This window comes from Eutrema salsugineum, unplaced genomic scaffold, assembly GCF_000478725.1.
Source record: "Eutrema salsugineum unplaced genomic scaffold, Eutsalg1_0 scaffold_9, whole genome shotgun sequence".
Classification (NCBI taxonomy): domain Eukaryota; kingdom Viridiplantae; phylum Streptophyta; class Magnoliopsida; order Brassicales; family Brassicaceae; genus Eutrema; species Eutrema salsugineum.
This window is the reverse complement of record NW_006256342.1, coordinates 10,584,753-10,728,931: the sequence shown is the minus strand read 5'-3', so window position 1 is coordinate 10,728,931 and position 144,179 is coordinate 10,584,753. Positions and strand designations below refer to the sequence as shown.

The 144,179-nt window shown below is 39.1% G+C and overlaps 6 protein-coding genes, 1 long non-coding RNA gene, 3 other non-coding genes and 1 pseudogene across 10 annotated transcripts; 5 read left to right on the top strand and 6 right to left on the bottom strand.

Moving 5' to 3' along the window:
- Positions 1 to 4,789: 4,789 nt before the first annotated feature.
- Positions 4,790 to 4,896, bottom strand: LOC112087344. Its single transcript, XR_002900035.1, has one exon. It is a non-coding gene; the product is annotated as a small nucleolar RNA R71 (small nucleolar RNA).
- Positions 4,897 to 22,194: 17,298 nt separating this feature from the next.
- On the top strand, positions 22,195 to 22,301 carry LOC112087275. The gene has a single exon (XR_002899995.1). It is a non-coding gene; the product is annotated as a small nucleolar RNA R71 (small nucleolar RNA).
- A 5,799-nt stretch (positions 22,302 to 28,100) lies between these two features.
- Positions 28,101 to 29,845, bottom strand: LOC112085704 (disease resistance protein RPP4-like). Its single transcript, XM_024154774.1, is given in 4 exon segments — positions 28,101 to 28,186; positions 28,811 to 29,164; positions 29,167 to 29,313; positions 29,842 to 29,845. Coding segments are annotated over 4 exon segments (591 nt in total).
- Positions 29,846 to 43,883: 14,038 nt separating this feature from the next.
- LOC112085111 lies at positions 43,884 to 44,357 on the bottom strand (annotated as a pseudogene).
- A 5,857-nt stretch (positions 44,358 to 50,214) lies between these two features.
- On the top strand, positions 50,215 to 52,902 carry LOC18009079 (putative protease Do-like 3, mitochondrial). Its single transcript, XM_024154773.1, has 8 exons — positions 50,215 to 50,632; positions 50,819 to 51,064; positions 51,217 to 51,412; positions 51,563 to 51,813; positions 51,886 to 52,013; positions 52,096 to 52,269; positions 52,443 to 52,493; positions 52,654 to 52,902. Exons 1-8 carry the CDS (start codon positions 50,215 to 50,217, stop codon positions 52,900 to 52,902), a joined length of 1,713 nt encoding a protein of 570 aa, XP_024010541.1.
- A 727-nt stretch (positions 52,903 to 53,629) lies between these two features.
- Positions 53,630 to 60,849, top strand: LOC18008858 (putative protease Do-like 3, mitochondrial). The gene is made up of 9 exons (XM_006391468.2): positions 53,630 to 53,927; positions 54,257 to 54,502; positions 54,719 to 54,880; positions 59,317 to 59,362; positions 59,511 to 59,761; positions 59,834 to 59,961; positions 60,044 to 60,217; positions 60,391 to 60,441; positions 60,601 to 60,849. The coding sequence occupies exons 1-9, from the start codon at positions 53,630 to 53,632 to the stop codon at positions 60,847 to 60,849; spliced, it is 1,605 nt and encodes a 534-aa protein (XP_006391530.2).
- A 2,563-nt stretch (positions 60,850 to 63,412) lies between these two features.
- On the bottom strand, positions 63,413 to 63,518 carry LOC112087333. Its single transcript, XR_002900023.1, has one exon. It is a non-coding gene; the product is annotated as a small nucleolar RNA R71 (small nucleolar RNA).
- A 28,739-nt stretch (positions 63,519 to 92,257) lies between these two features.
- Positions 92,258 to 93,442, top strand: LOC112086712. The gene is made up of 3 exons (XR_002899582.1): positions 92,258 to 92,732; positions 92,850 to 92,982; positions 93,183 to 93,442. It is a non-coding gene; the product is annotated as an uncharacterized LOC112086712 (long non-coding RNA).
- A 2,230-nt stretch (positions 93,443 to 95,672) lies between these two features.
- LOC18008650 (ubiquitin carboxyl-terminal hydrolase 2) lies at positions 95,673 to 98,299 on the bottom strand. The gene is made up of 5 exons (XM_006391466.2): positions 98,117 to 98,299; positions 97,429 to 97,475; positions 96,897 to 96,943; positions 96,635 to 96,737; positions 95,673 to 96,548 (listed from the first exon to the last, which is right to left on the bottom strand). Exons 1-5 carry the CDS (start codon positions 98,145 to 98,147, stop codon positions 95,787 to 95,789), a joined length of 990 nt encoding a protein of 329 aa, XP_006391528.1. The 5' UTR covers positions 98,148 to 98,299; the 3' UTR covers positions 95,673 to 95,786.
- Positions 98,300 to 127,285: 28,986 nt separating this feature from the next.
- LOC112085643 (uncharacterized protein At3g60930, chloroplastic-like) lies at positions 127,286 to 129,722 on the top strand. The gene is made up of 3 exons (XM_024154771.1): positions 127,286 to 128,174; positions 128,271 to 129,037; positions 129,114 to 129,722. The coding sequence occupies exons 1-3, from the start codon at positions 127,286 to 127,288 to the stop codon at positions 129,720 to 129,722; spliced, it is 2,265 nt and encodes a 754-aa protein (XP_024010539.1).
- An 11,570-nt stretch (positions 129,723 to 141,292) lies between these two features.
- Positions 141,293 to 143,346, bottom strand: LOC18008496 (60S ribosomal protein L16-like, mitochondrial). The gene is made up of 4 exons (XM_006391464.2): positions 143,057 to 143,346; positions 142,568 to 142,618; positions 142,109 to 142,312; positions 141,293 to 141,978 (listed from the first exon to the last, which is right to left on the bottom strand). Exons 1-4 carry the CDS (start codon positions 143,252 to 143,254, stop codon positions 141,358 to 141,360), a joined length of 1,074 nt encoding a protein of 357 aa, XP_006391526.2. The 5' UTR covers positions 143,255 to 143,346; the 3' UTR covers positions 141,293 to 141,357.
- Positions 143,347 to 144,179: the final 833 nt, after the last annotated feature.

Genomic DNA, 144,179 nt, shown 5'->3' with positions numbered 1-144,179 from the left:
TAGCGGCTCCGAGTCTTGAAATGGTTGTATCTTGAGGGTCCAATGCGGCCTCTTCGAGATTCTTGGTGTTCTGTGCTCCATTTCCTGCCAAGTAAACATGTATACCTGATTCTAGTTGAGGCTGGCTCTCTTTGAGGCTCAGACGCGCGAAACCCTCCATTATGTCTATCGGGTCCTTTGGGGCTGTCTCACGTGTATTGTTCTTGAGGCTCGATTTTGAATGCATCTCCAACTTCCATGGTACTTAGTAATGATTCCACGGCCAAGTTGAACCCTTCTCTAAGCCTCCTTGCTTTGGAGCGGGTCATTGGTGCTTCTTTGAGCTCGGGAACGACCTTTGGGTCTGGTGATGGTTCGATGGCCTCATCATTCCCTCCCTCTTCAAGAGGTTTTGTCCTCAAAACTGTTTCACCTGCATCATAAGGAGACAAGTCAGCAACATTAAAACTATGTGAAATGTTTAACTCACCTGGAGGTTCTAGTCGGTAGGCGTTATCATTGATCTTTTCCAACACTTTGAAGGGTCGGCGACTACAGCCAATGTCTTGTCTACTCCAAAGTGACCCATGAGGCCTCCACCGTGTGCTTCTTTCAGCAACAGCTCCCTCAAAGACCCTTGAGGAACGCATAGCCTCTTGTCTCGGAAAAGAAACCCATCGTGTAAGTGATACGAGGTATAAGCTCCCTTGCCATGTCCTTGATAAGCTTCTCCGAACTCGGGATCATCTTTGTATAGCTCCTTGATATGCTCAAAGCCGAGTACCTTGGCCTCCATAGTAGATATCAATGTATGCCTTCTTGAGAGTGCATCGGCCACCACATTCTCTTGTCCCTTCTTGTACTTGATCACATAAGGGAAAGTCTCTATGAATTCCAACCATTTAGCATGGCGTCTCTTAAGTGCGGTTTGTCCTCGTAAGTGCTTTAAAGTCTCGTGATCAGTATGAATGATGAATTCCTTGGACAACAAGTAATGCTGCCAGGTCTCTAATGCTCGGACTAAGGCATATAACTCCTTGTCGTATGTGGGATAATTTAGTGTGGCTCCACTGAGTTTTTCACTGAAGAATGCCACTGGTCTCTTTCTTTGGTGTAATACAGCTCCAATTCCCACCCCTGAAGCATCACACTCCAACTCAAACATCTCATCAAAGTCTGGTAGGGCTAAGACAGGTGCTTGTGTTAATCGGCTCTTCATGGCTTCAAAAGCTGCATCTTGAGCTGGCCCCCATGAGAATGGCACGTTCTTCTTGATCACCGCGGTGAGTGGGGCGGCCACCGTGCTGAAATCTCGTACAAAACGCCTGTAGAAGCTGGCCAGGCCGTGAAAGCTTCTAACATGACCAATTGTAGTTGGTGTAGGCCACTCGCTTATTGCCTTGATCTTCTCCTCGTCTACTTGTAATCCCTGTTCACTTACTACAAAGCCTAAGAAAACAAGCTTGTTAGTACAAAATGTGCACTTCTTAAGGTTAGCATATAGGCCTTCCTTGCGAAGTGTTTTAAGCACTAGTTCGAGGTGTTGAAGATGATCATTAAGGTTCTTACTATATATAAGTATGTCATCGAAATAAACAACTACAAATTTACTAATATAAGCTCGAAGACCCTGGTTCATGAGGCGCATGAAGGTGCTTGGTGCATTAGTCAAGCCAAAAGGCATAACTAACCACTCATACAAGCCTTGCTTGGTCTTAAATGTGGTCTTCCACTCGTCTCCTTCACGCATTCGAACTTGGTGGTACCCACTCTTTAAGTCCACCTTTGAAAAGATTGTGGATCCGCTCAGCTCGTCCAACATGTCATCTAGGCGTGGAATGGGGTGCCTATACTTGATGGTGATGTTGTTGATGGCACGGCAATCCACACACATTCTCCATGTACCATCTTTCTTGGGTACTAAGAGAACCGGCACAGCACAAGGACTGAGACTCTCACGGATATAACCCTTGTCCATTAGGTCTCGTACTTGTCTCTCTAGCTCCTTAGTCTCCTCGGGGTTCATCCTATAAGCTGGCTTGTTGGGCAAGGCTGAACCGGGAACTAAGTCAATTTGGTGCTCTATTCCACGAAGTGGTGGCAATCCTGGTGGTATCTCTTCGGGAAATACATCCTTAAACTTGCTCAGAATAGCTTGCACCTCAGGTGGTATCTCAGAGTCACCTAGGCCTGCGCTTAGACACTCTTTAAACATCATTAGTAGCACGATGCCCTTGGCACTCATGGTTTTGTAAACATCACTAGATGATAAATAAAGACTGCTTTTACTTAGCTCGGATTCTTTGTTCATGTGCACTTGCATCTCATGAACCTCGGTGGGGCTTGAGGCGCAAGATTGTACTTACGCTCCTTGTACATGAAGGAGTAATGGTTGGTGCGGCCATTGTGGGTCGTGGCTCGGTCGAATTGCCACGGTCTACCGAGTAATAGGTGTCCGGCTTGCATGGGCACCACATCACAAGTGACTTGATCATGGTATTTGCCGATACTAAACGGTATGGACACTTGCTCGGAGATCTTGAGCTCGGTCTGGTCGTTTAACCACCTTAACTTATAAGGACGAGGATGCTTTGTCTTCTCAAGACCTAACCTGTCCACCATATACTTGCTAGCCACGTTAGTACATGAACCACCATCTATGATAAGGTTACATACCTTGTTCTTGATGGTGCATCTAGTATGAAATATGTTCTCTCTTTGGGCTGTTTCCTCAGGGTGAACTAGGACGCTTAGCACTCGGCGAGTCACTAAGAGTTCACCAGTATCTGGATACTCAACCTCCTCCTCCAAGTCGTTAGAGTCATCTTCTTGTTCATCTTGCGATTCATAGTCACCACTAGGGGTAATGATCATGACTCGCTGATTTGGGCACTCCCTTGACATGTGACCCCTGCCTTGACATCTAAAAAAAGTTATATCACGAGTTCTTGATGTGGGATTAGAGGACTTACTGATGAGTGGAGATTTTGACTCATTCTAACTTGTGTTTACTAATTGTTTTAGGAGTTTTTGGAGTCTTTTCAGGAAGTTTCAGGTGACTTAGAGTCCTTATCAAAGGATTGGACTGTTTAGGAGGCATTGGAGCAAAAAGAGATGAATTTGAGCAATAAGGAGCTATTTCACACGTTTTTGGAGAAATCATCCCCGGAGCACCTGCTCCCGGTTTGGACCCTTCGTGGAGCACCTGCTCCAGACGGGAGAAAAATAAGGAAAACATCTTTACCTAATCTCAAGCCGCGTGAAAGGAATAAAAGGAGTCCAAGCCGCCTATCTTTACTGCTACGCTTTCTTTTTACAATTTCCTGGACCATAGAGCTTTTGGGAGAAGAAATCTGCTACACTTTGAGAAGAATTCTGAACCCTATTATCTCTTCTGCGATTTTAATTCATGAATTCCTTTCCATCTGTTTCTGTGTTTCTTTTCTCCATGTCTGAGTAGATCTCTTAGCTAGATTAAAGCGTTCAAAGGATTTCATGAGTTAAAGGATTAGATGCAAATAGGGCTTGATATCTATTGTCTTCACCATTGTTAGACTTAATGCTTAGGTTGAATTGATCACTCAATCTGCGATTTTAGATTAATCTATTCATCAAAAGTGTAATAGGTTGCTAGAATAAACATTGGTGAGCGATTTGTCCTTAGCCAACGACAGTTGAAGTTAAGGCAAATCGTGAACAGATCAAACCTGCTAGCTAATGCTTGTCTGCAATTTTCTAAGTTCAAACGACAGTTTAGGATTTAGGTTGTTAGACAAAGTTATCGAGATCACGACAGTGGATCGATAAGCTTTTCTGTTTGAGTTCAAGACTTGCGTTACATTTGTGCCCTGAACAGTCATCTGATTCTTATCTCTGAAATTCCTGCGAATTGCTTTGGTCTAGTGCTTGTTTTAATTTGAATTTAAATCGTTGTTTGCCATTCTGTTTACTTTTTAGTTTTCGAAACAAACCATCTTTCGTCTTAGCTTTAATTCAATCCTCACAAATTCATAGAGTAACACTGGTCCTCTGGATTTCGAATCCTTTATATTACAACTGCATCACTGTTCTATTGCAGTAGAAACTAGGAGTATATCTAGTGAGAGCCAAATTTTGGCGCCGTTGCGACGGGGACCAATTCGTTACCTTTGATTTTTGGTTTGAAATTCAGACTAAGGCTTTACTAAATTTTCTCTCTTGTTCTCTTGTTTGCGTGTGTTTCATGTGTATGTCAAACATATCCACAAGGAGCAACTGCACCGATCTTGTTTCTTTATCGAACACCGATCTAGCAAGAGTCAAGCGAGAAAACAGACGTCAAAGGCCTATTCAAGCCAACATGGGCGATCAAGGCAATAATGGCAACATGGCTGTCGAGGTTCAACAGCTTCGACAACAATTGGAGCAGCTGCAAAAGGCGCAGCAAGACAGGGAGCAGCCACAACCTGCTATTGGAGACAAGGACAGTCCGCACGCTTACTATCACAACAGGGCTGCGATTGCTCCTCCAACCATTCAGAGGCAAGACTTTGAGATCAAACCTCAGCTGATCTCATTGGTGAAGCAGCACCTCTTTCATGGGCTTCCTGCTGAGATTCCGATGGACCACATCGAGAATTTTGAGGAGATTTGCAGCACGACTGGATCAAATGGGATACCAGCCGATTTCTTGAAGTGCAAGCTTTTTCCATTCTCACTTGCGGACAAAGCTTTGCGCTGGCTGAAGTCATTACCACCTGGGTCATTGACTACATGGGAAGAGTGCAGATCAGCATTTTTGGACCATTTCTACACTAAGGCCAAAACAGCAGCTCTGAAGAACAAGATCTCGTCGTTTAAACAGCAACCTGGTGAAGCTTTCTGCGAAGCTTGGGAGAGGTACAAGGAGTACCGAAGAGAGTGCCCTCACCATGGGTTCTCTGATGAGCAGATTCTGTCAACCTTTTATGATGGTGTCAACTGGGATTACAGGAATGCTTTGAATGCAGCTAGCAATGGCGATTTCATGACTAAGTCCAAAGAAGCTGCTTATGAGTTGATTGAGAACTTAGCTGCAAGCTCCAGCAACAAATCCCAAGAGTATGACAGGTCTAGCAAATCAGTTCATAGTGTGGAGTTGAGCAAAATCGATGAGCTTACAGCAAAGGTGAATCTGCTGTTGAGAGAGAACCAGAGATCTGTGCATTTTGCTGATGAGGTTGGTGATGCACCGCTTGCTCAAGAGTTTGTAGATGCAGAGAATAATGATCAGATGGAGGTAAATTTCGTGAATGGACAAGGGTATGTGCAGAATCGCAGTTTCAACAACTTCAGAAGCCACCCGAATTTATCCTACAGAAGCAACAATGTTGAGAACCCTCAGGATCAGGTCTATCCGCAGCAAGGAGTGCAGAATCAGTCAGGATTTCAGAAGAACTTCTCCAGCAACTTCCAAGGAAAGCAGTTCATCACCAATCAGAATCGATTTCAAGGTGGAAATCAGCAGAAGTTGCCTTTCACAAGCCTACAACCTTCTTCGAGTTCCTCAAATAACTCGCAGGATGAGCTGAAAAACTTGATGCAACAGCTGCTGGTTAATCAGCAAAAGTCTTCCATGAAGATTAATGCCAAAGTGGACACCATGTACAATGATTTGAATGGCAAGTATGAGGCTGTGTGGACTCATGTGAAGAAGTTGGATGTTCAGGTAGCTCAGACTACAGAAGCTGTGAAGAGATCACCTGGAACTCTCCCTGGAAAAGGTGAAAACCCCAGGAATGAGTTTGTGATCTATTGAGCTTAAAAGTGGGATCCCTGGAAAAGGTGAAAACCCCAGGAATGAGTTTGTGATCTATTGAGCTTAAAAGTGGGAAGACTCTACATGCTGCACCAACAAGCTCTGTCTCAAAAAAGTCGAAGGAGCACTCTTCCTCCATCGGAGCACCTGCTCCAAAATCTGGAGCACCTGCTCCAGACGTAGATTTGACGAGGGAGCACCCTGAGCCAACGACGGAGCACCTGCTCCAGCCACCTGCTCCAGCAAACATTCCTGCAAGAGTTTACACGCCTAAGGTACCTTACCCAGTTCCACCAAAGAAGTCTCGCAAGGACTTAGAGGATGCAAAGTGCAGGGAGATGCTGAAGGATTTGACTGTAAAACTCCCTCTAGCTGATGCTGTTCAGATGATACCAGCCCTTAAAAGATACATGAAGGGGTTAGTGTCTGGGAAAGCTGTTGAGGAAGAGAGTGTCATGATGGTTTCGAAGGAGTGCAGTGCTGTGCTTCAGAACAAAGTGCTGAAGAAGAGAAGTGATCCAGGAAGGTTTGTTCTCTCAGTTAGGATTGGGAATGTACTTTTTGCAAGGTCTCTCTGCGATCTAGGTTCAAGTGTGAATCTGATGCCTTACTCTGTAGCCAAGTGATTGGGTTACACCAGATTCAAACCGACGAAAATCTCGCTGGTATTTGCTGATAGATCAACCAAATTCCCTGTTGGTATACTTGAGGATCTGCATGTTCAGATAGGTGATACACTCATTCCAGCAGATTTTGTGGTTCTGGAGCTTGATGAAGAACCCAAGGATCCTTTGATATTAGGTCGATCCTTCTTATGCACAGCTGGTGCAATCATAGATGTGAAAGAAAGAGTGATAGATCTCCAGCTGGGAGATATGGTGGTGCGATTTGAGATGAATAAACTCTTCAAGAAACCAATGCTGGACGGACAGACATTTGTCATAGATGATGGTTCAGGCATTGCTGAAGAGGTTGCTGAAGAGGTTTTGGCCATCGATCCTCTCGAAGTTGCACTCACCAAAGCTGAAGGAGAACATGGGTATTTGAGTGAAGAAGCTGATGGGTTTGCAAAAATGCTGAATGCAAGCACGAGAATGCAAAGGCAGGTGGCGTACATGAGCTTAGAAGGCAAGGAGAGCTCACCTGAAGAAAAAGCCGACGGAGCACCTGCTCTGAATCCTGGAGCACCTGCTCCCGACGGTTTGATTGATGGACCTTGGAGCGAATTGAGAGCTCCGAAGCTTGAGCTCAAACCCCTTCCTGTGGGGCTCAGGTACGCGTTTCTAGGACCCAATTCGACATTCCCTGTGATAGTGAACTCTGAATTGAACAATGTAGAGATTGCCTTGCTTCTTTGTGAAATTAGAAAGTATAGGAAAGCTATAGGATATTCACTAGATGACATTCCAGGGATTTCTCCTGATCTTTGCATGCATAGAATACATCTAGAAGATGAATCAATGACTTCTGTAGAACATCAGAGGCGGTTAAACCCGAATCTACAAGATGTTGTAAAGAAAGGGATAATGAAACTTCTAGAAGCTGGTGTGATCTATGCAATTTCAGATAGTAATTGGGTTAGTCCGGTTCATGTAGTTCCTAAGAAAGGTGGCATCACTGTCATAAAAAATGATAGGAATGAATTGATACCAGCTAGAACTGTTACTGGGCATCGAATGTGCATAGATTACAGGAAATTGAATGCTGCAACTTGCAAAGATCATTTTCCTTTACCATTTATCGATCAGATGCTTGAACGCTTGGCTAACCATCCTTATTACTGTTTCTTAGATGGTTATTCAGGTTTCTTTCAGATCCCAATCCACCCGGATGACCAGGAGAAGACGACATTCACATGTCCTTATGGCACCTTTGCATATCGCAGAATGCCATTTGGCTTGTGTAATGCTCCAGCAACATTCCAACGCTGCATGATGTCGATTTTCACTGACCTGATTGAAGACATAATGGAAGTTTTCATGGACGATTTTTCTGTCTATGGAAGCTCCTTTTCTGTCTGTTTGTCTAATCTGTGCAGGGTCTTGCAGCGGTGTGAGGAGAAGCATCTGGTGCTTAACTGGGAGAAATGCCATTTCATGGTAAGAGATGGGATCGTGCTGGGACACAAAATCTCAGAGAAAGGGATCGAGGTGGACAGGGCAAAGATCGAGGTGATGACGAGTCTGCAGCCACCAACATCAGTCAAGGGGGTTCACAGTTTTCTGGGCCATGCAGGTTTTTACAGGCGCTTCATCAAAGATTTCTCGAAGATTGCCAGGCCCCTGACGCAGCTGCTGTGCAAGGATGTGAAATTCGAGTTTGATGATGCATGTTTGGAGGCATTTCACAGGATAAAAGGAGCTTTGGTCAGCGCTCCTGTTGTCCAGCCACCAGATTGGGAACTACCTTTTGAGGTCATGACCGATGCTAGCGATTATGCAGTGGGAGCAGTGCTGGGACAGAGGAAAGAAAAGAGGCTCCACGTCATTTATTATGCTAGCCGAACACTCGACGAGGCTCAGTGCAGATATACCACAACTGAAAAGGAGCTTCTTGCAGTGGTTTATGCTTTTGAGAAGTTCAGGTCTTACCTTGTTGGGTTGAAAGTTGTTGTTCACACAGACCATGCAGCTCTGAAATACCTGTTGACGAAGAAGGACGCCAAGCCAAGGCTCCTTCGATGGATCCTTTTGCTGCAAGAGTTTGATTTGGAGATTAAAGATAAAAAAGGGATTGATAATGGTGTTGCAGACCACTTGTCGAGGCTGAAGATAGATGATGACATTCCACTAAATGACAGCCTTCCTGATGAACAAGTTTACGCCATAGAAGTTTCTGGGTTCGACGAGCACCTGCTCCCCACCGGAGCACCTGCTCTGACGAGTTTTTGCAACCAAGTTGACATAGATCGGCATTCTGGTTTCCCATGGTTTGGAGAGATTGCAAATTACCTTGCTGCAGAGCAGGAACCTGCAGGTTTTGTGGGAAACAAAAAGAAGAAGTTTCTAAAGGATGTGAGGCACTACTTTTGGGACGAGCCTTATTTATACAGGCATTGCTCTGATGGAATCTTCAGAAGATGTGTAGCTGACGAGGAGAAACCAGGAGTGTTGTTTCATTGCCATGGATCCTCTTATGCAGGTCACTTCGCCACTTTCAAGACTGTGTCGAAAATTCTCCAAGCTGGGTATTGGTGGCCGACGATGTTCCGAGATGCAGCGAGTTTTATCTCCAGGTGTGACACATGTCAGAGACAAGGGAACATCAGCAGGAGGAATGAGATGCCTCAGAATTTCATCTTGGAAGTAGAGATTTTCGATGTGTGGGGTATAGACTTCATGGGACCTTTTCCATCATCTCATGGGAATGAGTATATTCTGGTGGCAGTTGACTATGTGTCAAAGTGGGTGGAAGCTCTGGCTAGTCCCACAAATGACGCAAAGGTGGTTTTAAAGATGTTCAAATCTGTCATTTTTCCCAGGTTTGGTGTGCCGCGAGTGGTGATTAGCGATGGAGGCTCTCACTTCATCAACAAAGTCTTTGAAAACTTGTTGAAGAAGAATGGTGTAAGGCATAAGGTGGCGACCCCATACCATCCTCAGACGAGTGGGCAAGTTGAGGTTTCCAACAGGGAAATCAAGAACATTCTGCAGAAGACTGTGAGCACCACAAGGAAGGATTGGGCAGTGAAGCTTGATGATGCTCTTTGGGCATACAGAACAGCTTACAAAACACCTTTGGGGACTACACCATTCCACTTGGTGTATGGAAAAGCATGTCATCTTCCAGTGGAACTTGAGTACAAAGCTGCTTGGGCAGTGAAGCTGCTGAATTTCGATGCAAAGAGTGCTCAGGAGAGGAGAGTAATGCAGTTGCATGAGCTGGAGGAAATTAGGCACCTGGCCTATGAAAACTCGAAGATTTACAAAGAGAGGACAAAAGCTTTCCATGACAGGAGAATCCTCAACAGAAGCTTTGCACCAAACGATCAGGTATTGCTCTTTAACTCTAGATTGAAATTGTTTCCAGGGAAGCTGAGATCAAGATGGTCCGGACCATTCACCATCAAGGAAGTCCGACCATATGGAGCTGTAGTGTTGCTGGACACTAAAGGAGGCGAGTTTGTTGTCAATGGACAGAGGTTGAAACCATACCTTACTGGTCCAAATATCGCAGAAGGTGAATCAGTCACCTTAAGCGATCCTCTTCAAGCCTAAATGGCTTTCCAAGTCAAGCTAATGACTTAAAACAAGCGCTTGGTGGGAGGCAACCCACCGGTAAGAGTCTCTAACTTTGTGTCTTTCAATTCTTAGCTACTAACTTTGTTTTTTAGGTTCTTTCTTTTCAAAAAAAAAAAAAAAAAAAAAAAAAAAAAAAAGATAAAGCAGGTAGAGAGGTTTTCAGCGATGGAGGTGAAAAGAAGAAGAAGGAGGGAGCAACCCACCGGAGCACCTGCTCCATCTGCTAGGTTGGTTGCTCACCACGTAGAATTTGACGAAAGAGCACCACAGCCCCCACCGGAGCACCTGCTCCAAGGGGTGCTCACCACGGACAATGCGACGAACGAGCACCCTGCTCTAGTTTGGAGCACCTGCTCTGCCAGGGTGTTTGGCGCTTCCAGGTAAGTTTTTGGGAAAATTGGAGTTTTAATGGGAACGCAGGGGCTAGTGTGCAAATTTTACCAAAAGATTTATTTTATACAGAATTTTACCCTACCTGAGTTTCCCTTGGTTTCTTAACTTGAGTTTTGCGACCCATAAACACCTCCTCCTTCCTCCTTTCTTTTTCGCCATACTTGATACTTGAGCTCAAATCCCAGATTTTTCAAAACTTCACCGATTTCAACGTTTTTGAGTCTAAGTTCATCGGTTTTTGGTCCTCTCTCCGTTTCTGCAACCAATTTCGACACCCAGCAAAGGTATGACTCGCAATTCTCTTTTTAATATTTCGGCGAAATTTTTAAAAAAGGTGCTTACTTCTATCTGTGTGTTGATTTCGACTTATGCGCATGTTGTTGAGGTTCTAGAGCAGCATCAGTTTACATCTATGTGATTATCCGTTCTACATACACACATGCAAAACTCTGCTCGAAAAATTAGGTTGGAGATTTTCTATGGGCTTAATTGTTTTCTTCTTCAATGTTGTTCCAGGAATGCCTCCCAGAACAATGTTCAAGAAGAAGGGAAAGAAGAAGAACGGTGAGGGAAGTAAACCTACCCCATCGACGTATCCATGGCCTCGCGAAGAAAACACACTGATCGAATTGCCTGATGAGTTGATACCCGAACAATCGGACGAGCAGTGGGACCAAACGGACTCGTTCTATTACAACAAGCTGCTAAACATCAAACTGCAACCAACCTTAGTGATGTGCACAGACACACTAAAACGGTTGGGAATCTTCGATGAGGTGAGCATCATCCTGCGCAACACGAAGCTGACGCAACTCGCTTTCGAGGACGACGATCTCTACCCTGATCTGGTCCGCCAATGCCTCGCATCTGCAAAGTTGCGGTACGCAAATCCGACGAAGCCAAAGGCCGATGAAGCGACTTTCACTTTCTTTGCTGAAGGGAAGCGCTACAGCATCGAAATGGCAACGTTTTGCACTGCTTACGGGTTTCATGACGAGGATAAAGAGCTGCGTTTCCCGAGTAAGTTCGAGATTGCCAACCAATTTTGGCAAACCATCGCCTCCGGCCACTACAAGTCGAACACCGCAAGCGTATCAGTCATTCGCCACCCAGCTGTTCGAATCTGTGCGAAAATCTTCAACAACATGCTGTTCAACCGTGATTTTGGGAATAAGGTAGCGCTGGATGTTTTGATGTTGCTTTACTTTGGTTGTGGTGATTTGGTTGCAGACTCTTACAGCGTCAGCGTCCCGGTCGAGCACAGTATCAACTTTGGAGTTCAGCTGGCGCAAACCATATGCGCAGTGAGGACCAAACCTTTTGGGAGTTCGCAGGTTATTTACATTGGGAGTCTCCTCACAGCGCTTTTCACTTTTGCTCATATTCCTCTTCGGTATGCTACAAAAGATGTGAGCCGAAGGAGAATGGACACAGCCCATCTGCTGACTTCAGGTTTTCTATGCGATGAGAACACCTACAGCTACAAAGGTGCTTACGGAGTTGCACAGCGCACGCCTCTCCCAAATCCTGCCATGACCGCACTAAACACTGCAGCTAACCTGTGTTTCCTGATGGAGGTGCCACTTTTAGCTGATGCAGCACACGACGGAGCACCCGCTCCGAATTCTGGAGCACCTGTTTTGAGTTCCGGAGCACCTGCTCGCGCCAGTTCTTCACGCTATCCAAATTCACCGCAGAGAGATGAGGAGCTGCCTGACTACGTTTCAGCTGATGCTGGTGAGTTCGAGTTGGCTCCTATCTCTGATGATCCTGATGATGCAGAGTTTTGGAGGTGGATGGTCGCGTCTACAAAGAAGAACAACAGCCTCATGAAGAGGTTGTTGCAGATGCTTACCAGTGGATGTCGTAGCAGCACAGCGACCGCAGCCAGTTCTCCGGAAAGGCACCCGAGACGCAGACGTCGCACTGGTGGATCTGGTAGTGAGAGCCCGGAGGACACCACCACTCACTGACCGCTAGTAACATCTCTCTACCACCATTGTACTATCCGCTTTGGTTTCCTTTCTTTTATTTGTTTCGACAGGATTTTTCTCTGCTCCTATTTGTACACCAGGGACGGTGTATAATAAGTTCGGGGGAGGATCTTGTCATCTTTTGCATTTTCTTGTGCTTTTCTTGAGTCAGTTTTAGTTTGTTTCTTTGAGTCAGTTTGTTATATGAGTCAAGTCAAAGCTTGTGGGAATTAGGACCAATTCTATGATGATTTCAGACCATTTGTGAATCTTGACCATCTTCTTCTAGTGATTATTGCTGCAGAATCATATAGATCGACTAATGGAAAATCCAAAGACAAAGCAGTAGACTAGAGGAGCCCAAAATTCTTGACACATCCAATGAACCTGAGCTAATTTTTCAGCTCTTCATTTTCCTCATCGATCAGGTTAGTGCTCATAGGGCTTGACTCCTCATTCTTACCTGACAAATAAAGACCTGTGTGATAGATTTGGTATTCCTCTCTCATGTTCTAAGCATTGTTTCAGGCTGTTTCTAAAAAAAAATAATGAACAAAAGGCAGAAAAGATTGAAATGATTTTCTTTTAGAAGTAAAGGGTTAGGAAAATTTCCAAGGATCCCATTATTTTACTTCTAAAGTGGAATGATCACACAAGGGATGGAAACGAGGGGTAGGAAAATTTCCTGTGACCCCATTATTCGCCTACACCTTTGATATATAATGAAGGGACAAACCGGGGATTCGATGGCAATCACCATCAATACTCGCGTCTTTGAACCTTGTTATATGTGCCGAAAAAGAAAAAAAAAAAAAACGAAACAGCTTGAAAAGTGAATAAGTTCGGGGGAGAGGAAAGGTACTTTTGTGTAGTATGGTCAATTTGTTAAGGTATAAGTATGGGAACGAGTCTAGAAGGTCCTTAGCACTAGTTTTATCGATGAGACTCAGCAATGATGGGACATGGATGATGTTATGAAATTGAGGGACTAATCTGGAAAGCTACAGCGTCTACGGAGAAGTAAATGGAGGTTAGATTTTTGATTGATTTTGCAGCAGATTGTCACATGCCTTGGTCAGGTTTACGGTCTTTTGAGTTTTGCGAGTTCCCAGCCTTATCCAGTCATTCTTTTGGAGTTGAATTTGAGTTTGTTTGAGGACAAACAAGGATTCAAGTTCGGGGGAGTTGATGAGTGGAGATTTTGACTCATTCAAACTTGTGTTTACTAATTGTTTTAGGAGTTTTTGGAGTCTTTTCAGGAAGTTTCAGGTGACTTAGAGGCCTTATCAAAGGATTGGAGTGTTTAGGAGGCATTGGAGCAAAAGGAGATGAATTTGAGCAATAAGGAGCTATTTCACACGTTTTTGGAGAAATCATCCCCGGAGCACCTGCTCCCGGTTTGGACCCTTCGTGGAGCACCTGCTCCAGACGGGAGAAAAATAAAGAAAACATCTTTACCTAATCTCAAGCCGCGTGAAAGGAATAAAAGGAGTCCAAGCCGCCTATCTTTACTGCTACGCTTTCTTTTTACAATTTCCTGGACCATAGAGTTTTGACTTGTAAGCTTTTGGGAGAAGAAATCTGCTACACGTTGAGAAGAATTCTGAACCCTATTATCTCTTCTGCGATTTTAATTCATGAATTCCTTTCCATCTGTTTCTGTGTTTCTTTTCTCCATGTCTGAGTAGATCTCTTAGCTAGATTAAAGCGTTCAAAGGATTTCATGAGTTAAAGGATTAGATGCAAATAGGGCTTGATATCTATTGTCTTCACCATTGTTAGACTTAATGCTTAGGTTGAATTGATCACTCAATCTGCGATTTTAGGTTAATCTATTCATCAAATGTGTAATAGGTTGCTAGAATAAACATTGGTGAGCGATTTGTCCTTAGCCAACGACAGTTGAAGTTAAGGCAAATCGTGAACAGATCAAACCTGCTAGCTAATGCTTGTCTGCAATTTTCTAAGTTCAAACGACAGTTTAGGATTTAGGTTGTTAGACAAAGTTATCGAGATCACGACAGTGGATCGATAAGCTTTTCTGTTTGAGTTCGAGACTTGCGTTACATTTGTGCCCTGAACAGTCATCTGATTCTTATCTCTGAAATTCCTGCGAATTGCTTTGGTCTAGTGCTTGTTTTAATTTAATTTTAAATCGTTGTTTGCCATTCTGTTTACTTTTTAGTTTTCGAAACAAACCATCTTTCGTCTTAGCTTTAATTCAATCCTCACAAATTCATAGAGTAACACTGGTCCTCTGGATTTCGAATTCTTTATATTACAACTACATCACTGTTCTATTGCAGTAGAAACTAGGAGTATATCTAGTGAGAACCACTTACCTTGTTCGGCTCGGTTATATTGGGAGCCTTGGTGCCTTTGCCCTTGAATCTTGATTCAATCTCCACGGCTTTGCCTTTGTCTACCGGCTTAGAACTGCTGGCGTTCCATGGTTGGGTCGTGCGGTTGCGGCTAGTAAGAGCGGTCTTACGCTTGATTTGCTGCTCCACGTGAACGGCAAGATGCAATAGCTCGTGTAACCCACTATATTGAGCTCTTTCCACCTTTCTGGCTATTCTCTCTTGTAGACCGTCGATGAACTGAGCCATCAAGGCTTCCTCCGATTCTTCCAACTCCAACGCGTTCATCAGCTTCTCAAACTCCTCAAAATATTCATCTACGCTTCTGTTTGCCTGAGACAATTTGCGAAAACGCTTTTGTAAGTCTCTATGATAGTGTTCAGGTACATACCTAAGTCGTAGGAGGAATTTCATGTCGCTCCAAGTGACGACTGGTCCAAAGCGTTGCCTCCTTCTCTCGGCTACATTTCTGTCCCACCACGCTAAGGCATTGTCAGTGAGTTGTGCAGCCGCAACAGCCACCTTCTTGCGTTCAGCGTAGCCATAGCACTCAAAGATGTGCTCTAGTCGCCTCTCCCAATCCAAGTATGCCTCGGGGTCTGACTTTCCTGCAAAAGTAGGAGGTGTTAGCTTGAGATCATGAGTTTGCTCTCGGGTATCTACTACCCTAGCTGGATTTCTCCTTAGAGGATTCGGCCTCCTCTGCTGTAGATGCTGAAGAGGATCAGGTGGAAATTCATCCTCTAGTTCGGGCATCTCTTCATCATCACTCGCGTCACCGGCTTGCACTTGTGCTCCTCGAACTGGGGCTCTCCTTGGTTGTGCCTCAACTCGATCTATTCTGGCTCCAAGTTCTTGCCGAATGTTTCTCATTTGTTGAGTCATGTTCCTCAACTCCTCCCTCATTGCGGTCATCATTTGGACAAGAGCATCGTTTGGAACAGGTTCTCCTTCGGCCATGATACTAGTTAGCCTCACTTGGTGTCCTTGTACTCAACAAAAACAACAACTAGTCAAAAGTACCACCGAATAATAAGGGTATCAAAACGCTAGACTATTTGACTCGCTACTTAAATGAAACTAAATAACTTTTTATATGGTTTTCAAATTGTAGTATGCAAAGAACAAGGATTAACGGTCTAAAAATCTAGCAATGCAACGGATTCCTTTCTTTTTTTTTTTGACTAATGAATACGAAAACAAGCAATTAAGTTTTTCTAGGGTTTTTGGTTTTATGAATCAAAATAAGCTAAACGAGTATGAACAAAAATGAAAGAGTGTAAGGATAGAAAACCAAAGGCAGGAACCTTTGGCTCTGATACCAAAATGATATAAGACTCGGGTGAGGCTTATATGATTGTGGAATCGATGACTTGGTGGGAACAACACGCTGGCTATGATGCTCTCTCGTGTAGCTCAGTGGATGAGGATGGTAAGACAAGGCTTGCTTCCACAAGACTTGAATCGAGATGGGATCTGTCAAGCTGGCTTTAACGCTCTCTCTTGAGGGATCGGTAAGGGGTTTGGAAGTGGATCGAAGGCACCACAGAGATGATGGAGGATCTCTGATACTGCGGCTTGCCTCTTGGTGAATCTCACACGCAAGAACACAAACAAAGTCTCTCAAGCACAAGCTAAGAGGAAAACGGCGTTATTTTATTGATATCGAAAAAAAAGGTTGAAGTACAAGAGCTGCATGTGGGACTTTATAAACAGTCCGTCAGCTTTGAACCTTCTAGGGTTCGACTCAAAGAATAAAACGACACTAAAGACTCAAAACAACAGGACTTGTAAAAAGAAATAAAGTAAAATGGCAAAGCGTCTCATTTGGACACAAAAATGGAAAGTTTACTTAAAAATAAAAAGGAAAAGAAACTAATCGTGTGCAACCTTTTCTGGACTTGTTCCGTGCACCTCTGATGCCATCTAGGGTGTTAGACACCACTAAGACACTCCCATGTTACCTGCACAAATCGTATAAATGGAAAATACCTGGTTGCGGCCGGCTGTGGGCTTACTTGTTATCTCGTGGATTCGCTCGTTAGCCATGAGATTTCGTTCGTTAGTCTTGATGTTTAGTTCATCTAGGGTCCTGTCCACGTCGTGTCCTGCGAGTTCTTCAAGTCTCTTCATGCGTCCCACTTCATGTTCCTCCTTGGGTCTCGTTGGCTCGCTAGCGGCTCCGAGTCTTGAAATGGTTGTATCTTGAGGGTCCAATGCGGCCTCTTCGAGATTCTTGGTGTTCTGTGCTCCATTTCCTGCCAAGTAAACATGTATACCTGATTCTAGTTGAGGCTGGCTCTCTTTGAGGCTCAGACGCGCGAAACCCTCCATTAAGTCTAAGTCGGGTCCTTTGGGGCTGTCTCGCGTGTATTGTTCTTGAGGCTCGATTTTGAATGCATCTCCAAGTTCCATGGTACTTAGTAATGATTCCACGGCCAAGTTGAACCCTTCTCTAAGCCTCCTTGCTTTGGAGCGCGTCATTGGTGCTTCTTTGAGCTCGGGAACGACCTTTGGGTCTGGTGATGTGTTCGATGGCCTCATCATAGGACGACAAAGAGTGGTAAAAGTGATGGTAAAAGATGTCCTAGATGTGTATGTCGATGCCTGCCTAAAATCAATGATGAGAAAATTAGATATCAATATTAAGTCCAAATATAGTGAGCTAGTATATCCTGTCAGAAAGAATCTCCATGAATATAAGTCCTCTGGTGGGAGTTCGTAGTGCAAGTACTCTAGCTACCGCTTAGTCTAGTGCTAACCACAATGAGCTATCATGCATAGTGTAGAGGTGTGCAGGTCTAAATCATCATAGGTTTGCGTCAAACATTCCTGAAAAATACTTAATGTCGAATAGGTTACATATTAAAATTTAAAAAGTACTTGAAATTTAAAAGCAAAAGCAGGAAAATAATTAGTACGGGTAGACATCCTCCTCCAGACTTAAATCACACTGTCCCCAGTGTTAAAAAGTTGGTGAAAAGATGGTGAATAAAAGCAAAATAAGATAACATAAGATAAAAGAAAAGAAAATGATGATAGAACCGTGATGGTAGTGAAGTGTTGATCAATCACTCATCCTCCGAAGTGTCGTCTGCGAACTGGTGCTGCTCCTGTAAGAAGGTGACAACGCGCTCAAAGCGTCGTCCCTGTCTCTCAACTCTGCGCTCTAGATCGGAATGAGTGTGCGATGATGTAGATGATGAGGCGTGGCCGGTCTGAATGGATGACTGAAAATGAGCACGGGCCGCGGCTGCATCAAGCCTCGCCTTTGCCACTATGTACTGGCCAATGGTGAATGGTAGGCGAGGTACGGATGGCAGAAAATCATCAGATTCCGGAGTCCATCGAGGGCGTCCTCCGTTACACAATCTCGGGATAGATGATGAAGGTAAGCGGACTCGGTGCTCCTCGGTGCCAGTGCAATACTTGTAACCAAACCTGTCTGGATCGAAATCGGCACGAGAGATAGTGTGATCGCGAGAGAGATAAAGTAGATCATACCAGACATCGGGAAGTGGTTCGTCAGATGAGAAATCAAATCCTACAGCCTGTAGTATCGCTGTAATAGCACTCCCGAAAGCTGGAGTAGCGTCATCACAACCATGCAAATCATGCTTCACCTTTACCATATTCTGCGATATGATCCAGGCAAAGCAGGCAAGTCGTGGATCATCCATAAACGGAATCTGAAGTGTAATGAGCTCAGTCTTCAAGACGCCTCACATGTTGGCTCTAGAAAAGATCGTGTGTGCTAAGAGTTTGTGCACAACTCTCACTGCTGGGTGGCTAAGAAGGACTGACTTAGATCTCCCACTATCGTAAGCTCCATGACCCATCTCTCTCCATAGGTTAAGATCAGGTTCATCTTCAAGGTAGATGCCATCAGTGTACGGAAGCTTAAGAGCTTCACAAACCTCGGAAATGGTGAGAGAATAAGGCTGTCCGCGAATGGAGAATGACAAGATGCCATCTGATGCTCTTGGGTTCCTCCCCTTCGTGTGGTGGAGTGTAACGGTCGCTAAAAGCTCACGGACTAGCTCAGGATAAGTCGGAAGGTTCAGCTCCAAGTAGGGTCTCAGTTTAAGTGCATCGATGTACCAGATCACATCCTCTCTGATTCCAAGCATCTCGAGTGTATGATAATCAATGCAAGGCATGGGTTTGGTGTTCATCTTCTTGAAACGCCTCGCATAGTCCACTCTCGGGTTTGTCTCCCTCCCAATGTATCGAATCTGTGGTGGCTCGGGAGGTGCTCGTGTTTCTCTTGAGTGCTGGAGCAATCTCATCACATAGCTTCTTCTTGTCGGTCTGGCTTGGTTCAGCATGTACTCTCCTAGAGTAGCATCGTCGGGAATGTCATCGGAGCTGCCACCAGTTCCTTCGAGATCTGGTTTCATCCATTTTCTGCAAAATGAAATGATTCTTGGAAAAAAAGAGTGAATTTGGATGCTAATTTTAACACATTAAGATCTGTTACACTAATACTAGTATAAAGAGATTAATTAAAACTATTAGCAAATAAAATTGATATTAAATCAGAAAAGTCAAGTAGTTAATGACTAAATTCGGATTTTTGATGTCCTCAACATAGAAATCTTCTAAAAATCAGTTCTTATAAGCAATTTCCATGTGAATTCTAAAGATTACCCAATACTAATCACTAATCACACAAGACTAAATCAAATTCATCAATTTTGCTGTTCCAAATTCGATTTTTATGGAGCATGAAGAATCCAAATTTCAAAAATCTCAATTCCTCTTAAGCTAGGTGCTAAAATCGATTTTTAGATAACCTAAATGGATAATCTATCATTCTTAAGCTCTTTCCACCATCAATAGACCAAGATTCTGGGTTTTTAAAGAAAACCCTAAGTTCAAAATCGAGTAAGAATGGCGAGTTTGAGGTTCATACCTTGCTTGAAAGAGAGAATTGATGGCATAATTGAAATCAGCTTCGAAAAAGAGTGAGGTTTGAGCCAAAAATCTCTTAAAAAGCTTAAGAATTGAAAAATGTGTTCTTTCTCCTAAAGCTCAAAGTTTTTTTGGAAGAGAAGAGAAGAAAGAGTTTTGATCCAAAAAGTTTGTTTCTTTTCTTTAAAAAGCGTTTTTGAAGCAAAAACGGAAAATTTCCGTTAATTTTTAAGTTTACGGGAACTTACCTTTCCTTGTTTGCACATTAGGAAAGTTTAAAACTTACGGAGGATCTTTTCGGGTTTTACCGGGAACATTTCGGAAAATACCGGGAATCACCAGGCAAAACCGGGAATCACCAGGCAACACCGGGAATCACCAGGCAAACACCAGGCAATACCGGGAAATCACCGGGCAACACCGGGAAATCACCAGGCAACACCGGGAAGTCACCAGGCAACACTGGGAAGCGGAACCATCTCAACGACCAACGGCCCCGGTCAGGAGATGCGCGATCGCGGTGGATGAGGGCTCGGCCGCGGTCGCATTCACGGTGCCGCGGTCGATGCACCATTTGCCGCGGTCACGTCTGTTGCGACCGCGGGTCTTCCTCCTGCGGCCTATTTTTCAATCTTCTCGTCTTTGCCGGGCCAAGCAGCTAAAGACATACCCTTTTTCTCCTTGGTTTTTCTAATTTTTTGATTTTTTTGTGTTTTTGTTTTATAAAATACCTAAAACTTAAAAAGAAAAAGAAATCATAAATTCTAAAAAGGAAAAGAAAACTAAAAGAAAGAGTACCTAAATGGGTTGCCTCCCATTAAGCGTTTTTGTTTTAAGTCGTTTAGCTCGACGTAAGCATGAGGAATCAGGCTGATTTGAATGGCACTCCGCTTGATGTGCCTTTATCACTTCCGGTTGTTGGAGGTTTTAATTCTTCTCCTTGAAGAGAAGTCTTCTTACCTTTAATCTTCTTTCGGACTTTAATGTTGTTCAGAACCCTTTTTGTGTTTTCGATCAGCTCCTGGATTTGGTCCTCACTGGTTTCTGTTGCGTCCGGTGGAATGATGATTTTGATCTTTGCAAAAGCTTTCGGCTTCTCCTTTTCTTTCTCTTTTGGCCTGTTTCCTTTACTTGGAAATTCATCTAAGATAGTAGGATAGTACCTTTTTCTGTCCACATTGAGGAAAACAGCATGCCGGTTTGCGTGATCGATAATTGCTCCTACTGTCGCTAGGAATGGTCTCCCGAAAATGAGTGGCCTCTCCTTGTCTTTATCCATCTCCAGGACTTGGAAATCTGCTGGAACAATCTTATTTCCCACTAGAACTTTGAGATCATGAATCGCCCCTTCAGTATCTTTTTGAGATGAATCTTCAAAAATAACCTTAACCGTCGATGTCTTTAAGGTTTTTATGCCCAATTTTTCGGCATATGTCTTAGACATGATGTTGACATTGGCTCCGGAATCGGACAAGCAGTCTGTAAACTTGATTCCTGAAATGAAACATTGGAAAACAAAACGTCCCGGATCATCGGCTTTGGTAAGCCTTTGAAACGGTGATCGTTCGGGTACCTTAAACGGTGGCTGCTTGGGATCGATATCCTTGTACAGTGGTACAAAGATTGGGGTTTCTTCTTTCTTTCCATCGGTTCCGTATTCTTCTTCGGGCAATGTTGTTATGGCGTTGCAAAACTTCTTAGGGTTATCTTCAACTCTTCCTGGAAGAACTCCACTTTGCCTCTTCATAGAGTCGGCTGTTTGGGCGACTTGCACATCTAACTTCTTTACGTGCGAAGATAAAGATTCAAACTTACCATTCAGATCATTGTACATGCAGTCTACTTTCACGTTCACGTCTTTAGATGCTTTTTCGTTCGTCATAACTAGCTGTTGGATTGACTGTTCAAGTCTACCAATTTGTGAAGCTAGCTGGTTCGTCGTGACTCCCTGCTGTTGTACAAATTGATTGTTAAAATTCGTACCTTGGTAGTTATATGGCTGTCGCGGTTGATATGGTACTATTCCTCCAAAGTTTCCACCTTGAAACTTGTTTTGGAAGGATTTTTGCTGAGGTGGGTAGTACTGATCTTGAGGATTCTCCACATTTGGATTGCGGTAAGAGAGATTGTTGTAATTTGCACTCCGGAAGTTGTTGTTGAAGTTGTTGTTGGAGCGATTTTGGTATGGCACCAGTGCTCCTACGTAGTTCACGTCTTCTTCTTGAAATGCTTGATTAATGTGATCGATATCACCAGGTCCTTCATCTTCTGCGCCATTGTTGGTCTCACAAGCATGAATCGGGCGATTGTTGCTCTTCAGAAGCTGGCTCACCATGTTCTTCAACTCGGTTATCTCCTTGTTGTCTGTTCCGGCTTGCTTCATTGATCGATCATATTCAGGACAATCATTGCTATTGGCTTGAGCCAAATTTTCGATGAGGGCTCTTCCTTGGGTTATCGTCTTTTGCCCAAAATGTCCATTGCTAGCTGTATCAAGTGAAAGTTTGTATTTTGGTTGCAAACCTCGGTAAAATGTGCTCAGCAGGCTTGATCCATGAAATCCATGATGAGGGCAATCTCGTTCATACTCCTTAAAACATTCCCAAGCTTCATAGAAAGATTCAGTTGGCCCTTGTTGAAAGGTTGAGATCTTCGTTCTCAGATTGTTCGACCTTGACTTAGTGTAGAAGTGGTTCAGGAAAGCAGTTCTACATTCTTCCCAATTAGTAATCGATCCTGCAGGCAAAGACTTCAACCAACGGTGAGCTTTATCTGCTAATGAAAAAGGGAACAACTTACATTTAAAATAGTCAGGTGGAACTTGGTTTGTTCTCATCATGCTGCAAATTTCTTCAAAAAGCTCGATATGGTCCATTGGATGCTCAGAAGGAACTCCATGGAACTGGTTTTGCTTCACCAATGAGATGATTTAAGGCTTGACTTCAAACTCTTTCCGGTTTGGAAATGTACTTGAATCGCAGATCGATTCTGAAAATTTTGAGTAGGTGCATCAAAATCAGCTATGCGATGGTTCCTGGCTTGTCTTCGGTGTTGATTTGCTGGCGGAATGGGGCGGTGAACGCGTTCATTCGGCTGCATTGCTGGGTGGTCACCATCGGCTACATTGATGGGTGGATCAAGGTCTTCACATCCTTCTCTATCTCGGTTCTGGTGGTTTCTTGGAAGAACCTCGTCCTCCTCTCCATCTTGTCGAGCATGATCACCTTCTATGTGATCATTCTCTTCGTTTTCTCCATGTTCGGACCCTTCTTGGTCCATATTTAAATTTCGATTAATAGGATCTCCAGGCTGGTCGTCGTTGGCCATTCCTTGCGTTCGTCTAAGTCTTCGAAGTTCTCTTTCGTGTCTGTCTATCTCGTCTAGAATTGGAATGTTTCCTGCAGGTCTACGCCTGGTATTCATGCAATTCAGAGAAAGACAAAAGAAGGGAAAGATAGTTCAGAAAAACTTTAAGAAAGAACTAGAGATCAGGTGTCTAGAGCAGAAGTTAAAACAAGAAAAATAGCAAAAGGCAGCTAAACAAATCCCCGGCAACGGCGCCAAAAACTTGATGTGCGGTGCTGAGTGTGTCAACTACGTGAGGGAACAAGTTTTACCCTTAACAAAACAAAAGAAAGCCGCAAGTGCACAGCTAATCAGTTGCAGTATTTAGGGATCGAATCCACAGAGATTTGTGTGCCTGGTATTCTTCTACGGTTTTTAACTTTATGTCTAGACTAAATTGGTTTTAAAGGTTGGTTGTTTTTCTCAAATTAAACTAAAGCAAAAGAAAGTAAATAAATCTATCCTAAAAAGCAAGTAAAGAAATCGAATGAAAGGCAAAAGAACAAGTAAAATATCGAATGAAAGACTAATAAGGCAAGTAAATATCGAATGAAAGGTAAATAAAGCAAGTAAATAATGAACTAAGGAAATTGAAATGCAGGTCTAAGAAAGCAAGTAAAAATCGATGGAATTGTAAACTATGGCTAAAAACGCTGAGCTTTTGGGAACTCTAAGGGATCATAATCGGTTTTAACACTAAGTTAGATAGATTGGGATTGACGGATAACAATATATGGGTTCTAGAGCTAGAGTCATTGTCGTGATCATAACCAACTGTTTCTCGCAACCCTGACCAGTAGGTTTCCACTCTGGCCCTGGAAGGGAGAGAACGCAAGAGCTGCATAAGACTCGTCAATACTAACGATCTCGCCGCAGGTAGGTTTCCACTCCTACGGAAAAATCGCCTGTTTCATTCTAGGGCTGATACTTAATGAAAACTTTCACAACACTAACTATCTAGATCAGATACTAGGTGATCAATCAAGCATACATGCAATAAGAACAAGAATAAACAGAGAACAGGTCGAAATCCCAGATCTATAAACCTAGATGTCTTAATCGATTATGAGAGCCCCTTTCGGGAACCCTAAGCCCAACTCGGGATCTACTCAGACATAGCTGAGTTCGACATCATCATTGGTTTTAATAAAAGTAAAGAAAAACAGTAAAGAAAAGAGATAAAGAAAGCTTCTCTATTGAAGAACTCGGACTTGAACAATCTTCTACAAAAATCTCATAAAAACGGCTAAAGGAAAAGGTTTTCTGTAAAGCATGAGTTGCTCTCCTTAAAAACGACCTAAATGACATGTATTTATAGTCTCCAATACTCCATGGTCTCTAGGGTTCCGGAATTGAGGCTGGAAATGACTTTGGGCTTCAGATAAGTGGGCTTTAAGTCGGAGGTTGAATGTCGCGGTCGGGAGTGCTGTGACCGCGGCAATTGGCTTGTTTCCCGCGGTCGGGAGGCTTCTGACCGCGGCAAATAGCTTGTTGGCCGCGGTCGGGTGAGTTGCTGGCCGAATCCGCGTGGCTTCGGGGCTAATGGAATATCTTGAGATCCAACCGTTGGAATGTCTCCAAACCAAGTGCATTTGAAAGCTGGTTGATTCTTCTATAAGTTCTCCAATTTTAAGGGTGATCAGACGGTGAGAAGGTCTTCGTCTCTCCATGAGAGTTCTGACGGTCTGCATTTATCCAAAAAAGTCTTTTTGTTCCATTTTGTGCCTCTTTATTCCAAATTACCTGAAAAGTCTTTTAAAATCCGGAAACATAGAATCCTTTGAAAACCTTTGAAAACGGAGTAAAAACACCTGTAAAAGATATTAAAATGATCCATAAAAATGGTCAAAATCCGGTGTTATCAAGCTCATCCACAGAGATGTGTGTGGACCAATGCAAAACAAGTCATTCAGTGGGAGCAGGTATTTACTCACTTTCATCGATGATGCTACAAGAATGGTGTGGGTTTATTTCTTGAAAGCTAAGTCAGAAGTATTTCCAACCTTCAAGAAGTTTAAAAATCTGGTTGAAAATCAAGTCAATCTCAAGATCAAGAAGATCAGAAGCGATAGAGGAACATAATACTTATTTGGAGACTTCACAAAATTTTTAGAAGATAACGGCATTGAAAGGCAGCTAACTGCAGCTTATTCTCCTCAGCAAAATGGAGTTTCAGAAAGGAGAAACCGAAGCTTGGTGGAAATGGCAAGAGCAACGATCAAGTCCAAGGATCTACCTCTAACCTTTTGGGCTGAAGCTGTTTACTCAGCAGCGTATGTGCAAAACAGGACTCCAACCAAAGCTCTTGAAAGCAAAACACCATTTGAAGCCTGGTATGGATCAAAACCCTCAGTAAGTTACATGAAGATATTCGAGTGTGTGTGCTATGTTCACATTCGAGACGAAAAGAGAAGAAAATGGGATGACAAGTCGAAGAAGGGGATATTTCTTGGATACAGTTCTCAAACAAAAGGATACAGAGTGTATCTACTGAAAGAAGACAAGATAGACATATCACGAGATGTCATCTTCGAAGAAAATAGCAAATGGGACTGGAAAAGAAAGGAGGTGATCAAACAGGTTGACTTTACACCTGAATCAGATGCCACAAATGAAAGCTCAACAAGAGATGACTTAAGCTCAAGCAGTGAGGAGTTCACTTAAACAAGAGAAAACCACTCACCAGTCTCAAATCCGGTTGATTACAGTCCTGGTGGAAGCTCAAGCCAACCAAACAGAAAAACTCGGTCGCTTGAAGATATTCTCCTTACAGCACCTTATGCGGATATTGAGTATTCAGGAGTTATGGAAGAGTGCTATACTAGTTCTGAAGAACCAAGTTTATTTTAAGAAGCGGTCAAACACTCTGAGTGGAGAGAAGCAATGGAGGAAGAGATACAGATGATTGTGAAGAATCAAACTTGGGAGCTAGTTGAAAGACTTGAAACCAAAAATGTGGTAGGGGTGAAATGGATATACCGGCTGAAACAAGATGCAAAAGGGAACATCATAAGACATAAGGCCCGACTGGTTGCAAGGGGATTTACTCAACAATATGGAGTTGATTATCTAGAGACATTTGCACCTGTCTCTAGACATGAAACTATTCGAGTATTACTTGCCGTGGCTGCTCAAAGAAAATGGAAGCTATTTCAGTTAGATGTGAAGTCAGCATTCTTAAATGGAAAGCTTGAAGAAGAAATATATGTAGAACAACCTTTGGGGTTTGAGAAGGAAGGAAAATAGGATCATGTGTTTCGGCTACATAAAGCTCTCTACGGCTTAAAGCAGGCCCCAAGAGCTTGGTATAGCCGGATAGATGAGTTCTTTCTGAGGGAAAACTTCAAAAGGAGTGAAAACGATCATGCTCTGTACACTAAAGATGACCATGGGAAGCCTCTTGTAGTCTGTATATATGTGGATGATCTCATTGTTACCGGTGACGATGAGAAGATGATAGAAGACTTCAAGACAGCCATGAAAAATGAATTTGAGATGTCAGATTTGGGGCTACTGAACTACTTTCTAGGCATGGAGATAAAGCAACAAGAAGGAGGAATTTCTTTGTCTCAAGAATGTTACTCAAAGAAGCTGCTCGAAAAGTTTAACATGAAAGATTGTACTAGCATGAGAACTCCTCTAGTACCTCAAGGCAAAACTCAAAACGAGGAAGAAGAAGAGTTTGCTGAAGCTGGGATCTACCGAAGTCTAGTTGGAGGTCTTCTATACTTGACAGCCACTCGACCTGACCTCATGTTCTCAGCATCTTATCTATCACGGTACTTGAAGGAACCTAAGGTCAGACACTTCAAGGAGGCAAAACGGGTACTCAGATACATTCAAGGTACTCTAAATTTTGGATTGATGTTCACAGCTGTTGATGAACCAAGATTGATTGGGTATTCGGATAGCGATTGGGGAGGATGCAGAGAGGATCTCAAATCAACTACAAGGTATTGTTTCAGTATTGGGTCTGCAATTTTTTCATGGCAAACAAGTAAACAAGATACAATTTCTCAGTCCACTGCAGAAGCAGAGTATATGGCTCTGTGTGCAACAACAAATCAAGCAGCTTGGTTAAGGAGACTTCTTGATGATCTGAAGTTCACAACTAATGAAGGAATACCCATTTACTGTGACAGTCAGTCAGCTATAGCCATAGGGAAAAACCCTGTTCAACATCGAAGGACTAAACATGTTCAAATCAAGTATCATGTGGTGAGAGATGTTCTGGGTGAAAGTTAGAAGGCATATATTTCAAAGGACAAATTTTCAATTAAAAATGAGTAAGACTCGAGAGATTCTCAATTTCCATTTGTTGAGTGATGCCCATTTGTTTATCAAACCAAACTAAGAAAGTTAAGTTTGAGTTAACTAAAGAGTAGGTGTTTCTTTTGATGAGTAGATTATCTTAAGTACTAGAGTTACTGTTGCTAAGTGGCGATGTGTTTCTTTTGGCTAGTCTAGTAGTAGTTGTTCACTGTTGAGGTTGGTGAAAAGAGAGAGCAGAAGATCGATATATGCGTGTAACAAAAGAACCTTTTTGATCCCAATATAGCAATCTGAGCTTACGAAGGCATAGAAACAACGCCTTGCGGTAAATATAATCGGACTTCACCGGTCTTCTGGTATTTGTTAAATTTTAGAAATTGGAGATTATGCATTCGTTTGAACGATTCTTTATCCATAGACAATGGCTCGCTGAATTCTGATGTGTTACATATTATGCCTAGAACGCTATCAGACCCCTGTAAGAAAATCCCAACAAAAGAAACACATTATCTTAAAGCAATCACAGCAATTTGTAAAACACCAAATAAAGTAGGACAAAAACAGCATTTATGGAAACTTACAGTATTATCCTCAAATACATCAGATATATCCTTAGCGTCCATCAAGAACCGACGATTTCCAGGATTGCAAAAAGACTCCCCACGAATAATTTCTCTACCCAATGCTTGTAGCAGGTTATGGCTATGCATCTCTACAGTCTTATATGGTGATGCTATAGGTATGAGGGATTTTTCAGCCAATATTCTAAGCCCAATGTTAGCACTACCTTTGAGCTAGTCTTTGATATAATTAACGCTCTCACCACTTAAGAAACACGCAATGTGAATCAGTGAATGAATAGATCTTGATCTTTTCTATCTAAAGCATCATAACTAATTCTTAATGTTTTCTCAATTTTACCATCCAGCCCATCTTGAAGCCAGAGCCGTGCCCAAAGATATGGAGCCCTAAGTGGTGTTAAAAAAAAAGCCCTTGATAATTTTTTTTAGTAAAAATCCTAATTAACCATATTTATATCATATTCATATAAAACCAATCTAATTCATATTAAAAAAATAATTTTTATTTTCTTAAAATTTTTTTAGAACCAGTAATAACAATCATCATCGTAAACAAAATAAATAAAAAGTAACCAATCACAAATCAAAGTAAAATCTGATACAATATGAAACAAAATTAAATGAAAAAAAACTTAATAATGAGTAAATACTTTTTGATTATATGATTGTTCAGTAAAAAAAAAAAGAAGTAAGAAGTTTTCAAAACTTCAAAGTTTGAAAAGATAATTTATATAAAAAGTTTAGTCTATCTAATTATTTAAGATACTATGTATGTTGTCCTAATATTTAGTGTGCTGTTAATTTTAGTTGCTAATTTTATTTTATTTAAAGTTTGTGTTTTCAAAACTAAATTTAGGCTCTTCAATTTATAATAACTAATAATGTTAAGAATTATGATTAAATTCAACCCTCTAGTTTAAAAAAAAAAACTAGGCTCATAAGCTAATGTTTCTTTTCTTTGCATATAGGCACGGGCCTGCTTGAAGCCTAGGCAACATCTTCACCCACTCCTTCTTGTCTTTCCTTCTCAAAGATGAACCTAATACATTCAAACCCAAAGGAAGATTACCGGCAAGCTTTGTGACTTAAACTGCGAGCTCCATGAAACCCTCAGGAGGAGAGTTTTGTCCAAAAGCATACCGACATAACATCTCAAGAGCCATATCTTCAGATGGAAAATCAACCTCATGAATAAGCTCAATCTCATGTGACCTGAGAATATGCATATCTTGAGTGACCACAATAATTCTGCTCCTACACCCGAACCAGTCTCTTTTTCCCACAACGGTCTCTAGTAGCGTTAGATCATCAACATCATCAACAATGATGAAACTTTCTTGTTCTTTAGCCTCCTTTCCACCACACCTAAACTATCTAGCTTTATGTCTTTTTGACCTAGAATATCTGACAGAAATTGTTTTTCCCAAGCCAGTTGCATGCCATAATCGTCCTGGATGGTTCTCTTATAAGAGACGAAAGCTCACTACAAAAAAACAATCGTTTTCCAACGATCCGTTACAACGGTTTAAAAATTGTCGTAAACATACAACGATTGTACGACGATTTTACGTCAGAAAAAAAACATCGTAAAACTGTCGTAAAAAAATATCGTCGTAACTTCAACGTATAATTTACGACGCTTTACGAAGATTATACATCGATAAAGAGAGATTTGGTATTAATTGCAAAATCGTCGTAAATTGGATGTAACATTACGACGAATATATGATGATCTATATCCAATGTACAGTTACGACGATTTTACGTCGACAAAGAAGGTAGGTGAAGAACATTTAAAACATGTTTACCTAACTAATGTCGATGAAATATTTTATCGCATAATCGACGTAAAATCGTCGTAATATGAATGTTGGATGTAAAAGCGATGTAAAAAATCGTCGTAAAAGCGTCGTAAAGTCCGAAATTTTGTTATAAATACATCTTCATTCATTCTTTCATTCACAACACATCATCATTCAAACATAAGAGCATCAGTATCCTGGAGACCCATTTTAGGTCTCTTAAACCTTAGTATAGTGTTGTAAATCATGATATATTGGGTTGTCCATTGCTGGAAACCCGAATTAGTAGTTATTTCTTTGAAAAAAAAAAATAATAATATTAAAAGGTTTACTCCATTCATGTGGCTACACGTGATACAAGAGACCGTCTCTTTTATTGTCTAATCAATAAAAAGAGATAGTATTTTGAGTTTATTTCAAGATGTCTATATATGAGCTAAGAAGCTGGATGTATATGCGTAAAGATTCAGATGGGGCGTTGACAGATGAATTCAAGAACGGGTTAGAAATATTCATGTATCAGGCCACAAATATGGAGAGAACAAAAGATAGCGGGAAGATGTTTTTTCCTTGTTTGAAATGCAAGAATACGAAGTATACACTAACCAAAACCGTGTGGACGCATTTATTAAATAGAGGGTTTACGCCGCAATATTTTTTTTGGTATCTACATGGAGAAGGATATGGCAGTAATACTCATGGGAATGCTGGTAGTAGTAGTAATTATCAAAGTCATGTTGATTTTATGAATCGAATTATGGTCATCAGCCTTATCAGTATCAATCTGATCAAAATCTAGATCATGATAGGATGCATGAGATGGTGACTGATGCATTTCATGAAACGCATATTGGTAATGCTGTTGAAGAACCTAATGTAGATGCCAAACGATTTTATGATTTGTTAGACAATGCTAATCAGCCAATCTACGAAGGATGTAGAGAAGATCTGTCTAAATTATCGTTGGCAGCTAGGATGATGTCAATTAAAACAGATCATAACCTGGCTGAGGTTTGCATGGATGATTGGGCTGATCTTCTGAAAGAGTATCTACCAGAGGATAACTTGGCAGCGGCAACATACTATGAAATACAAAAGTTGATTTTTAGTCTTGGTCTACCTTCTGAGATGATAGATGTATGTGTTGACAATTGTATAATTTTTTGGAAAGATGATGATCAGCTGGAGGAATGTCGATTTTGCCAAAAACCAAGATACAGGCCGCAAACTGGTGGGCGTAAAAGGATACCGTACCAACGTATGTGGTATCTCCCTATAATTGATAGGTTGAAACGGCTTTATCAATCTGAAAGGACAACTGCATCAATGAGATGGCATGCAGAACATACACAAGTAGATGGAGAAGTTGTTCATCCATCAGATGCAAAGTCATGGAAACACTTCAATATGGTATACCCAGATTTTACTAAGTTCTAACGGAATGTCTATCTTGGTCTGTGCACTGATGGTTTTAGTCCATTTGGTATGTCTGGTAGACAATATTCATTATGGCCAGTAATCCTAACTCCTTATAACCTTCCTCCAGATTTGTGCATGCAAAGAAAATTTCTTTTCCTAAGTATTTTGGTTCCAGGTCCCAATCATCTGAAGCGAGCTCTCGATGTATTTCTGCAGCCACTCATACATGAGTTGAATCAGTTATGGTATACCGGCGTTCGCACATATGACTGTTCAACGGAAAAAAATTTTACTATGCGGGCTGTGCTTATGTGGACAATAAGCGATTTTCCGCGCTTATGGTATGCTATCAGGATGGACTACACATGGGAGGTTATCTTGTCCTTATTGTCTTCATCGACCTGATGCGTTTCAGCTAAAAATTGGTAGAAAAACCTGTTGGTTTGATTATCACCGGAGGCTTTTACCGGATAACCATCTATATCAGAGGTACAAGATGTTATATAGGAAGAAAAAAAGTGTACATGTGATAACACCGTATTTTGACCATTTTTATGGATCGTTTTGAAATACTTTTTATATGTTTTTAGTTGCTTTTAAGTACTTTTATCACGTTTTTTTAGTATTTGTAGTTTCAAGACTCTTTTCAGGTAACTTAGGGAAAAGCTTAACAAAATGGACAGAAAACCAGATTTCAGCTCAGAGTCAAACTGTCAGAAGTTCACCCCTGATTGAAGGTCTTCTCACCGTCTGATCCAGCTCAAATTTGGAGACCTTAAAGATGGAAGTATCAGCTTTCCAGTGCACTTTACAGCTTGGCAATCCAACAGTTCAATCAAAAGATACGCGAAGAGCAAGATGTCCCGTAAACCAGCTGACCAGCACTTCCACTCGCGGCTAACAAGCATTTTCCCGCGGTCAGGAGCATCCCGACTGCGGCAAACCATACATTCCCCGCGGTCAAAGCACTCCCGACCGCGGCCTTCAAACTCCAAGCCCAAAAAGCCCATTTCTGAAGCCCACATTTGGAGAAACCCTAAGTGACGTCCAAAGAGGTCTTGAGCACTATAAATACATGTCTTAGGAACCCTAATCGATCATCTTCTATCTTTCTTATTGTTTTAGAATACTATTAAGTTTTAGGTTTTAGGGAGAGAGAGATTTGTCTCTTGAACCCTTGTTCTTTCTTTTTCAATTTCGGTTTCTATTCTACTTCTTAATATTATGTCTTTGATTTCATTCATTATGTCTGAGTAGTTTTATTGTTGGGATTAAGGGATTTTCGATGGGGATTTAATGTTCGGTGAGGATTCCATTGGCTATTGAGCTGAATCTTAGAATTTTTTCTTCTGAATTCGTTTTTACTGCATGAGAGTAGCGTCAAGAACTACAATCTGATCCAGATGCTTGGTGACACGAAAGTGTTCATCAGGTATCAGATCTAGTTTGGGAGAGCAAAACAAACATAGGAGTGGAAACCTACCTATGGGCGATTTGTGAATTAGGATGAGTCTTAAACATAATGCATCTCTTCTCTTCCAGGGCCAGAGTGGAAACCTACTGGTCAGGGTTGAGAGAGATAGTTCTCTATGATCACGACAGTGGCGTATTCATACGTCCGTGACTCCAGTTCGAAAAGTTTAAGCTAAGATCTTATCAAATTTCCTCTCTAGCAATGTTTTGAATCGTTCGTACCCCTGAGAAAACTTCCTTGAAGCCCAACGCCTTTTCTCCATTGATTTACACCGATTTTCTTTAAGCTTTAATTCAATATTGTCTTTCCTTTTTTGTAGATTTTCATTTAAGCATTAGAATATCCGTTTTTATTATTTTTAGTCATTTTCGTTAAGTTTAGTTATTACGTCATTTAATTTCCGTATTCTCTTTTAATATTTCGTTTTTAGATTTTAAACACACCACCAAACCCCCACTAAACCGTTTTTGTTCTAGACTTCCTTACTTTAACTTATTTCAAAGGCTTTTTGCAGCAAAAGATCTTCCTTCCCTGTGGATTCGATCCCTAAGTACTACAATTGATTAGTTGTGCACTTGCGGCTATCGATTTCAATTAGGGTAAAACTTGACAACCCTCGACACACACATCAAGATCAACATCAAGTTTTTGGCGCCGTTGCCGGGGAAGGCACGCGTTTTCTTTTCTGCAAAACCCCGAGAAAGGTTAGTAAATCGACTCTAGAACCCCCTTTTCTGCAACTTTCCATTTTTTGGTTATTTTGTTTCCATTTCAGAAGATATGGATCCTATAAATCGAAATATACACTATGAGAAAGGTTTCTATAACACTCCTCAAGCCACAAGACGCAGAGAAGAACCTCAAGCCCGAAATTTTAGCTACATGGATCGATACAGCCAGCCAAACCACTCTTACCACCGGCGCATAGAGACTGTTCGACGCCGGGAAGATCCTTATGGCCCTCCTCCAACCTACTTCGAGCCACACACCTATAATCCTCCACTTCAGAACCCTAATCAGCAAGAGGACAACTTGAGGATCAGCAGACGTTTGGGACGCCTCGAAGGAATGATTAACCAATTCCTTGATCAGCAGATTCTCACCGAGAACACCCTGCTCAAGAAAATTGATTCAATCTCTGAAGAGTTCAACAAAAAATTCGATGAGATGGCCAATCATGTTCGAGGTTTTGGAAGAGCAAACCCACAAGGACTCACAAACACTAGCTGGGATGATCCACCAAGTCGCAACAGAGCAGACAAGACAAGGGTATGACATCATACAAAACTCAAGTGATATTGCTGAATCAAAACAGGAGATTAAAGAAGTCAAAGAGTCCACCTCCTGGTATAGAGAGAAGACAGACGAAGAGTTACAAGAGATCGAGCACAGGCTGAACAGACTCGAGCTCAAAGCACGGGAGATTGATGCAAGAATGGAGCAGATGCCCAACATTGAGCAAATTGAGAGATTTTCTAAGAAATCTCCCAAAAATCCTGATGAAGATGCACATCAACGCCCTGGTATGAGTTCATATGATGCTAGTCTACCTAATAAAGATGCAGGAGAAGTTCGTATCAAGTACAAGAAGGAAGAGACAGACTACAAGCAATTTACATCCGGGGCCGTGGGTCCAAGTGTCCCGACCGCGGCCAAGACCCTGTTCCGCGCGGTCGCGACTCCTCTGACCGCGGGAGTTGGTCATTCAGATGTTCCTCCGGGTTTTGAGAGGAAAATAATACATCTCCTGTCCCAACTTCAGCCTCCAGCACCTAAAAAAACAACTCAAGAAGAAAACCAAGTTTCAGATGAAGAACCAGATTTGCATGAATCATTACCTTGTATGATGGCAAAGGAATGTGTCGAAGATTCAGCTGACTCTTCAATCCAAGAAGACCAGACGTGCAGCGAGATAAAGATGCCATACATTGATTCAATCATTGAATATGGCGCTGCAGCTTTCTTTTGTGAATCATATTCTGCGTTTGAGACACCAGCCAACACCTACAGAGAAAGGCAAGTTCGAATTCTCCATAAGGTCAGGCTACAGGTCAGTTTCTTATCTCTTGTTCTATTAGAGGAGAGATGTTTAAAAACGTGCTATGTGATTCTGGAGCTTGTCTTAACATGATGTCCAAGGCAATTTCTTTGAGACTTGGTATTAGACACCTGCGCAGGACTAGAGCAAAGATCAGCTTAGCTGATGATTCAAATGCAACACCTCAAGGAATAGCTCATGAAATTCCTTTGAGAATAGGAGATTGCATAGTGTCTGTCGACTTCTACATTGTCGAGACGAGAGATGCAACATATCCAGTGATTCTGGGATGGTCTTTTCTAGCAACTTCCGGAGCTATAATGGACTGGCCAAACCGGAGGATTCATTTGCTAATATCGACAAAGATGTCTTCACAGAAGCTGTTCCATACAACAGCAAAGCAGGAAAACGTTCTGCAACAGAAGAGTTTGAAGAAGAGCTTTGGAGTGACGAAGAACCTGCTAAGCAAAGCAAGGAGATGTCGAAAGAGACTTGTCTCAGGACAAGGTCTTCTTCATTGGAATAAGTCACGTCCAATACCAAAAGTTGAGCTAAACGACTTAAAACAAAAGCGCTTAATGGGAGGCAACCCATTTAGGTATTGTTTTCTTTAGAATTTTTCTTTCTTTTTCTTTTGATCTTTTTCTTTTTCTTAGTTTCAGGTGTTTCTTATAAAAAACAAAAAGCCAAAAAAATCAAAAACCAGAAAAACCAAAAAGAAGGATGGTACCTGACTGCTCGGCCCAGTAGGAACCAAGGAGAAGCAGGAAGAGGCCGCGATATAAGCCCCCGCGGTCGCAAGTGTTCGGACCGCGGGAAACCTACCGTCGGCCGCGGTCGCGTAGTCCTGACCGCGGCCAAGTGCTTGATTGCCGCGGTCTTATGGCCCCTGACCGCGACACTTGGTCGTTGACATCCAAACCCGACCCAAACCACCCCTTTCACCTCATTTCACCTCACCAATCACCCTCCACCTCATTCATCACCTTCCACCACCTTCATCACCACCTAATCACCTTCCCAAACCCCTTCGAATGAATCCGGTTCATCTCCACCAGCATCCCAGATCCAGGTAAGTTCTCCTTGTCCTTACCAATTCGATTATTTATGCATTTTTCTCATTCAATCTCGACTTGTTTCACACTGAGGACAGTGTGATTTAAGTCTGGGGAAGGATTTCATCCCTTTCTAACCACTTTTCTTTCATGAGTCTTGCATTATCTACACTTTTTGCATTTTCCTTAAAGTTTTTCAAAACTGGTTTTCAAAACAAAATACGTTTTAAAAGGGAATGGTGAACATGAATCAATGATAGTTGACTGTGTGCTTTAGACTGTTCCTAGTGACATGCTCATTCATGATTTAGGACTAGACTAGGCGGTAGCTAAGCACATTTGAAACGAAGTACCCCAGAGGAATTTGAATGATTTCAATTTAGATGAAGGGATACACTAGCTCTGTTTTATTTGGACTTAATTTGGACTTAATTTTCTCATTGAAGCATTAGACCAGGGAAACGAATCATACATTCAGGACTCCTTTATCCTTTTACCACTCTCTGTTGATCCTGAATGGCTAGTTCATCTTTAGCTAGTTCCCCACCTTAACCAATCCTCTTTCAAACCACATGCACTCTTGTTTTCTATTGTCTTATATGCAGATAAGTGCAAAAACGTTGGAGAGAAAGAGGAACGACGCAGTTTTCAGTCACAAAGGACAGAGACCTGCGATTTGCCGGAAAAGTTCCCGGAAGGATTCAACACAAGAGGAAGCTCAGTTTGCCTTAGAAAAATTTCAAATTTTGGTACAATCTCGTCCTCTAGTCTCTCTCTCTTTAAAAGGCATTTCCTTTCCAAAAAAAAAAAATCCGAAAATAAGAAAAGAAAGGAAATAAAAGCCTTAGAGAGTCTAGAGAGGTCGAATTTTAAGTGTCAAGGCAACTGGAGTTTGATTTTATGGAGTTTTGGAGATTGTTTTTCTGATTCCCGGAAAGAATCTAAGTCTGGGGGAACAGCTGTTTACAAAAAAGGAGGGAGGATTATGCAACAACATTTGGCAAGAAGAAGTGACTGAAAAACTGTGGTCATCAACAGGTCCTTATCTCTCTTGCGGTTTTGCATATTATCTTGCAACCTCCAGATCTTCAGGTAACTCGAAACACTTTAACTCCACCACTTAAATAGCTCTTTAATGCCAAACGCCGTCTACCCTGGATGATGTCTTTAATGAGAACTCACTATTGAACTTAATGAATGTAGAGAGTTGACTGAAATCAAGATTTAGATTGTTTAAGTTTTGCATGACGGAAAAAGTGGACTAGTATCTCTTGTGCTTTGGTGAGAATTTTCTAGACTAAGTTGTGGATTGATGCACTATCTTTGGTCCTAGTTTAGGAGTTCATGTCTATGAGATTTGTGCATTCTCTATTTTTGTTTTCACTTAACCAGTTTAAGCTTTTGTTTTGTTTGAGGACAAACAAAGGTTTAAGTCTGGGGGAGTTGATAACACCGTATTTTGACCACTTTTATGGATCGTTTTGAAATACTTTTTATATGTTTTTAATTGCTTTTAAGTACTTTTATCACGTTTTTCTAGTATTTGTAGTTCCAAGACTCTTTTCAGGTAACTTAAGGAAAAGCTTAACAAAATGGACAGAAAACCAGATTTCAGCTCAGAGTCAAACCGTCAGAAGTTCACCCCTGATTGAAGGTCTTCTCACCGTCTGATCCAGCTCAAATTTGGAGACCTTAAAGATGGAAGTATCAGCTTTCCAGTGCACTTTACAGCTTGGCAATCCAACGGTTCAATCAAAAGATACGCGAAGAGCAAGATGTCACGTAAACCAGCTGGCCAGCACTTCCACCCGCGGCCAACAAGCATTTTCCCGCGGTCAGGAGCATCCTGACAGCGGCAAATTATACATTCCCCGCGGTCAGAGCACTCCCGACCGCGGCCTTCAAACTCCAAGCCCAAAAAGCCCATTTCTGAAGCCCACATTTGGAGAAACCCTAAGTGACGTCGAGAGAGGTCTTGAGCACTATAAATACATGTCTTAGGAACCCGAATCGATCATCTTCTATCTTTCTTATTGTTTTAGAATACTATTAAGTTTTAGGTTTTAGGGAGAGAGAGATTTGTCTCTTGAACCCTTGTTCTTTCTTTTTCAATTTCGGTTTCTATTCTACTTCTTAATATTATGTCTTTGATTTCGTTCATTATGTCTGAGTAGTTTTATTGTTGGGATTAAGGGATTTTCGATGGGGATTTAATGTTCGGTGAGGATTCCATTGGCTATTGAGCTGAATCTTAGAATTTTTTCTTCTGAATTCGTTTTTACTGCATGAGAGTAGCGTCATGAACTACAATCTGATCCAGATGCTTGGTGACACGAAAGTGTTCATCAGGTATCAGATCTAGTTTGGGAGAGCAAAACAAACATAGGAGTGGAAACCTACCTATGGGCGATTTGTGAATTAGGACGAGTCTTAAACATAATGCATCTCTTCTCTTCCAGGGCCAGAGTGGAAACCTACTGGTCAGGGTTGAGAGAGATAGTTGTCTATGATCACGACAGTGGCGTATTCATACGTCCGTGACTCCAGTTCGAAAAGTTTAAGCTAAGATCTTATCAAATTTCCTCTCTAGCAATGTTTTGAATCGTTCGTACCCCTGAGAAAACTTCCCTGAAGCCCAACGCCTTTTCTCCATTGATTTACACCGATTTTCTTTAAGCTTTAATTCAATATTGTCTTTCTTTTTTCGTAGATTTTCATTTAAGCATTAGAATATCCGTTTTTATTATTTTTAGTCATTTTCGTTAAGTTTAGTTATTACGTCATTTAATTTCCGTATTCTCTTTTAATATTTCGTTTTTAGATTTTAAACACACCACCAAATCCCCACTAAACCGTTTTTGTTCTAGACTTCCTTACTTTAACTTATGTCAAAGGCTTTTTGCAGCAAAAGATCCTCCTTCCCTGTGGATTCGATCCCTAAGTACTACAATTGATTAGCTGTGCACTTGCGGCTATCGATTTCAATTAGGGTAAAACTTGACAACCCTCGACACACACATCAAGATCAACATCGACATGTCCCTCCACCCGTAAATTTAACAGGAGCTGATATACATGCACAAATCGAGCATTGTGGGGCAGAGGAAACAGTAACGCGTGGGGGAAACTGGCACACTCCTGCAAATATACCTAAAGGTTATGGAGTTCATCATAATTGGCACAAGAAAAATATCTTTTGGCAACTACCCTATTGGAAAGATCATCTGCTCAGACACAATCTTGATGTCATGCACATTGAGAAAAACTTTTCTGATAACATCATGCATACAATTATGAACGTAACGGGAAGACAAAAGACAATGGTAAGTCAAGATTGGACTTGCCTGATTTATGCAACAGAAGTAAGTTATATATACTGAGAAACGGGAAAGCACCAGTTCCTGTATCTAGGTTGAGTGCATATCAAAAGTCAGCATGTTGAAATGGGTTTCATCTGACGTTAAATTTCCTGATGGGTATGTTTCTAATCTTTCTAAATCTGTTGAGAAGGAGGTAAAGTTTGCAGGGATGAAAAGCCATGACTGCCACGTGTTTATGCAACGATTATTTCCATTTGCATTTGCTGAACTCTTGCCCAAAAATGTCCATGAAGCTGTTGGAGGCATTGGTGTTTTTTTTCGGGATCTTAGTACACAAACATTATCAGTTGATGTAATAGCACAACTGGCATCGAATATTCCAATCTTGTTGTGCAATTTGGAAAAGATCTTTCCGCCATCTTTTTCTGATGTTATGGAACATCTTCCTGTTCATCTCTCTCACGAAGCAGAGCTCAGTGGACCTGTTCAGTACAGGTGGATGTATCCGTTCGAGCGTTTCATGAAGCATCTTAAGGGTAAAGCCAAAAATGTAGCTAAAGTGGAAGGTTCAATTGTGGTGAGAAGCTTGACGCAAGAGACTTCGCACTTCACTTCGTACTATTTTTTACCGAAAGTACGAACACGCAAAAGAGCTACTCGTCGATATGATGATGGAGGAGTTGGCCAAACATATGCAGTTGAGGGTGTACCTGACATATTCTCGCTGATCGGACGTCTTAGTGGAAAACTAAAAGAAGTTTGATGGTCCAATGAAAAAGATTATCACAGTGCACATACGTAAATCCTGCTAAATTGCGAAGAGTTATCATCATACGAGAGGTACTTTTTTCCAGAAGAAGAATATATATATATATATATATACATTTATATATATATACATTTATATATATATATATATATATATCTGTCAGTCTTAATTAATTATTAGTTGTTTTTTTAGCACATTCGTTGATGAAGTTAAAGAATGCATCTCTGGGGTTTATGAAACTGAAATCAATGATCGTAAAGATCAACACTATGCCCAGTAGTTAAAAGCGCAAATACGTATAAAATATAAATTAAAAAACTTTGATATATATCTAACAAATATGTTTGCCTGCATATTTGCAAAATCAGGCGACTAAAAAAAGCTCTTGCTATGGTACTCTGGCAAATCCCTGAAGCCCCCACTATTCCTACCATTCTAACTTCCTCATTTTCCAAGCACAACAGTGAGTTCATTGCCTCTATATGAGCATCCATCCCCACGAAGTCACCAAAATCTTCCGATTTTGTAAAAAGATTATTCGACACATCCTTGGATATTTGTTCAATCATATCTGCTTCGTTACTCCTAAAATCAGTAGTAGTATGTCATAATTAAAAAAAAAATCAAAATTGAAGTTTGTGTAAGAAACCCCAGTTTTTATTATAACTAGTTAACTTTTCTGCGTCTTGCGCGGACTGATATAATAGTAGTTTGGATTCATTTGTTTTTTTTATCCTTTATTGTTGAGTATATGTGTTTGTTAAAAGAAAGTAAATAAAAATATATTAGTATCCAAATAATTTAGTTTAAATAGTTTTGAGATCTTTTGATCATAGTATTTTAGACGTGATTTTTTGAAGTGTCGTACGAACTTATTCGATTTTGATCACTGTTTTATGTATTTTAGACACCACAAATACCATCATTTCATTAGAAATTTCATTAATTGATTTTTTTTTATTAGATTTGACTAAATGTCGGTTTTATTAAATTTGAAAAACAGTATTGACAATAAAGTGAATTATTAAACCATAATAATTTAGACCGATATGATTTAAGTTATTTCTTATTTAATACTTGTTTAGAAAAACATTAGTATATGTTTACCATGACTCCATGAGTTTTTAGTTAGAACGAAGAAGAAGGAATATGTTAGACAATTTTGAAAGTTGTGAGAGAATTAGAGAAAAATGGCTGATATTTATACTAAATCATAAGAAATCGAAAATCCTATAAATATAAGAAATTGTAAACACTAACATATCTATCATAATAATTAGCGACATTCCATTACTTAGAGATGATTTCCTTTTTTTAGAGATATTCCATTAGTTAGATATATATTTTTTTTAACCTTTTTATTAGATATTTTTTTTTAAAAAAAAAATTGATTTGTTTTTATTTTGAAACGACAGTCCATTTTAAATAGATTTTATTTTTTGTTTCTTTTAACATTTTTGTTAGATTTTTTCTAAATTTTGGAAACATAAAAAATGGTAAACACTAACCTATATATCATAATTATTGAGAACATTAACCTAGATCTAATTTTTTATAAATGATTGATGGGCTTTATACACCATTCCATCAGAGATAGATTTCATTTTTTTTTTTTTTTAAACGTTTTTATTAAATTTTTTCTAAATTTTGGTTTTATAGAATTTTAAAAACGGTTTGATTGACTATAAAATTAAGCATTAAACTATACTCCCTACAGATTTATTTAGTTGTCGTTTTAAAGTTATGCAAGCAGATTAAGAAAATATTAACTGTATTAGTTTTTCAATATAAAAACATCATTAATTATCTACTTAAATACAATTCAACCAATAATAAAAAAATTGCATAATAAAAATGATTATAAAAAATAAAAAACTAATAAATTTTTTATTAAAAACTGAAAACGACAATTAATTTAAAACAAACAAAATTCTCTAAAACAACAATTAATATAAAACGGAGGGAGTAATAATTTAGACCGGTTTGTTTTAAGTTTTTTTTTACACATCATCACATAAGAACCAATAAAAAATGACATGTAATTGCTTAATAGGACTAAACGGTTTTTTTGCAGCCGAAACTCATTCTGAAGCTGATACGTAAGTAAAAGGTTGTGAAATTCACTGTGAGCGTGACACGTAAGCAAATCACTACACAAATAAGTAGTTAGAATAAAGAAGAAGGAAGAGTTAAACAATTTTGAAAATTGTGAGAGAAGTAGAGAAAAATAGAGAAAAGTTTCTGATATTTATAACCATAAGAAATCGAAAACCCTATAAACTTAAGAAATCGTAAACACTATAATATTTAGCGATATTCTAAAATAAATTTTGTCTTTTTTTTGAAACGACATTCTATAGCTTTTTAAATAGATTCCATTTTTTGTTTTTTTATTTAACATTTTTGTAGATTTTTTTTTTTTAATTTTAGAAACATAAGAAAAGATAAATACTAAGAGATATAGAAGATTTTTTTTTTTTTTGTTTTTTTTTTCAAAAAACGTTTTTTTTTATTTTTTCTAAATTTTGGTTTTATAAAAAATTTTAAAACGGTTTGGTTGACCACATAATTAAACATTAAACCATTATAATTTAAACCGGTTTGTTTTAAGTTTTTTGTTTTACACATCATCAGTTAAGAACCAATTTAAAAATGACACGTAATTGCTTAATAGGGTTAAACGATCTTTTTGCAGCCGAAACTCATTCTTGAACTGACACATAAACAAAAAGTTTTGAAACTCTCTGTGAGCGCGACATGTAAGCAAATCACTACACAAATAAGTATATAGATATCTTTGTAGAAAAAGTCACTGATTAATTATTTTTTTCATTCTATTTGTTTTATGATTCAAATTTAAACAATTAGAAATTTTTTCAGTGATCATTAATTAATTTTTAAACCAAGTTTACTAGACTGTCAAGAAATGGGGGCGAGGGGTTGTGGGAGTTCGATTTTTAATGATTATTAGAACTCGTGGAATCTATAGCTATTGGTTTATGGAGTTTAATATTTTAATAAATTATATTTTTATTGGTTATGGGCTCTAACATTCTTTCTAAAATTCACTTTTATTAGGTAAAAAATTAGGTTAATGAATTTTGAATAATCTTTTGCAATGTTTTCAAATATTACTTCTGCCTATTTCTTCATGTTTTGATTTTAACTTCTGCTTATTTATCTATGTTTTGATTTGAATATATTAATTACTAAAGTTTCAATTATTGTTGAAAACGTTTTTACAAAATATTAATTGCAAAAACATTGTCATAGTTATTTTCTTTGTATAGTTGGTATTGTTTTTTAACGAGTTTATTAAATTTTAGATGTTTATGTATACAATAATACCAATTGGTCCAATACCTTAAAATAAATATTTATTTTAGTCTAGATATCAAGCCTATTTATTTTCTTTTATTTACCAAAGTTTTACTAATTTCATTTTTCTGATTAATATAAAATTATAAATTTCTTGTTTTCTGTTTTTATTAGTTGGCTTTTTGATATGCATTTTCCATTTCAAGTTGAATATATAATTGAACATATATTAAAACATAATTTTTTCTAATAATTTTTTACTTAATTTTAATTTTAAATACTGATGTGAAACCAATGAAATTAACTTTTAAAAATTCAAGTGGACACTATTATATACATACACATCAAATTTTATTAGTAATATGTATTTAAATTAAGAAATTCTCCTACTTTAATATCATGGTTGTTTATTATTGTTAATGGAAATTTTATAAATATTTTTTTTATGATTTTAATAAAAATAAATAAAATTCAAATTGTTTTTATTTTAATTGTTGATGTGGACCAATAAAATCAAATTTTAAATCTTATATGGACACCTTGAAAAACTTATAACTTCAACTTTTATTAGTATCTTTATATTTTAAAAATAATTATCCATTTAATATTATTCGTATAATTAGAATGTAAGTTAAAATTCTGTTAAGTTATTTACAATCTATTTTTTATGGTTCATAGTTAGGAGATGAGAAATCGATTCATATTATTTACAATTAGATTTTAACATGTGTTTTATATATTTTGTGTGATTTTTGGTTATAAGTGATGAGATTTAGCAATTGCTATCTCAATAAAGATATAGCTTTGAATTATCTTCTTTTTATAAGAAAAAAAGGAATTAAAAAAAAAACATATTAATTCCTAGAATCCTCCCCAGCAATACTTGCTACCTCTTTCAAAGCTTCCATTCACATCAACTGTTGTTTCACATCTTCTGTTGTACGCTCGCAGGTCTTTTTAAAAGTATTTCCAAACTCTCCGGTCTGTTTTCTAACATCCGAAGAATCAACATTGTAGAAAACCGGTATCACCATCTGACCCAACTCCTTATTGCACTTGTGGATCTCCACCAATTCATTCAAGCACCATGTGGAAGAAGCATATTTCTTAGAGAAGACGATGATTGAGATCACTTATCCTTTGATCGCTGATAAAAGCTCAGGTGCGATCCTACGGCTTCTCTCGATGCCATTGTCTATGAACGTAACGATTAATTTGCTACTGAGCTTCTTCAGAAGATGGCTAAGGAATGTTTTGAGGACATCTTCCCCGCTGAAGCTTGGGAAAACATTGTATTTTCAAGTGCAAGAAGTAGAAGAATAAGCCATGGAAAAGAATAGAGAAAAGTTTTTTTCTTTATAAAGAAGAATAGAGAAAAGATAATAAAAGTCTTAAGAACATTTAAATAAAGAAACTCCAAACTTTTATATAGCTAGCAGAGATAGAGAGAGAGATGAGAAATTTGGCGTTGATTTGGGCGAAGACTTCTAGGATATTTCGAGGTGATTTCCTCTTTATACTCAAACCATATGATTTCTATCCAAAAATGTAAGGGAAGAGAGGAACAATCATATCGGCCCATAATCACTGTCGCACAAACAAATTCACTCAATAAATTAAACTTCAATATGAAAAATCTAACTCTTTTGCTTTGATTTGTCAAATATGGTGATACCATGTAAAAATTTTAAAATAATTGATTTGATTATCTATATCACTAAAATACACATATATTTCCGTAAATTATTACGACAAAACTTCAAAATTAAAAGTACTAGATACTGATTCCGCGCTATGTTGATGTTAAATCTGAAAGAAATATAACAGACTTATATGTTGATGTTGAATCTGAAAGAAGTATAAAGTAACTGTTATTATTACAAATTGTTGAACAATTAATTTATCACATTTGTCTTTTTTTTCTTTTTTTTTTTAATTTTTTGTCATTTTCCATCTTTATATTCTTATAGTTTATTATCTTCAATCTTTCGTTTTTCTTCCTCATTTTCAATATTTTAGTCTTCGTATTTTTCAAAATTTCTCTTCAGATTCATGTTTTTTTTCATCATCTTTGACTTTTTTTTCTTTCAGTTTTTCTTTAATTTTTCTTTCAGTTATTTTTTTATTTTTTCTAATTTTGTTTTGTCTTTTATTTTTATTTATCTGGTAAATGTATTCTTCTTTTACTTCATCTCCATATGTGTTTTTACTTTATATTTTAATTTTTCTTCTTCTTTCTTTTTTTTAATTATTTTTCATCATTTTTTTGATTTTTTCATCATTGTTATTTTCTCTAACTTTTTTTTTCCAGTTTTTAATAATATCTTGTTTTTACTTTTAAAAAATATATATTTTAATACAGTTTATATCAAATAAATTTAATTCTCATTAATTTGTCACATTCTAAATTTATGAGATTAGTATTAAATTTTATTGATCTAAATTTAAAATATAGTAATAAATGTAACTATGTATTAAATAATTAAGTATTTAAAATATATTTTTTAATTGATGCTGATGTGGACACTCTAGGAGGAGGAAAACTCTCCTATTATATAATAGATTAGAACTTGAGCAATTTGAAGATGAATGACCTATAGAGAATTTATCCCTAATATTGTGAGTGAAAACAAAGCACATGGAATGATCTCGTGTTTCAGGATCAGTAAACAAGTTTTTCGAGCTTTCTAAATTAGCTCTCTGAGGATACGACGAGAAGGTGGAATCCACGGGCCAAAAGCATACGAACTGTGTGACATATTCATATCTTAGCATGTTTAGGATTGCATTTTTAGTTCAAATATTGAGTCTCATACATACATTTAGCTAGTTTTGTTAGAATTTTTCTTTGGTTTTAGCATTGGTTAGGATTTGCATTAGGCCCTAGAGTGTCCTGAATTTTTGGAGTGTTCTCAGGTGATTTGAAATGATTTGGGAGCAACTTGGAGCTGAAACCATGGAGAAACCTTCACCAATGTGCAGCAAGATGGACAAGTGCTTTGGAGCTGACAATACCTCTACAAGATCGCCTGAGATGGAGGACCTGCACTGCTATTCAGCCTCCGGTGTCTCATCAAGATTCAAGAGGGATGAGTCTAGTTTCCAGAAAACTTGGAATCAGACGATTTGGAGCTGTGGAGTTCAAGGGATATGGGATGAAATATGTGGGAAGCATTGGTATCATAGAAGAAGCTCAACCCCTTTCAGCTATGGGGAAGAAGAACGAACCCCAAATCAAACCGGACTTAAGTATGGAGATGGGGATCCCTTTATTAGGGAAGAAGTTTGCTTGATCTCTTAGAGTTGAGCAACAACAAGGGAAATGGTTCAGGATCCAAGGGAAAGAATCCAACATGCACCAAACAATCCACCCTTGGATCTTCTTCTCAAGCCTTAACTTTCACTCCTTGGAAGTTTGATGGTGGAACTGTAGGCTACAAGGTTCAACACAATGGAGGATCACAACCATTTGCTGAGATCAGGGTAGTCCTCACACAAGCAAACATAGATAAGGGATCTAAGGGTGTTCAAGAGCTGATGTATAAGGGCCTCAGGTTTAAATTAAAGGACAAGGGATCTGATGGTGCTCAAGTGCTGATGAGCAAAGAGTTCATGTTTAATTTCAAAGACAAGACAAGGAGCATCAATGCTCCTCTTCTCCCTCACTAAGAAAAGAGTATGAAAAGTCAAACTTAGAGACTTAAAAACAAAGTGCTCTTGGGAGACATTCCCATGTCTATCTTTGTAAATACATTTCCAAGCTTTTATTTTCTGTTTTCTGGGATGTTTTTGATGTGTTTGTTGAGTTTGGTCAGGTTTTTAGGTATTCAAGAAGACTTACCAAGTAGGATGGTGCCCAAGAAATGATAAAGGAGCTAATGATAATGATGATGAATGATCTAATCAGCTCAAGATTCCAAACAAGTCTTAATCTTTCCAAAGCATCAAGACACTAAACCAAACATTGCTCATACCTAATCATCATTAGAGACACAATGAAAAGAATGCATTAGAAATCAATCCCAATATACCATCTAAGCTCAAAACAACATTTCCATGTGAATCAAACAATAGACTCTTGACTTAGCTGGTTCAGGCATTTCATCAAACATCTTTTGAGTGGAGAAATGCCTAAAATCTGGATTTAAGTGATTCTCAGAAACCCAGCATTAAGAATGGCTAAGCAAGAAGAATATGCATAAATCTAGTCTTAAGCAACCTTAATCAAATCCCTAAGCACCCTAACCTACATATCTAGAACCCTAATGAGGTGACTACTCACTAATCATACTTAACTCTCTGATTCCTTTGCAAGAAGAGTAGTTAAGCATGACTAGTTGATAGAGATATGTAGAAGATGAGATTATGAAATAGATAGATGGAATAAACTCAAGAAGTCCTTTGATTAAGAACTCTAAATGGAGATATCTCTCACAAAGTAACCTCTTTCACAAAAGAGGCAAGAAGCTGAAGAGAATAAATGATAAGTCTGGTGGAAAAACCCTAAAACATATTTATACTAAGTCTCATGGTTCAGGGTCAACCCGGGACAAACCAGGTGTTAACCCGGAAAGAAAACACTAAAAAACGCTGACACATTTACATCGGGCATCATTTGGCCGATGTTGTGGCCGATGTTGTTGTGTCCTGAAGTTGTCTTGGAAGTGTAAGCTGACTCCGGGCTGTGTTTGGCTGATGTCCAAGCCGGAGTGAAAAAACAAGTTTCAGCGATAGAGAACGCACCGTGCACTATTTGGCCGATGTTGTGCCTTGTATAAAGTGCAATGGATTTTTCTCGGAGTGGACAAGGGTCTTGAACCCAGGAAGTTGCAACAGAGTGCTTTTGGGCGATGTTCATCTCAGTGTGAAAAACGTTGAGAATTACACCAGGCATGGCATCCGGATGAACTTAGTCGGTGTGGATTTGAAGTGGATTGGTGTAAGTTTTGTCTTACTCCGGCCAGCAACAACCCGGCGTAGACCTCGGTTTCATGTTCAAAGAAATAGACCCTTCGAATATAGCTTACTCCGACCACAATCTTTCCGGTGCTCATCTCGGTGTAGACAAGGACTTCTTCGCACTTAAACCTCTATAACTTTCTGTTCACTGATCCTGAACTCAATTTTCCAGCTCAGGAGAAAGTAAACTCAAGCAGCTCCAACTTTATTGAAGGGACCATATGCATCCGGAGAGAGAAAGGCTTCCGTCTCACCGGTTCTTTGAGCCGAATTGCATAGGTTTTGATTGGCCGCGAGACATGTGCTTCTTCCATCTGCAATATCTCCCAGATCATTACTCCAAATGAGTTTATTTTAAAAGTTTTAGCAAGATGACTCAACTCTCTCAGATCTTTATGAAGTCTCCGGAAACTGTATCAGAAGGGAAGAGATTCGTCCTGGGTGATTTCCGAAGCGTATCAGATCGGTCAAGAATGGAATGCGAGACAGATTCATATTCTGTTGGTCATATCTTTCGGCTCACTACTTTGAATCTATTGATTCCAAGTGTTATGGAACCGTGATTCGATTCTCTTGATTTTTTTTAAAGACACCGGAGGCTAAATCGGATGGGAATGCTTTCCAGTATCGCGATCTTTGAAGCATTTCGACACCTGTGAAATTTGGCTGATGATCATGTTCCGTGGTTCAGGTTTTGGCCGAGTCCTGCTACCCGCGGTAAAGTTTTTGGCCGAGAAAAAAGCGACCTGTGGTACATGTTTGACCGATAAGCTCCAAATGCCTATTTTCATCATTTCTTCACCTTCTTTCACCATTTCTTCCATTGGTTCCATCTTTTCCACTTCAAATAATCTCCCAAGCACCTGAATATCACTCCAAACAAGTAAGACTCCCTTGGACCTAAAACTCTAAAACATAGACAAAACACAAAGAATCTATCTAAAATGCATGCATGAGAATCTATTCTTGGACCAAAAATGCATCATAAACATGCAATGATATGAATATATCACGGTGGTGGTAGGAGCGCTATAACTATATTAAAACTGAACTCAGACTAGTATGGAGTCATGTGAGCTCACACTATCGGGAGTGACAGTGACGTGTCACATTTTTCAGGGTTTTTAAAAATCTTTTTTGAATCGTTCATCATGTTATAGAGTCTTTTTGGTGTTTTAAGTGTCTTTTGAGTTTTTCTTAATGTGTTTGTAGGAGAAATGGGTGAGAAGGATGGAAATCATAGCTAAAACAGATGACAAATCGGGCGCTGGAGCTTGGAGGACATATTACATGGACCCGTGCTGATTCTCGCATGGATCCTACTGGTCATAGAGCCATTACCTTCAATCATGGATCCTACTGGTTATAGAGCCATTACCTTCAATCATTTGGTTTCTGTGAAACATCTTTCCGGTCTTATGAGAGGGAAAAAAATGAGTTTGAAATCGGTCTAAGTGAACTTCACTTTTCTTCCGAAAACTTTGTTATGGGAGTTTTTTTGACTTTTTTCTCAAGTACTGGTTATGTGTTTCTTGGTTTATAATTTCTCTGGATGGACAAGAATCTAAACTCCTTTTACGTTGAACTATTGAACGCAAGTGAAACTGCTGGTTCCAGTACATCAATATAATATGCTTCCAAGTTCGGAGTTCCACGTTATTATATTCGCAGGCTTTGTCTTCGCACCTCTCACTTCGCCATACATTAATAAAGATGCAGATGTGTAGTAAAAGATATGCCTAAAAAGGTTGTTGAACAGCTTGTAGTAATTTCTAGGTTAGTAAGCCTTAGATTTTGCTTGCTGTACCTGTACGCCTTTTCCGTTCTTTAGTTTACTTACAGTGAAAACAATGAGTCCTTGATATGGTTATTTTGTTGTGCACTTGCGATAAGTAGGGTTTATATATAATTTGAATTTTGCCATTGAACAGATTATTGGGTGTTTTTTGGTATGGAATCTTCCTTTTAATTGTTTTCTTTCTCTACCCAATTTTTAAAGAAAAGTTGAGCAATTGAATATATTGAGGAAAAGCAATTTATACAAAAATGTTAAATATGGAAAAAAAAAGTATGCGTGACCACCAAGAGACGGAAATAAGAAAGGTTTTACCGTTGGAATTGGAAACAATTCAATATCATATATAGTTTATTTTACCTATAATCAAAACGTACACTTGTTATTTCTTAAACCCTCTTGCTTTAGCTAAACCCTTCTATCAAGTCAAGATGTTCCGATCTGTCCGTACCGTGTCCCGGTTCAGCAGCAGCTCGAGCGCTCTTGCTCCTCGATTCCTTCTTCTTTGTTGCAATTCTGCCCCGAATACTGCAACTTTCGGTTGTTTTTCAGCTTCTAATTTACGCTTTTTTTCTTCTGACAAGTCAGCACCTGCACCATCTGATGCTGCAGAAAATAAGACAACCTCGGTGGTGAAGAACTTTTTTTTCCCTAGCATCTTTCAACATTGGAAGAAAGAGCTTATTCAGCAAGAGAAAGAAGAATCTGGTGTGGATGAAGCGAAAAACAGAACTCCTTCTGCTATTGATTTGGGTCTTAACTCGGTGGTTAAGGTCTTCACTGTCTCTAGCAAGCCTAGACTTTTTCAACCTTGGCAGATTAGTATGCAGAACGAATGCTCTGGCTCTGGTATGGACAAAAAAATCTTTCATATATTACAAAAAATCACATCAATTTTCTAAGACTTCTTCTAATGGTAATATGTTGTAATAAAGTTGAGTTGCTTAGATATATTTTGTTGTGCATGTGGTAAAAACGAAAACCACAGTTGGAGATGTTTGTTTGATTTACATACTAAGACTAGAATTGTTGCAGGATTTGTAATCTCGGGAAAGAAGATTATTACGAATGCTCATGTAGTGGCTAATCACACATCAGTTAAAGTAAGAAAACATGGTTCATCCACAAAGTACAAAGCAAAAGTTCTAGCGATTGGGCATGAATGTGATTTGGCCATCTTGGAGGTCAATAGCGATGAGTTTTGGAAAGGAATGAACTTCTTGGACCTTGGAGACATACCCAATCTGCAGGAAGAGGTGGCCGTTGTTGGCTATCCTTGCGGTATATGTTTCCTTACTCATGTTTAAGTTTCAGATTATTGTATTGGGTATCAAATGTTTCTAGAAGAAATTAGTAGATATAGAGACAAGAAAGCTATCCGTTAAAGTTTCAGACTATCTTGCTAATGTTTTATGTTACATGCTCAAATGAAGGTGGTGACAGTATATCCGTTACAAAAGGTGTTGTGTCCAGATTTGAGCTGATAGAATATAGTCACAGCTCCACGGAGCTATTGGCAATACAAATAGACGCAGCTATCAACTCTGGAAATAGTGGTGGTCCAGTAATCATGGGAGACAGAGTCGTTGGTGTAGCATTTGAAAGCCTATTTTGGTCTGATGGTATAGGGTGAGTTGAGTTGCAGATTTCAATATTAAAATATGAAATTCTCTATCTATGAACATGATAAATAAGCTTAATTATATTTAAAATTCTATATATTTTTCTTGTCATTACAAACTAAGGTTTTAAATAATCTCTTTTTTTTTTCACGTGCAGCTACATAATTCCAACTACAGTAGTTAAGCATTTTTTGAATGGTGTTGAACAACATGTTAGTTTCGGGTCGGTGAATCTATCATATCAGACGATGGAGAATGCCCAAATCCGTGAATACTATAAGATGAGCGACGAAATGACAGGGATTCTTATAAACGAAATAAACCCGCTCTCCGATGCTCACAAATTCCTGAAAAAAGATGATGTTATTCTCGCGATTGATGGTGTTTCTATAGGAAATGATAGTAAAGGTAATAGTACTACATATATATATAACTATTCTCCATTTTTACCATGTTACTAAATCATCCCCATGTGTCCAGTTCATTTTCGTAAACAGGAAACAATAACTTTCAAGCATTTGGTTTCCATGAAGAAACCATGTGAAACAGCGTTAGTTAAAGTCCTAAGAGAGGGAAAAGAGCATGAGTTTAATATCAGTGTAAAACCTGTAAGTTATCGTTCATTTTTTTAACTAACAGTTTTGTGACATTTCACAAATAAACAATGTTATGGTTATATATTGTACGCAGGTGCAACCACTAGTTCCGACGCAGCATTTCGACAAGCATCGAAGTTATTGTATATACGGAGGGGTTGTACTTGTAGCTCTAACTAAACCATATATTGATAGCTCTTACATTAGCGAAAGTTTTTTGGGAAAGATGCCCAAAAAAGCCGTTGAACAGATCGTAATAATTTCTCAGGTTCGTCCTTTTTTTTTTCTTACACATTTTTTTGACGTTATATTTTCTACTCAAAACAAAATTATTCAGTGAAATTTGGCTTTTAATAGATATATAAGTAAATAAGTAAGAATGTTTTCTTTGTCATTACGGAATTCAGATTTCAAGAATTGTAAGTTTTTCTTCTGGTACAGATCTTAGAGGATGACATCAATGCAGATTACGAAGGTTTTGAAGATTTGCAGGTAATGTGTTTATTCCTTACTTTTTAGTTTCACACTCTAGAGTTACTAGAAGAGAATCTTTAGTCTTACACTCTATTGTTACTAGAAGAGAATCTTTAATCTCACACTTTATAGTTACTAGAAGAGTTTTATCTGAATAAAAAAATAACCGTGGAAACAGGTGAAGAAAGTGAATGGAGTGGAAGTGGATAATCTGAAGCATCTATGTCAGCTCATAGAAGAATGTTGCACCCGGTTTTTGAGGTTGGACTTGGAAAACGAAAAGGTTCTCGTCCTCAATAATAAATCTGCAGAGAAAGCCACATCTAGGATCCTGAAAGATCTCAAAATACCGTCGGCCATGTCCGAGGACCTTCGACCAAAACAGCTTAATAGGGGCCTGAAAAAAAGATTTAATTCCGGCCACTGAGTCAGCCTTTGCTGCAGCTTGATCCCTTCAAGGATAGTAGGATTTTAAAAGCCATTAAATTGAATATGGCTAACTCAATATATATCCACTGTTTGATTTTTGATTTTTGACCTTTTTTTGTTATTACCAATTGAAGTGACATTTTATACTATCTATTCAAGCTAATAAGCTGAGGATTTATCACCGTTATTGTAATAGAAGAACTGGTAAAATGGCTGGTGGAAGAACAAATTTTGGATGTTACTTCCCTTAATTGAGTTCCATTTACAAGAGTCTTGGTCTTTCACTAATGCACTATGCACACGCAAATTCAATTAATGACTTAAAATGAGCCGAAAAATCCTATTACAAAAAGTTTGATGGAAAGATTATAAAAAACACAAATTAAATAGTAGAAATAAGAAAAGCTCATAATTTATAACACAAAATGGAAATAGCAAAGAAGCTAAAATAAAAATAGGAAAAATCATAATTCCTTTAACACGAAAAAGCTCATAGTCCCTAAAAACCAAAAGGAAATAGCAATAAGAAGTAAAAAGATTCCGAAACCGAGTAGAAATAAGGAGGATTGCATCATCAAGCTTCCCGTAAGTAAAGCTTCGAACTTCGTCAGAAACAAATTTTCCGAAACATATAATAGAAAACTGACTTTAATAATTGGAAGTGACCCCAAAAAAAAAGGAAAAGAAAAAATTGAAACAAAGACTCTCTTTATAATCAGTTAGATATGGATACCAAAGTTTTAAGGTCTTCAAACGTTCCAACTAAGTTCAGAATGTTTCTCGGTTCTGTTCATTTCCTAAGTGTTTGTTGCTCTATAAGCAATTTACCTGGAACGCTAACACCGGGAATTGCCAGCTGTTTTCGCGGCTGGTCTTCTGTGAGCGTTTCTAGGGCAGAAAACGCAAAGAATTCTGTTATTGATTTGGCACTGAACTCGGTGGTCAAAGTCTTTTGCCGCTCTAGCAAGCCGAGCGTTTTACAACCTTGGCAAAAAAGGCTGCCGCAACTAAACAATGGCTCTGGTAATCGATAAACATATATGTCACATATCTTTTCTCTTGCGAAATTCTTCTTTTGTATATTCAACATATTCACATGAAGGAATAACGCTTACGTATTGATAACTATAAAATTTAATACTTTATTGGTATGTTAATGTTTATCGAATTCTTCATGTAATCATGCTCTCTTGCTTTTGGTAGTTTTTGCGGATGTTTACCTCAGAAAAACCCTTTTTTAATTATTATTACTAGTTTATCTTTATAAGTTTCTGCTACGTCACGAACCCAATGTGTGTGTGTTTTTTTTCTTTGTATGGTTTAAGTCATGTATTGGCTTGTGATTGATGTAGGTTTTGTAATCTCAAGAAATAAGATTCTTACGAACGCTCACGTAGTGGCTGATCACACATTCGTGCAAGTCAGAAAGCATGGTTCACCAACAAAGTACAAAGCAAAAGTTGAAGCAGTTGGTCATGATTGTGATTTGGCCATTTTGGTAATCGATAACAAAAAAATTTGGAAGGATATGAAGCCCTTGGACCTCGGAGACGTACCTTCTCTCCAAGAAAATGTGTATGTTGTTGGATACCCTCGAGGTAAAATTATATTATCGTTTCGAATATAGGAAAAATAATAGATTTATACCACTCAATGATCATGATTTAATTTTTACTATCAATGTTGGATGATATTTTGGTAAAATATTGTAAAATGTTATTGTGCATGATTCTAATTAAAAAGATGGCTATTGATGTATGTTAATTAAAAAAAAACAAATAGTACTTTTATTTATGTTATAAGCTCACTTGCAGGTGGTGATAACATTTCCATTACCAAAGGTGTAGTCTCTAGAGTGGAAGTTACAAAATATAATCATGGAAAAGCTACGCTAATGACTACACAGATAGATGCGGCTATTAATTCTGGAAATAGCGGTGGTCCGGTATTCATGGAAAACGAAAACAAAGTGGTTGGTGTAGCGTTTCAAGGTCTTTCTAATTTAGAGAATACAGGGTGAGTTGAAACTCTAAATCTTTGAATATTTGGGGGCAAGAGCTTAACTTTTTAAAATATCTTTGGTGATTTTCATATGCAGCTATATTATCCCAACTCCTGTGATTAATCATTTCTTAACTGGTGTTAAAGAAAATGGTCAAATAGTTGGGTTTTGCTCATTGGGTATATCGTGCCTGCATATGGAGAACGCTCTAATCCGTAAATATTTCAAGATGACCCCTAAAATGACAGGGGTTCTCGTAAAAAGAGTAAACCCGTTGTCGAGTTGTCATAATATTCTGAAAAAGGATGACGTTCTTCTCTCAATTGATGGTGTTTCAATAGGAAATGATGAGACAGGTAACTCCTTATTATACAAAACTTTGTTCAACCTGAATTCATGGTGAATATTCCCCATCTTTATGTTTCTTTCAGTTAGTTTTCGGAAGGCGGAAAGAATAAACTTCAGTCATTTGGTTTCCATGAAGAAACCAGGTGAAACAATATCACTAGAAGTCTTAAGAGAAGGGATACAGCATAAATGTAATATCAGTAGAAAACCGGTAAGCTAACTAGCGTCCATTTTTTTTCTTAATGGCATCTTTGTTAACTGATATTTGTGTTTTTTTATTTTAATCGCTTGTTCACATTTTGTCTTATATATTGTATGTAAGTGGAACCGCTGATTCCAATGTATCAATTTGATAAGCTTCCAAGTTATTACATATTTGGGGGTTTTGTCTTTGTGCCGCTTACTCAGCCTTACATTGACTGTTGTTCTGCCAGAAGAAGCAGTGTATTTAGAAATATGCCTAAAAAAGCTGGTGAACAAATCGTCATAATTTCGCAGGTCTGTTTTTCTTTGTAGTTAAACTCGCAACCACAGTACCAATCATTTTCTATTAAGTTCTGTCATGCTGATTTGTTAGTAAGAAAGAGGATAAGTTAGAGCTTCTATTAGATATAACAAACATACTTAAAGAGCCTTTTTTTTGGAGCAGGTGTTAGAGGATGAGACCACTGTAGGATACACCATTTTCGAAAATTCACAGGTAACGTTTGTTCTCAAATCATTTTTGTATTTTTGTGACGTAAGTCCAAGAAGTCCCTTTGAACTTTAGATTTAACAACGGAAACTATGAAAACATAACAATATATTTCCACACTCTTAATGTATACCTTTTCTTACAAAAAGAATCATATTTCTGGTGGAAACAGGTAAAGCAAGTGAACGGAGTGCCAGTGGAGAATCTGAAGCATCTACGTCAGCTCTTAGAGGAATGCTGCACCGAGTATTTGAGACTAGACTTAGAAAAGGATAATACCATCATCGCCAGCTCCAAATCTACGAAAAAAGTCACTGGAAAGATTTTAAAACGTTACGGAATTCCAAATGCCATGTCTAAGGACCTTCAATCTTTGAAAAACCCAAAAACATTGTGATTTTATTACTTTACTGCTTTAGTAGGTTTTCGATATTTCTCCTGTTATAGTCTCTGGATTTTCTTTCTGTCAATTCCTGATAAACAAAGAAAAACACTTGTGATTTAATTAGTGACCGTATATGTTGGAACTATATTTTATAAAACTTGCAAGCTTATAAAATTGTTTATGTGTGAATTGAAATGAGATTTTATGGTCAAGTAGAAAGTCTTATAGAAAAGGAAATAACCTTGTAAAAAAAGAAAAACCTTGTAAAAAAAAAATCACTTATAAAAATAAAAATCTTTATGAATGTAACAAGAAAAAAGAGGGTAGTTGGAAAAATTTTCTACTATGATCTTTTACTATGATCTTCTGCTATAAATACACTAGCATCCTTTGAGAGAAATGCATCCAATCAGAAAGAAAAAACACACAGAAAACAATAGCTTCTAGCAAATCTCTCTCGTCTTAATATAGTGTCTCGAGAGTTATAGCGTACTTATTTCAGTTCGCAGATTCTATTATGAGTTTTGCATAATAGTCTCATCACGGTTTTATCCTGAAATTAGAAAATTGAAATAAACCATCACACATTACGGGCGATTTATTGAGTTAAGAAAAGAGATCAAATCTCGACTCCGTGTTCGTCAATTTTCAAATCGGTTTTCAAAGTCTCGTTTTCATACGCTTTCCTTAAGATATCGTTTATAATTTCATTGATTTACTTCATGATTTCAATTCGGATTTTAGCGCTTAAACAATCTTAACTCAATAAATCCGCTTCTTGCAAAAAATATTTATAAACGGTTTTGAAAACGAGTTTTCAATGTTTGATTTGGACGAATCTGTGAAACGATTTACGTGGTAGCCTCAGACAGGTCCGCGAAACGTTTGTCGAGTTCTAAAAACACCTGTTGGTGAATTCCATGGAAACTCAAAGCGAATTCCTTTCAGAGAACGCTGTTTATAAAACTTAAACGTTTTAATCGCTGATTTGAATATTGATTCTGAATACTAACTTTGGTTATTGTTTGTGAACATATTCAACAATGACTAACGGTGACATCATCTCATGTTGAAAAAACTACCAAACCTCTTAGATTGATTCACACTGATCTGTGCGATTTAAAATATGTACAATCAAGAGGAGATAAAAAGTATTTTGTGACTTTCATAGATGATTGTACAAGATACTGTTACGTGTACTTGCTGCATAGTAAAGATGAAGTCTTGGAAAAATTTAAAGAGTACAAATTCGATATGAAAAACAAATGGAAAAGACCGTCAAAATGGTCAGAAGTGATAGGGGTGGAGAATATGATGGACCTTTCAATGAGTTTCGTCAATCAAACGACATTATCCATCAAACCACAGCCCCTTATTCTCCTGAATCCAATGGAGTTGTTGAAAGAAAGAACATAACTCTAAAAAAAATGATGAATGCAATGTTACAGGAATCTGGGCTACCCTAGAATTTGTGGAGGGAAGCGCTGCTCACCACAAATTATATCCTCAACATAATACCTAATAAGGTAACTGGCCATATGAGCTTTGGAAAACGTAAGGTACCTTCGTACAAATACCTCAAAATGTAGGGGTGCTTAGCAAAAGTCGCAGTGCCATCTACAAAGAAGGTCACAATTGGACCTAAGACTGTGGACTGTATCTTTATCAGATATAGTCACAATAGTAGTGCTTATCGATTTCTGGTACATAAGTCAGATGTATCAGATGTCCACGTGAGTACCCTAGAATTTGTGGAGGGAAGCGCTGCTCACCACAAATTATATCCTCAACATAATACCTAATAAGGTAACTGGCCATATGAGCTTTGGAAAACGTAAGATACCTTCGTACAAATACCTCAAAATGTAGGGGTGCTTAGCAAAAGTCGCAGTGCCATCTACAAAGAAGGTCACAATTGGACCTAAGACTGTGGACTGTATCTTTATCAGATATAGTCACAATAGTAGTGCTTATCGATTTCTGGTACATAAGTCAGATGTATCAGATGTCCACGTGAGTACCATCATGGAATCAAGGAATGCATCATTCTTTGAACACATATTTCTATATAGGGATAAGCAAACTACTAAACGCACTCGTGAAGAAAGAGATGTAACTACTTCTATAGATGAAATGGAAGTATAACAGATTGAAGATGAACATAGACGGAGCAAAATAGCTCGTAAAGAAAAATTTTATGGTGAAGATTTCACAATGGTCTTTTTTGTTGAGATTGAACCGAGATCTTACACAGAAGCCATGTCTACACCAAACACTCCTTATTGGAAGGATGCAGTCAATAGTGAGATGAATTCAATAATGCAGAATCATACACAAGTAATCATAGGTAGTAACAGATATATCCTACTATGTCTATACGTAGATGACATGCTTATCATAGGCAATAACAAAGATATCATTCAACAAACCAAGAATATGCTCAATGGAAAATTTGACATGAAAGACATGGAAATTGCAGATGTCATTCTTGGGATTAAAATCATTCAGACTTCAGATGGAATCACTCTATCTCAAGATCATTATGCTAAAAAGATCCTAGAGAGGTTTAAGACCTACTCGAATGGAACCACAAAAACTCCAATGGATATGCAAGCTCACCTGACCAAGAACACAGGTGAACCAGTATCACAGGTGGAGTATGCACGGATAATTGGAAATCTGATGTACTTGAGAAATTGTACAAGACCCGATCTAGCACATGCAGTAAATATATTAAGTCACTACACAAGTAATTCAGGTCATACTCATTGGAAAGCCATATCTAGAGTGTTGGACTATTTGCGATACACTAAGAGTTATGGGCTACACTTTGGTAAAGAACAGCAGTGTTGGAAGGATACAGTGATGCCAACTGGATTTCAGATTCCAGAAATTCCAAGTCCACAAGTGGATATGTTTTTACAAATAGACGCAGCTATCAACTCTGGAAATAGTGGTGGTCCAGTAATCATGGGAGACAGAGTCGTTGGTGTAGCATTTGAAAGCCTATTTTGGTCTGATGGTATAGGGTGAGTTGAGTTGCAGATTTCAATATTAAAATATGAAATTCTCTATCTATGAACATGATAAATAAGCTTAATTATATTTAAAATTCTATATATTTTTCTTGTCATTACAAACTAAGGTTTTAAATAATCTCTTTTTTTTCACGTGCAGCTACATAATTCCAACTACAGTAGTTAAGCATTTTTTGAATGGTGTTGAACAACATGTTAGTTTCGGGTCGGTGAATCTATCATATCAGACGATGGAGAATGCCCAAATCCGTGAATACTATAAGATGAGCGACGAAATGACAGGGATTCTTATAAACGAAATAAACCCGCTCTCCGATGCTCACAAATTCCTGAAAAAAGATGATGTTATTCTCGCGATTGATGGTGTTTCTATAGGAAATGATAGTAAAGGTAATAGTACTACATATATATATAACTATTCTCCATTTTTACCATGTTACTAAATCATCCCCATGTGTCCAGTTCATTTTCGTAAACAGGAAACAATAACTTTCAAGCATTTGGTTTCCATGAAGAAACCATGTGAAACAGCGTTAGTTAAAGTCCTAAGAGAGGGAAAAGAGCATGAGTTTAATATCAGTGTAAAACCTGTAAGTTATCGTTCATTTTTTTAACTAACAGTTTTGTGACATTTCACAAATAAACAATGTTATGGTTATATATTGTACGCAGGTGCAACCACTAGTTCCGACGCAGCATTTCGACAAGCATCGAAGTTATTGTATATACGGAGGGGTTGTACTTGTAGCTCTAACTAAACCATATATTGATAGCTCTTACATTAGCGAAAGTTTTTTGGGAAAGATGCCCAAAAAAGCCGTTGAACAGATCGTAATAATTTCTCAGGTTCGTCCTTTTTTTTTTCTTACACATTTTTTTGACGTTATATTTTCTACTCAAAACAAAATTATTCAGTGAAATTTGGCTTTTAATAGATATATAAGTAAATAAGTAAGAATGTTTTCTTTGTCATTACGGAATTCAGATTTCAAGAATTGTAAGTTTTTCTTCTGGTACAGATCTTAGAGGATGACATCAATGCAGATTACGAAGGTTTTGAAGATTTGCAGGTAATGTGTTTATTCCTTACTTTTTAGTTTCACACTCTAGAGTTACTAGAAGAGAATCTTTAGTCTTACACTCTATTGTTACTAGAAGAGAATCTTTAATCTCACACTTTATAGTTACTAGAAGAGTTTTATCTGAATAAAAAATAACCGTGGAAACAGGTGAAGAAAGTGAATGGAGTGGAAGTGGATAATCTGAAGCATCTATGTCAGCTCATAGAAGAATGTTGCACCCGGTTTTTGAGGTTGGACTTGGAAAACGAAAAGGTTCTCGTCCTCAATAATAAATCTGCAGAGAAAGCCACATCTAGGATCCTGAAAGATCTCAAAATACCGTCGGCCATGTCCGAGGACCTTCGACCAAAACAGCTTAATAGGGGCCTGAAAAAAAGATTTAATTCCGGCCACTGAGTCAGCCTTTGCTGCAGCTTGATCCCTTCAAGGATAGTAGGATTTTAAAAGCCATTAAATTGAATATGGCTAACTCAATATATATCCACTGTTTGATTTTTGATTTTTGACCTTTTTTTGTTATTACCAATTGAAGTGACATTTTATACTATCTATTCAAGCTAATAAGCTGAGGATTTATCACCGTTATTGTAATAGAAGAACTGGTAAAATGGCTGGTGGAAGAACAAATTTTGGATGTTACTTCCCTTAATTGAGTTCCATTTACAAGAGTCTTGGTCTTTCACTAATGCACTATGCACACGCAAATTCAATTAATGACTTAAAATGAGCCGAAAAATCCTATTACAAAAAGTTTGATGGAAAGATTATAAAAAACACAAATTAAATAGTAGAAATAAGAAAAGCTCATAATTTATAACACAAAATGGAAATAGCAAAGAAGCTAAAATAAAAATAGGAAAAATCATAATTCATTTCAGATTCCAGAAATTCCAAGTCCACAAGTAGATATGTTTTTACAAATAGACGCAGCTATCACAAATGCTTTCACCCGTGGCCAACCTTCTTCCCACCGCGGCCAGCCTTCTTCCCACCGCGGCTCAGGAGGTTTTACCCCCGGTGAACCTATGTATGAACCTCAGGAGCCCAACTAAGGCCCAAGACACTTCCTGCACCCATTTTACAAGCCCTAGATGCCCAAGACTTGGAGAAACACTATAAATACTCATTTTTAGGTCTTTTGTAAGAGAGCCTCTTTCTTCTCTTTGAGAGAGAACTCATCTGTAGATTTAGGTTTTATTTTTATGCATTTGTAGAAGCTCTCCATAGCCATACTGTCTTCAATAAGAGAAGTTTTTCTGCAACTTTGTTTCTTTTACTTTTCTTCTTCTTAGTGCTAAACCGATGATGATGTCTACCTCAGCCATGTCTGAGTAGTCACCTAGTTGGGTGAAAGGGTAATCCAAAGAGATCCCATGTTCGAATGACATCTAGGTTTTTATGAAAAGGATTTCGATTTTTAACATGATTCTCCCATTCATCAAATCTCAAAGCGGTAATTCTGGATTGATCACCCAGAATCCGATCCTAGGTTTAATCTGAGCCACAAGAGTGTTGTATCTGGGTTGCCTGAACCGGATCTTATGGATGTCCCCATCGTAGGAGACGAAAGCTACCTACGGAGGATACGTAAGCAGAGATGGATTCCGATCTACAAAGCATGATCTTGTTCTGGCATGAGAGCGAGAGTTAATTGCCATGAACAAGTGATTAGATGATTAGGGTGACGAGAGTTGGCTAATCTTACATGTGTCTATCCTAGTTTCAGAGTCATAGAAAATTCTTGCCTAAATTCCTTGTGTCTTAGAACATGAACCCTAAAGATGAACCTTGAACTCAATGCTTTTTCCGTACTGTTTTTCAACCGATTTTTACTTAAAGCTCTTTTAATTCTCTGCATAATTAGATTTAGAGACAAACCAAATTCCTTCTTATTAGATTAGGATTACGAATATTTTTAGCATCAGTTAGAAGTCCTCAACACACAGATCTCTGTGGATTCGATCCCTAAGTACTACTGCGTTTGCTGTGCACTTGCAGCTTGTCTAGGGTAAAACTTGTGTTGCCCACTGCACTCACATCAAGTTTTTGGCGCCGTTGCCGGGGATCTGTCGCTATTGACTTGACTTCTTAATCTAATTTCAATCTTAAACCTCAAGATTTTCGAGTTCTGCTTGAGATTTTTTAACTCCTCTTTTTATCTTTGCTTTCTTTGATCACAGGTGCATGAAAACTAGAAGAGATCCTGACGAAATCGTATTGCCCTTAGACGAGATTGACAAACACGAAAGAGCACTTAGGAAACTCAGACGAAGAACACTCAAGATGGCCAATCTTAATGCCCATCGGGAAAATCTTTGAAACCGTGATCAGGAGGATCACATTGGAGATTATGACCGTGATTCAGTTCATGGCAACGACCTAGATGCTGCTCATGAAGAAGATGGACAGCCACAACTCGATGAAGAGGGAAACCGAGTCCCTCTAAATCCTGCTCAAATCGCTGAAAATCAAAGGAGACAAGACCAGGCTGATGCTGAAGGAAGAAGGAATGATGAAAACATTGTTCCACCAGTTGTTAGAGAAGCCAATCGACCAATACAGCTTGCCAATCCTGCGAGAAGACAGCCTCGGAACAGACTTATTGCCGATTTTGATGCACCTCACCAACACTTTCAAAATCGATCAGCTATTCAAATCCCTGTTCTAAGAGATAATCATGAGATAAAACCTCAGATAGTCTATTTGGTGAAGCAGAACCAATTGCATGGAATCTCTACTGAGCATCCAATGGATCACATTGATCTTTTTGAAGAAATCTCTGGAATGGTGAGAACAACTCCAGAAACTGTGGACTATGTGAAGTGTAAGCTTTTTCCTTTCTCTCTAAGTGATAAAGCTTTTAGATGGTTGAAATCTATGCCATCTGGTTCTATTACTTCATGGGAAGAATGCAAGTCAGCTTTCCTGAACCACTTCTACACCAAGTCAAGATCGAACCAGCTGAGAAACAAGATAAAAAGTTTCCAATAAGGCCCAATAGAATCATTCTATGAAGCCTGGGAGCGATTCAAGGAGTATGAGAGAGACTGCCCTCATCATGGTTTCTCTGGAGCAAATCTGCTAAGTACCTTCTACAAACGACTTCAGCAGAAGCATCAACTTTCTCTTGACACTGCCAGCAATGGAGATTTCAGTTCAAAAACCATACCACAAGGGGGAGCACTCATTGAAAATCTGGCTGTAGCTAACTGCAACAACAACCCTGAATATGACAGATCAAAGAAGACTATCACTAGTCATGAATCAAGGGAGATTACTGAGCTAAAAAGCATGGTAAGTCAACTTCTTAAGTCTCAAAACAAGAATATACATGCTTGTGATATTGCTGTAGGAAATGAGGAAGATGGAAGATATGAAGAAGATGGAATGTACCAAGAGGAAGAAATCAATTTCATGGGAGCCCAGGCATATCATAGTCAATTTAGTCCAGCTTTCAACAACAACTTTAGGAACTCTGGTGACAACTTCAACAATCTCTCATACAGAAATCAAGGAGCCGAAAATCAGCCTTATCCACAGCAACAAAGGAGTTTTCAAAACAAGTTTCAAGGTGGAAACTATTGAGGAAGAAACTTCCAACAAAGACCAGCATTCAACCCTCAACAAGCACAGACCAGCTCATTAGAAGCAACCCTTCCCCAGCTAAATAATCAGGTAAAATCGCTTGAACAAACTATGATGTAGACTACTCAAGGCAATGAGAAGTCATTCAGGGAAATGGGGGTGAAGATCGATTGTATCTACACTGATTTGAATGGGAAATTCGAATCTCTTGCGACCCATGTCAAGAAGTTAGAACATCATATAGGTCAAACTGCATATTCAATGAAGAGACAACCAGGAGTTTTACCAGGAAGAGTAGAAGATAACCCAAAGAAGTTTTGCAATGCTATGACAGCAGTTTTGAAAGAAGAACCTGTCGCAGACTCTAAGGAAAGATTGACACCTGAATCTCTCATAAAGGACTCTGAAACCGAGCATGAGAGGAGCCGAGTCATTCAAGTTAAGGTACCCAAACACTTGCCTTACCAAAGACTCAAAAAGTCTAAGGATCCAAGGCGTTTCTCATTCACCTGTTCAATCTTTGGAATTGAATTTTCATATTGTTTATGTGACTCTGGTGCTAATGTGAATGTCATGTCAAAATCTATTGCTGAGAAACTTGGTATAGGCACATTTGTCCCATCTCCAGTAAGGATAATCTTTGGTGATTCATCTCAAAAGAGAACAGAAGGAATGATCCAGGACTTGCCACTGATCATTGGAAACAAAACAATCTCAGCCGATTTTCAAGTTTTGGAGATAGACAAGGACAAAGACAGACCTTTGATATTTGGCCGCCCATTCCTAGCCACTGTAGGTACTGTTATTGACCATGAAAATCGCTGTTTAGTTTTCTTAAATGTGGACAGGAGAAAGTTCTATAAGACCACACCAGACCCAGCTCCAATTCAAAAAGACAAGGACAAGGAGAAGGTGTTGGAGCACAAGAAAGAACTAAAAGCACTTGCATCTAGGCAATTTGGGAACATCAAGATAGTGGTGCCACCAGACATCAGCAAGGAAAAGGAGAAAAATCTTGAAGGAATTGTTGAGAAGACAAAATATGTCCTCAATGATGCAAAAATCATTAAGAAGGGAAAAGAGATTGTGATTCAAGATGAAGGAAATCCAAAGTTCAGGCTAAGAAGGACCACAAGGACTTTTAATTCAAGGAGTCCTGTCTCTTTCTCTAAATGCTAATCCTGCCAAGAGTCTAGCTAAAAGACTTTAAACAAAAGCTTAATGGGAGGCAACCCATTTGGTATAATTTTTTTTTTTTTCCTTTTCTATTTGATTTTTTTTTTTATGCATTTCAGGCTTTCAATAAAACCCATAAAAACCAAAAACATTCAAAAAACCAGAAAATACAAAAAGAGAGGAGAAAGCAAGAAAATGGGAGAAACGGGGAACTCCTGGAAGCATTTGCCGCGGCCGTGATCAATCCAGCTGCGGCCGACCCATCTTTTACCATGGCCCGCATCCCCTCAGCTGTGGCCCGACTCGACTTTACTGCGGACGCGCGCGCCTGGCCTGCGGCCGGCTTTGGTTTGGTCACAAGGCGAGTTTTCCCTGTTTTTCGTAAACCGGAACTTCAATTTCCCGTTTTACTCCGGGATTTAACCGGAAAGTTCCCGAAGCAAAATTTCCGTGTTAAACACGCCAGGTAAGTTTTCTAAACTTTTAAAAATAAATTTTTTCTTAGGAAAAACACCTTTTTAAGAGAAAAAGAGGATTTAAAAGATCAAACAGGTATTTTCTCTTCATCTTCCCCAACAAGCTTGGAGATCTAGAGAAAAAGACAGATTTCAAACTTGACAAATCCTTTCAAAATTTTCGAACATATCTCACTCTTTTCCTAAGGAGATTTCAAATCTATCATCACATAACACTTTCATCAAGGTATGAGCTCAAATTTCTCACTTTTTCTTAAGAACTCAGATTTAGGGTTTTCTTAGATTGAGTAGAAATTCACCTTAGGATGATTGGAAACTGTCTTTGGACTTAAGGCTAGACTACTGGGTAGTTTAATTGCATGATTAAACACTTAGACCATAGAGATTTGAAATTTTCGAAAATCTGAGATTTGAACTTTGAGAAAATCGAAATTTGGAGATCTGTTTGGTTCAGTTTCCAAATCTGGACTGTTTGGTTCTTGTTGATAGAAAACTAGATTAAATTACATGTGAATGAGCATAAAACATCATCCTGATTTAGGAATCTCATGTGTTGAACATAAGTATATTGAACTTGACCAGAAATTCTCAGATTTTGTAATGTTTGATGCACTTACAGCTTGTTTGTCATGATAATGTATTTGTGATATCTCTATAAACACCTTTTTCATAAAAATCAATACCAAAGCAGCTTGATTTATCATTTGTCTCGAGAATCTCGTTTTTACATTCATGGATCTCTCTCAAGTTCGACTGATTCGAACCAAGAAGAGCCCTCATGCGAAAAAGCCCCATTCGCAAGAGACATATGATGCATTGAACGAGAAACAACTGAGTGAAGATGAGCCTCTATCCACCTTCATTACCGCCCAAAGAAGAATCTTTTCAGGAAAGATTGATCAGACCTCCACTCAGCTATCTTTCCCAAGAAGAGTCAAGTCTTCCTCTAAGCCGAAAGTGAAGTTTGTTGGTAAAGCCATTGACCCAGACATCGATTACTTGGCACAGCTTGAGAAGCTGAAGATCAAACCAACTCCAGCAATTGACTACTCAACTCTTGAGATGCTTGGAATTAGAGAAGATGGGATATGGTATCTTAATAGGCTTGGAATGAGATCATTCATGGAGCAGAACTTTCAGACCTATGAGAACCACACCAAGGAGTTCCTTGCATCAGCAACTTTGAGCTACAAGAAGAGAGCTACTCCTAGAGCTCTAGATGGCACACTCTCCTTCTATATTGGAGTTCATCCCTACTCTCTTACCATCTTAGAGATATGTGATGCTTTGAAGTTGCCTTATTGTGATGAGATTGCATTGGAGAAGGATCCAGATTAGAATCTTTATAAGCTGATGGATTATGGAGTTTATGATAAAGGAAGGTCCAAGGCTTCATTACTCTCTTATCCTGCTGTTCGCTATGTCCATAAGCTACTAGCACACACTGTGTTTTTGCGAGCCAATCAAGCGAATGTCCTTAAGCCAGAGTTGGTGACACTACAGCTACCATTCGCAGATCACTCCAGGTTTCTTGCTTTGCTTGTATCATTGCAAGGAACCTAGTGAAAGTTAAGCATGAGACGCTTACATCTGATTGTCAGGACTATTCACCAGCTTTTGGGAGCATCATCACTTCGCTTATGATAGCAGCAGGAGTTGATTTTTTAGCTGAGACACCTCTTAGAGAAGATTGGTTTGATCTTTCTCAGTTCTCTAGAGACAGGACTATCACCAGGGCCAAGATGGACCCAATTGGATTTGCTTACAAGTTCTCCACCAGTTCCACTGAGTACAGGGTACTACTACCATCGGATTTAATGCCCCATCTCCGAGATGGTTCAGAACCAGGATGGAAACCAGAGACTAGCGACTTCCTACCATCTTTGCCATTCTTACCTCTGACCATGAAGCAATTTATGGCTACAAAAGCCAAGAGAGAGGTAGCTGCAAACAGCAGGAGACTACAGCCTGCACCATCCTCATTCAGAGCCAGTTCTTCTCATTTCAGAGCATCCACTAGGAGTGATGCAGACTTTGCAGCTTTAAAGAAGAAGCTTGACCAGCAAGAGAAGATCAACAGGCGCATGAAGAGGCTACTGAAGATCCGCCGGACTGATGACTCCTCATCTACAGAGACAGATGACAGCCATGAGACATAGGCGTCTATCCATCACCACATCATGCCCACGGTTCTATCACCATTTTATTTCACCATATTCTCACCAATTTTTTCACACTGAGGACAATGTGATTGAAGTCTGGGGGAGGATGTCTATCTGTACTAATCTATTTTTTTTTGTTTCTTATCTTTTTTTGCAATTTTTAAAATTTTCTATGCTTATTAAAAGACCTTGAGTATTTTTCAGGAATGTTTGACACAAAACTATGATGAGTAAGACCCATGTGCATCTAGACTTTTCATGCTAGTTTCTTTTGTGGTTAGTACTAGACTAGGCGGCAGCTAGAGTACTTGCACTACGAACTCCCACCATAGCTCATTTTACTTGAACATAATCTTGACATCTAATTTTCTCATCATTAGTTTTAGCAGGCATCATGATACACATCTAGGACATCTTTACATCATTATTACCACTCTTTGTTGTCCTAGATGGCTAGTTCATCTTTAGCTGGTACCACACCCTTTACCCAGAACCATTATTTCAAACTTCATACATTCTCTCTTTAACTCTTTTGGTAGATATGTGCAAAAACGCCGGAGAGAGAGGAACAACATGGTTTTCAGTCACTCAAGAGAAGGACTGAAGAAATTTGGGAAAGTGGAGCATCAAGAATCTATCCAAGCTCAATGGTGCCTTAAAAAGCTTGAACTTAAAGGTAAATTTCGTGCTTCCTAAGACTCTACATCAAAAGGTGGTTTCCCCTCATCAAAAAAAAAAAAATTCGAAAAAGACAAAAAGAATAAAAGCAAAGGAAACTAAAAGCCTAAAGAGTCTAGGGTAGCCAAAATTATTTGAAGCAAAGGCTGCAAGTATTCATATGTGAGCATTGGTTTTAAGACCTGGACAAAAACCTAAGTCTGGGGGAGTTATGAGGAGAACCTGAAGAATGGGGATCAAGAATCTTAAAGCAAGAAGAATGTGACTGGAAACTGTGGATATCAACAGCTCCACCCTCTCTTGCTGTTTTGCATATTGTCTTGTCTCTCCAGAAAAAGGTAACCCTAAACACTAAAAGCCTCACCTTATAAACAGCCATTTTGAATACCTAGCCTTGATTGCCTTGCTAAAATCCTTTTGATGAGAACCACTGGAACTTATAAATGAATGTTAAGAGCTACTTGACTGGAGGATAGGTTTAAGTGTGTAGACTTTCGCATGACGGATCAACGGACTAGTTATGTTTGTGCTTTGGTGACAATTTTCTAGACTATCCCTGATTTGAGCATAATGACTGACTCTAGTTTAGAAGCATGGTCTCTGAGATTTTGTTAGTTCCTGCGATTTTCAAACCTCTTTTCCAGATTAAGATCTTTGGTTTTGTTTGAGGACAAACAAAGGTTTAAGTCTGGGGGAGTTGATAACACCTGATTTTGACCACTTTTATGGATCACTTTCAATATCTTATGCAGGTGTTTTTACTCAGTTTTAAAGGTTTTATAAGTGTTTTCCATGTTTTGGAGTATTAAAAGGCTTTTCAGGAAACTTAGGACTTTGGAGTGCATTTTGGAGCAAAAGTACATTTTTGGATAAATTCAGGCCGTCAGAAGTTTGGCAACCAAAGAAGAACTTCTCACCGTCTTATCATCCCCAAATTTGGAGACACTATATAGAGATAACCAGCTTTCCAACACACTTGGAATCAAAGCAATCCAACTGTTAGATCTTAAGATATCATCAATGCACTGAAGGCTAACCAACAGAAGCCCAGTCAAGCACAAGTGCTTTCACCCGCGGCCAACCTTCTTCCCACCGCAGCCACCCTTCTTCCCACCGCGGCCAGCCTTCTTCCCACCGCGGCTCAGGAGGTTTCACCCCCGGTGGACCTATGTCCAAACCTCAGGAGCCCAACTAAGGCCCAAGACACTTCCTGCACCCATTTTACAAGCCCTAGATGCCCAAGACTTGGAGAAACACTATAAATACTCACTTTTAGGTCTTTTGTAAGACAGCCTCTTTCTTCTCTTTGAGAGAGAACTCATCTGTAGTTTTAGGTTTTATTTTTATGCATTTGTAGAAGCTCTCCATAGCCATATTGTCTTCAATAAGAGAAGTTTTTCTGCAACTTTGTTTCTTTTACTTCTCTTCTTCTTAGTTCTAAACCGATGATGATGTCTACCTCAGCCATGTCTGAGTAGTCACCTAGTTGGGTGAAAGGGTAATCCAAAGGGATCCCATGTTCGAATGACATCTAGGTTTTAGGAAAAAGGATTTCGATTTTTAACATGATTCTCCCATTCATCCAAATCTCAAAGCGGTAATTCTGGATTGATCACCCAGAATCTGATCCTAGGTTTAATCCGAGCCACGAGAGTGTTGTATCTGGGTTGCCTGAACCGGATCTTATGGATGTCCCCATCGTAGGAGACGAAAGCTACCTACGGAGGATACGTAAGCAGAGATGGATTCCGATCTACAAAGCATGATCTTGTTCTGGCATGAGAGCGAGAGTTAATTGCCATGAACAAGTGATTAGATGATTAGGGTGACGAGAGTTGGCTAATCTTACATGTGTATATCCTACTTTCAGAGTCATAGAAAATCCTTGCCTAAATTCCTTGTGTCTTACAACATGAACCCTAAAGATGAACCTTGAACCCAACGCTTTTTCCTTACTGTTTTTCAACCGATTTTTACTTAAAGCTCTTTTTAATTCTCTGCATAATTAGATTTAGTGACAAACCAAAATCCTTCTTTATTAGATTAGGATTACGATTATTTTTAGCATCAGTTAGAAGTCCTCAACAAACAGATCTCTGTGGATTCGATCCCTAAGTACTACTGCGTATGCTGTGCACTTGCAGCTTGTCTAGGGTAAAACTTGTGTTGCCCACTGCACTCACATCAGACCTTAAAGATGTAACTACCAGCTTTCCAACACACTTTACAGCATGACAATCCAACGGTTCAATCAAAAGTTACGCGAAGAACAAGATCTCCTGTAAACCAGCCGGCAAGCATTCCTACCCGCGACCAACACCCAATTCGCACTGGTCCTATCCTTTCCGACCACGGAGATTGGTATGTCCGGCCTAGAAACCTATTTTCAAGCACAAGATGATTCCCTCATTTGGAGAAACCTTAAGTGACGCCCATAAATGACCTGAACACTATAAATACATGTTTTTAGGAGTCCTCCTTTAGTAGCTTTTAAGTTTTTCTCTTTCATTTTCTTAAGTTTTAGGTTTAGGGAGATAGAGATCTATCTCTTGAACCCTTTTTTTTTCTTTACCATATCGATTTCTATTCAACTTTTCAATACAATATTTTTGCTTTCTTTAATCATGTCTGAGTAGTATTGTTGGGTTTAAGGGATTTTCGATGGGGACTATACATGTTCGATGAGGATTCCATTAGCTATTAAATGCTGAGCCGTGTTTAATGACGAGGCAAAAATGCTGAGCCGCGTTTAACGATGAGGCAAAAAAGCCGAGCCGTGTTTAGCGACGAGGCAAAAATGCTGAGCTGCGTTTAACGACGAGGCGAAAATGCTGAGCCGCGTTTAACGACGAGGCGAAAATGCCGAGCTGTGTTTAACGACATGATATTTTTGATAAAGATAAGGCCAAGCCATTTTATTAAAGACAAGGCGATCGAGCCAAAGGATAATGCCGAGCCGTTATAAAGACGAGGCGTTTTGCGAGCCGAATAAACGACGAGGCGTTTTGCAAAAACTGTGTCGCGACGAATAAATGACGAGGCATTTTGCGAAATCTGTGCCGCGCCGAATAAGCGACGAGGCGTTTTTGAAAAGGTGCTGAGCTAGTGAGGAGTTTTCAAAATAATGCTGAGCCGGTGAGGCGTTATTAGAGGATGCCGAGCCGACGAGGCAATTTCAAAAGATGTTGAGTCGAATAAGCGACGAAGCGTGTTTCATGGCAATGATAAGGTGATTTCAAAAGGATACCGAGCTGTTTAAATGATAACGACTAGGCGATTCTACTTAATAACGTCGAGCCATGTGTCAAGGTAACGCCGAGGCGTTTTTCTGTTAATCAGAGTGATTCGGGATTTCTTATCGGGTTTATGTGGATTTAGTCGTGTCTGCTATGTTTCCTTTTCGACAATCCGAAGTGCGTGCGTCGAACATATTCCGTTATAGGGGCTCCTTTCAATGAGGACGCGCGGATTCCACGCTCCTTACTCCAAATTTTGCTGATTCCCGAGGTTAATGTGGACCCTACGTGCCTCGGAACTTCTATATAAGAGACTTCCAAACTTCATCTTTCTCATAACTCCACTTTCTCAAATTCTCACAAAGATAGCTCTCTCTTTTCTCTTCTTTCTCTCTCTAACTTATTTTAGTTTCCAGCTAGGGTTTTTGTTTTTATCGCCGCGTTTTCGCCGCGTTAGCGATTAGTTTCACGCAGCTATCAACTCTGGAAATAGTGGTGGTCCAGTAATCATGGGAGACAGAGTCGTTGGTGTAGCATTTGAAAGCCTATTTTGGTCTGATGGTATAGGGTGAGTTGAGTTGCAGATTTCAATATTAAAATATGAAATTCTCTATCTATGAACATGATAAATAAGCTTAATTATATTTAAAATTCTATATATTTTTCTTGTCATTACAAACTAAGGTTTTAAATAATCTCTTTTTTTTTTCACGTGCAGCTACATAATTCCAACTACAGTAGTTAAGCATTTTTTGAATGGTGTTGAACAACATGTTAGTTTCGGGTCGGTGAATCTATCATATCAGACGATGGAGAATGCCCAAATCCGTGAATACTATAAGATGAGCGACGAAATGACAGGGATTCTTATAAACGAAATAAACCCGTTCTCCGATGCTCACAAATTCCTGAAAAAAGATGATGTTATTCTCGCGATTGATGGTGTTTCTATAGGAAATGATAGTAAAGGTAATAGTACTACATATATATATAACTATTCTCCATTTTTACCATGTTACTAAATCATCCCCATGTGTCCAGTTCATTTTCGTAAACAGGAAACAATAACTTTCAAGCATTTGGTTTCCATGAAGAAACCATGTGAAACAGCGTTAGTTAAAGTCCTAAGAGAGGGAAAAGAGCATGAGTTTAATATCAGTGTAAAACCTGTAAGTTATCGTTCATTTTTTTAACTAACAGTTTTGTGACATTTCACAAATAAACAATGTTATGGTTATATATTGTACGCAGGTGCAACCACTAGTTCCGACGCAGCATTTCGACAAGCATCGAAGTTATTGTATATACGGAGGGGTTGTACTTGTAGCTCTAACTAAACCATATATTGATAGCTCTTACATTAGCGAAAGTTTTTTGGGAAAGATGCCCAAAAAAGCCGTTGAACAGATCGTAATAATTTCTCAGGTTCGTCCTTTTTTTTTTCTTACACATTTTTTTGACGTTATATTTTCTACTCAAAACAAAATTATTCAGTGAAATTTGGCTTTTAATAGATATATAAGTAAAAGCCAAAGATGAGGCTTTCCCGTTCGACCCGGTCGAGGCGAAACACAAATTAGAGCTCCTTGTAGCGAGTTGTAGTGCTTCACGATGTTCGAGGCCTCAAAAAAAGAAGAGACAGAGGCCCGATCCGCCCAGCTCGTCTTTGTCCTCAGCGGAATCTTTGGAAGCTTTGCGCATCCATTTTGGGATCTCGGAGGCGGTAGAGTTTGTTGTGCCGAGCCGAACCGATTGTGCTCACCTTCCGCCTCCGAACCACTTGACGGTATATAAGAGTTTTTTCGAGCTTTGCTTCCTCTGGTTTCCAATTCACGATGTGATTCTCAGATACCTCTGGAAGCACGGAGATTCCATTGGTCAGATCATGCCGAGGGGGCTGCGTCACATGATCAGGATTTTAGTGCGGAGTTTTGAGTGTCATATCGACATCACCCTTGATCATTTGCTGAATTTCTTGGAGATTCGCAAAGCTCCTGGAGGGAAGAGGTTCTATATCTCGAGCAAGGCTCGGCGCAAAATTATATGTGGCTTTCCGAGCAAGGATTGTTTCTGGTATGATCGCATTTTCTACGTTATTTTTAACGAGGCGTCGGTTGGTGACTTTGCCGACATTACCAAGATCGATTGGGGACCACTTGGTAGCCGATCTGAAGTCTCGACTCGGTTTGGTATTTATATCCTTTGTTGATTCCTGACTCTTTTTGACTTCACATAGCTAGAGGCTCCTCAGCAAGCCGAGGAGGCTACTCATAGAGCCGAGGAGGCTCCAAAATAGGTTGACGGGAAACTTAAGGGGAGCCGCAACTTGGTGACCAGGGGAGCAAGGAGAAATCCGTCGAGCAGGGAGAGATAGTTTCCGAGGCGTCGACAAAGATGTTGAGCGAGCCACGGGAGTCCGCTGTACCAACAGCCTCGGCAGTTCTTGCTCATCCTCAATCGAGGCCTCCCGCCTCAGATTTGATCGATCACGAGGCGTCCAAACGCAAGCGTACTGCTGTCGAGAAGGGCAAAGGTCTCGCCGCGCCGGAGCCTTTGAAAAAGAAAACGAGGTGAGTTGATGACGAGCCGGTCGAGAGGAAGCTGATTATTGACGATCCGGTTGCCTCGGCGCGGTTATTTGTGAAAGTGAATAGTGTCGACGTCTCGTTCCAGCCTCCCGAGAAACTAAGGCAATTTAAGCCTTATGCTGCCATGGCTCAACGCGGGACAAAGGTATGTATTTTCCTGCTTTGAAGCTTTCTTTATCTCTCGTATTTTTTCCCTTGCTAAGCCGTTAACATTTCGAGGCGTGTGTTTTTTTGTTAGTTCAACGCTGCTATAAATGAGCTGATGGCCGGTTACGAAGCTGATGCAGTAAATATCGAGCATCGTTTGGAAAAGGCGAAGCCAGATGCCGCGGTGTATAAAGCTGATCTCGAGAAATCTTCTAGTGACACCGCCCGAGCGCAATCCCGCGTCGTAGCTCTGGAGGACGAGAAAAAGGCTTTGAAGGCTGAGTATGATCGGTTGGCCTCTCGTTTTGAGGAGTCTCGGGTCCGGAAGAACAATGAGATTGCTTCTCTGAAGAGGCAGATTGAGGCGAAGGATGCTCTCTTTGAGTCGAAAGTGAAGATAGCTAAGAAGGAGGCTCAGCGCGAGGCGGCAGCCAAGTTCCAAGAACGTCTTTCTAAGATTGAAAAGAAGATGGAAGAGCTGGAGAAAGCTAAGCGCGACGAGGATGAACTTGGTAAAATTAGGAGCAACCTCGTACTAATCAGTGATCTCAAGAAGCCCGACGCCATGCTTGACGCCGAGGAGAAAAAGCTGAAGACCTGGGAGGCCGAGGTGATTGGGGCGGAAGAGACATTTAAGCGCAACGCGACCGATCTCAGGGGGAGCTGGTTGTGAGTCCAATTTCCCCGGACTCTGTCGATTTTCGTCTCGGGGTCGAGCCACTAGAGGTTACTGCCGCTGCGGTTGGTGTTGTGGATCCGACGGGTTCAAACATCAACACCCCGAGGGCTAGTGATCTCGCAGCTGAGGGCATCTCTGACCCTCATCGAGAGTGATAGTTTTTGGTGTTCTTGACTATGTACTGGATTATCGTATTTCTTTTTGCCTGGATGGCTTTATCCATACTTGTCAGCTCGTTTGTTTTTGCTTTTGAACCTTGTGCCTGGACGGCTTTATCCACTTGACTATTAAACTCAAGCCTATATGATAGTAATTTTGTCTATCTCTTTTTCAGATTTGCTGGTTTTGACTTAATGATTTCGCGAGAATTATTTGTTCAGAACTGTTTTCGAGGAAAGTTCTTGTCAAACCTGGGTGTTTTTACGTAGTTTGTCGAGCTGAGCCAGGGATGCTTTTGTTTTCTTTCCTGGCCGAGCTGTTAAAAAAACGATAGAGTGTCTCGAATTAAAGCAGGCTGTTTTGATACTCTAGGTATCAAATGGATCCTGTTTAAGTTATAAAATGTCTAAGGAACAGCGTTTCCAAGCTGGGAGGTGTGTTCATGATTTTTGAGAAGAGGACCGATTTTATTTTGACTGTTTATGCCGAGGCGCTGAGTCACGAGGTATGACGAGGTGTTTAAATCGGCTCGGTTTTTACTTATCGGCGTGTTGGACTTGAATTTCTTGAAATCCGAACCGAAAGTGTTAGTGTGTGGCTATAGACCGGCGTTCTCGAGAGGGTTAGTGTACTTTATCGGGTTTTAAGAATTCACTTCGGTTTTAGAGAAAGCGATGTAGTCTCGTCTTTATAATCTCGTGTGCGACAGTGAACTATGGCGACCGATACGTTTTTGATCTGGAATTTGTATAGCGCTTAATTTTTATCCATATAGGGTGTAACTTGCACCCTCGTCCTAAAAAAGTGGTAAAAGTCCGTTTAGAGAACTTTGTGACTGTTATCTCGTTGTGGCCAGCAACAAGAAGCAGAAATTATTGCCGAAGCAAATGCAAGGACAAAGACAAGTTAAACTCTAATGTCGTAAAACAAGCGAATCAAATACTAGCCAAAATGAAAACGGAGTGATGGAAAACTAGTCAAATGGAATGCAACGACAAATAAGAATCTAGCTGACTTAAATCGAATAAAAAACAATCTGAAGTGAAAATGTACCAAAACCTAGTTGACTTGACGAGCTGAAACTTAAAAATAGTTTAAGTGTATACGTACCCACTCCCCCCCCCCTTTTAGGAGGGGGGACAGCTGAACCCGTCCAAGGACGGGCTGCTTACGTACTCTTTGCAGGGATCAAACCGTCCCGTGGTTCATGTTGGTTGTGATGTAGCTTTACTGATAATACTTCTTCAGGTGCATTGCCTTCCACGATCTTCGAATTGCTTCGTTAGTTAATATCGTGGGTTCGTAGACTCCTGGGCGAACTACTTTCGTGATCTTGTAGGGGTCTTCCCAATTTGCTCAGAGCTTTCCTGCATTCCTCTCGGCAGTGTTTTGGAAGACTTTTCGGAGGACGAGCTCTCCTTCTTTAAATCTTCGGCTTCGGACATTTTTGTTGTAGTACCTCGCTGTTGCTTGTTAGTAGTTCTGGACTCGGATTAGGGTCTGGTCGCGCTTTTCGTTGATTAAGTCGAGCTCATCCAACATCATTAGGTGATTCAAACCTTCCTCTCCTGGCAAATGTCTTCGTCGAATTCTGGGAAAATCCACCTCGGGAGGGATCACACATTCTGTTCCATAGACGAGGGCACGGAGTCGTTCGATGCGACCAAAGGACTCCCTCAAGTTCGTATGCTCATCGTCCCTTCTTGGCGTCGAGCCTCTTTTTCAGGCCGTCTAAGATTGTCTTGTTAGCTGTTTCGGCTTGTCTATTCCCTTGAGGATATCTTGGCGTGGATTTGCTCAGACAGATTTTCCACTTCTCGCAGAGAGCTTCGAAGCGAGTCGAGATGAACTGAGATCCGTTGTCGGTGACTATCTTGTAGGGAACCCCATGTCGGCAAATGATAATTTTCCAGATGAAGTGTTCGACCTGAGCGTCTTTTATGCTTGCGTAGGAGTCGGCCTCGACTCATTTGGAGAAATAGTCCGTAAGGACGAGCAGAAAACGCTTCTGCTTTAATCGATGTAAAGGCTTGACTATATCCATCGACCATCTCATGAAGGGATAAGGCGACGAAATTGACGAATGCAGCTCGGTAGGTTGATGGATAGTAGGCGCGTGTCGTTGAAATTTCTCGCACTTCGCAGTGAACTTCTCATAGTCCTTGACCATTGTAGGCCAGAAGTACCCGTGCTGTTTTATTTTGATCGCTAGTGACCTTCTGCTGGAGTGATTACCACACGCGCCGCTATGCACCTCGTGCAGTATTTTTCTAGCTTCGGGTCCTTCGACACACGTCATTAGTGGTCCTGAAAACCTCCACTTGAACACCTCACCGTCGACGAGGACGTATCGTACGGCTTGAGCCCTTAACTTGCAAGCTTTCCACTTGTTGGGTGGCACTTCTCCGTCGGCGATGTAGACTCGAATAGTTCCGAGCCATTCCTTGTCGCAGCCGTAGTCCAGCTCGGCTGACGAGGCGTCTTCTTCTATTACGATCGCTTCGCCGTTATCTGGTTCTTCCTCCGGAGGGTTGATTAGCCGAACTCTTTCTACCTCCTCTATGCTCGGCCGTTCGATGAATTCGACTGGGATTATTCGTTGGAGATCAGGGTCTGAGGTCGAGGCGAGTGCTGCTAAGGCGTCCGCCGAGGTGTTTTCGCCTCGGGGTATTCGCGTGAGTTCGAACTCGTCAAACTTTTGTACTAAGTCTTGGACTACTTTGAGGTAAGCTCCCATTCTTCCATCCTTCGCTTCGTACTCTCCGTTAAATTGGTGTGCTACGAGCTGTGAGTCGCAAAAGACTCTTATTTTCCAAACGTTGATTTCTTGTGCTAGTCGTAGGCCAGCGATCAATGCTTCGTACTCTGCTTCGTTGTTCGAGGCGTGGAAATTCAGGCGGAAGGACTGCTCCAAGATCTCTCCGGTGGGTGAGGTGAGACGGATTCCTATTCCTGAGCCATGTTTTAATGACGAGTCGTCGACGTGCAGTGTCCAAACTTCATCTAGAGTCGGCTCGGTTGTTGCCTCGGCTAGAAGTTCGACATGGAAATCTGCGAACACCTGGGATTTTGCGGACGACCTATTCCGATACTCGATATCTCACTCGCTTAAATCGATTGTCCGTTTTGCGAGCCGCCTAGACTGGCTCGGGCTGTGCAGAATCGAGCGCAGCGGAAGGGCTGTGAGCACAATAATCGAATGTGATTGAAAATAAGAATGCAGCTTGCGAGCCGATACTACGACGGCTAGGGCAACCTTCTCAATCTGTGGGTAACGAGTCTCGGCATTGGTCAATGTCTGACTGATATAGAAGATGGGTTTTTGTTCAGACCGCTCTTCTCTTATTGACACTCCGCTTACAGCCGTAGCAGATACAGCGATGTAAAGGAAGAGGGGTTCTCCCTCAACTGGTTTCGCCAAGACCGGCGGACTTGCTAAATAGTTCTTCAACTCCTGGAAACCTGCTTCGCATCGCTCGTCCCACTCGAACTTCCTATTTCCTCGGAGGATATCATAGAAAGAGAGACACTTGTCGGTAGATCGCGAGATGAATCGGTTTAGTGCAGCGACTCTTCCTGTGAGCCTTTGAACTTCTCGATTCATTCTTGGAGAAGGCATCTCGATTAACGTCTTGATCTGCTTGGGGTTTGCTTCAATGCCTCGGTGTGTTACCAAATAGCCGAGAAACTCTTCCGAGGTGACCGCAAATCTACACTTTGCCGGATTTAGTTTCATGTTGTGCCTGTTCAGTTGCTCGAAGTATTCCCGTAGGTGCGTGATATGGTCTTTTTCTTCGAGTGATTTGACCAGCATATCGTTGATATTCACCTCCTTGGTTTTTCTAAGCTGATCTTCGAACATCTTATTGACGAGCCGTTGATATGTTTCCCCAGCGTTTTTGAGTCCGAACGGCATGACTTTATAGCAATATATTCCGCGGTCGGTTATGAACACTGTTTCTTCTCTGTCGTCAGTATGCATCAGGATTTGGTTGTAACCTGAAAATGCGTCCATGAATGTCAGCAACCTGTTTCCTGCTGTAGCTTCGACGAGTCGGTCGATATGCGGTAGAGGGAAACTGTCTTTTGGGCACGCCTTGTTGAGATCTGTGAAGTCTACGCAGACTCGCCACTTGCCATTTTTCTTCTTCACTACAACTGGGTTTGCGAGACAGTCCGGATATTTCACCTCAGCGATCGACCCTACTTTGAGCAGCCTTTCTACTTCGTCGTTGACAGCTCTAGCTCGTTCAGGGCCGAGCTTCCTCCTTTTCTGCTTGATTGGTTTAAAGGTCGGGTCTACGTTTAACTCGTGACAGGTCACGTTGATACTTATGCCTGGCATGTCCTCCGCGGTCCAGGCAAAAGTGTTGATATTCTCCTTGAGGAAGGAGAGGAGTTCGTTCTTCAGAGGTTCTCCCAGCTTGGCTCCGATCTTGACGCACCTCTCTGGATGCGCTTCATCTATGCACACCGAGTCCACCGCATCACATACTGGCTCAGTGCATGTTTCTCGGCTCTCCGTGATCTGTAATTGCTATAAGAGTTTGGAGAGCTCGTTCGCAGGCTCTCGATCCGTCTTCAGCTTCTTGCGATCCACGTCTGTGCGTGCATAGGTAACAAAGCTCCTCAATTTGTGCTCCGTCAGGAAACACATTCGTGACTCCTTCTGATTTCCCCAAATTGTTTTGATGCCTGTTGGAGTCGGGAACTTGATGCAGAGGTGATAGGTGGAAGGGATTGCTCTCATCGTGATTATCCATGGAGTCCCCATGATCACGTTGTAGATCGCTGCGTGGTCGGCGACAGAGAATTCGAGGATCTTAGTGACTCCACCAGCCACCACGGGGAGTCTGATTGTGCCCATAGTCATTGTTGTTTCTCCTGAAAATCCGGTTAGAGGCTTAGGGACAGCCGTCACCTCGGAGAGGTCGATTCCCATCCTTCTAAGTGTCTCTCTAAAGATAACATCCACCGAGCTCCCGGTGTCGATGAGTACTCTTGCTACGTCATGGTCTCTGATTGTCAGTTCGATCACCAGTGGATCGGTGTGTGGTCTATCTATCCTTCCTGTTTCTTCCTCGGCAAAAGAGATTACTGTGTTTGGGAGATCGGTCGGTTCGGTCCAATTCTTTTTTGCTTCGGCTCGACGCTGATAGGCTTTGATAGAGGACACTGTGTCTTGGTAATACTGGGATCCACCTATAATCATATTGATCCTTTGCCTCGGCTCAGATCGCTCTTCGGGTTCGCCTCGCCTGTCGCGCTTGGTACTATCGCCTCGTCGGGGCGGATTTGTGGGTTCTGCCGTGCCGTTTGGCTCGGTTCCCTCCTTCGGCTCGGTAGGGGTGAGGTCTTTGAGATTCACCGCGCTCTGGAGTTATCCTGCTGCCATTTTAACTGCGAGTTTTGCTCCTAGGGTTCGGCATTGCACTGTTAGTGATCCTCCTTACCCAAGTGTTGCTACGCGGCTCTCCTCTTCCGCGTCCAGCGCCTACTTGGTAGTTTGGAAAACTATGATAGTTAAAACGCTGAGTTTTAAAAATTCGTTATCAATATAACATTTATTTGACAGAAGGGTTGTTTTGCGGATAACTTTTGAGGTTAAGGGATTGACCTGCATTTTTTAAAGGTGAGAGTCATTCTTGCAAAAGAAAATAAAGGTAATGGGTTTTTTTTTGCATTAAACCCTATATTTTCCCACAAATGATCAATTAATGCATTTCGAAGTAAAAATAAGCTTTTTTATCTTTGATTTCTCTAAATCGAGCAAGAAACTCTTGGAATCAAATATTATCATCCTCTGCCAATTGAACCTCTGGAGGTGAAGCTTCTATTCCAACTTCAGTCGGAGCATCAAGATCATGTTCATCTTCGATTATCATGTAATGTAAAATTACACATGTAGTCATTATATCATGTAGCCCATTCTTTCGCCAAAAACAAACTGGACCTTTCACAATAGCAAAACGCGATTGAAGAACTCCAAATGCATGTTCTAAATATTTTCTACATGCTTCTTGTTGTGTAGCTTAATCTGATGAATCTTGCTTAATTTTAGATTTTTCTACATTTTTTGTAGATGTAGGTATACATTTAATGCATATGCAATCTAATAGTATGTGTGGTTGAAAAGAAAATTTATGGGTCATTTATTCAATATGTGTAGTTAGACTGATATAAATGTGATAATTAAATGTAAAGCTCTTTGTGTAGTTGGATAGTCAATTTTATTCAAGTTATGTAAGAAATTTTCTATCCTTTACGTGTAGTTTGAGATGAATGTGAAATTTTAATATAACTTTATTTATGTAGTTGGAATAATAAATATGAGGATTTATTCTTCAAGCATCTATAAATATGAGCATAGTTCTCTACTCTCATATACAATATTAAATTATTCCTTCATATTTATACTTGATAAAAAATGTCTGTTCGTTCTTGTGGATATTCTCAAGAAGAAAACAAGTTTTTATGTCAAGTGTATATGGAAATTTCTCAAAATCCAATCAAAGGTGTTTATCAAATATCAGATATATTTTGGTCTTGGGTGGTGGAAGCTTATGAGAGAGGAAAAAATTCAACTTGGAGTGAGCGTACAAAAAAATCTATTCAATGCCATGTTCAAACTATAGAGAGAGCAACAAATAAACTACATACATGCATCAAACAATGTGAAAATAGACGTCCAAGTGGTGCTTCAAACGAAAATGATATGTAGTTCAATCAAGCCAAATTAATGCTAGCAGAAGATCCAAAGTTCAAAAAAGCTTGGAAATTTGATCATATTTGGAACATTATCAAGAAAACTGAAAAAATTCAAAGATGGTGTCCTCCATGCTAGAAGAGTCTCAAACCTAAGTGGTTTTAGGTACACATCTTCAAAGTCAAAAAATCCTACACTTGATACTATACAAGGATTTCCAGGTTTGTCCTCCTGTTCTTTGAACTTAGATGACGATGATGATATTATTGGTGGATCTCCTTCTCAGCGACCAATCGGAGTTAAAAAATCCAAATTGAAGAGAAAAAATGATGATCAAACATCTCTTGTCATCAACACTTTAGAAGAAGAAAATAGGCAACTTGTGGAGCAATTGAAGAAGACAAGTGCACAAAAACAATACCATCTAAAAATTCAAAATAAGAATTATGCACTGAAGAAATTCAAGGAAGAAAACAAAATTTTACTTAGAGACTTGAGTTCCATACAAGATCCAAATATCTGTGCATGTATTGAAGCTGAACAAAGACGGATTTTACAAAAACGGGTTGATCAACAACAATATGAAGAAGTTACTCCTCCAGGTCCTTCATTTGGATAATATTTTATTGATCTTGGTGCATCTGGAAGTGGTTTACCAAATTACTAATTTGTTGTTGTGTTTTATCTATTTTATATATTTGTAATTTTAAAGTTAATTTGTTATTGTATTTTTCTATTTTTATGTATTTTAATTTTGAAATTTTTTTGTCATTGTATTTTCTATTTATATATTTCTTATGGTTGTTTTTAAAAAAATTATAATCTAAATAACTTGTTTTAGTATTTATAATAAAATTCATATGTAAAAAATAACAAAGTTTTGTTTAAGACTAATCTGATAACATATAATAGGTGAGGAATCAAATTATAAATAAAAAAGGTTTTACTTTAAAATGGAAGTGATGAATAGTGTCACTCCATATATAAAGGCATACTGTTCATATCTCCATTTTGAAGGTGGAAATGGAGTAGGGTTGGTTAATGGAGTTTGGAGGTGGAAATGGAGTAGGGTAGGAGATGGTCTTATTTGCTACATGCCAAGAATCTGCACGAAAAAATGTCGAAATAGCTTTTGGAGTCTTGCAAGCACGATTTGCTATTGTTAAAAATTCAGCTCTTAATTGGGATAAGAAAAAAATAGGCAAGATTATGAGAGCATGTATCATAATACAAAATATGATAGTAGAAGATGAACAAGATGGCAACAATCAATATAATTTATCAGAATTCGAACAAAGAGAAGGAAGCAAAACTTCACAAGTTGATATGACGTATTCAACAGATATGCCCACAAATCTGGGCAATATGATTGGCACTCGAAATCAAGTTCCTGATAAACAAATCCATCAACGTTTGAAAGCTGATTTAGTTGAGCATATATGACATAAATTTGGAACAACTCAACATTACAATTAAATGTTTAGTGATTTTTGTATTTGTATTTTGTATGTTTTTTTATCAAATTTTCTATATTTTGTATTTTAAAAATTCATGTCATGCTACATAAATATGGTTTTATGTAATATAGTTTTTTAAATTACTTCCCAAATAAACTAAATTTACAAATAATAATTTTTAAAAATTATATTTTATTTCTAAGAACCCGAAAGAAGAGTTCAGGGTTGGAGGTGCCAAAAATCATGGGGTTCGTCATTGTTTAAAAAAAAAACAATTTTTAAAAATCCCTATAAACTCCAAGGAGGGGTTCAGGGTTGGAGATGCTCTTAAATCGGATATTGATGAGAGTTGAAGATATCTTGTCGAGAATGTTCATCCTGGTGGATCAACTTTTATAAGCAATTGGGCTTCATTCATATTTGTAAAAAAATAAATGAGTGTTAATAAAAAATGGGTCTTTGGACTCATAAGCCGAAAAGATACTGACTGGATGATAATGAATAAGATATATGAGCACATTGGATTTGAATTTAGGCTTCAATTTGTTAATTAGATTTTATGTCTATTATGTATTAACTTATTTCATAGACCAAAAAAATCATAAACACAATAAAAGAAGACTATTTTGAAGTATATTGTTTTGTTTGAAACAAATTAAACAAAAATATCTTCTCTATTTACTCTCATGATGAATTAAGTCTCCATTAGACCATCTCCAATTGTCCTTCAAATTTTACATTTTTCTTCATTTTGAAGATAAAAATGAAAAAATATTCTCTAATGATGCTTCAATTTCACATTCAAAATGAATAAATGAACAGTGTTCCTTCATATTTGAAGAAATACTATTCATTTCTTCATTTTTTGAAGGTGAACTTTTTTATTTACAAAATGTATCTTTAACTTTTTATGAAGACCTTTTTAGCAATTAATAATAAAATAGAGATGGAATATGCTTAAAATATTTTTTTTGAAGAAAACTTTTCTCCAATGGTTTCATTTTTAAACCCTAAACCCTAAAACTTCATTTTTAAATGAAGAAACCATTGGAGATGCTCTTATGGCATTTGATGCGTGATGATAATGACTCCTTTATGGCATGATTTTTAGTTTCGTTTTTGAAGATATAAAACCATGTCTTTATCTTCACATTCCATACACACAGAACATACACATAAAAAATATAACGATCTCTCTCTTATTATCTCTTCTTCTTTATAGGAGTATGAGAATACAACACAAAAATATCGTTAGTCAGATTCTGTTCTTAGTGAAAGGACAGAAGTTATTCGTGTGTTACACAAGATCTGAATGTGTGAAAGTGTTGTTACAGAGATGTGTACGGTTGTGATACAACACGAAGAGAAGAGGAATATGAAGACACGTTATGAAGTGTGATGAGGTATTGGAGTCAAGATCCAAGTAAAAAAAAGAGAAGGGCCACGTGGGCTTTGGGTCCATAAGAGAAGTCATGTGGGCTCGATATAACTCTAACTTAAAGCGACAGGCTGATGATGACGTGGGCTTGGGAAGCTTAAGGTTTCTGCACTTGATGTTAAATAGGATGAGGACGTGACAAAACAACTTACGTGTCTAGGGTTCTATTGTGTGACGCACACAGGTGTGTGTATGGCGTCATCCCACCAGACAGATAGAGAGATATGTTGGTGGTATTTGTGTGGAAACTGCAGAGTCGGAGTAGGCATAGCTGAACAGGTGCTACCGGTGGTAGTCAAATATGCGTGCTTGATAGTACGGTTTTCTGTATCCATGTAGAAAAGAGTTGTAGGCACAGTTGTGTGCTAGATACCATATAGCAATTCTAATTTGCAATCTTTTCTAGTGGATTATTTCTGAAGGAGGTCCCGGGAATGTAGGTTCGCTGAACCCTGTTAACAAATCTCTGTGTCTCTTTACTTTTCGTTCATGCACATCTCATTATGTTTACCCATCGTCAAACATAAAGATTTAGCCTAAATCCAAACTTACATTGGTATCAGAGCTGTGTAACTCCGGTTCAGTTCTGCAAGGTTAGTTTAAATGATATCTGCCGGGAGATGTTGGTTGGGATCAATCTGAGGTAGAAAACTCAGAGTTGGGTAACTCCGATTAAGTTGTAACCCAGGAAGCTGAAGTGTCTTGTAGTTGAGAGTTGGGTCGTCACAATTGAGATTCAAGAACCTGATGCTGTTCTATCTCTTAAAATCTGAAGGAGTTTGTATGAGGATCATGTGTCTGCTGAAGGAAGTGTTTGATACATGCAACTGATGTGATAGAAAAGAATTGCCAGGAGACAAGTATTGGAGTTTCGTGTTATGTCTGCAAAAGTGAGAAAAAACCAAGCATTGTTAAGAGAATATGCAGGATTCAAGCATAACAATGGCTCGTTTTAAGGTTGCTCGTGGGAGTTTACAAGTAGAAGAAAAAGACATGACTGTCAGATCATCTTAGAGCTGTGTTTGGAGGATCAAAGCTGTTCTGATTGGGCTGAAACTGGTTGGTAAGCTACTTGGAACTGTATTCTTAAGAATCAACGGTGGGATCGAGATATCAACGGCTATTCTAAGGTTTATTCAAGAAATTCTGAGACCGGTCTGCACAGAAAACGCTATGACCAATATTACGTGAAATTGTGTTTGAACTGTCAAACAAAATCTTTTTGAGCTGAATCTTTGCAGGAGTATTCTGGACATATGAAACTATTTTTTGGCCAAAGGAGAGCTCATTTGGATCTTGGATGTAACATGGACGTTCTGTTGAAGTCATATAGGGCAGCAGAAGATTAAAGAGTGCCTGTTCTGGTTAGAAGCTGTTGGGCACTTTTATCAATTTTTAAACTGAGCCTAGAACAGATACCACATCAGAAATAGATTTTTCTGGGCGTACGACAGACTCAGATCCTTCTTCTATTGGCGACAGCGGTATATTTTTTATGTTGGGTTGATTATTCTAATATTCAACAAGTCTGAAAACTAAGGTTTAAACGCCCAAAGAAAAGGCTACTCTCGGGTATGTAAGAATGTTCTTGGTAGAGATCTTAATCTGATTTGGTGCAGGTTTGAGAAGAAGCCACAAGACTGGTGAAAAAACAAGGCATAGCAAGAAGCTCGAGCTTCAGGTGGAGTACTGAACATTATTGTATCATGGAAAGAACAAGAAATGGTTTGTGCTCCAAAAGGAAGACATGTGCAAAGATAGAAGTGAAGTGACTGATGTTAGAGATTCAGAGTTCTCATTGTTTTACGTTGCAGATCTTAAGAATTCAATGCTATTGAAGTAGAGCTATGAGAAAACGATGATGATATGTCTCAGCCATGCAAGCGTTCCATTTGGATGTTGAAACACAAGCTGGAATGGAAGCAGATTTAGAGGGAGAAACAAGAGATATTATAACTTAGTTATGCATTCAGGTAGGGGGAGACATATACGTGGTTGTTGTGACAGGTTGCTTGAATGAAAAACTAAACTAAAAGGAGAGGAAGACTGCATACTGATGCAATCAATCAAGTGATGACGCATGGTTGTAATCTTACATGAGCTGAGTTGAGCTGAATCATACACAGAGTAAGCTGATAATACAAAAGAGGCTGCTGGAACAGGGCTGATGAAACGGTATTGAAGACGTGTTCCAAGGTTATTTTTATATGAGTGTGCACTCAAGCAGGGGGAAAATGTGAAGCAATGATGCAGGGGGAGACTGCTATTTAAAGTTAATCCGCTGTGTAGCTGCTGGTTGTTGTGTTGTGGTTGTGTCCACTAATAGGCTTGAGTTGACTCACTCAAATAAAAAGGGGGAGAATGAAAGGACAGAAGTTTTTCGTGTGTTATACAAGATCTGAATGTGTGAAAGTGTTGTTACAGAGATGTGTACGGTTGTGATACAACAGGAAGAGAAGAGGAATATGCACGTTATGAAGTGTGATGAGGTATTGAAGTATTATTGAGAAGATCCAAGTAAAAAGGAAAAGGGCCACGTGGGCTTCAGGTCCATAAGAGAAGTCATGTAGGCTCGATATAACTCGAACTTACAGCCATGGGCTGATGATGACGTGGGCTTGGAAAGCTTATGGTTTCTGCACTTGAAGAGGTTAAATAGGACGAGGCTGTGACAAAACAACTTACACGCCTAGGGTTCTATTGTGTGACACACATAAGTGTGTGTGTGGCGTAGTCCTACCAGACACATAGAGAGATCTGTTGGTGGTATTTGTGTGGAAACTGCAGAGTGGAGAAAACATAGCTGCCCCGTTTACCATAGTGGAAACTGGCGAGGCCGGTAGTAGTCAAGTATGCGTGCTTGACACCGTTTCCCATATCCACGTAGAAAAGAGTGGTAGGCAAGGTTGTGTGCCAGATACCATATAGCAATTGTAATTTGCGATCTTTTCTAGTTGATGGTTTTTGGACGAGGTCCCGGGGAAGTAGATTCGCTGAACCCCGTTAACAAATCTCTGTGTCTCTTTACTTTACGTTCACGCACATCTCATTATGTTTATCCATTGTCAAACATATAGATCTAGCCTAAATCCAAACTTACATTTAGGTGATGCAAGACAGTCTAGTTGCACTCTTATCCTAGGATTTGGAACGCCATGCAACCGTCACATACGAGCGCTTACATAATTAAGAAAAGAGGTTTGATTCTGCAAATCTTCTTAATTCCTATATCGGTTTAATCATTTTATTATTTTTATTGAGTTGTATATGTAATTTCTTTACAGATTATCAGATTTTCTCTGTAGAAATTGCATTCATATACATCATATGTGTGCTTCAACAGTACCACACAAGTTTTCTGCGTACCAAAACATCAACCTAGTGGTAAGTTTCTCATACATCAACCCTTCACCTCTATGTTAATCCTATTGAGTGAGCTCCAAGGAAACACAGTGCTAACAACATGTTGAATCTGTCTATAAACCCGAACAGAAATCGTGTGTTTTGGTCAAGACTACTTGTTTCTTCCTCACCTTCATTGCCTCTGTTTTTGCGGTAGCGGTCCTGTCATGCTTCGCAGCCGACCAACAGTACGAGATGTGGTTTGTTGGGATTTTTTCAAACATCAATAATTCTTTCTAGGGTTTTAATAAACTCAATTTTTGTGGCTCTTCTGCAAGAACGAAACCTAACCCTAAAGCTCAACAACCTTTTTCTCTGGGTCTTGTATTTTGATTTGATGATTCATATTATAATCTTTATAGAAGAGAGTTTTTTCTTAGGTAGATGCCCAGATCTAACTCTGAACTTCTCAGGGAGCAATCAGTTCACGTTAGACTCTACAGCTGGGAAGATTGGTTTATTAATTTGTTCGACTTTTCCTCAATAGCCAAACCCTTTTTTTTACTTGTGAAGGAAGCAACATGAGTACAGTTTTAATTATACTATTAGAGAAAATGAATCTTGTGGATTTTGTTAATATCTCTTGGTATATGCGGTTTAGTGCCCGTTTCTGAGAGTTTCTGGTGTCTTTGCCAGCCCGACAGACCTCACGACTCTACATGCCATGAGGAATTGATTACCAACAGTATGTATTCATTCACCTTTACATATATGCCTCATTTGCTCCTTATCTTGAAACACATATTTATGAAATAAGATCTTACTTTAGCTAGTGACCTGTATTTAATTAAACCGTCTTCTAAGTTTTTTTTTTTAAATTACCTATCATGTAATCTCATTTATTGAGATGAACGTTTTCAGGATCACAAAGCCAAAAAAGAGATTCTACAATTAGAAATTAAACCCAATCTAACAGAAAAAGCTAAGAATCACATAACTCAGCAGCACTAGATTCGTTTTCAGACATAAAACAATTCGAGTTAGGTGAGATTAATATAGATGGTCTTTTTAACAGGTAGATATCCCCTTTGTATAATCATCTTTTCTATACTTTAAATAAACTTTTAAATATATTATTGATTTTAGAAAACCTCTTTTATGGTTGTATCCACAATGTGTCTGTTATTTTAGTATCAGAGCCATGGCAATCTAAGCTTTAGCTCTTATCACCCCCAAGGGGTAATATGTCTACGAGTTGTTTTCATCTAAGAACTAATATGGAAAATATGCTCTGTGGTTGCCACTTAGTGGATCCTCCACATTAGAAATCCTACATAGCTAAGATAGAAAAAGTTTAAGAGAAAACTCATAACATCATAAGGCAAAGAATATTGAGGCTTCAGACAACAAAGTATTGCTTCGGTTATCAAGCTAAAACATCTTATGCGAGATTCTTCAAATATTCTAAGCGCTTAATATAAAGGAAAACAACCTCTTGCTTTGATATTACACTACAGATAGATAAGAAATAAAGCATTGTGTCTTGGCCTCTGGTCTCATTATTCATCATGGAAAGTTCTTTAAACCCAAATCCTTTCAGAAAACCAACCTCTAGCAAACTAGATTATCTATATGAAATAGAATACGTGAGTGAAGATAGCAAAATCCCAATAACACATTTAGTGCATAGAATTTTTTTGACATCCTCTCGTATTGCTTGATGTTTTAGGAATGAGTAATTGGGATTTTGCTATCTTCATTCATGTATTTTATTTCATATAGATAATCTATTTTGCTAGAGGTTGATTTTCTGAAAGGGATAGAGTTTAAAGAACTTTCCATGATGAATAATGAGACCAGAGAATGTTTAATTTCTTATCTATCCTTAGAGTAATATCAAGGGGGCCCTAATATCAAATCAAGAGTTTTTCTTCTTTTTATTAAGCGTTAAAAATATTTGAAGAATCCTGCATAAGATGTTTTAGCTTGATAACCGAGATAATATGATTTTATGAGTTTTCCCTTAAAATTCTTTTTTCTTAGCTATGTAAAATTTCTAATTTGGAGGATCCACTAAAAAGCAACCATAGAGCATACTTTCCAGACTAATTTGTAGATGAAAACAACTCGTAGACATATTATCCGTTGGAGAGATAAGAGCTAAGGCTTAGACTGTCATGGTTCTGATACCAAAAATACAGACATAGTGGGTGAAACCATAAAGAAGGTTTTCTAAGTTCAAAGATATATTTAAAAAGTTATTTAGAGAATGGAAGAGATGATTATACAAAAGGAATATTTAATTTATATTAAACACATAAGCATTACATAGACTCTCAAACTTTCTCTCAAACTCGATTAAGGACTTGGTTTGTTTTTATGCAACACCCAGACCTCTTATTTATAGTGCAGAAATTACAGTAACTTATTGAACACATGGATACTTAAGTTAAGGTTTTTTAGCACGTTGACACCTAACTTCTTTCTTTCTACATGCATAACTGTTATTCTTTACTTATTCAGCGTAGAGATGTTATTCTTTACTTTTTCAACGTAGAGATGCAAGCAAAAAGATATAATAATCCCACAAAGAGATATACGACAAAAGCCGATGCATTTTTATTCAAAATTAATTGAGTTAACCCACAATAGATATATAACTAAAATGGAATTAAAAGTCATTATCCCTGGCAAGCAAAACATCAAGCAAAACATATAAGCAAATACGACCATCTGAAGAAGGATTTAGACCAATAAGATCCTTAATAATAATACATAATGGTTGGCTTTCACATCAAACACTTGACTTCAAGCGACATATGCTCTGGCGTTTCAACCGTTCTTTTCCTTACGATAGCATTGTAGTCTTGACCGCCACTGCTTTTGAAACTAATGTAGAAGATTGCATTCCTCTCCTTGGCCTTTCCACATCTTCTCTGGTTTGCACAATTAGCTTTCTCAGCTCAGATGATTTGGTTCGTACTGCAACACAACACCAAGAGATCATTAACCTACACGAATTCCCCTCTGTTTTTTTAGTCCAAGTAAAGCAAAACAAACTTCGCTTAAATCACTAGAACTTTATATGAACGATATACAAACCAATAATAGTAGACAGAATCATAATTAATAGGATTTAAATCCAACCTCAAACCAGTGTACATTATTCAACTAATGATTCTAAATTATGTTTAAAAATGTAGTGTTATAGGATTAATTTTATTATAAATCATTCTTAAGAAATTTTGTAGTTTGGTGTTATTCAATTAAGATTTTAAATCTTTCATAAAATCCATTGTTAATCAAAATTAGATGACTTTAAAAAACTTTGTACATTGAATCATTTCAACCGAATTCGAATAGAGTTTTATGAGATAAACTACCCAGTGAACTAAGTATTAGATAAATAGTACTATCTAATGAACAGTTTTAATTATCAGATGAAGTATCCTAAGGCGGAAAACAACTATTGTACAATATTTTTCTTTTCTCTTTGTTATTTTCCTAACTTTTAAACAATTTTTGTTATTTACCTAATTATGGATTGTGTATCTCCTTTATATAAAAGGAGCTGAATTCCTTGGCCTCTGAGGCCATCCACGTCAGCCAAAAAATACAGGAAAATAATCAACCAATAACATCATTGCAAAGCCACACGTCATATACAGTTTGCTAATCCACGTATACAACATCACTTCTCAAATATTTATAAAACCCACCTCAATTTAAAGAATACAACCCATTAATTAAATGACAAAACAATCCAAGTAAAGATAACAACCCATTAATTAAATGAAAAAACAATCCAAATAGAGATAACACACACCTCTAATAAACGTTGAATTGATACAGGCCCAAAACAAAAGCCCAAACTAAGAAAGCCCAACCCAAGAAAACCCAAACCAAGTTTAAATACCATCCCAACCATTAAACCCAAATCATAGCTATCCATCTAATTTTCTAGCCTCCTTCGTTACCTACGCCATCCTGAAACGACTCCTCTTCCTCCCTTCTCCAACTCATATGCCGTTACAAACCAGCTTCTGTCTTAAAGCACCCCCACATACCTCATATTACTCATCCACCTTCTTCTGTAAATGCCCAATATGTTGAAATTGAAACTGCTGAGCAAGTTTCAAAACCTCTTCATCCTCCCAGTTACGTCTACTATATAATGGAGATTCCAGTCTACGGCGGAATCCAACTCTTACCTTACTCCCCACATTTCATAACGAAGCTAAAACTCATTATGCTTCTCCAATTCTTTATTCCGAAGATAAAACCACTTCATGAAGTTGAGCTCTAAGAGCTGCGGATTCAAACTTTTCAGAAATGGATTTGTGCTAATTTTATGGTGAAAAAATAAACGGTTTAAGGTTCGCGACGTCGCATCACCTCCACTCTCCTTACGCTTTAGATGAAGAACCATCGAAACCCAACGATTGACAAGGTTTGCGCTGACTTTTTCTTCTTTCTTATGTTATATTAATGGTCGGTTGTTTTAACTTAAGGAGATTTGTCGATTCTTTGATGCAAAATCACAAAATATGTTTTGGTTTATGAAAAGCTTCACCAGCTTGAGGAAACATTTCAATGAAGGCTGGCGAAAGAGATATACAAGCTTCCCTGACATTGCCCGTCAAGCAAAATTTCATTGTCTTCCTGTCCCAGGATATTAGCTGCAGAAGAATGATATTTGTGTAATCTTTCTTTCTCTTAATTAAGTATTTTCGTCTATATGAACATAATCTCGGCTTATCTTTAACAAAAACTATCCATTTCTGCACAAAACACAACTCCTCAAGCATCAAGTAAAAGATTCAAAGTGAACAAAAAATCAGAATCGTAGTCTTCAACGTTTCTATCTCTAAAACCTTTCATATCTGTTTTCAACTTTCAGCAAAGAAGCAAAGATGCCCCAGTTGCATGGTCATAGTAAATGGTTGATTCCTTAGATACATGAGAATCAAGTGACAGAGATGACAAGGAATAAGGAAAAAAAAGTCGACAAGGAATAAGAGAGTCAAGAGTTTAGGCAAAGAGGATCATTGGTATACATACATATATATATATATAGTATCATTCATATACGACAAAATCTGGCATATATGGCTGATTAGTTTGTCATATACTAATAATCTGTTTCCATTTCCCAATAGGATTTAGATGATTTGTGGCGATATAAGGCCTCTCGGAATAGGTGTTTAAATCTTGCTAATTTGGCTGCATCTTTGCAAATATTTAATTTCACAGTTTTGTGACCATGAAGTAAAAGGGTAATAGTTCATCTCATTATCGTTTCCGTATCTACACTCTAACTATTTTTCCTCAGACAGGAGATTGTATTTAAAGTCTCACCGCAGTGGACAAACAAAAAACCAAGAGTGGGAAGTGTATATCATAGAAGGATCTATTTTGTGAGATTTCATTTTGTGATGAGAGTTTATTTTATGTTTGGTTATAATGATATTTTCAAATCTTTTTCCCTCATATTTTGAGTTGGTTTTTAGGGCTTTAAACAAACTATGAATTACAAATTTGGGGAAAAAAACAACAAACTTGAAAGATGGTTACAAATTTATGTATGAATTGATTTTCGCTGGTAGGCAAAACCATGGGGAAAGAGGGTAAAATGGTTTCAATGAACAATATATATGCTGTGTGAAATGAGTTTTAAAGGTATGGTCATCTACTGCTGTAACATAGACAATGGTCTTCTCAATCAAAACATGCGGGATACAAGTTGAATAAACCTTGCTATACAATTGAGAGTGGAAGTTTATATCAAGATGAAGTCCATTAGAGCAATGTATGGTTCTCTTATCCTAAAACTGATTGGATGAGTATTCACATGATTTTGTCATTTCTTCGCTCTCTTGAGTGTTTTCTTACAATTCTTATATGATCGATTATATAAGGGCCATCAAATTAAGCATCTATGACCTACCACAGACTTGGGTAAGACGCTCTTAAATCAGAGAGACGGATTCATCGAGTAATGTGCAAAGTCTACACTGGAAACTCAAACATCTTAATTAGTCTCTTTAGCAACATTTTAACTTTGATTATTTTATTTCCCATGACAATGCATACGAATTATAAAATGTATGTATTGTTCAACAAAGTATTGTTACTTCTTCTTTCATAATATTTTAAGGAGAGGCACAACCGTTTGATAAACCTAGCTACAATTTGAAGAAAGAGTGCAAACTAAAAAACAGAGGAACAGAGAATCACATATGATCGTCTTTTCTGTATGGAAAACATATGGTAGTTATGCGCTAATGTAAGCAAGTACAAATTAAGCATCTAACTAACAAAGACCATACAATTGCATAATTACATATTCCTTCGTATACAATATGTGAATTAGCTACTTTCCACACACAAAAAAAGAGTAGAGTTAACATTCATTTTCACATCACTTTAACAAAAAGAATTACAGCTATTTCTATTTTCTATTCTAAATTACTTTTACTAAATTTTTCGAACTAAATTAATAAATAAAAAATAATAGATACAATCCGCGCGTACGCGCAGATAATATTAATTAAAATAACTCTAATTATCTTCTAAATATCGTGGGAGTTTAATTTTTGTCCCTAATGCTACTATCAAAGATGTAGAGTAAGAAAAACCAATGAAATAAAGTAGTACTAGATTCTAATCAACAGCTTTTTTATTACAGTAATATACATAATTGTTTTTTGTATAGTGGAAAAGAATAATTTATTGAATTGGTAGATAATTTCTTTTTTACAAATTAAAGTTGTATAGATGTGGATTTTGTTTTGATTCGAACAACATAATATTACTTACGTCTTGTAGTGGACTTTCCAAAGCTGCGTTATTCAAACATAATAAGACAATTGTTCTTCATGTTTGATTAATCCATCCATTTAACCCGTCTTGCATTGATTAAAATATATTACATAATTTGATGGAACAACCCGTAGAAGTTTGCAGCAGCTGATCAACTATAATAACTGTGAGCATAGAAGACACAACTCAAACTAAGACGTCCTCCAAGTTTCAAACTCCCATGTTTTGTTGCCCAAAGTAAATTGAAGTAACATATCCAGGATGTGGTGAAAAGCTCTAGAATCAAATGATAAGATCATATTGGCGATCTTTGGCAAAAAGAAGCCACTTTTCTTTCTTACCCGAAAGCTTGTCAGATGAGTTTGAGTTTTAAAACGTTACATGTCTAAGGACCTTCGATCTCCGTTGCTAAAGTATAATAGCTAACGAAATCAAAGATCAGTTGTCTGCTTTCTTATTCTGTTTCCTTCTTATTCAATTGACATAAGTTTTTGAAGATTTTCACCATTGATAACCTTCATCTACAGAGTTTTGGATTTAAAAGCGGAAGGTAAGAAAACCATTGGGATTCAACTAAATCTAGAGAATCTATTTCTTGTGATAAAAATCAGAATACAAAAGACTTAACAACGAGAGAGAGTATCAAATGCTTTGGCAAGACCGACAAACAAGTCCTGGTTTCTCAAGAGGAGGTTTCTGTTTTCTGTTTCTTGGCCTTCTCGATAAGAGGTTTCAACTGTTTCTTCTCAGCAAGAAGTTTGAGGAAGTTGAACAAAAACGGAATGTAGTTGTGCTTCCTCCTAATGTTCTCGGTTCTCCATTTCATGAACTTCTCTTCCTCCATTACAATCTTATCACTCACAGCCTCGATCCCACTCTTCACCTCACTAATCAACAGTTCAAGTGATTCTGCACTGCTTTTGTCCATACCAGCCAACTCCTGCTGAAGTTGTTCCCTCTGCTTTTGTAGCTCCTTGAGCTCTGCCGTGTAGATATCTTTCCTGTTTTTGATCACAGCCAAAAGATTGAACCTAATCTCGCTCTGTGAGTACCTCTCAATCCGTTCTTGGATGACCGGTTGAACCATTTGCAGCCATTCGATACCACTTTGGTCACCGGGGCATGGACCAAGACTGATAGGTCCTTCCTTGAGACCATCAAGCTCGTACAAGACTCCATCCACAGGTATGTAGCTTATGAAATGGTAGACGTCATCGTCTTTTGTCGCAGCTTTCTGTTCCTCTGGGACAAATGGTTCAGGCCTCGCGAAACTGTTGTGAGCAGTCCGTATCGCCTCGCTGTTGTTGATAGCCAAACCCTTAAGGTCAGATGGAAAGTTCTTGGTGAATTCTTTCAGCGCCGATAATTCAGGACCAATGTCAACCTCTGGAGAGTTCAAGAGGATAGATAGGATCGCTTGAGTTGCACAGGCATTGTTAATGACCTATAGAAGTATACAACGTTTGAGATTAAGATTGAAAAAGAAGAACCATTTAATCAAAATCTTATGCTTTTGTATATAATATTCACCTGGTTTGCGAAGAAAAGGTTAGAAACTGGATCTTGGATTGTTGGACGATCATCTTTTACCCCAGCTTGCCATTTGAAAAGAAAAATCAAACCGTAGACAGGTCTACGAGGTAGCCACATGGTTGAAAAGCATATATTAATAAGGGCATAGATATAACATTAAAGTAAAAATGTGGGGGGGGGGGGGGGGGGGTTCCATGCCATCCATTGAAAACGAGTACAGAAACTTCACAAGGGGCTAGTTTTCGATGCAACTACTCACCTGAGGTTATTGAGAGAATCAAGATCCAGGGAATACAACTCTTCAACCTATAAGTTAAGAGAATCAATATCAAAAGTTTGTGCAAAATTATATACTAAGTGGTGAAAGCTTACGCAAGAAATCATAGCAATAGCCAACTTCATCTGTTCAGGATGCATTTGGACACCCAAAAGGAACGAGTACGGATATAGATATAGGACAGAACAGACATGAAATAACATAGATACTTAATTCAGAAGGTAACTAACGAATGAGAAAGTTCCTACTTTCTTCAGGATAGAGTTTACTGACTTTACATTATATATAGCAACTTCAACATTCATTGCATTGCCCGTTTCCTATACTTATATTCCTGAGATTCTTAAGCGATGGATAAGACTCGATAAAGCAAACCATTCTCCTAATATCTTAGTCTACCTTTATGTTCCAATACAACAAGAAGAAAATTTCTTTGACCATGCAAGAATATGCATTGCTCTACACCACCAACAAATGAAGATTAAGACAGATACACTACACAAGAGTATATTACCTGCACTCCTTTGACTTGCATCTGCTGAATAAGCTCTGTAAACACACCTGTTGTATAGATATATACAAATATATAAGCGAAACACTAAGACTCACACCACACAATATCAATAAACAAAACTAAAGACAGGTACAATGTGCCCAAATATCTTTCAAGCCGGATATGAATCATCTAAAAGTACTATCTGTCTCTTCAAATATCAATAAACAAACAAAAACAGCCTTAGACCGTTCAATTAAACTCAAGAACTTTCAAAGTTTGCGATAAAGCTTCCATCTTTTATAATGTACCAAACCCACACAAATAGACTCAAGGCGTGAGTAAGAACAGCACTAGGAACATAAATTGCAAATACCAACAGAACCAGCTAAAATAACCTTAAAACCATGAATAATACTCCAATCTAGTACCAAACACAAACACACACAGGCCCATTCAGATATTCACAAATCTCCTCACAACGCGAAAAAAAACAACACGAGGAAACATAATATTGCAAACTTTTTCATCAAACCAACAAAATATATGGAAAATAGAAACTAGGATTTAGCATATAAAAGCATCGAATTCAAGTTCTAGTTATACCACTCAATGAATTGAGACTCAGTTTAGGCACAAACCCAACCCGATTACTCTCCATATAATCTATCAGAAGAGAGATAAACCAATTTGGGGAGAACAAAAGTACCGGGATCTGACTCAATTGTGCACCAAGACATGACGAAACGACTTTAGAATGCTTGCTCGAATCGAAGGGGAAACAGAAGTTGAGAGACGGATTTGGGATGCTCGAGATCGCTTTCGTGAATCCGATTTGGGTATTAGGGTTTAAAGTTCGCTTTTTTCACTACCTTGCCAAATTTTATTTTATTTTCTTTTTTAAATAGTCTTTTATCGTGTTTCTTTTTAATTGTTTTATTTGTTGTTTTCCGGGTTAAGCCTAGTGGGTTTCTAATCCGATCGTATGATCTTTCTTTTTTTTTTTTTTTTTAAATTAAATATGATTTTATAAATCTACTCAAAATGGGCTTGCGAAGTAGACCTTAACGGACCTAAACGGTTACAAAAAAAGAAAAACCCGAATCGACAAAGTACACCGGAACAGGAGATCAACGAATAGGCGGTACAACGGTGACACTAAACGGCCATCCATGTCCGGCGCTAACAAGAACTACTCCTTTGAAGCAAGAAGGGTGCCGCCAAGCTCTTGACCGGAGTTAGCGGATCCAGCCGCCGGCTGAAGACAACCTCCTGCTATACCCGAAGCTTTTCTCCCGAAAAGGACCAGAGTAGCGACCACCGCGACCCTATCTCTCAACTCCCCTACCTAGCAAGAAGAAAGAACGCAAAAGTCAGTCTCCATCTTCAGCAACCCACCATCAAGCTTTTCCCGGGTCAACCAGCTTCAATCCGGTGGGTGGGAAAACACAAACTCGGCAGAGGATGACAGCTGTTGGCTCAGGCAACCATCCGCCTCCGAGATCCGAGAATAGCCATCTAGGACTGAGATCCACAGCTAATCCCACAACCACAAGCAGCGCACAAACCCACCAGGGTCAGATCTGGACTTCCGCCGCCCATGGAGCTTCGAGCACCAACGATCGAGCCAGGAAAGAAGCAGTCTCGCTCCCGCCGCAGTCCTCAAACAGCAAGAGACAGAGGAGATCTCTCTGACCGATGATGAGAAGCCACCAACGAGCAACCAGATCTGACTTAACCACACCGCGATGCTGCCGGAGAAGAAGGCCAACCCGCAATCGTCGTTACGCTCAGAATCACTCGCCGACGATGAAGATCTAAAGGAGAAAGTTCGACGCCGGCGCTGAGGGAGCCACCGGCGCCGGAAACAAACCAGACGAGATCTACTTTACTTTTAGAGAGAGGGGAGAGGAAAGGAAGAGAGAGAAAAAGGGTATTTTTAACACATCAAATTTCTGTTTGTGAGTACATGTATGATCTTTCTTTTCTTTATTTTTTTTTTTTTCATTTTGTGTTCATTTTGTGAAAAAAAAGAACACAAAGACAATATCAAAAAGTAATGGACAAACACAATAAACAAAAAAAAAATCATTAGTCAAGACTTTTCAATGAAAAAATCATGTTTTTGTGATTCTTTTCAATAAAAAGTATTAGAATAAGAGGTGAAAATAACATATTTGTGATTTGTAATTGGATTAAAGAACATATCTAAAAGACTAAAACCAAAATTTTAAGAATTTGGGTCAACATAGTTAAAACACGATGTGACATTTCATTGTTCTTTGAAGTATAAGATATATATCTACAATCCAAAACAATGGACAAACTCTTCACTCTTATATTCTACACCGTGCCATGATTCGACCCATGATCAAGACATATATTATGCCTTTGAAAGATTTTAAAATGGAATTGAAAAAACAGACAGCGTTTTGTTTCTTTCTCTCAACTCCTTCTCTGAATTCGCCCTAGCCGCATCCCTTCTCCATTGTCGATCTGGGGCGGTGGCCGGTGGCTTCCACAGAGCCGGCGCCGCCCCACCGCTCTCCTTCCTTTGCTTTTTATTTTCTCTTCTGGGTGACTCATTTTGGCTCGCTTTCGTTCGTCTTCTCTAGTGGATCTCCCTTGTTAGCGGCGTAACCCCAACAGTGTCTTTGGGGTTGCGGTGATGGTGGTGCAGCGCTTCTGATGGCCAGCGTTATCCACCTTGTCCGCCTGTGGGCTGTTTCGTTGCTCTATCTCTTTTTCTGTTTTAGCCGGCGAGAGTGATTGGTTGCTTGACACAGCGGCGAGTTCTCTTCGGCGGAGGGTGATAGACGACGTGGCTCAGAGAAGAGTCTCCTTGGTGGAGGGGTTCTCTGACCGTATTCTCTTCCGGGTGGCATGAAGTCTCTTGTTGGTGTTCAGCAGCGTGCGGCAGTGTCAAGATCGTCTTCAAGCTTTTGTGCCTGTATTCAAAAAGGTTTTAGTTTGTTATATAGGTGGCAATGCTTGGGATGAGGTCCTTTTGCAACTGTCTCTTGTGGACTTTGTCTTGGGGGCAGGTATTTGGTGGTTTTGGCTTCGGCGAGGTGCTTTTCGTGTTTGCTATTTTAGTTCTCGAGTGCAGGATACACTAATTTCTACCTGCCAGTGGTCTCAGAACGCAGGTTGCTCGTTTGTCTTAATGAGAGTCTTCTTAGCTCGTGGTGAACCTATAGGCTTTGAGTTTTTTAGGTTTTGAGGACGGCCTTACAACATGTATCTCGTGGCAATATCAGCGAAGTTTTAGACTTCAAAGCTTTCCTTTCCTGCAGGTTGCTCCTTGCGTATCTCCTCTATTGATTCTTTTTCAGATTGTTTTATTATATTGTTTTTCTTGTCTTGCACGTTGTTTTTGGTCTTTTCCACTTTTTGTTATCTTTGTAATTCTATTAAAAATTGGAAATTAGTAATATAATCTTTACAATTAATAATAAATAATAAATAAATAAATAAAGATAAACTCACATGTTTTAGTTGCAAGATTAGAAGAAATTCGATTTCAGACTTCGATTTCAGACTACGCTTTCACACAGGACCTAATTAAATGACAATTTGAATTGAAAAAGTATTCATGTTTATTGGTAACTTATGGATAATACAAAATATAATTAAGAATTGAACAGAAATACAACAAGAAAGTTGATCCCTCTATTTGTTCGTCCATTTCTCTATTTTATTTATTTGTTATTATTGAATTAACTCTCTAACCATTGAATTTGTATTATTATCTTTGGATTCGTGTTTCAGTGAGAGCTGGCTTCAAATTCTATGAACTTCTCGGAATGACGGGCTTTTTACGGCATGGTTTTATTCAAGGTTACTGGTAAAGTATTGGTAGGCAGATCTAAAAAAAATTGGTTGAGGGCATAATTTTATAAATAAAGAAAAAAAAATTAGTTGGAGGTAACTTTTTTTTACCACTAAATTTAAAATATTTTGATTAAATTTATCTAAATTATTTTTAAAAAATTAAAAAACAGTAAGAAACATGTGACTCCGTTAGACGTTCACTAGGGCTCAAACTGATTATATGATGAGAGACATAGAATTAGAAGAACTGTATTAACTCTCATATCTCTTTCAGTATACATAGAACACACACACATATATATATATATATATAAAAAGATATAATCCTAATTAATTAATTTGAATGATATACTTTCTATCTATACAAACAAACTTGTTAAGACAACAGTTAATACCTTGAATGGATTTTAACCGAACAACATTTAATATTTTTCATATATATTTTTAATTTGTTTAATTTAAATTTTGTATTTCTATTTAAATATAGTATTAGATGTCATATTCATATTGGTTAAAATAAGAGGAGGTGAATAAAGTGGTTCACCCTTAAAAGTGAACCCAATAATTTTTTTTTATTTTAACCTAAATAAACTGGACTTTTATGGGCCAGATTCCGTGTGCGAATTCCAATATCAACACATTTGAAAGATTTTTTTTTCCCATCTGAAAGGTTTGCATACAAGAAAGCAGCTCATTTCCGATGGCTAAATCCATAGGAAAGCCGTCGAAAAAGATCTTTTCCGACAGATTTGCAACGAAAATATGTCTGTCGGTTACAGCTCGTCAGAAATTCACTTCCTTCGGAAAGTCATGAAAATATTTTAACAGATAATAGTCATCGGAATAGTGTCGGAAAATTACTAACACCAAACCGATGAAACATTTTCCGACAATTTACCGACGATCATTTGTGTCGAAAGTTTACCGACAGCAAACCAATGGCCATTACTTTGGCGGTCATGTTTGTCGACAAAATTTCGGAACGTTGTCAAACATGTGCCAGTGGATTTTTAACGGAAGATATTCCTACGCATTTCAGATAGAAGATATTCTTATGGATTTCCGATAGATCTTATTCCTACGGATTTCGACGAATAGTATTCATGTGGATATTCAGACGAATTTCCAAAGGATATTGTTCCAACAGAATTGTAACCAAAAATATAAATTATTATTTATTATTTTTAAACAATTACTAGAAATTGAAAAAATATTTATTAAATTTAAAATTCAGAAAACATTAAAATTGTTTAAAAAAATACAGGTTCAAAGTACTGAGGTAATGCTGTCTTTAAAAGATCTTTTAGTCAGACAGCTCTTGACGGGTTGAGTGGTGGGCAGCCTTCAGCTCTGCAACCTCTCACGTTCTTTAACTGTTTGAGAAAGTTTGTTCATCTCGGCTTTGTAGTTTGCAGATGGGGCACAATAACTTGAAGAAGAAGGCTCCTAGCTCGGGAGTCGGAGAAATCTGCCATTCACTTTTCGAATTTCCTAAAAAATATTATAAAATTCAAAGATAAATGTTGAAATAAAAAAAAATAATGAAAAAAATTCAGCTTACACTGAGAAACAATGTCGTTGATCTCTTCTCGGGTAACTCGTTTGAGGAGGTCGATCCATCGAGAGTGAGTTATAAGAGTTCTGCCAAATTGTCTTCTTTCCTCTTTATCCAGACTTCAATCTTCCTACGAAATCCTTGGGTCTTGAATAACACCGTTTTTTGTTTGTGCTTCTTTTCCAAAACCTCAAGAAAATCCAGAAGAATCCCACTGTTTTTTTGGCCTACGAAAGTTTGTTAAGTAATATAGTAATAGGAAAAATATTAAATCTGTGATAAAATATATGCATACGATTTCCATCGCTTTTCCTTTGACGGTCTTTGCACCTTTATTGTGAATGTACATCCCAATCCCCATTTCGTTCACTCTTCTAATTCTTCGATTTTGTTGCTGAAAGCTTCTTCGTTGCTGGTTTATTCCAATACTAGCAGAATCCTTTTCAAACGTTGTCTTCAAGATATTTTGGCTTATCTTTGTTGTGAAGCCACTTCTGTTTCCACTCGTACATGTGTTGTGAGTACTAGTTAGCGACATTATTAAAGTGTTGAGAACATTACTCGTTTGATTTCGGTCTCAAGTGAACTCTTGCTACAAAAAAAAAACACAAAATATGTTAGAGTTAAAAATGACAATTTAAAAAAAAAATTTAAAAAATCACCAACTTACCGCGAAACTTTGATGCCAAAAATTCTTTACGTGTTTCAGCATGAGTGATTATTTCCCATATGGTTCGTCCAACATGTTATGAGCATCTGCAATATCGCTTTTGTTTATCTCTGGCGACAACTTAAACCTGTAATATTAAAAAAAACAAAAAAAAATTCTAAATTAACAATTGTAAGCTAAAATAATTGAAATAAAGAAAAGTCAAAATGTAACTTACCAAGTCCCGTCTTCGTGCTTTGGGTCGAGACGGATACAATGTCTTCAGTTAGGCTGCTCGGTTATATCCTCAATCTCCATTCGGTTGTGGGCTATGGATTGCTCGGAATCTGAAATTTTAGTACCCGAGGTCGACGTACTTCGTCCTTCTGAGCCCTAACGAATATCATCTTCGTCTCTTCGAGAAAAACATTCAAAAGCAAGTATAACCACTTTTCATCATTTAAAAGTTTTATAAAGTTTTAAAGCTTTTTAAAAAAAATTCAGAGATTTCAAAAATTTCAAAGTTTTCAAAATTTTCAAAATTTCTAAATTTTTGAAATTTTAAAAATCTTATAACTTTTAGTTAATTAATTTAAAAACTTTTCCTATCAAAATTAATGATAAAAAACATTCAAACATTTTTTTGCGGACATAATTGAAAAAACATTTTATTATATGTATATTACAAAAACGTTTTTAGAGATTTACAATAATTGTAATTATTTTTTCAAAATTCTTATATCATAAAATTATGAATACTTAGAAATTTTAATTATAAATACCCAAAACACATATTTTTGTAAATCTTTAAAATTGTAAATAATTATTGTTTCCTAATACTAACAATTGCCATAACACGACATAAAAAAAGAAATTCAACACCCTAACCATAATCTCATTCGGATATTCATTTCTAACCACCTATCATATTAAATTTCTTAAATCTACCAACCTAATACATAATATCGATTGAGGATTCCTTAATTGAAATAAATAATTAACAACAAGAACAAAAGAGAAAAGAAGAACTTACATGTCCATGATAGAAGATGGCGAGAGATCTTGACTAACGAGAGAGATGACCTGAAACTTTGAGAGAGAGATGAGAGATTTTGATTAAAGAGAGAGGAGAAGAGACAAGAGATTTCGATCTGGGCTTTTGGAGACAGAGACGAGAGATCTCAGTTACAGAGAGAGATGAAACAAAGAAACATGATTTGGTGGATTATATATATATATATATATTGTCATTTTCGACGAATAGATCGGTAGGTTATCCGTCAGTAATGAAAAATATCGAAAATCTTTTTTTTGTTTTGGCAGTCTAAATTCCTGCACGTTAAAAAAAACCCTAGTCGTTCCGTCAGAAATTTGTAGGACGTTTCCAACAGATTTCTGACAGATATAGAACAAACAAAGAATATTCACTGCATGCATTTCTATTGGGCAGTCATACAGCCGAAATACAATTTTGCCAAATGTCTGTGGGAATTTCTTGGGAACTTTCCCATGTATTTTTGACAAATTTGTATACAAAGTACACGGATTTAGGGTAATTTTAGGGTTTAGAATTTGAGATATAGTGATATGATAACGATATCTCTAATTTACATGTTTACTTCAAAAAAATTGTTAACTCATCAAACCACACACAAAAAAAATCAATACCCATAAACTAACCATAATCTCACTCCAATCTTCATTTCTAACCACCTATAATTTTAAATTTTTTAAGTGTATCAACCTGGAGATTCATTAATTGAAATAAAAAATTAACAACAAGAACAAAGGGGGAAAGAAGAACTTACATGTCCATGATAGAAGATGGCTGAGAGATTTTGATTAGAGAGAGAGAGAGATATGACTGGAAACTTAGAGAGAGAGATGAGAAATTTTTATTAAAGAGAGAGAGAGGAGAAGAGACAAGAGATTTCGATCCGGGCTTTTGGAGAGAGAGACAAGAGATCTCAGTTATAGAGAGAGATGAAACGAAGAGACATAATTCGGTGGATTAGATATATATTTCAATTTCCCACAGATACGATCCGTAGGTATTCTGTCGGTAATGAAGAATATCGAAATTTTTTTTTGGCAGTCTAAACTCCTGTGCGTTAAAAAAAACCCTAGTTCCGTCAGAAATTCGTGGGACGTTTCCTACGGATTTCCGACAGATATAGAATATACAAAAATAATTCTCTGCATGCATTTCTATTGGGCAGCCAGACAGTCAAAACACAGTTCTGCCAAATGTCTGTGGAAATTTCGTGGAAAATTTTCCACATATTTTTAACGGATTTGTAAAATATGTCAAAAATATATACAAAATACACATCCACCAGAAATCATTGGATACTTTTCAACAGAATTCCCACAGATTTAGGGTAATTTTGGGGTTTAGGATTTGATATTTAGTCATATGATAAAGATATTTCTAATTTACATGTTTACTTCAAAAAAATTGTTAACTTAAAAAAAATGAACACTACAAAGAAGTTTTTTATTTTCACAACATCAAACTCATAAAATTCTTATAACAATTACTATAACTTAAACTAACCCTTCCATATTTTTTTATAGAGTTTGTTACACGCTGACCTACTTTATGAGTTTTTATTATAGAATCAAGGACTTCTTTCTCTAGGTGGACTTTGACAACTGTTCATGGGCCTGTCATGCCACAAATACCCTTGAGAATTTTTCAGTTTGTTGTGGGTAGAATTTTAGTTACGTCATGAGATTAATTTTGTTTTACTCTTTCTTTTAACATTTTAACAGTAGCTTTTTCTTTCGGTGAACTTTGTTACTCAAGTTTTTTAATTGAAAGTCTTAAGCATCTTCTTTCTCTAGATCTTGCAGCGATTGAACATCAAAGGAAATCTCTCAGTAGTTTCATTAATTGATTGTTTCAATTTTCAGGTTTTGTAAATGTTTTTTTTCCTGGGTTTGTGTAAAATTATTATTATTTTGTTACCTGGAAGCTTATTCAATCCAAATATAACTCAGTAGAATCCATGTTTAGAAGATCTGCCTAAGGTCTTGTAGTAGTCGGAGAAAGATTATAAAGACTCCGATTATGTGGTTAACGGCAACGATGTAGCTGTTGTTGATGGCAATGAAATCGACGGTGGTGAGTATTAATCGGAGACACAAAGGTGGAGCTGCTAAAGGAATAAACTTTCACTGGTTGAATGATGTTGTATTGTCCACATTGACCATTTACTATTGTCCAGGTAGTTGTTGTTTTATGGATCTGAATGAATAAAAACAGATTTTATTATTTGTGTTTATTAGCATTAATATAATGAATTCTATATCTTTTTACTGTGGGAGAATGTTACTTGATATTGTCATAGATTTGGTCTGAAGAGATCTTGTCACTGAGTGAACAAGTGGAGAAGCTAGAAGATGATGAGATCAATGCTATGGAATAAAATGTGGTTTAGCATTGGTAGATTTTTCCCATAGACCATTGTCCATGATGCCTATGGGACATATTTGTGGACGTGTTCTTGTGGATGTGATATAGTGGAGATGGATGTATATGAAAGAAAACTTCAATCTAGTCATTAGTGACAAATGCAGAGAAACTTCTAGTTACTAATTGTCCTCCGAAGTTAATATGGACACCTATGTGTGGACTAGTTTTAATAAACCAAAGTCCATTACAAATCGTGGTGTATTTTGGTGATAGATTAAGGTTCCATTTCTTGATGAACCTTAACATGTTTAATAAAAGATGAGGAGAGTTCATATGAACTATCCTGAGGAAATAAACAGATGAGGAGACTTTCAGAAGAAATATCAAATTAGACACTGACCAACTAGATCAGATTGAGGAAGGTTGAGTTTGCTCGTTGGAATAGAGGAAGGTTGAACATCTAGTCCACATAAGTTCAAGTTAGAAGCAAAGGATGACAAATGATTCCAAATGTTCATGTCTTCCTATTCACAGTTTTTTTTTTTGTGTTAAGGGTGTTTGGTGTTGTACGTGAAGTTCCATATGTCAAAATCTTTGGTTATCATTTATCAAATTTTTGTGATTACAAACTATGACGTCAATATGATCTTTGTGACAAACCTGTGTTTGCAATTTTTGTTGTGGAAAACCATACTAAAATTCTTATATCTTCTTTTGACAATATATGAGATTGAAAGTGTTACTCGTGGACAATGATATTTTGTAATGACTTTTTGATGTCTTTTAAATAAATTTATAGAGGAGATCCTCTAAGTAACAATAATAATAATAATAATTTGCACTCAGACAAAGAAAAGGATTACCAAAACATAAAGGATTTTCAGCTTCGATACTGCCTCAAGACGTAGTCCACTATTTTAAAACTAGCTAAGTAATTATAAGAGATATTTGGTGGTGGAAAGTGAATATTAAGAGTTTGTATTTATGATTTTATTTTTTTGAAACTTTTCAAATATATAACAAAGGCTTTGAGTAATGATGATTATCAAATTCAATAATAGTATCTGAAAGTTTGAATATCAAACACAAGTGTTATTCAATGATTCTTGACTCGTTCATGAGAGACAGAATACTCTTGTTGTCGTTTTTGTTTATTCTCAAACATCATCTTCTCTTTTCATATAAAAGAGACAAACATGAGAGTCATAGGTGAAGCTAATTTGATCCAACATACTGTCAATCTCTTCTTGTTCTCCAGCTTTTCTTTTCTTGAGAAGCACAAGAATGTTTTGACATTGAGAGAAACACATCGCTGAAATTTAAGAAACATAAGGTGGACAAATTAGTGTGGACATATTATCGTGTACTAGTTATAACACCTACTTAGCATCACTGTAAAAATAAAACACATTTTTTTCTTATATCATCAGACAAGACAAAAATAAAGTGAACTACAATGCCTCTATACCAAGTAGGGTTTGAGTCAAATTCACTGACTATATGAACCCGAGCTCTTTACAGCTACTTGACTTCCATGAGCCATCTTTTAAAACTCTTGTAGCATGGACAATGTTACGTGGAGAACATCTCGTGGACGAGACAAAAGACCTCCAAAAAGTATCATAACCAAACACTATGCACAGTCTACTATGGACTAGACGCTCAAAGTTACAGTTGAAAGGCAATTGTGTATGTAAAACTTCAAATCATAACATTGAAATTTGTGTGCAACGCCTTGTGGAAAATGTCTTATGGATATCTTGTGGGTCACGTGAAATCCAATTCTGACTTTTTTTTATCTTCTAGCAGAATAGGAGAAACAATCTATCTAAAAAAGAACAAGCACCTACTCTTATCGGAAACTGAAACGGACGTAACGAGTTCATCTATACAAACATGACCACTACAATTGTAACATGTCCATTATAAAATGTCCAAACAAATATTTCCACTATAATTTGTCCACACAAAAAGGTCCAACCAAACGAAACGTGGCCATTAAACTGCACATATCCAAACATGCACCTCCTCTTATCAGAAATTGAAACGGAGGTAATGAGTTCATCTAGATAAACATGACCACTACCATTGTAACATGTCCAAAAAAACATCTCCACTATATCCACACAAAAAGGTCCAACCAAACCAAACATGGCCATTAAACTGCACATATCCAAACATGGTTCTCAAATTCTTGATTCTTGACCATCTTTTATCTCAAGTAGAATATGAAAAACAAATCCATCTGTGAGCTTCATGAGTTGTTATTTTTCTTCCTTCAAACAAGAGACCACATTCATCCGTTAAATTCAACAGATTAAAGCTTAGTGAAAAGAAAACATTATATGCAAATAACAGACATTGTCGGGAATAAACAGTCAATAGTGTAAAGTATATGGAGACTCTAACCAGAAACGCTGAAATAAACGAAGAGAAAAATAAGATAACAACCTACCTGTAAAAAATAAGGTGTACATTCTATTGTCCATATAAATCTTGAACGTATCCATAAAGACGTTGAACACATTCTAATATCCATGTGGAGTATGATTGAAATAATTTTTAATACCCAAGAAAATAACATATCTAAGAAGGCTAACTAAGTAGAAGATCCAAATGTAGAGTTGGTGTTGTTGTTTAGAAGCGCCAAACAAAAGCACTAGATTAAATCAGAGAACAAAAAATAGACACGAGAAATTAGAATCCATATATTGAGGCTCAGAATCAAAGAATTTAGGACCTACCCCTTCACTAAGGACACCTCAATCTCAACCACCATCGACAATCAATATTCTCATCCAATTTGTGTTTAATTTCTAAAAATTGGGATCTTTAAAATTAAGCTCCTAAATAAAAATAAAACACCAGAAGTTTAGTCTGCCCACACCATAAACAAACTATAAATATGAATCCAAAAAAGAGGAAAAATCCACAATTCTTTAGAAATAAAAAAACAATGGAAAACACTTTGACTTTAATGATCCCAATCCATCCCATAGCGAACATTTGGTATTTAACAAAAAAAAAAACAATTGTTTGACATAAAATGAACATAATTAAAAAAAAGAAACAAAATTGCAATCAAAATATTTGAAGATCACTAATAAATATTCAATTGATAACAATTACAACCTCTACAATTGCAAACCAATTAAAAAGAAGATGGTCAAATAAAAAAAAGAATAATTAAAAATATAGGACAAAAAACATAACTATTGTCCCCTTACTATTTATGTAGTAAATTTTTTCCCCTTAATACTTCTACAAATAATTTAACCTCTTCTACTTTTTAAATCGAATTTACCAATAATAATAAAATTTTATAAAACAGAATTTAAAACATATTAAATTAAAATAGATAAGAAGTAAAAAAAAACATTTAACCTTACACTTTGTAGAACCCGCCTCCTACCATCATTTTCTTCGACGAAAAAAAAGTCAACGTCGGACTTCTTTTCTCCGGTGTAGTCTCCGCCGAAAATTTTTCTCTATTTTCATTCCGGTAAGTCAAAATCAACCGCCGTCCTCCTCTATCTCATCTGCTTACTCCTTCTTTGCATGGAATTCAATCGATTGAATTGTTAGGGTTTGTTTAATCCCAAATCGATTTGTGTTTTCTGGGTATAGCCAGAGTGATTTTCGGTCTTAAAGAACACCGTGGCCGCTGTATCAACTGATAATCTGAAAGTAATGTATTGATTTACAGTGTTTTATTGATCATAAATTCAGGTTGTAAATTTAGAAATTTTGATTGCTCTTCGGTGGATTTGAGATCAAATGTTGTTGCAGCAGCATAATAAGGAGTTTCATATTTAGTGGGAGCCCTTTTTCGTTATCGCTTGTTAGAGAACCGATCTAAATGTTGGAATCTAGCATCTTTTTGTCAAACATTGAAATGAATGTATAAGTTTGAATCGCAAAATTTGATTTGATACTTAGGAGCTAGTTAGCATAACCCTGTGAAGTAGTTTGATGGCATAACTTCGAGCGAAATATGTTTTAAATTTTGGAGCTATAAGTTATAGCAACAGTTAGGCTGTTTTGGTTTTTGCTCTACTCTGTAAGGTAAGTTCTTTCCTGTCTTATTCTCTCTTCTTCTTGCTCTAGGCCAATGCAAGACCGCAAGAGCATGAATCAATATCTTTTCATCCGTTCTTATGTTGAATATCTCTTATTACTTTATTTTCAGTCTATGGTGGTGTTGCTGACGGAAGACCTGTGACTGTGAGACAGCACTGGCTTCCTTGCTGTGGAATTGGTCTTGAATGGTTCTTGTAAGTTGCTGTGGAATTGGTCTTGAATTGTCCTATATTTTACTTCCTTCAAACACAAGTTCGAAATTTTCTGAAAAATCCTCTCTCTCTCTTCACATGTCTCCTACACTATCTACGCTTGCTTTTTAGCAATGTTCTAGAAACACCTATCAAACCAAGATATCGCTTGTTCGGTATCTCATAGAGTTTGAGTTTGATCTTCTTGAAGGTTCTTTGTTGGATTTTTCCTGTTATTCATATTGATAACTTTTTTTTCTTGCTTATTTTTTCTTCCATTTGGACTTGCATGGAAACATTGAATCTCTGGCTTATTATCAGTCTCAAGTATTGAACCAACGATAATGCAGAATTTATGATCATATCATCTTAGATATTTATGGGTTTGATGTTCTTAAAAATGCAGAATTTCTCGGTTGGGCCTCTGATTTCTTTCTCTCTGCTCCAAAAAAGTATTTGATGTTCTTTGTTTTATGTTTTGTCTCTGTTTCCTAATGATTCATTGTCCTGCACCTTTTGCAACTATTGTGTATTTCCTCAACTAATGAATCATCATAAAACTTGTAGAATGAATTTATTTTGGTTCCATGTTTCTCTGGTAACGATTTTATGGTGTATGACGTTGAGTTTTTGCTTGTTGTTAGATATTAGTTATGGTCAGTGGCTGTATTCTTTGAGTGTCATCTGTTTCATACTCTACGAGGCTTTCTCATATTTTACCATATGTTCGTGATTGATTGTATCATCTGGAAAAAGTTGTGTTATGCTAAATGTGTAACCTTAAAGTTGAATGAGTTGTTTTTCTTATTTGCAGGAATGGATATGCAGTTACCTAAACGGTTTTTTATGCCAGAAAGTGAACCAAAAGTTGAAAAAATTAACAACTGCTGCACATTGTCGATCCTTAGCCTTGTTCAGAAGCACCTGAAGACAGAGTATGAGACAGTTTTGAACGATCCAGTTTTTGGGCCGATTGTGAAGATTCATCAGAATGGTCTCGGGTATTCGGCAAGGCTGATCCACAGCGTTATGTGCAAACAGCTCATGACAGACAAGAAGCATGAGCTGTGGTTCATTTTCAGACAGAGGCCTCTTCGATTCTCCATGCAAGAGTATTATGCAGTTACTGGTTTCAGCTTCCGGGAGACGAAGAACGAGAACTAGGAAACCTGGGAGAAAGATGGTGGTTTATGGAGCAATCTGTTGGAGAGTAATAAAAGAATAACCCCGAAGATGATAAAGGATGTGCAGATCAAGAATGCTAACAAGTGGAGCCACGAGGATAGGTTGAAGTTGGTTATGTGTGTGTTATTGCGGGTTTGGTTATGGCGCAGAGTATTTATATTCATATCCCGCACAAGTTCATTATGTTGGTGATGGATTTAGAGAGATTGCATAGATACATATGGGGTCTTAATTCATTCAACTTTTTTGTGGAAAACAATACGAATATTAGGGCAGGGCTGCGTGAAGGGAAGTCATATACTCTGGATGGCTTTTCTCTATCTCTTCAGATCTGGATAATGGAAGCAATACCTGTTTTTGGGACAATGATGAGCACAATAGTCAAAAATGAGACTGTTACCATTCCTAGATGCACTAACTGGCATGGATTTACACTACTATCATTCGGAGATATTTCCCGACTAGAGAGCACCTTTAGAAACGAGGTTGGTATTGTCTTCATTAAAAAATTCTGATTGGTTGGTTTACTTATATTTGTACCATCTCCATACTAGTCTAACTCTATTTTTTTTTTTAATAATTCTAACGGGATGACATCTACCCGTTTATCTCTTGTACTAGGGATTTCGACATCATTGATTTGGCCGAATATGTTAGAGATGATGGGATAACTGATGGGAGAATAGATTGCATGAAGAACTTGATCATCCAGGGAAAAGATTGGAGTATACATGTCTGGGAAATTGAGGGAGCTGTTAGCACATCTTCCACTGCTCATGCAGAAACATCAGACACCAATGGTGCTAATGCATGAGAAGAACGTTTACTTGAAGCTGAGACACCGAGTTGTGTAGCAGGTGACGTCTTTGTTTCAAACTCTATCGAGTGCCTGTTATTAATATTGATATCTTTTTCTTGCTTATTTTTTGATGTTGAGTCTGTTTGAAGTTCTGAAATATTGAATCTGTTTGATGTTCTAAAAAACGCAGGTGACGTCTCTGTTTCAAACCGCGGCAAAAAAAAGAGTGGCTGATCGTGGTTCAGAAGCACGGAAAAAGCAGATATTGTGGAACGATCAGCAACGAAGGAAAGACATATCAATGATGGTCTCAAATCCTTCATTCGAGATTTGCTTTAGAGTACAGTCAAACCTTTGAAAAAGAAGATCGATAATCTTCATTGAAAAATTGAGGTATTAGAGAGCTCTGTTGCTGAGTTGACAACGAATATAAAAGAACCGTCTCTAAGTGCTCCACCCATCAATGCAACAGGATCAGGGGAACCATCTACAAGTGTTTTACCCACCAATCTCGAGACTGTTCTGCTTCCAAAAACAGTACGAAAGACAAGAAACTCTAAGCGATGAATTACTAGTCTAGGGAATATAACTCTGCTTTAGGGATTTCCTTTGCATTGTTAGATTAATAACTGAACATTTATTTAAAATGTAATATCTATGTTGTCTTGTAAAAGTTCTATGTGACATCTTGTACTTATGTTTTGTAAAATATTTTCGTGTAATGTCATTTTCGTGTTTTGTTTTTTTTTTGTGCCGATTATGTCCTTCGTTGTTCAATAATGATGTTAACGTTGTCTCATATTTTTTTGTATTACCAGGCCAAAAAAACGATGGGCTTTTTGCCGATCTGCATGATGTCCAGTTGACTCAGTTATCAGACATTGATTTAGGATTGGGTACCCAAAAGTTCCTTGAAAAGGCTTCAGGCCATCTATCTCAATATTCATTTGTTACTGGGTTTGATCTAACACCGGCTTTGCAGCCATTAGAACATAAACCACCGGTACCCACAATCAAAAAGTCGTTTCCCCCGAAGAGAAACAATTCAAAACGATAAGTTTCATCAAGTCTACCCAGATTTCCAAACGGCTAGTGAAGGAAGTACGGTTTCCTAAAAATAGGAAACAGTTGAATGTAAAGCCGTATGGGATCCAATATGCTCAGGTGAAGCGGGGCAATAATAAAATGTTATGTGATTGTGGAGTGAATGCTTTGAAATACATTGAGTGTCACACACGTGGGCTAGACTTGTTTTTATGGATGATGAGAACATTAACGCCTCTCGTATGAAGATAGTATGTGAACTTTTTGAACCTGCAAACGATCCCGTCTTCATTGACCGCATGTCTAGGTATGAACCTATCAAATGGGAATCTGAAGATATAGACCTTGATCCAGAGCTCTGAGACACTACTTGTTTTTTTTTTTTTTTTTTCTTTTTGCATTTCTCATATGACCAAATATAACACAATTTGTTTTTAGCTTTTTATATATCTTTTGTGGTAGTGAAACAAAACATTAGTGTTTTGCTATATCTATGACATTAATTTGCTAAATGAGAAACGTCAAACTGGTGTATATGCAGCAAAATAGTAAATCAATCCAGACAGAAACATATCAGTATACCATTATCGTCAAAATTGTTGTACCTTTTTGTATTAATAACATACTATTTTATTCGTACATGAATATCAATTTCCACCTTATCAAAATCGGTTTTAGCATAACATTTCTTTTTACAGGTTCTGGGTTCGAAGCCCAACAATTATGGTTGCTTTTTGATATAGAAAAGCACTTGAACCATTTTAAATTAATTTACGTATACATAATTATCGACTTCCACTCTAGCAGTACTGATTTCCCTTAACACCCACATTAGTATAGGTTCTGAGTTTGAACCTCACGTTATGATAGGTGTCTTTTTAAATAAATAAAAAATATTTGATCCAGTTTTTATTAATTGACCTATAGATATTTATCGACTTCCACCCTAATATTACTGGTTTCCCTTGTCCCCATATTACAATAGGTTCTGGGTTCGAAACCCACCCTATGTGTACTTAAAACCAGGTTTTTTTATTTAAAAAACCTCATATTGAAATGGAAGACATACATGTTCGTCGGCCCCTATAAAAACCCAGAGAATTTGGGGAACCCTATTCTATCAAAATTCCACAAAAAAAAACCTATTTCCACTCAATCTCGAAAATTTTTTTTCAGCTGCAAAGATAAGTCATCTAGTTTTGTGGATTTTAACACCATCGAATGTATGATTCGATATGATTAATAATTGAACATGTTCTGCAATTTCTGTAAATTTGATTTGTAGGCGATGAGCAACCTCTCATCCGGTTCATCATCTCGAGGGATCCCGAGACGATGTGTTTGTGTAGAGAACATTGTTTTACGTGTTTCAACAATAGAAAAAAGTGCTAATCAAAAGTTTTACAAATGCTTGGTCGCAAAACAAGGAGACTACAATCATGTTTTCAAATGGGCTGACAAAGCACATTTGGAAAAATTAGATATTCTTTCGGAGAATCAGTTGATGGTATTTGAGGACATGAAGAAAATCATCAGTACAGAGAAGACTATAATGGAGAAAATTCAGAAGATTGTGGAGAAGAATCAGAAGTTGGAGCATCAGTTAGAATGTATGAAGGCATCAGCTAAAAAAACAAGTTCTCATCTCTGCGATTTTTTTTGTTTGTTGTTGTGTTTGGTACTTTACCTATTAGCTGAATGCTGTCATTGTTTTTGGAGTCACTTTTGTTTTCATATTTTGGTGTCTCTTTGGAGAAATAGTTGATGAATAATGTTGCACTTTTGAGCCAATTTTCGTTTACTTCTTTAAATCTACATGAGTAACTTTTTTATCGTAAATTCACTTGATGGTTTTAAAATGAAACTGTAAACTGGATTGCATATAGAATTCTAAAAAAACAATGTGAACCAGGTCAAACAACTAGAGAAAAGAAATGCAAACACATCCAAAAACAAATAAGAGATGCCTAGATAGGCATGTCACATGTCCCTCTCTTGTGTCCTTCCATACCACAACGACTACAGTTATATTTTTTAGTCCTTTGTGATCCCTGTGAATTACATATCACGTCTTTCACCGTCTCATATTTTTGCTTGCGTCGTCTACTAGCTGCTCTCCGTGTTTTTGGTGCAAGAACTTTGGAATTTTCAATGTCCAATGGGACAACCCATACATCCTCAGGAACGCCTATTGAATTAATGCTTTCTTCGTAAGCCATTCTTCATACAACAGTAGTATACCTATAATGCAATGTATTTTCAGATTAAGATAAAAAAATAAAAAATATTGCCAAATGAGAGTAAAATTGTTATAGTAAAGCTTGCATCAGTAAGTGTGTGTGGGTTCCTTGTTCACCGAAAAACCAGCTATGATGGCATGTCTGCAAAGAATTTTTTAACAAGTTGAACTTACCACAAGTACACATCCTTCACTCCAAGTCAACAAGACAATCGAATTTTTCTCCTCTGACCATAAATCGATTCAAGCTAACTGGGTTAAGCTGAAATGATTTACCCTTCTCAAACCTCCTGTCAATTTTTTTTCTAGATCTCAATAGTTAAAGGGGCATTATGCTTTGAGCTTATTCTTCTTCGATCAGAAAACCATTGAGTTAACATTTTTCTGATGCTGTCCAACAAAGGAATGACAGGAAACTCTCTGGGTGCTAGCAGAAGAATTCAGTGACTCAGCTGAGTTAGTGGTTCAAATGTCATATCTGAATCCAGGAAATCTACATCGCGCCCACTTTTCCACGCCAACTTCCATCACATATTTTCCAACGAACGGACTAATATTGCAAATATCGTTGAATCTCCTCTCAAATTCAGCAACCTTATATTCTTTAGACACTTTTGCAATTAAACCAACCAACCCTTTGTCTTGAAATGGGATACCACATTATTCAACAAATGATGTATGCAAATTCTATGTGAAGAGCGCAGGTAAACTTTAGCCAGTGCTTTAGTAACAGACTGAACCCTAAAGCCAAACCTTGCCCATCAGCAATAATGACCAGAAGTTGCCTGAAAAACCACTCCCAAGACCGATCGTTCTTTGAATCAACAACCCCAAATGCTATTGGATACAAGCTGGAGTTACCATCTAAAGCTGTAGCAACAAGCAGCACACCTTTGTATTTGCTTTTCAAAAACGTGCCATCAACAACAATAACCCTACGCATGGCTCTATAGAAACCTCTAACCGACTGACCAAAAGAAATAAATCGATATTTGAATCTATTATCGAAATAAGTTTCGAACTGAGTATGCGTACCCGGATTAGCTTGTTTCAACTGTGCAAATATTTGGAAATTTTACCATAACCTTTCTTAGAAATTCCTCTAGCAACACTAACTGCATATTCACGCGAATCTGAAGCTATCATACCGATATTTTTTTTATTTGAAGGAGTACATGTATGTTTAGCCACATACTTGTTGATTTTGAAATAGGTTGAGTCCTCTAAACATTTTGCACGAACACTCCATCTGCACACTCTGTCTTTGCAATAAATTGACCAGAATTTTTTTGTAGATTGCTTCACATCATAATCAAAGTTGTGTTTCACTGCGCATATTTCCAAAGTTACCTTCAAATAGTTTTTTCTTTTAAAAAGTTGACCCTTCTTGACAGCATCTACCAACCAACACCGAGATTCTGTGTGAATTTCTTCTTTGGCTTCACCAAGCAAGATATCATCACCATCCTCGCGAACACCTTCAGAAATACGAGAACCTGTTTTGAAGACGTCATTTTGCTGCTCTAAAACTAACGCTACATCTTTTGTATGCCCTTGATCGTCGCTTAGTCTACTGCTTGAGTCAGATGGCTCTTTATTCAAATCAATGTTGACATATTTGGTTCTACTTGCAGATGCAGCTGTAAGTGTCACACATAGTCGGACCAAAGGGTTTTTCTTTGCATATCCAACAAATTTTTTTACTTGCCGATCATTTGTGATAATGACTGGAGAAAACCCTGATTTATCAGTAAAATCAGTAGGTAGATAACTGATATGAACGTGCTGATCGGCGATGCTGTAGTCCTCCAACTCCATCAATTTTAACTCCTCAAAACTGGTACTTGATTCCAAAGTTATCAATATTCCTCCTTTCTCTTCATCGACAATAAAACTCCACTCTTTCTTCAAACCTGAATCCCAGAGACCACATATTACGTAGTTATGTAACATATCTTCTATTATTATTTTACAAGGACACATTAAAAAAGACTTTTGTGTCATGTGATTTACAATTGTGCCATGCTGAGGTGTCAAGCTCAGAGAGTTTTTCAGAGTTATATTAAAAGTGGTCTCTAATTACTAGAATAATTACAATTCTGCCATTTTAGACCATAACAACCATTTACATTATTTTATCTTATATTTTAATATATTATCCTATATTACTATGTTTATATATTTGCATAATTCACAAATTTAATATATATATGTATATACATAATATAAAGTATAATGATTTTACAACTATATTTTGAGGCATGTTATCATTGTCATAGATGAATTTTTAATTCTATAATGATATTACAACTATTTATTAATATATTATATATGTATTTTAATAATGTAATTATATGCGTTACAAAAAATACAAGAATAGTTGACAAAAAAAATCAAAGATCAAGAACATATATTTGCAGATCGTAATTTTTGGTGTCTTGAGAATTTTTTTTGTATGATTACATATATATTTACTAGAGAGGTCCATATATAACCTGTCCAATAAGTCAATTATGTATAATATGTTTAATTTATTATACCAGTAAAATTATGGGCCTTCAACTATACATATAGATTACGTTCCAGTAAAATGTTTATTATATAATGATATTACAACTATTTATTAATATATTATGTATGTATTTTAATAATGTAATTTATATGCGTTAAAAAAATCACAAGAACATTTGACCAAAAAAAAATAAACAAAAAGAGTAATAATATAGTTTATACCAATATAATATATTTGTTTTAGAATTTTTAGTTTTTATTGTCCATATTTTTATTTCAAACTTGAATATTATAAAAAAAGTTATAGATATCTTACTCCTCTTAAGGCGCGGGATACTACCTAGTTTTAAGGTAATTAGCAAAAAAATCAGAACTTAAAAACTGTGAAAACAACATGAGAGGAGGTGTGTTGAAGGAGAAAGAAAACGTGAAGATGTGGAGAAGAAGAAAAAATGTCGCCAACAAAATTCTTAAAAACAAATTTTAAAAAAAAAAAAATTTGGAAAATAAATAATTTGAAAAGAAAAAAAATATATTCTCTAGATTTTTGACACCTGATCCTAGATTCTCGGAGATTTAATTAACTGCTTTGTAAAATTAGTATTCTATAATTATAGAACAAAGAGTTTACTATAGAAATAGAATTCTACTAAGTTGTAGAACGAATAGTTTACTATAGAAATAGAATTCTACTACGACATGAACATGTTCTAGAATACAGTTTCATAACTTTGTAGAACATAGAGAACACTGTAGATAACAAATTTTATATATTTCGTAGAAAACTAATAAAATAGTAGATAACTTATTCTATAAATTTATAGATTTATTGAATATGCTTTCTGTTAATTTGTAGAACATTGGTAAAAAATTGTTTTAAAATTTTTGTTTCCAAAAATGTAGTAGAAAATGTATTTATCTTTCCTTTTCAGAAATTTCTCAATTTTTTTAGAATTTAAAAGTATTTTTTTAATAATTCATAATTATTTAAAAAGGATATATAAATCTAAAAGTGGTACAATTTGAAAAAGTACTAAGGGGACAATACTATAGTTTTTTTGTCCTATAAACAGAAGAGAATGGATGATTTTGAAATTGAACATGTACATAGATGGGAATTGAGAACCTTGTGATGTAGGAGTTTTTTCTGCTACTCAATCACCGGGACGGCGTATAAGAGATTCGTCTTTGACGATCCGGAAGTGGTCGGAGGGAATTCCAGCGTCTTTAATGGCAAATCGATAAACAAAAGGAGTAGAAGTGAATAGAGAAACTAGAAGGATCTCTATATTTTCCTGACCACGTAATTTTAGGGTTTTGGGAAAATTGTTAATTTTTACAGATAAAGATAAAAAATTCATGGGTACAATGTTGGAGAGATAAGTTGATTTTTACTGGAACAAAATAAAAGGTATCTAGGTGTTTTCACAGGGCAAAGTCCTTTTAGAATGAGTAGTCATTGAAGTTGTAATAAAAACTCAAAAAGTACGCTGGAATGTAATAAATTCTTTTTTTTTTAAAACTTATACTAACTCATACAAATGATTTTTTTTTTTTAATTGACAAGACATTGTACCAATATATATATATATATATATATATATATATATTTATGACAATGTTTAACAAGTATTTTCATAAAATTTTATATTAATCCTAATATCCTAAACAGAAATTTTAAAATTCCGTCAAAAATTCGTTGGACGTATTTTGACAGATTTCCTATGGATATCCGAGGATTCTAAGCTCAGAAACTTGAATTACATGACCTAAGCATGCTAAATAGAAACTGTTCTTATAACTTCAAAAATTCATGGGTAAATTCCTACAGATTTCCGAAGGATCTGTACTTAGTATATTTTGGACATATTTTACAATTCCGTGAGAAATCCATTGAAAGTTTCCCACAGATTTCTGACGGATATGTATAAAAAAGTCTCGAGATGGTAGTCCTCACTATAATGACATTCAATTTTGAAATCAGGACTAGAATCCACGTCAGGATCAGGTTCAATTTACTAGGAAACTGGCAGCATAAGACGTATGAATTTTGACCCCTTCGTATATATTTTTGATCCATCGGAAATCCGTGGAAAAATACTTATGGATATCTGGCGGATGTATACTTAATATATATATATATATTATCTTACATTGTTGGACATGTTTTCCTACGGATTTCTGGCAGAAGGTATTGATAACACCGTATTTTGACTACTTTTATGGATCGTTTTGAAATATTTTTTTCTACGTTTTTTATTGCTTACAAGTGTTTTTATTATTTTTTTCTATTATTTGTAGTTTCAAGACTCTTTTGAGGAAACTTAAGAAAAAGCTTAATAAAATGGATAGAAGACCAGATTTCAGCTCAGAGTCAAACCGTTAGAAGTTCATCCTCAAATGAAGACTTTCTCACCGTCTGATCCAGCTCAAATTTGGAGACCTTAAAGATGGAATTACCAGCTTTCCAGCACACTTTACAGCATGCCAATCCAACGGTTCAATCAAAAGTTACGTGAAGAGTAAGATATCCCTAAACCAGCCGGCAAGCATTTCTACTCGCGGCCAACACCCATTTCGCACCGGTCCTGTCCTTCCTGACTGCGGAGAATGGTCTGTCCGGCCTAGAAGCCCATTTTCAAGCCCAAAATGATTCCCTCATTTGGAGAAACCCTAAGTGACGTCCAGAAATGACTTGAGCACAATAAATACATGTTTTAGGAGCCATAGACGAAATACAATCTCTTTTTCAACAGCTTTTAAGTTTTTGTCTCTCATTTTCTTAGTTTTAGGTTTAGGGAGATAGAGATCTATCTCTTGAACCCTTTTTTGTTCCTTTACCATATCGATTTCAATACAACTTTTTAATACAATGTTTTTGCTTTCTTCAATCATGTCTGAGTAGTTTTATTGTTGGGTTTAAGGGATTTTCGATGGGGGCTATATATGTTGGATGAGGATTTCATTAGCTATTGAAGCCGAATCCCTAGAACTTTATCTTCTAAACTTATTTTTAATGCATGGGAGTAGCGTCATGAATTACAATCTGATCTCGGTCCTTAGTGTTGTGAAAGTATTCATCCGGGGCAAGATCTTGTTTGAGAAGAGCAGATCAACCATAGGAGTGGAAACCTACCTATAGGCCAACTGTGAATGTTGGCGAGTCTTATGCAAACTTGCATCTTTTTCCTTCCAGGGCCTGAGTGAAAACCTACTGGTCAGGGTTGCGAGAGTAGTTGGTTATGATCACGACAGTGGCATATTCATACGTTCGTGACTCGAGTTCTAAAAGTTTTAGCTAGGATCTTTTAATTTACTCTTTAGCAATGTTTTGAATCGTTCATCCCCCGGAGAGAATTTTCCTGAAAACCCAGTGTCTCGTCTTTATAAGTTTTCGCCGATTTTCATACAAGCTTTAGTCACTAGAATATTTTCTTTATTTCAGTCGATTTTCATTCAAGCAATTTAGGTCTAGCCGTTTTCCCTTTTTAGTCGATTTTATTAGGTTTAGTTATTAGGTCATTTTGATTTCCGTATTTTCCCGTTAAGATTAGTTCTTACGTTTTAAAGACACCACCAAAATCCCTTAAAATATCGCCTGGTTCTAGACTTCCTTACTTCATATTTCTTTTGAATGCTTTTGCAGAAAAGAACCTCCTTCCCTGTGGATTCGATCCTTAAGTACTACAATCGATCAGCTGTGCACTTGCGGCTTATTGATTTCATTAGGGTAAAACTTGACACCCGCAGATGGGATTGCGGGCCTAGAGTTTGTTTTTAACAAGCCCGTTGGTCCTCAAAAAGTTTTAAATTTATAAAACCCTAGTGTCTCCAAGTGCACAGATATACGTTGTAGGACTTAGGTTTTCGATCTACAGGGAGGATGTCTAATCTGCGAGAAACAACAAACAAGGAAAGTAAGCAAAGTCATAAACTCATGGGATTTGTGGTTTTTGGTTAAGAATCCTAAACGAAACCTAATATAATATTCACAGGAAATAAGATGCAATGCAGGATGAATTGTTAAAAGAATATCTCAAGCATATCGACTCAAACTATAAACTCTAAAACTCACAGGTGGCGTTTTAGACTTCTCCGGTTTACTCTAATCGATGTTTAGTTTCCAATTAGCTTCGGGGTGATTTAACTACATCTGTTTCTGGGATCTGCATAGAACTAGAATAGACATGTGTATGATTCACCAACTCTCGCCATCTTAATCAACTAATCACTCAGATCTGCCAATTAACTCTCGCTCTCATGCCAGAAATAAGATCATGCATTAGACATTGAATTCGTCTGCTCACATCTTCTCTATAGGTAGCTCTCGACTCCTATAGCGACTATGTTCTTCTGAAGCTAGGTACGGATGATCTGATAGAACACGCTCGTGTCTCTGATCGATCCTAGGCTCAGAGAATAGGTTATGAATCTACTCTCATGCAATATGAACAAATTATTAGAGATGAGATCCAGAATATGGTTTAGAAACTTAGAAATCCTAATCGATATGTATGCCTATCAAAATATTCAAACAACTTGACTCTCTGGGACAAATCGACATGATGCAAAGAATGATAAAAGACATAGAAGAATGCAAAAGATGAAACAGAAAAGTTAATAAGATAGAAAGGAGAAAGAACAATGGATCAGGGGAAGAATCCCTATCTCCATCGCCTAACCCTAGAAAAACAAAGTTTGGTGGCTCAAATTCTCATTACAGGAGCACACACCCGTTTAGGGCTGCTAATAAATGTATTTATAGGTCCTAAGATTTTCAGATCTCATTTAGGACTTCTCTGAAGAGGAATGGCAAAGTGGACTTTAATGTTGGGCCTTGTGGCTCGGTGCAATAGAGACCAACCCGCACAGTTTGTACATTCCCCAGAAACCGCCTTAGCCCTGCGAGTTGGAGAGGAAGGAGACCAAGCCGCAGCAACACTCGCAAAACACTCCTACTTAGGCGTGCGGCTAAGACAAGGCGATTCAGGCTTCACAAGACAAGTCTTCATCTACTGCGACTTAGGTGTGCTACCTGGGACATACTGGACCAACCCGCAGTAATTCCCACTTTATCCATTAAAGCCGGGTCAGGACCCGGTTTGTTCCGGGCTGACCCGGTTCGTTTTTAAGGAAGTATAAATACTTTTTAGTGTTTTTTGGGAGAAAAAAAAATTTTATTCCCTTTGCCTCTTGCCTCTTTTGTGAAAGACTCCATTAAGAAGAGAAATATCTATATTTGAGTGTTTAATCAAGAGAGTTTTAAGAGATCTGGGTGTTTAAAGCTGTTTTCTTTTGAATCTATCATCTCCATCTCCATTTCTCATCATTAATCATGCTAATCTTCTCAACTTGCAAAGGTTTAAGAGAGATTAGTATGATTAGTGAGTAGTCACCTTAATGAGGTTCTAGATGTGTAGGTTAGGGTGCTAAAGTGTTAGATTAGGAGTGCTTAGGGCTAGATTCATTGATTCATCTCTCTAAACAGCTGTTCTCTATGCTAGATCCTTGATAATCACTTGAGATCTAGATTCTGGGAATTTCATGCACCAAAAGTGTTTGATGAAATTCCTGAAAGAGCTGTATTAAAGGTTTAAGCATTTTTCTGCATGATGATGTATTGTTATTTGCTTGAATGATCATTAAGAGCTGTTTATTAATGCATATTGATTCATGTTTCACAAATGGGAATTTGGTTTGAAAATGGATTAGTATAGGGGTTAATATCTTCATGAGAGGATTAACCTAGATTTGAGTTCTTAATCATTTGAATCATGTCTCATCATTGTCATTAGCATTTCTAGTTTAGCACCAAAGCACCCTAACCAACTATCATGTCTAGAATCTCATGCCTCCATCATATCATATTCACATCATTTGTCATTGCTTAGTTCTTGATTAGTCATTATCATTAGTCTTTAAACCTGTTTATGTTTGTAGTTGTCTCTAGATTAATCAAAACCCACTCTTGTTTGCTTGAATTAAGAACTTGATCATATAGCTTAGTGTCTATCACCACATTCTTGGATTGATTAACCTCTTTGTGCTACTTTGACAAGGGGATTGATAGCCCTGAGACCCTAAAAAGTCTTGTCTATCATTTGCCACTTGGACCCAAAGCGGACAATATCATACTAATAGGAAGTTGAACATGGGTTTGAAAGCACAACAATTATGTTTTTTTTAACAACACTAAAAGCTCATGTAGCTCCGTTCATCATAAAATGGTTGCTCATTTGTTATTGGTTGGGTTTGAGGTTGATGTTTTATGGAAATTTTAAAATAAATAAATATATTTATATATATATATATATATATATATATTTATATATATATATACCGTATCCAAATTGAACCAAACTCAATTTAAACTGAACTCTATTAAAAACTAAACCGATTCAGAAAGAAAAAAAAAACTAATTACTAAAACCCACAAAAACCGAATAAATGAAAGTCAAGGAATACACATAAAGGAATTTGATGTAGATAGTAACAAGAAGAAGTTCAGGCGAACTCGTTATTAACTCCAAACGTAATTTCATAATTTTCTTCTTGATCAATGACAACTGTGGCCATTGTCATTAAATCGTATTATTGCCCCATTGTTACGTTTGAAATCTTTACAAGTATGTACAATTAGAGCTATGACCACTTTCGATCTTTTTAGAGAAATATTTATTTGATCTTTCTAGATGAATGTGTGAGTCAAAACTCGCACAACCAAAGATTTGTAAAGAAACTAAGGGATCGGAAACTTCTAGGGTTTATCGCCAAAGACGGTAAGATCAAAAGAGAGTTTTTTCTTGCTGTGAAGGTGTTTAGCTCTTATTGCTTAGGTTTGCAAAAGTTCCTCCCCGAATGAATTACATACATCATATATTTATACTGACTTCTTAAACCGCCTAGCCGAAAATCTCGGGCGAGGTTTTCGGAATATTTCCTTATCGCCTCGTGCGGCTGACCGCCTTTGCATCTCGCCTAGGATTTTCCGTGGGCTTCACCTCTCAAAGCTCCGGTTCGGCCCATCATGCTTTTTTACGGCTCGGCCCATATTGCCTTCGTTACGGCTCGGCCCGCCTAGTTTCTCCACGGCTCGGCCCGCTTGACATGATTCGCTCCACCTCACCGCGGCACGGCTCGGCCCAAGTGTTTAAGACAGGGGCTCGGTCCATTTTATGTTATACGGCTCGGCCCATCTCCTTCTTCTCGGCTCTCCCACTTGGCGATCGCGGCTCTCCCGCCTTTCTTGGTGGAAACGGCTCTCCTTCTTGCCTTGGTGAGAACGGCTCTCCCATTTGATGGCCACGGCTCTCCCATTTTCTATGCTTAGTTATATTGGGATGGTTTTATCTGTGTGGGGTGGAAACCGACCCCAACAGTTAGCCCCCCAGCTCGTCAATCTCGGAGTCGAGAATGACGAGGTACATTACTCCTGACCACGAGATAAACCATCGAGCCGAGCTGCTACGACACAAGCCCAGATTCATGTTTTGGGAGTGTAAGTGCCGAGGTGTTTCCAAGGAGTGCCGAAGATGCCGAGGCGAATCGGGGACGAAGCGATTTGGTAACAGCTATGCCGAGCCGAATATATGGCTAGGCGTTTCGAGTGAAAGTTCATGCCGAGCTGTGTTGTTAACGACGAGGCGTTTCAAGAACAAGGGTCAGTGCCGAGCCGTTTAACGACGAGGCGTTTCAAGAAGGATAGCTAATGCCGAGCCGTTTTGCTTAACGACGAGGCGTTTTGAGAGAGATCTAATGCCGAGCCGTTTTGTTTAACGACGAGGCGTTTCGAGAGAGATAGATAATGCCGAGCCGTTTTGTTTAACGACGAGGCGTTTCGAAAGAGATAGATAATGCCGAGCCGTTTTGTTTAACGACGAGGCGTTTCGAGAGAGAGCTAATGCCGAGCCGTTTTGTTTAACGACGAGGCGTTTCGAGAGAGAGCTAATGCCGAGCCGTTTTGTTTAACGACGAGGCGTTTTGAGAGAGATAGTTAATGCCGAGCCGTTTCGTTATCCTGGGTACCCTGACTGTTGGTCTTCTGAAAGGAAGTACCGGATCTTTTGGCACGTGCCAATGACGCAAACCGGTATGACCAATTCGCCGCGGATCCCACGCGCTGTTGAACGGCTTCCCGAGGTTCACACGGAATTCACGCGCTTCGTTTTTCTATAAATAGGTGAACTCCTTCACTTCTCCTCATTATTTCCCGACTCACTCGTTTTCACTAAAGGTAGCTCTCCCTTCTCTCTTCTTTCTCTCTCTAGTTTATTTATTTTCCGGCTAGGGTTTCCGAGATCTCCGCCGTTCCAGATCTTTTTCCGGTAGAGGCTCGTCGAGCCAAGTTGTAATTCATTGTAAAAGTTGTAAAGTATGTCGAACCGTTCCGACGAGTCGTTAGATCCGCTTTTCCACTACGAGCCGAGCCGTATAGACGCCGAGGCGAGGGGTGCGATGGATTCTTCCGAGGCGTCTGCTTCGCCGAGCCGTTCTCACCATTCATCTGACGAGGCGTCAAATGATGAAAACCCATCAGATGTCGGCCCTCCGGATGGCGAGCCGTCGGTTTCGACGAGCCGTCCCCAGGATCCCGTTCCTAACGAAGGCATTAACCGAGCCGTGCTCAAGGCCGAGGAGGAGGCATTTCCCTTTGATCTTTTCGAGGCGAAGCTTGAGTTAGAACGCCTCATGGCGTCCCGAGGTGCTTCCACATCTGGGCGAGCGCCGAGAGTTAAGAGGCAAAAACCCGACCCGCCTGGGTCTACACTCTGCTCCCTTGAGTCGCTCGAAGCGTTGAGGCATCGCTTCGGAATATCCGAGGCGGTGGAGTTCGTTGTTCCAGAGAAAAGCGACCGCGCCGACAACCCTCCAGAGAATCATTTCACTCTGTACGAGGCGTTCTTCGAGCTTTGCTTCCTCTGGTTCCCAATCCCCGGAGTGATCCTCGAATACCTTTGGAAACACGGGATCTCGATCGGGCAGATTATGCCGAGGGGACTGCGGCATATGATCGGCATTTTAGTCCGAAGCTTCGAATGCGGTCTTGACGTTGAGCTGAACCACCTGCTGAACTTGCTGGAAATCAGGAAGGCTCCGAAAGGAAACAGGTTCTATATTTCCAACAAGGCGAAACGACGGATTATCGGCGGTTTTCCTAGCAAGGACCAGTTCTGGACTGAACGCTTCTTCTACGTTTTAGTGAACGAGGCGTCAGTCGGCGAGGATTACGTTTGCCGAACCAAGACCGCTTGGGGACCACTTGGTAGCCGACCCGAAGCTTTGCCTCGGCTCGGAGATTTTGTTCAAACTTTCTTCCTTTTCTGACACTTATCTTTTTTTTTTTTGCTTTGTTTTGCAGTTCGGTGCTATCTTCCCCCGATTCCCGATGATCTGTTCACCGTTCGAGACTCTCTTTCGGCGCGGAAGGTTAATTGGAGAAAGAATTTCACCCTCGAGAGAGTAGAGAAGGTGCGAGCCATTCTTGCAGGAGTTCCCGTCAGCTCTTCATCCTCCAGTTCCTCCAGAGATACCCGCGAAAAGATGGTGATCTTAACCCTCCGAGAAAGGAAGAGACGCGAACAGGAAGAAGCCGCTAGACGAGCTGCCGAGGTGGCCAAAGCGCAGGCCGAGGTGATTCCGGCGCAAGCCGAGGTCACCCCACAAACCGACCCGCCGAACCGGGATGAAACTACCCGAGCTGCAGAGGGTAATACGACCGAGGTGGTCGAAAGAGATGTGGCGCCCGAGGTGGAACAGGGCGAAATTGTTCCCGAGGCGTCTGGGGGCGATTCGGCGGTTCGGGACAAAGAGCCCTCGAACTCCGCTATTCTAGCCCTCCCGAAGTCGACGAGGCCCCCGACTTCCGTCGTGCAGAAACACGACCCGAGCCGAAAATGTTCGGCCGCTGATAAAGGGAAGGGGGTCGCTGTTGAGAGGGACGAGCCGTCCAAGAAGAGACGGAAGTCGACGCCCGGAGAGTCCGCCGCGCGTAAGTTGGTCGTCGATGACCCCGACGCCTCCGCCATAATGTTCTCGCGTGTAAATAACGCGAACACGCGTCTTCCTCCTCCGGAGAAGTTGAGGAGGCCGAGGTCCTACGGCGCAATGGCGCAGCGCGGGACCAAGGTACATTCCCTTTTGCTTTCCTTTGCTTTCGTGAATTTTCGCTAAGTATTTGACAAGAGTACATTCCATTCTGCAGTTTGTCGCGGCCATTAATGATCTAATGGCCGAATACGAGGCAGACCTGTCTAAGGTCGAACGTCGCTTGGCCGAGGCCAGAATTGAGTCCGCATCGTCGAAAACGAAGCTGGAAGAGGCTCAGACCGAAGCCGCGGCGGTAAAGGGGAAGCTGGACGAGGCGACGGCCAGGGTTTCCAGGCTGGAAGAGGAGAAGATCGTCCTGCGTGCAAACGTAGATAAAGTCTCCGCCTCGGTCATTCGCCTTGAGGAGGCGAGGAGAGCCAAAAGTGCCGAGGTGGCGATGCTGAAGAGGCGTATCGAAGCCAAGGATGCCTTGTTTGATGCTAAGGTCAAGAGGGCGAAAAAGGAGGCGAGGCGAGAGCTTACAGCGAAGTTTCAAGAACGCCTCGCCAAGGTGGAGGAGGGTCTGGTTCGGCTTGAAAAAGCCAAGAATGACGAGAATGATCTGGGACAGATTAAGGGCAATCTGGCGATGATTGCCGACCTGAAGAAACCAGATGCCCCGACGCTCGACGACGAGGAAGCGAAGCTGAAAAGCTGGGAAAGCGAGTATGCCGATTCCCGTTGTGCAACTGTATTACTCTCCCGTTTTGCCGGACTCAGTTGACACAACCCTCGGTAACGAGCCGATCGAAGAAACAGCGGCCAATTTAGGCGTTGTCGACCCGAACGGCTCGAATGCGGGCACGCCGATTCCCTCGAACCTTCTCGCCGATCGTGAGACGCAATCCGCGGCATGAGTTTTTGGCTCACAAATTTTTTCTCGCTTGTTTTTGTACTTAGATTTTTACCCGCTCCTTGTTGAACTTCTATGTGTTTTGTGCCTGGACGGCTTTATCCACCCGACTCTTTATTTTTGCTTAATGGATATATTTTCCTTAGCCGTTTTTCGGTTTTACTTGTCCAATTATTCGTAGAAGTGTTTACGTTAACTTGTCGAGGACGAGGGCTGTTATGTCGATTTTTGCCTTAACTGTATTTTCGAAATTGACCGGAACACGGGCTAAGGGATGAATTGTTTTAAGGACCTCGTTTAGGTTCAAGGCAAATTTTGATAGTAAAAGAGTGTTACGCGATAATGTTCAAGGCAAGTTTTTGTTGGTAATGCCGAGCCGTGCTTACGGCGAGGCGTTTTTGCTTTGAATATTGCCGAGCCGTGTAAACGACGAGGCGTTTCTGTTTTGAATGATGTCAAATTGTGAAAACGGCGAGGCGTTTTGCTTCGAGTGGTGCCGAGCCGTAAAAACGACGAGGCGTTCTGCTTTTGTTAGCCGAGGTTGAAGTGTTATCGAACCTGTCTAAGGACCGGTGTTCTCGAGTATGTTTATCCGGGTTTAAGAGTTTACTTCGGTTTTAGAGAAAGCGATGTAGTCTCGACTTATATTCTCGTGTGCGATAGTAAACCGTGGCGACCAGATACGTTTTTGGTCTGATACTTGTATAGCGCGCTTAATTTTTATCCGTAGAGGATGTAATTTGCACCCTCGTCCTAGGAAAGGTGGTAAAAGTCTGTTTAGAGAACTTTGTACTTGTTGTCCCGTTGTGGCCAGCAACGAGACGAGGCGCTCGGAGGCTTAGTTTGCCGAGCAGAAACTGAGGACCGATTAAGGTCCGAGATAATCGGGTCATGATATTATGCCGATGTGGTATGATTACTTGCCGAAGTGATGAGTGATAAAATTTTAAAATCCGAGCTTGTTACAATGTGAAGCTAGCCGAAGCGATAATAATTGAACTAGGAATCAAGGGCAAAAGTGAAATAAGTAGATGATTAAAAACGAACTGAGAATATGCCGAAGTGGCGACGTTCCTAAATGGGTAAGTCAGAATAATAGAGTTAAAGGAGGTATGTGTACACGTACCCACTCCCCCCCCCTTTTTAGGAGGGGGGACAGCTGAACCCGCCCGAAGACGGGCTGCCTACGTACCCTTTGCAGGGATCAAGCCGTCCCGTAGTTCATGCTGGTCGTGCTGTATCCTTAGTGATAGTATTTCTTCAGATGCATTGCGTTCCATGATCTTGGAATCGCCTCGTCGGCTAGTGTCGCGAGTTCGTAAACTCCCGGACGAACCACTTTGGTGATCTTGTAAGGACCTTCCCAATTTGCTCCGAGCTTTTCTGCGTTCTTCTCGGCAGTATTTTGGAAGATCTTTCGGAGGACGAGCTCTCCCTCTTTGAATCTTCGGCTACGAACGTTTTTGTTGTAGTACCGCGCCGTTGCTTGTTGGTAGTTCTGAATTCGAACTAGGGCTTGGTCGCGCTTTTCGTTGATTAGGTCGAGCTCATCTAGCATCATTAAGTGGTTTAAGCCTTCTTGTCCTGGTAGAAGTCTTCGTCGAATACCTGGAAAGTCCACCTCGGGGGGAATTACGCACTCCGATCCGTAGACCAAAGCGAATGGAGTTTCCCCAGTGGCTCGGCGCGGAGTTGTCCGATGAGACCAAAGGACTCCTTCGAGTTCGTCTGCCCACCGTCCTTTCTTCTCGTCGAGCCTCTTTTTCAGACCATCGAGGATCGTCTTGTTGGCTGCTTCGGCTTGTCCGTTCCCTTGAGGGTATCTTGGCGTGGATTTGCTGAGGCGGATTTTCCACTTCTCGCAGAAAGCTTCGAAGCGTGTTGAAATAAACTGGGATCCGTTGTCGGTGACGATCTCGTAAGGGACCCCGTGTCGGCAGATTATATTTTTCCAGACGAAGTGTTCGACCTGGACATCTTTTATACTTGCGTAAGAATCGGCCTCGACCCACTTGGAAAAGTAATCCGTGAGGACGAGCAGAAAACGCTTCTGTTTCGAGCGATGTAGAGGTCCGACGATGTCCATCGACCATCTCATGAATGGATAGGGCGATGAAATTGACGAGAGCAGCTCGGTAGGTTGGTAAATTGTGGGAGCGTGCCGCTGACATTTCTCGCATTTCGCCGTGAATTTCTCGCAGTCTTTGACCATCGTAGGCCAGAAGTAGCCGTGCCGTTTTATCTTGATAGCGAGCGACCTTCCGCTGGAGTGGTTACCGCACGCGCCGCTATGCACCTCGTGCATGATCTTTCGTGCTTCCGGTCCTTCGACGCATGTCATGAGAGGCCCCGAAAATCTCCATTTAAACACCTCGCCATCGACGAGGACATAACGTGCTGCCTGAGCTTTAAGCTTGCGGGCTTCCCATTTGTCAGTTGGCGCCTCTCCGTCGGCGATGTACGTTCGGATGGCCCCGAGCTATTCTTTGTCGCAGCCGTATTCCGGCTCGGCCGACGAGGCGTCTTCCTCCATCGGAATGGCTTCGTCGTCTTCTGGTTCTTGTTCAGGAGGATTTATCAGCCGAACTCCTTCTACTTCTTCGATGCTAGGGCGTTCGATGAATTCGACTGGGATCGTTCGTCGGAGGTCCGGGTCCGAGGTTGAAGCGAGTGCTGCTAAGGCGTCGGCCGAGGTGTTTTCTCCTCGGGGAATGCGAGTGAGTTCGAACTCATCAAACTTTTGCACCAACTCCCGGACCACTTTGAGATAAGCGCCCATACGTCCATCCTTCGCCTCGTATTCTCCGTTGAACTGACATGCTACGAGCTGCGAGTCGCAGAAGGTTCGTATTCTTCGAACTCCGATTCCTTGTGCTAGCCGTATGCTGGCGATCAGTGCCTCGTATTCCGCTTCGTTATTCGAGGCGTGGAAGTTCAGGCGAAAAAACTGCTCAAGTATTTCTCCGGTGGGGGAGGTAAGGCGGATTCCTATTCCCGAGCCATGTTTAGATGACAAGCCGTCGACGTGCAATGTCCATACTTTGTCTAGGGTTGGCTCGTTTGTTGCTTCGGCCGGGAGTTCAATCAGGAAATCAGCGAGCACTTGTGATTTTGCAGACGACCTGTTCCGATACTCGATGTCGTATTCGCTCAGCTCTATGGCCCACTTGGCGAGCCGACCGGATTGGCTTGGGCTGTGCAGGATCGAACGCAGCGGAAGGGTGGCGAGCACAACAATCGAATGCGACTGAAAGTATGGGCGCAGCTTGCGAGCCGAGACTACGACGGCTAGGGCGACCTTCTCGATTTGTGGGTAGCGGGTCTCGGCGTCGGTCAGTGTTTGACTGATGTAGAAAATGGGTTTTTGCTCGGATCGCTCTTCTCTGATTAATACCCCACTTACAGCTGTAGCAGATACCGCGATGTAGAGGAAGAGCGGCTCTCCTTCGACCGGTTTTGCTAAGATTGGCGGGCTCGCCAGATAAGTCTTCAGTTCTTGGAAAGCCGTCTCACATCGTTCGTCCCATTCAAATTTCTTGTTTCCTCTGAGGGTGTCGTAGAAAGGCAGGCATTTGTCCGTGGAACGGGAGATAAATCGATTTAGCGCAGCGACTCTTCCTGTTAACCTTTGTACTTCGCGCTTCGTCCTTGGAGAAGGCATTTCAACTAACGCCTTAATCTGCTTGGGGTTTGCTTCTATGCCTCGGTGGGTTACCAGATAGCCGAGGAATTCTCCCGAGGTGACTGCGAACCTGCACTTCGCCAGATTTAGCTTCATGTTGTGCTTGTTCAACTGCTCGAAACATTCTTGTAGGTGCGCGACGTGGCCTTCTTCCTCGAGTGACTTCACTAACATGTCGTCGATGTATACCTCCATAGTTTTCCCGAGCTGAGCTGCAAACATTTTGTTGACGAGCCGTTGATACGTTGCTCCTGCGTTTTTGAGCCCGAACGGCATGACTTTGTAGCAATATATCCCGCGATCGGTTATGAATGCCGTTTTTTCCCGATCATCAGGATGCATCAGGATCTGATTATAGCCGGAGAACGCGTCTATAAACGTTAACAGTTTGTTCCCCGCAGTGGCCTCGACGAGCCGGTCGATATGTGGCAGGGGAAAGCTGTCTTTTGGGCACGCCTTGTTGAGGTCGGTGAAATCCACACAGACTCGCCACTTGCCGTTCTTCTTCTTCACAACCACCGGGTTTGCGAGCCAGTCCGGATATTTGGCCTCGGCGATTGATCCTACCTTGAGTAATCTTTCAACTTCGTCGTTGACTGCTTTAGCTCGTTCTGGACCAAGCTTCCTTCTTTTCTGCTTGACTGGTTTGAAGGTTGGATCCACATTAAGCTCGTGACAGGTTACGTCGATGCTGATGCCTGGCATGTCTTCCGCCGTCCAGGCGAAGGTATCGGTGTTTTCCTTGAGGAGGGAAAGGAGCTTGCTTCTCAAAGGTTCGCCTAGTTATGTTCCAATTTCGACGCACCGCTCCGGATACGCCTCGTCTATGCACACCGAGTCCACTGCGTCACATATCGGCTCGGTGCGTGTTTCGCGGCTCTCCGCGACCTGTAATTGCTATAAGAGTTTGGAGAGCTCGTTTGCAGGCTCTCTGTCTGTCTTCATCTTTTTGCGGTCTATGTCAGCTCGTGCGTCGGTGACGGGGTTCCTTAGCTTATGCTCGGTTAGGAAGCAATTTCTTGATTTCTTCTGATTTCCCCATATCGTTTTGACACCTGATGGAGTTGGGAATTTGAGACAAAGATGATAGGTGGAAGGTACCGCCCTCATCCCGTTGATCCAAGGGGTTCCCATGATGACGTTATAGATGGCTGGGAGGTCAGTGACGCAAAACTCGACGATCTTGGTGACTCCGCCAGCTACCACGGGAAGCCTGATCGTTCCCATAGTCATCGTTGTTTCTCCCGAAAATCCGGTTAGAGGTTTGGGGATTGCCTCCACCTCGGAGAGGTCGATTCCCATTCTTCTGAGCGTTTCCCTGAAGACGACATTCACCGAGCTTCCAGTATCGATGAGCACCCTTGCTACGTCATGATCCCTAATCGTTAGCTCGACTACTAACGGATCATTGTGAGGTCGATCGATTCCTGCTGTTTCCTCCTCAGCAAAAGAGATCACCGTGTTTGGGATGTCAGTCGGCTCTGTCCAATTCTCCTTTGCTTCGGCTCGGCGCTGATAGGCTTTGATTGAAGAAACGGTATCTTGATAGTACTGGGATCCACCCATGATCATATTGATCCTTTGCCTCGGCTCGGGTCGCTCTTCAGGTTCGCCTCGCCTGTCGCGCTTGGGGTTGTCGCCTTGTCGGGGAGGATTCGCTGGTTCCGCACCGTTCGGTTCGGCTTTTTCCTGATGTTCGTTAGGGACGAGGTCCTTGAGGCTGACCGCGTTTTGGAGCTCTCCTGCTGCCATTTTGGCTGCGCTTTGCTCCCAGGGTCCGGCATTGAGCCGTTGAGTGTCCGTAGGTCTGGTGATACTCGCAGAAAGCCTTCTCGTCGTAGTTGGCTGACTTTCTTACCCAAGTATTGTTGCGCGGCTCTCCTCTTCCGCGTCCGGAGCTGACCTGGTAGTTATGGGCACCTCCGCTCCTAGGCTCTTCCGAACTCTGCGTTGCTGCGTTGCCTGATGGATTGCCCTTCTTCGCTGGGCGTGGCGCAATTGAGCTTCGGATCGCTGCTTTCGTGGCTTCGTACTGTTCGTCCAAGTTTTTCATTTCCTCCTCGTTTACGATGAAGTCTGACGATCGGTGCAACGCGTCTTGAATTGTTTGCGGCGTATTGAGAGCCATCTCGCGGCGGAATTCGGATTTGTACCACAAGGATCGTTTCAGAGCCTCGAGTGCAGCCTTGTCGCTTATCCCTTCTATTTTGGATACGACCGCCTTGAATCGCGTCATGTAATCCCGAAGCGGTTCGTTTGGTCCTTGAGATAGTGTCCATAGATTGGCATCAGATGTTCCTCTGTCCATAAACATCGAGTATTGTTTAAGGAACAGGGCGGAGAGCTGCTGAAAACTGCCGATCGAATTTCGTTCCTGCCTTGAGAACCATTCGAGTGCGGCTCCCTTGAGATGCTCCACGAAGAGCAGACAGTATCCGGCATCTACTTCGCGCTCGGTGAGTTTAGCGGCGTTCTTTGTGAAGGCTCGCCCCATCGCTATTCGAAACGCTGTGATGTGTGCTTTTGGGTCGGTTGTTCCTTCGTAGAACGGAATTCTCACCTTCCCTGGCTTAGGAATCCTGGCTTCCGTGATCCTTGCAGTGAACGGGGTTCTTTGGGTTTCTTCGAGCATTCGGTCGATTTCGGGTGCGGCACTTGTCGCGTTGTGCACTTGGGATTTCATAGCGCGTATTTCAGCTACCGTTCGAGCCATAGAGGCTCGCAGCTCTTTAAGCTCGAGGGTTTGTGCGTGAGACATTCCCTTTGATTGGGGGAGTCGCTCCCGCTCCTTTCGCCTCGGCTCGTCTTCGCGCTCTTCCTGCTCGTTCCATTGGGGATATTCGTCTGCTTCGGTTGGGTTATCGCCTCGGGCTGGATCGGAGACTTCGTCAGTCCGGATGCCGTTCAGTGCCGAGGCGAGTTCTTCTTCACTGATTCGACGAGCCGAGCCAGTTTGTTGCGGGTTTATGGTCTCGTTGTTTTGCTGGGCGTCTACATCGATCACGTCGTCTCCTTCCTCGTCGGCTCGTTGCCTGGAGTTGCGGCGTACTGGAGGCGGCTCGGTCATATTGATTCGGGTTGCTGCAGGAGTGCGTTCGTCGAGGGGACGAAGAAAAGAGGAGTTTCTTGCACCACTCCCTGAGGCTTCGGCGGGCGTCGAGAAGTCGAAGCGTCTCCGAATTCCGTCCGTCGGGTCGTTGATTCCGGCTCTCCAAGTCGGATGCTGTCGTTCTGCTGCCATTGCGTCGAGCCTCGCCGTAATCGCCTCGTTTCTTTTGTCTTGGTCATCGATCTTTTTCATCAACGCAGCTATCATGTATCGCATCTCCTCATGGGTCTCGGTCGTCGCTGTCGTTGTCGGCGCGGTCGTTGTGCCTGATCCTGGAGCGTCCTTATCCGCGCCGTTACCGGTGTTGTTGTTGTCGTCGTCAGCGTTGCTCGCCATGTTCTTTGAATCTTAAAGCTTTGTCGATATAGAGTAAGAAAGTTTCGTGTTCCCCACAGACGGCGCCAAATTGTGTGAGCCAAAACTCGCACAACCAAAGATTTGTAAAGAAACTAAGGGATCGGAAACTTCTAGGGTTTATCGCCAAAGACGGTAAGATCAAAAGAGAGTTTTTTCTTGCTGTGAAGGTGTTTAGCTCTTATTGCTTAGGTTTGCAAAAGTTCCTCCCCGAATGAATTACATACATCATATATTTATACTGACTTCTTAAACCGCCTAGCCGAAAATCTCGGGCGAGGTTTTCGGAATATTTCCTTATCGCCTCGTGCGGCTGACCGCCTTTGCATCTCGCCTAGGATTTTCCGTGGGCTTCACCTCTCAAAGCTCCGGTTCGGCCCATCATGCTTTTTTACGGCTCAGCCCATATTGCCTTCGTTACAGCTCGGCCCGCCTAGTTTCTCCACGGCTCGGCCCGCTTGACATGATTCGCTCCACCTCACCGCGGCACGGCTCGGCCCAAGTGTTTAAGACAGGGGCTCGGTCCATTTTATGTTATACGGCTCGGCCCATCTCCTTCTTCTCGGCTCTCCCACTTGGCGATCGCGGCTCTCCCGCCTTTCTTGGTGGAAACGGCTCTCCTTCTTGCCTTGGTGAGAACGGCTCTCCCATTTGATGGCCACGGCTCTCCCATTTTCTATGCTTAGTTATATTGGGATGGTTTTATCTGTGTGGGGTGGAAACCGACCCCAACAATGAATATTATATTTAGTATTGATTCCTCGTTTACAGCACCTATATGAGAATAGTGGCGCCTGTCTCACTTGAAGAAGTCAGACATGCGGTTTTTGATATAAATCCCTCTAAATGCCCGGGGCCATATGGTATGAGTGGTCATTTCTTCCAGCAATTCTGGGATTCTATTGGAGATGATATCTTTGAAATGGTTCAGGATTTTTTTGCATCTGCGACTCTTGGTAGTGAGATCAACAAGACAAACATATGTTTAGTCCCCAAGAAGCTGAATGCGAACAAAATGACTGAATTCCGGCTTATCAATCTAAGCAATGTTGCATACAAAATCATTGCAAAAGTCTTGGCGTCGAGACTTAAGAAAACTCTTCCCAACATTATTTCAGATACCCAAGCAGCATTTGTCAAGGGAAGACTCATAACAGATAACATACTTGTTGCTCATGAGTTGCTTCACGCCCTAAGATCAAATAACAAGTGTGCTGAAGAGTTCATTGCAATCAAGACTGACATCTCTAAGGCGTTTGATCGAGTTGAATGGACTTTCCTCAGAAAGGCAATGCAGATTCTCGGTTACAAAGAGGAATGGATTTGACTAATTATGAGTTGTGTGACGTCGATTTCATATCAGGTACTGATTAACGGTCAACCTTATGGGAATGTCCAACCTACGAGAGGCATTAGGCAAGGGGATCCGCTCTCGCCTTATCTCTTTGTTATATGCACGGAAATCTTGGTGAGAATGATGAAAAAAGCTGAAGAGGAAGGACGAATCTCAGGCCTAAAAGTTGCTAGAACTGCCCCTCCTGTCTCTCATCTCCTCTTCGCAGACGATAGTTTGTTCTATTGCAAAGTAGAAGATACTGAACTCACTCAAGTAAGGGGAATTCTTGATGATTACTGTCTTGCCTCAGGTCAAAGAATAAACTACCAAAAATCTAGTATTTGTTTTGGCAAGAAAATCCCCATTGAAACAAGAGAGGAGGTGAATAGGAAGTTGGGCATTGATCAAGAAGGTGGAGATGGTGTTTATCTAGGCTTGCCAGAATCCTTTGGAGGGTCCAAAGTCTCGATATTCAGTTATCTGAGAGACAAAATGCAGAACAAGGTTTCAGGATGGCAAAATAACTTTCTCTCCTTTGCGGGTAAAGAAACACTTCTGAAAGCTGTTGCCCTTGCACTGCCCACATATACAATGGGCTGCTTTCTGCTTCCGAAGACGGTTTGTAAGGAAATTGTGAGAATCATGGCTGATTTCTGGTGGAAAACTGACAAGGATAGAAGGGGTTTGCATTGGAGGTCTTGGGAATGTTTGAGCAAATCAAAAGATAAAGGGGGTCTTGGATTTAAGGACCGAAGACTTCAACCTTGCTCTCTTGGGAAAACAACTATGGAGAATGCTCACACAAAAGGATACTCTTCTTGCTAGAGTATTTAAGGCGCGATACTTCAGGAATTCAAACCCGCTAAATGCAACCTTTGGATCTCGGCCTTCTTTTGATTGGAAAAGCATCATGGCAGCACAAGACCTGATTAAAAGTGGAGCAAGAGCCATCATTGGGAATGGTTGTAACACCAGTATTTGGCTCGATCATTGGATTGACAGGAAACCAGCTAGAGCCATCACTAGAGTGCAATGGGTTCCTCAACATCTTAGTCGAAATCTTGCCAAAATCTCTACGGTTAGTGAACTCTTACCCTCTGGAACTAGAGATTGGAATCTGGATCTCTTGCACTCTTATTTCTTCGAAGAAGATGTTAATTGCATTCTGAGAATTAGACTTGGAGGAACTACTTGCGAAGACAACTATAGTTGGGACTTTACTAAGGATGGAAGGTATACAGTTAAATCTGGGTATTGGGTTTTGCGAAATATAGTGAAGCAGATTAGTGACCCCAATGAGGCGAACCAACCAAGCATTGAACCCCTATTCCAAATCGTTTGGAAAGCTGATACAAGTCCTAAAGTGCAACATTTTTTATGGAAGTGTCTTTGCAATGCGATCTCTGTTGCTGCAAATCTCAAGTATCGACATATGGCAAAAGACTCTGCCTGCATTAGATGTCAAGATGGGGAGGAAACAGTTAATCACTTGATGTTCACATGCCCTTTTGCTAGATTGGTTTGGGCCGCCTCTTCAGTCCCTTCACCAAGAAATGGTGAGATGTCTGAATCCTTTTTCACCAACTTTTACAGAGTTTTCAACATTGCAAATGAACAGCTGTTAGCGACTGATGCTGTGAAAGTTGTACCATGGATCATGTGGAGGTTATGGAAAAATCGAAATGATCTTCTCTTTAATGGAAAGGAACTTGGAGCTCAGGATCTAGTGAAAAAGGCTTTGGATGATGCTGAAGAATGGCAATCAAGATTAGAGGTTGAAGATGAGAGACCAAAGACAATTGCCCGAACCATGCCTCACCCTAAATGGACTCCACCACCGCCAAACTGGGTTAAGTGTAATGTTGATGCTGCATGGAGGTTGAATGGTGATCGGTGTGGTATTGGTTGGGCCTTAAGAGATTGTCATGGAAATGCGGTTTGGATAGGGGGAAAAGCTCTCCACCAGATGGGATCGGTTCTTGAAGCTGAGGCTAAAGCACTTAGATGGGCGATACTTATGGTTAACAATCTTAATTACTCAAAGGTTATCTTTGAAACAGATTCCAAAGGCCTGGTGGATGCTTTACAGGAAAAAAATTTATGGTCTTGTCTAAGTATGTTTCAGCAGGACATTAAAGCTTTTCTCTCAAAGTTTCAAGATCATCATCTTGTCTTTTCCCCTAGAGATGGTAATAGAGTGGCTCATAGAATAGCTCAGGAAACTTCTTCTTTTATGATTAATGTCCCTAAGCTGTATTCTATTATGCCTTGTTGGATAAATCCTTTTATAGAGGCTGATAAGAAAGCTTTGTAAAAATACTTGAGGATTAATGAATGAGATTTTGAGCAAAAAAAAAAAAAAATATGAGAATAGTGGCGATTACTAGCTCCTATTATTCTCAGACACATCAATTCTCGAACCCCCATATTGTCTCCTACATTCAAATAGGTTTATGGTAGAATCATGTCATTTTTTTTTCATCTCAACAAAAGCCACCAAAGTATTGATATTTGATAAAAGAAAGAAATGAAACAGCAACAAACAACAAACTCATGTAAAGCTTGTTTATTCATGAAAAGCTAGCTTAGCAACCAGCTTTGAGCCTACTAAAGAAGCCTCAAAATCGTAAATAACGCAAGCCATCCACTAATGCCATCTCTCTAGCTTTCAATTTTTTAACTCGTTTAGCCTCATTTGCCATAAATTTACGCGTATTCTCCTTAAAAGTCACTACCTGCAATTTCCTCATAAAATCAGGTTGACCACCTCTCACAAAATATATCTTATGTCCAAATTCACAGTGGTCTGATTTAAATCTCACAAATCCCTAAACCAACAACAAAAGACACACATATAGCAAGATGAGTCTGTGAGAGAGAGATGATGATATTTTATCTTGACTAAACAAATTCATTGATATAAAAACAACTTTTCAAAGTTGTTACATAAACTTCAAAAACAAATTATTACATAAGCCTTACTCACTAACAGAATATCAAATCCATTTATTTTCCTCCTATTTTCTTATTCAGAAATAATGAATTTGGTTTTTATAGGCATTTTTGATGCCGCTATTGAAATAGCTTTTCTGGCTATATTTTCAGGTACACCACCCATTTCATAAATGATTTTACCGGGTTTAACCACAGCTACCCTAAACGCTGGTGATCCTTTCCCACGACCCATACGTGTTTCCGTGGGTTTTACGGTAACTGGTTTGTCTGCAAATATACGTACCCAAATCTTTTCGCCACGCTGTACATTTCGTACCATTGCTCTTCTCCCTGCTTCTATTTGTCTAGATGTGATCCAAGCGGGTTCAAGTGTTTGAAGAGCATATCTGCCAAAATGATTCCCATGAGAAGATAGTCCTTTAACTCTTCCTCGATGATGTTTCTGAAACTTTGTTCTTTTGAGGTTATCGTTGATGGAACTCTTGTGGGATTTTGTTCTTTTTGGTTTATCTTTGGTGGAACTCTTCTGGGACTTTGTTCTTTTAGGGGTATCGTTGATGGAACTCTTTTGGGACTTTGTTCTTTTTGGGGTATCGTTGATGGAAGTCTTGTGCAACTCTCTGAAACGACTCGCCGGAATCTTGTCTTCTTGCGGAAGTATATTGCTTCTGAAGTGCCATGTTCCAAGAACCTAACCAAAAGTGAATGTAAAACAAAACAACACAAAGATATTGACATTCTTAGCAAAAGAAAAACACATACACACACAGATTCAACTTTTATTGAAAACATTCATTTAGTGAAGATTTGTTTCTATTTACCTGTCCGAAGCGAGAACCAGGGACAACAACTATTCCAGTGGAGTTGAGAAGGCGTTTGCGGTAGAACGCATCAGGTGCTGTTTTTGCGGTCTCTGCGGCTTCAATCGTCCTTTTAGGAAGATTAATTCGAGGAAAGAGATGCATGGCTTCTCCGGCTCTGTTACATGTTACGCCTTCTAAGTTGTTAAGAGCCTCTTCAAGAATCTGAACATTCATTGTAAAGCTTATGAACATTATACATATCAACACTACAGAGTTTACGACTTGTACATATCAAAGCTTAAGACTGTAAGTTTCTCTCTTGTTTGGAATTATAAAGAGTTAGAGAGCATGTAAGATCAACACTAAAACTATATACTCTATGTAGTGAAACACATATCAAAAGTAAGTGCCGATCATCTCGAAGAATACACACATAAGAGAATATGAAAATGCTGAATTGGTGAAGGAGATTCTTACCTCATCAAAAGGATAAGAATCCTTATTAGACTTCAGGTTTTGTTGCAACTTCTGTAAGATGGAAGCAAAAGGCGAAACATAAAAATCAATTAGCTTTACAGATTTTTCTCAGTGATTTTTTACTAGACAAAGCACATGTATCTCTGCCCTGAGAAATGCTGGAATCTGCAAGCAATATCGAGAGGAAAAAGGAACAATTTTTAATATGAAATTCATTAATTTCATTTCAAACAGTAATCCGACTAACAAATAGCTAATGAATCAGGGAAATCACATAATCAAATGACTAATGAATCGGACAAAACCCAACATTTCAAACAGGAATCCGACAAAATCACAGAAACCTACATTTCAAACAGTAATCCGAGAAATCAAATAGCTAATGAATCAGACAAATCAATGAATCAGACAAAAATACAGAAACCCATGTTTCAGACAGTAAATTAATCAGACAAAACAAAGTAAAAAAAGTAATGAATTCGAAACCACCTTAGGATTGATGGAGTCAAGAGTAACAGGAAGAGAGGAAGTGAAATCAGAAGCAGCCATCTTTGAAGTAAAACGAGACAGAGACAGAAGAGGAGGAAATAGAGATGGAAGAAGAGAGAGAAAGCGTCGGCTTGTGTGATGTTGACGATGAGTTTGGTCCAGGACGCTTTTAGCTTGGCTAAACAAGAATCTCTGCATCTTTGCGATCAGATGTAAAATTATCGCGCGGACGAAGTGCCCCAGTGTCCTCTAAACCTGTGCCTGCACACCAGATTTTTGTACCTTCATTTTCCCTTGTTTTCCAAGGATTTTTTTTTTTTTTTTTGACAAAATTGCTTTCCACGGATTTTGATTTTTTTTTTATTTATGTCAAATCTTAAAACTACTCTTCAAAAAGGGTCAAAATGGACTTTTTATTAATAAAAAAAACAAACAAAAAACACCAAAACCATAAGTTGCACAAAGAGAAAAATATTTATGGAAACAAAACGTTTCTAAACATGGAAATAACATTTATATATTTATATATATATATAATATGCAAATATCTTGAATACACATATATATATATATAATAATAAAAACGACAAACTATTTATATAATAAAATATGTAATGAAACATTAAACAATTCGCTGTTAATAAAAAATACAATTTTAAATCATTACAAATCCAATACATAATATCATAATATGTTTAAAATATAGACTCTTCCTTAGACAATAAATTATGCTTTTAGAGTACATGTAAGGGAAGAAAAGATCGCTTTTGGAGTTATGTTTTTCAAATTAAGTGATGTATTTTATGCAAAATTAATTTAAAAATAGAGAATTTGCATGCTTTAACGCAAAATAATTTCGTATTTGCAAATCTAACCAAATATTATTATGACTACTGTTCAATTTTTCATAATCCCATATTATCTTCCAATATGTTTCTTTTTCTTTCTTTTTTATTATTTTTCTTCTTCAATTCTCCAATTCTCCAATTTTTTCACTCACACGAACTAAAAATTGAAAATGGACATTATGTATTTTGGAGAGGTGAACACCAAAAATCTGGGTTTGGGCATGATGCATGATGATGGCAAAAATAGGTGAAGGCACAAATCTAGGTGATAATTG

What these genes read in the sequence shown, in the direction of transcription:
- LOC18009079 (XM_024154773.1), top strand. Translation starts at nt 50,215, where the DNA reads ATGTTCCGATCTGTCCGTACCGTGTCCCGGTTCAGCAGCAGCTCGAGC. An exon ending in TTAATATCAGTGTAAAACCT is followed by an intron (nt 52,014 to 52,095) that starts GTAAGTTATCGT and finishes TATTGTACGCAG; the next exon opens with GTGCAACCACTAGTTCCGAC. An exon ending in AAGGTTTTGAAGATTTGCAG is followed by an intron (nt 52,494 to 52,653) that starts GTAATGTGTTTA and finishes CCGTGGAAACAG; the next exon opens with GTGAAGAAAGTGAATGGAGT.
- LOC18008858 (XM_006391468.2), top strand. Translation starts at nt 53,630, where the DNA reads ATGGATACCAAAGTTTTAAGGTCTTCAAACGTTCCAACTAAGTTCAGA. An exon ending in GCAACTAAACAATGGCTCTG is followed by an intron (nt 53,928 to 54,256) that starts GTAATCGATAAA and finishes TGATTGATGTAG; the next exon opens with GTTTTGTAATCTCAAGAAAT. An exon ending in AGATCGTAATAATTTCTCAG is followed by an intron (nt 60,218 to 60,390) that starts GTTCGTCCTTTT and finishes CTTCTGGTACAG; the next exon opens with ATCTTAGAGGATGACATCAA.
- LOC18008650 (XM_006391466.2), bottom strand. Translation starts at nt 98,147, where the DNA reads ATGTCTTGGTGCACAATTGAGTCAGATCCCG. An exon ending in CACAATTGAGTCAGATCCCG is followed by an intron (nt 97,476 to 98,116) that starts GTACTTTTGTTC and finishes TCTATACAACAG; the next exon opens with GTGTGTTTACAGAGCTTATT. An exon ending in GATTCTCTCAATAACCTCAG is followed by an intron (nt 96,738 to 96,896) that starts GTGAGTAGTTGC and finishes GCTACCTCGTAG; the next exon opens with ACCTGTCTACGGTTTGATTT.
- LOC112085643 (XM_024154771.1), top strand. Translation starts at nt 127,286, where the DNA reads ATGTCGAACCGTTCCGACGAGTCGTTAGATCCGCTTTTCCACTACGAG. An exon ending in GACCGCTTGGGGACCACTTG is followed by an intron (nt 128,175 to 128,270) that starts GTAGCCGACCCG and finishes TTTGTTTTGCAG; the next exon opens with TTCGGTGCTATCTTCCCCCG. An exon ending in TGGCGCAGCGCGGGACCAAG is followed by an intron (nt 129,038 to 129,113) that starts GTACATTCCCTT and finishes TCCATTCTGCAG; the next exon opens with TTTGTCGCGGCCATTAATGA.
- LOC18008496 (XM_006391464.2), bottom strand. Translation starts at nt 143,254, where the DNA reads ATGCAGAGATTCTTGTTTAGCCAAGCTAAAAGCGTCCTGGACCAAACT. An exon ending in TTGACTCCATCAATCCTAAG is followed by an intron (nt 142,619 to 143,056) that starts GTGGTTTCGAAT and finishes TCCATCTTACAG; the next exon opens with AAGTTGCAACAAAACCTGAA. An exon ending in CTGGTTCTCGCTTCGGACAG is followed by an intron (nt 141,979 to 142,108) that starts GTAAATAGAAAC and finishes ACTTTTGGTTAG; the next exon opens with GTTCTTGGAACATGGCACTT.